Genomic DNA, 128619 nt, shown 5'->3' with positions numbered 1-128619 from the left:
CTAATTGCTTATGCCTCAAAAGTATAGAAAATGGCTATTATTCCCCACAAACTTTGCTTTTGTGACATTTTAAAATGTACTTATTCCCAATGAGAAAATGGGTGAATTTGTGTTTTTTTGTTCAGAAAAAAAAACAACATATGAATCCAAAATCCTTCTTTATCTGTGGTCCGACAAAGACACCGGCTTTGACCTTTGCCTCAGACAGCTTAGGGAAGAAGTCTTGAAGGTACTTGAAGGCTGCCGACTCCTTATCTAGAGCTCTTACAAATTGTTTCATAAGGCCCAATTTGATGTGCAGTGGTGGCATCAGCGCCTTCCTGGGGTCCACCAGTGGCTCCCACTTGACGTTGTTCCTCTCCACAGAGAACTCAGTCCGCTGTGGCCAGTCCCGCCTGTGGTAGTGCGCCTTGGTGTCCCTGCTGTCCCAAAGGCAAAGACAGCAGGGAAACTTGGTAAAACCGCCTTGGAGACCCATCAGGAATGCCACAATTTTGAAGTCTCCTATGACCTCCCAGCTGTACTCATCATACTTCAAGGCATCCAGCAAGGTCTTGATGCTGTTGTAATCCTCTTTGAGGTGCACCGAGTGAGCCAGGGGAAGAGACGGGTACTTGTTACCATTATGGACCAGCACGGCTTTGAATATTACTTTAGTATAAATACATGTTTTCTCAAATCAAATCAAAATCAAATCACTTTTATTGTCACACAGCCATATACACAAGTGCAATGGTGTGTGAAATTCTTGGGTGCAGTTCTGATCAACAAAGCAGTCATGACAGTGATGAGACATATACCAATTTTCAATAAACATAAGATTTACACAACACAATTTAAAGTCTAATATACACATACACTGTACAGTATACAATACACACAATATAGATACACATTATTCAATAAAATTAAAAAAAGTATATATAGTATATATAGAATGTACAGTAGGTTGTATTGTACTGTATTGACATTCAGGCTGTCGGTTGATAGTAAGTTGTTAAGAGAGAATATAATATAATAATAATATAATTTATGACAGTCCGGTGTGAGATATAAGAGTAAGAGTAATAAAGTGCAGTGCTGATGTATTTTGATCGTGGGAGATCAAGAGTTCAAAAGTCTGATTGCTTGGGGGAAGAAGCTATCATGTAGTCGGCTGGTGCGGGTCCTGATGCTGCGATACCGCCTGCCTGATGGTAGCAGTGAGAATAGCCCATGGCTCGGGTGGCTGGAGTCTCTGATGATCCTCCGAGCTTTTTTCACACACCGCCTTGTATATATGTCCTGGAGGGAGGGAAGCTCACCTCCGATGATGTGTCTGGCAGTTTGCACAACCCTTTGCAGTGCTTTGCGGTTGTGGGCTGTGCTATTGCCGTACCAGGCGGAGATGCAGCCAGTCAGGATGCTCTCTACAGTGCAGGTGTAGAACCGTGTGAGGATGTGGCGGTTCATTCCAAACTTCCTCAGCCGTCTCAGGAAGAAGAGGCGCTGATGAACCTTCTTCACAATGACTTCAGTGTGGATGGACCATGTGAGTTCCTCAGTGATGTGGACACCCAGGAACTTGAAGCTGCTGATTTTCTCCATTGGTGCTCCCTTGATGGTGATGGGACTGTGTTCTCTGTCTTTTCTTCTGAAGTCCACCACAAGCTCCTTTGTCTTACTGACGTTGAGGGAGAGGTTGTGCTCCTGACACCAGTGTGTCAGAGTGTGCACCTCCTCTCTGTAGGCTGTTTCATCATTGTCAGTGATCAGACCTACCACCGTCGTGTCATCAGCAAACTTAATGATGGCATTGGAGCTATGTGTTGCCACACAGTCATGTGTGTACAAGGAATACAAGAGTGGGCTGAGAACACAGCCCTGTGGGGCTCCAGTGTTGAGGGTCAGTGATGAGGAGATGTTGCTGCCTATTCTAACCACCTGGTGTCTGCTTGACAGGAAGTCCAGGACCCAGCTGCACAGCGAGCTGTTTAAGCCCAGAGCCCGGAGTTTCTCATCTAGCTTGGAGGGCACTATGGTGTTGAATGCTGAGCTGTAGTCTACAAACAGCATTCTCACATAAGTGTTCTTTTTTTCCAGGTGGGAGAGGGCAGTGTGTATTGTAGATGCAATGGCATCATCAGTGGAGCAGTTGTTGTGGTAAGCAAACTGCAATGGGTCTAGAGAGAGAGGCAGCACAGAGCAGATGTAATCTCTGATTAGTTTCTCAAAGCATTTGCTGATGATGGGGGTCAGAGCAACAGGATGCCAGTCATTTAAGCAAGTGATTTTTGATTGCTTTGGAACAGGCACAATGGTGGATGTTTTAAAGCATGTGGGGACTACAGACAAAGAGGGGGAAAGGTTGAAAATGTCTGTAAAAACACCAGCCAGCTGGTTCGCGCACGCTCTGATGATGCGGTCCGGAATGCCATCTGGGCCCGCAGCTTTGCGGATATTCACCCGTCAGAAGGATCGGGTTACATCCGCTACAGAGACGGAGAGTGAACTAACCTCTGTAGCTTCGGCCGCGAGAGCTCTCTCCGCGAGGGCAGTGTTATTTCCCTCAAAACGAGCATAAAAAGTATTTAGCTCATCCGGGAGAGAGGCAGCGGTGTTCATGGCGGAGTTTTTAAGTCCATGATGATGTTAATTCTCTGCCACATGCTTCTAGAGTTGGTGATGTTAAACTGTCCTTCAATCTTGTTCCTGTACTGGCATTTTGCTGTTCTGTTAGTTTTTAGGAGGGCATAACTGGCTTGTTTATGCTCCTCCGCATTCCCGGAATTAAAAGCAGAGGTCCGCACATTAAGTGCCGCGCGAACATCGCTATTTATCCATGGCTTCTGGTTCAGATACATCCGTGTTGTTCTGGTCGGAACGATGTCCTCCACGCACTTTTTGTTATGAAACACATTACGCTATCAGCGTAATCAGAGGCGGACCGGAACATCTCCCAGTCCGTGTGATCAAAACAGTCTTGTAGCGTAGAGTCTGATTGGTCCAACCAGCACTGGATCGTTCTGAGGGTGGGTGCTTCCTGTTTCAGTTTCTGCCTGTAAGCGGGCAGAAGCAGAATGGAAGAATGGTCCGATTTGCCAAATGGTGGGCGGGGGAGGGATTTGTAGCCATCCCGGAAGGGAGAGTAGCAATGGTCCAAAATCCGGTCCCCTCGTGTGTTGAAACTAATATGTTGGTGGTAGTTTGATGCGACTGGTTTGAAACTAGCTTTGTTAAAGTCCCCGGTCACAATGAACGCGGCCTCAGGGTGCGTGGTTTCCTGCTCACTTATACTCCCATACAGTTCCTTGAGTGCCCGGTCTGTGTCGGCTTGTGGGGGGATGTACACAGCTGTGATAATGACTGCTGTGAATTCCCTCGGTAGCCAGAATGGTCGACACAGAAGCATGAGAAATTCAAGATCAGGAGAGCAGAAAGACTTGATAGAATGTATGTTCCTCTGATCACATCAGGATTTGTTGATCATAAAACATACACCACCGCCTCTGCCTGAGAGGTCTTTCGCTCTGTCCGCTCGGTGCACAGAGAACCCCGCGGGTTCAATGGCTGAGTCTGGAATCTCCGCAGACATCCAAGTTTCTGTTAGGCAGATAATGCAGCAGTCCCTCGTCTCTCGTTGGAAAGAGATCCGCGCTTTCAGCTCGCAGAGCTTGTTATCCAGAGACTGAACATTTGCCAGTAGAATACTGGGTAGCGGGGGTCGATTTGCGCGGTGTCTTACTCTGATGAGAACGCCGGCTCTGTTTCCCCTTTTCCTCCTGCGTTTCCTCGTACGGACTGCCCAGACAAAGGGCTCCGCTTGCGTGTTTGTAAACAGCGGGTTGGCATTGAGGAATTTGAAGTCCGGTTTACGGTGTGAAATTGCTGAACCAATGTCCAAAAGTGTTTGTCTGTCGTAGACAATAAGGCAGACAACATCCAAGACAAAAAAAAATAAGAATTGTGAACAAAACAAACAAAACACTACTATGTTGTGTCAGAGCTCGCAACGCAGCAGCCATACTCTGCGCCATATTGAGTCCTTTTATCATTGGAAATAGGTAAATTTCAAAATATCACTGTCCTGTCACAAAAGCAAAGTTTGTGGAGAATAATAGCCATTTTCTATACTTTTGAGGCATAAGCAATTAGGAAATAACACTTACTACCCAGGAAAAAATAAAATAAAATAAAAATAAAATTGTTACACAGTGCATTCAGTGCTATTGTCCTCACTTTGTCAACTCCATCTGAGTTATTGGCTGAAAGATTTTGTTCTTGTTCGGATAGAAAATATTGACTTGAATTTTACCACAAGGCGTATCCTTGAATGAATGTTTTTTTTTTTTTTTTTTTTTTTTTTTTACTCAAAACAAATGTGTTTTTTACACCTTAAAATGCCAAATTAATGGGCTGTGAAGGGAAGGATTTTGATTTACTATTCATGGGTACAGCTACAGCAGGATGGTTTAATGTTTTATTAATATGAGATTATAAATATATATGTGTATAAAGTGTACATATGCAGAGATGTTCACAGATTGCAGACAGCACAAATGTGTATTTCTCTTTTGTCTAAATTTGAATAAATGGATATTCTACCAAGAAATCTGAGTTATTTTGTACTGTGGTGCATTATTTTCCCAGCAGTTTGCCACAGAAAAAAAAATTAAATGTTACTCAATAGCACAAATAATGTTCTTTTGTTGTTGTTGTAATTTATGAAAATTGCTGGATATTAAATCTGTTCATTTCCAGAATGATTTATTATAAACTGCTGTTCAGAGTCCTATTTTTATTTATTTTTTATCATTCATATTTATCATTCACACTCGTTGGAAAATACAAAATAGCCAACTCATTGCATTATATTATAAAATTGATCAAATTAATGGCCGGAGTAAACAAATTATTTGTGATGCTCGGTCACTCTGGCAGTATCAAGCTTTAATTGTCAACAAACAGAGACACGTATCACACATCACAGCCATTCTCTATTAGTGCGTGCCCCAAATGTGTGCCTCAGACAAACATAAAAGCCGTCATTTATTTTCCTGTCCGTATTACTGTTGAAGGATGTGCAGAGATACAGGGTGAAGGAGAAAAGCATTGGTGCTGAGGAAGGACGAATGGGGATTTTAATGGGAATCACAAGGTGTTTTTTATCAGCTAATGAGTTTGAAAAGGACTCTGCGTACTTTGCTAATGACAATTAATTAAGACCGTCAACCTCTGTGTGCAGCCCTTTGTCTGAGGAGGAACTAATCTAGTCTTCTGTATGCTACAGTCCCAAGGGTGAGTGGGTGTACATACACATGTGTCTTTGTAGAAGGAAACAAAATACTTAACTCAGGAAATGGTAGATTAATTCCACCCCATTTGTTAATGGATTAACCCAGGTTTCTAACACTCAACCGACAGAATAACAATGAGTTCAGGCTCATAAAGGATACTCAGTGAAATCTTGAAAGTTACAAAGTGTGTATACAATTCTATGTAACATTATAAACGTGCACAAATTAAAGCTTATTAACCAGTCAATCTGTATCACTTTAACTGTGAAGATGTTCTTAGAGTCCCATCAAGCAAATAAGTCCTTGTCAGCTATAATGTGTTGCTGTCAAGAGTTCAGCCACTGCTCACTCAAACAGCAGCCTGCTTTGGACAGTTTTAAGGTTTCTCCATTTGAGCAAATGTGGTGGCTTGACATTCACTTAAGCCCTGCACACTCACTGCTGACAGTTTAAGTAGATTTTTTCCAAAAGGAAATCTGGGGGCAATAGACAAATGTCAGAAAGATTGGCTATTGTATCTCACAATGTGCATTTTCCATGAGAAGCTTTTTGAGTTAACACAGTGGGATACTGCATTTACTGGCCCAGAGCAGGTTTACTCAAACCATGAAGGAAAGTTCCAGTGACAAATAGGAAAGAAAGAAAGAAAGAAACAATAAGAATAGAGGCAACCCTTTGATGTTCTTAAAGTAATATTCCAGGTTCAATAAAAATTAAGCTCAATCGACAGCATTTGTGGCATAATGTTGATTACCACAAAAAATAATTTCAATTAATTCCTACTTAAAAAAAAAAAAAAAAAAAAAATCGAGGTTACAATGAGGCACTTACAATGGAAGTGAATAGGGCCAAATTTTGGAGGGTTTAAAGGCAGAAATGTTTATAATTTTATAAAAAACTTACATTAATTCTTCTGTTAAAACTCTTATTATTTTAGCTGTAAAGCTGTTTAAATCATCATTTCTACTATAATTTTAGGGTTTGTTGACATTACATCTTCATGGCAACGAAGTTGTAAAATTGGCTTTAACTTTACACAGAAAAGGTTAATACGTGATTTTATCTTGTTGCTGTACTTTTGAAACAGTGAGTATTGTAATTTGGGATTGGCCCCATTCACTTCTGTTGTATATGCCTCACTGTAACCCAGATTTTTGCCTTTTTAAAGAAAAAGAGTGGCAAGTCAAACGTATTTTTTGTGGTAATCAATATTATGCCACAAATGCTGTCAGTTGAGCCTAACTTGTATTGAACCCAGAATATTCCTTTAATTACCTTTAGGCATAAAACTTTTCTTACATGGAGTTCTTTGTTTTAGTTTTTATGGGGCAAACATTGCCTTTGTAGGATTTAAGAAGATTTTCTAAATCTGCAGCCCATGACTGACAAACACAAAATGGTACTGTGATTTATAGCATACAACAACACTCCTTCACCCCTCCCCCAGATCAGTGTATCTCCCCCAGTACCGCCTGTATCACAGATACAGAAACTTGAATGGATTTCAATCGCAGAGGAAATAACAGAGACGCACCCCATAAGATTGCTCAATGCTGCTTCTCCTCAATAAGCACAGAGGAATCACAAGCTAACATCATTACACTATACATCTCACATCATGAGACTTTTACAAATGTATATATTTGATCTGTGCAGGTGTCTTGAAACTTCTAAAAATGTTGGTGTGGGCATTAATGAAATATAGGAGGAATATGAGAAGGATAAGAGAGAGAACAAAACAGAGAGGCTTACAATAAAGGACACCCTGTGAGTAATCAATAGAACAATATTCTTCTTTAATTATTGATCAGAAGTGGTAGTTTTAAACATACTCGAATGAACTAACTGCACACTATGAGTCAAACTAATGACCACAAATAAATAATTTTTCTCTCGCACTCTCTTACTCCCAAGACTTCAGTAGAAATCAGTTTAATTCACCACAAGGCAGAAGCCAAATGCGTTAGTCATATTCTCCGGAGAGCAACTTGCATTTATTGTTCATCTTCATGCAAGCACTCAATAACACAAGAAGTGGGCAGGGTTCTTGGTGTGATGAATGAGTGGGTCAGATCTTATCCTGGGCCTGTCCTTGCACCAACCCAAGAGGATAATCAACATCTGAGTAGAATGTTAATAGGTCATTGGGGAAAGTAATATATTGGAACCACTTTCTCATTCGTATGTACAACCAGAGAAAATGTACACGCTTCTCTCTTTAAAACATTTATGGGTTGTAGACTGTGACTGACCCTAAATCTATAGTACACAACAGCCTCCTTAAACATTCACTTAAAAGAACAGAACATATATATTCTATAGCTAGTTATCTGTGATATGTTTTATTTCAAATCAGTCCCAATGTTACAAAAGCTCTAAGTTTATACAGATGAAAAACATTTGCCCTTACAAAGACACAATTGCTTTACCGTTTTCTGAATAGAACTCCCACAGTTAAGTCATCATTATTCACATTGTGAATCTGAAGGACAGCTGTGAAAATGAAGAGTAAAGAACATTCTTAGAGATCTCTAAGAACTGAGAGGTACAATAAAATAAATGCATGAATTGGTGAAAAGGTACAAAAGAATATTCAAGCATTGAGATTTCTGTTGGATCCATTATCTCGAAGTGAAAACTACATCAAACCACTCATATGCTGCCTTGTGAAAGACTGTTAAAATTGTCTGTGTGAAAAAGGAGACTTAGAAAAAAGTGAATCCAACATTCACTTTGAAGCAACAACAGAGTTCAGTAGCATCAGTTAACCATATCAAGAACACATGGTTGTGCAAAATACAGAGAAAAACTGCAAGAAAACATGTTTCAGTTTGTTTAATACTTGATTAATAATTGATTAATTGAGAAAAGGTCATTCAGTATGACAATGATTCTAAACATCAAATTGAATACTGTAGCACAAAAAAGACAAATGACCCAGATCAACACAATAGCCCAATCAAATTACTGACAAATATCACGGTTGACTTTTCTTTAGACTTTTCTTTGTTTATCGAAAATCTAAACACTGCCCCTAGTGGTCAAAGCGGTAAGTGTTGTTGAGCATATAGGCAGTTGTGAGCTAAATTTTCCAGGACAAATGTCCAGGGAGGGTACTAAAAGGAAGTTGTAAAGCGAGTTGTTTTCAGCTGTACAGGCTGTAATACAGTGAAGAGGAATGCATATTTTATAAACTGAATCTCCCAACCCAACCCCCAAACCTAAACCTTACCAACAGTGGAGTAAAAATGTAATGTTAGAGGGAAAAACACAATCTACGAATAGCGCTCGTTGCTGATTATGGGAATGCAATTACTTCCTGGTTTCAATGTGGAATCTGAACCCGGGTCTCCCACGCTACTGACACAACGCGCTTCCGGTCACTCCATAAGGGATGGTAAACATACTAGAGTTGATGCAAAAATGTCTCTGATAGGAGATGGCGCTTGTCAGTGATTTGGGATCATTTGTCCGATCCTAGGGAACTGGAACATTCAGAAACAACATGTCGACTTCCTGTGTGATCATGCTGGGAGTTGATACACATCCTTAAAGCTGTCATTTCTTCAAATAGCAGCTTTACAAAATATTAAATTGTGGGTATTGATTATTTAAAAAAAGCATATATTTCCATTTTATTAGAAAAATATTAAACATTAAAATTACAGTAAACAACATTTCAGTGTAACATTTGTAATTCTCTGAGTTTGTGAAATAATTGCTTAAGGGTCTGAATACTTTTGCAAGGCACCATACATGTAGTGTTTTGAAGTGTATGAAGTGAAATGTTGTGTATGAGCAGGCTTGTCAATATGGACTGAAATATACCTTTTTTATGTGGTCATTTCACTGGCTTCCTTTAGCTTTTGGGGTTATGTGGAGTTATCCCATTTCTCTGATACTCTGTCTTCAGATGTCCCCTGACAGCCTTATAAATACTCCTGTCAATATCTATTTCTCAGTGAATATCACATGTACATTAAAGGAACAGGATTTAACTCATGAATCCAAAAATAATATGCAATGTTCAATTGTGCATAATCTTATAACTTACAGGTTATATTCTATTTAAACATATAAAAACAATCATAGTCTGTGAAGATGTTCTGTAGAAAAAAATATTTTAGTGGTTTGGTTCAAGTGGGTTGATTTAAGTCTCTCCCTTTTCTTTCCTTCCATCACATTGACTATCTGAGCCATGTCATGTCTGCAGGAAAGAGACGTACCCATCACAGAGATGAAAACTAATTTTGGAAACTAGGTATGCTTCAGGTCTTCTCCAAGATCAAGTACACAGAGAGGAAGCATTTTCTTCCTGCTTGGCCACCCATCTGTCAGAGCCCACCCCAGGGTTTTTGCCTTAAAAGCCCTTGCATTTGATGGAGCTTGGAGGTCATGATGAGACAATATTTGATATAGAATATAGATTTCTAAAACTCACTGGACCCTGTTAATAATGTGTGGAGGAGGACAAAGAGGAGGAGGTGGAGGTGTAGTGAAGGATGCAAGTGTGGGATGGGGTACAGACAGCCTTATGCAATCATTCCAACCTCCCAGCTCCTCACTGCAGCAATTCTTTCAATCACTCTAGCTAGAATAGCTCACTCGATTGAGGTCTATCTTTAACACTACCTCTCATTCAAGCAGAGTTTCAGTCGGAGACAGAAGTCAGAATTAGACGGAAGCAGAATACACAGATAAGAAGAGGATTGGGAAGAGATAGAAGGAGAGACTGAGAATATTACAATATTATCACAATTATGATATTACAAATTTAACAAATGAATCATAACAAGAAATTATACCTGACATTCTCAGACCTCCTGGATTAATTAAAATGTTCCCAGGCATATAATTTACCATAGTATACACTGTAAAACATGTTGTCGCATAACCTAAAAATGCACATGTGGTAAAAGCTAAATTACTTGGTTTTATATGTTGAGGATGCTACTTTGAAACTGTAACTTTCCAATCTACAAGCTATTCATAACTTCATAACCGCCGCAGAGTGCAGCTTTCACTTGCGTGAATGCCTGCTGACACCGCTCCGTCCACTGGACTGCATCTGGTGCCCCCTTTTTTGGTAAGATCAGTCAGCAGGCTGATGATCGAATAGTTATGCACAAACGAACGATAATAGCCAGCCAGCCCCAGGAACCGTCTCACCTCCTTTTTGGTCTTAGGTCTCAGGCAGGCTGCAATTACTGCGGTCTTATCAATTTGAGGCTGCACCTGTCCATGACCCACGTGGAAGCCCAGATACCGTACTTCCACCTGTCCAATTGCACACTTCTTAGGGTTTGCCTTGAGTCCCGCCCATCTCAGCGACTTAAGGACAGCCCTCAGATGCTGTAGGTGCCACTGCCAGTCATTACTGTAAGTAATGATATCATCCAGATAGGCAGCGGTGTAAGCGGCGTGCGGTCTGAGCATTCTGTCCGTGAGCCGCTGAAATGTAGCCAGGGCCCCGAACAAACTGAAAGGAAGGGTGACAAATTGGTGTAAGAAAAACATGTGGAAAATGCTGTTTTCTCACGGGACATGGGAGTTAAGGGGATCTGCCAATATCCCTTTGTCAAATCCAGTGTTGAATAAAAGCGAGCCGTGCCTAACCAATCGAGCAGTTCATCAATCTGAGGCATTGGGTACGCATCAAATTTAGACACCGCATTGACTTTTCTATAATCCGCACAGATCTGGACTGAGCCGTCACTCTTCGGAGTCAGCACCACTGGGCTGGCCCAGTCACTGTGGGATTCTTCTATTACCCCCACCAATTTTTTTTGTGTTCGGGTAATCTGTAGGAATGACTGCGTACCACTACCCCTGGGTTTCATTTCAATATGGTGCTCTATGAGATTCGTATGACCGGGAAGAGTCAAGAACTTGTCGTAGAATTCTCCTTGCAACCTGTCAACCTCCGTGACTTGTGACGGTGAGAGGTGGTCTCCACAAGTGACCAGGGTGACTCGATCAGTGGCTTTTAAGTTCAAGGTGGTCCACAGACCGAGGGCGCAGATGGCTGTCGCTGACTTCCTTTCCAGAAATGGGGGGGGGGGGAGTGGTAGACAGGCCGAGCTCCTCCCACTCAGGAACCACCATCACCAAAGTCACGGGGACCACCTCTCTCCATGGTTTTAAGAGACTGAGGTGGTAAATCTAATGTGCTCCACCTCTATCCATTCGTTTAACCTCATAATCGATTTCCCAGACTTGCTGCGTGATCTCAAAGGGCCCTTGCCACTTGCCAAGTAATTCAGAGCTTGATGTGGGGAGTAATACAAGGACTTTATCTCCCCATGCAAATTCCCCTAGCCAAGTACCCCTATTATACAGCCGGCTTTGACATTCTTAAGCCTGGAGCAAATTCTCCTGTGTTAATTGCCCCAGTGTGTGGAGTTTTGCTCTCAGGTCAAGAACATATTGAATTTAATTTTTACTGTTTGAAGGCCCCTCCTCCCAATTTTCCCATAGGACATAATGCATGCGGCCAATAATTTAAATGGGGAGAGCCCCGTGGAGCTTTGCGGGACCTCTCGTACTGAAAATAATAGGGGCTCGAGCCAATTGTCCCAATTTTGAGTGTCTTCATGCACGAACATACAAATCATATTCTTTAGTGTCTGATTAAATTGTTCGGCCAAGCCATTAATTTGGGGGTGGTAAACGCTGGTCCGAATCGATTTAATCCCCAACAATTCGTACAGTTCATGTAGTGTACGTGACATAAACGTCATGCCTTGATCAGTGAGGATTTCTTTCGGAATCCCCACTCGGGAGATTTTTCTGAAGAGTGCCTCTGCAACACTGCATGCTGAGATGTTGCGCAGAGGCACTGCTAACAGATATTGCGAAGTCCACCAGAACCAACACAAAGCGATGCCCACATGCCGTCCACTCTAATGGCCCAACGAGGTCTATGGCAATTCTTTCGAAGAGGAACTCGTTCAATGAAAGGGGGCGCAGTGATGCTTTTGGGGTAGCAGTGGGATTCACCAACTGATGGCCCCATCTTCGTAAGCATGAAGTGGGACCCCACCTGGGGTATCAAGCTCCGCAGCACCTGTCGATTGTCTGCCTGAGCTTGCAGGAGGGTCGGGAAGTGCTGCTTCTGCTCCTGGCGCAGCTCAAGCAGTGTCTGATGTTGGTTCTGATGGATGCTGGCGAGGGTCTTGATCAGTTCGGCGAAGGGCAAGGACTCCATGACAGCGTATCTTCCTCTATATTCCTGGGTTTCGGCACCACTGTGACAAGGTCTCTGCCTTTGTCGAGTTCTCTTGTAACGAGGAAGCGGGAGCCGGGTGAACACTCCAACTTAAGTCTTTTTCATTTCTTACATTTTTCAGTGTCTCACACAAACTCAAATAATGCTTTTTAGCAACAAAGTGATCACACACAAACACTGCTGCGTGCAATTCTCTCTCCCCCTCCTGCAGTCTGGATTGCCCTTATTATCCCTCGCCCTCTCACTGCAAACACAAAACAGCTGTTAGAGATGATTTCCCACAGATGTCAATCCTTACCGTTCTGTCTCTCCCAGCCTCACTCTCTGCAAACATTGCTCGGCCACGCCCCCATCACCATATTACATAATAATATTATTTCTATTAGGACTTTATCTCTACATCTGGCTTTCTGCACAATTTAATTGTATCACGTAATTTTTGTCACCCAAATCCAGTGGAATGAAAAGAATAGGAGCTGAACAGATTAATACAAAATTGAGAACTGGGGTTATAATCAAACAATAACCATTAATGATAATGATCACCAATAAGTGACTTGTGCACTATTGATATGGTCTGAAAAAGCATTTTGTTAGCAACTCTCTTCTCTTTCTTCCTCCCCTTTACCTCTCCTCCCTATTCTTCCACCTCTTTTATGTGGTTTCTTCATTTCTCTCTAACTGCTGCCTGTGTTAATGGTTTCAAGCAGGGCTGCCTGAGGTGGGCTTACTGAGAAAATGATAGGAAATCACACACCGGTTAGTGTTATAAGAGGCTCTAACAATTTCTTTAATTGCTTTGCCAAATGCATTTCTGTAGAGACTCCATTTATCCAGCAAAAAAAAGCATTCATCTGCCAATCAGTTGTGTCCCATGCCTTTTTTGGTGGTTTACTCCATTTCAGGTGTGGGTTGGCTGACAGTGCATACAGTTAATCTGGGTTTGGAGCTGGTCTAGTTGATGGATGCTGTTTGACCAAGAAAGTTTTAGTTGTTAAAGGGAAAGTTCACTCAAGAAAAAAAAGTGAAAAAGTCTCCATTTACTCTCCCTTATGTTGTTCCAAACCTGAATGGAACACAAAAGGAGACATTATGTAGAATGTTAGTCTCAGTCACCATTCACTTTCATTATATGGAAAAAGGATGCAATGAAAGTGAACGGTGACTCAGACTACCATTCTACATAATGTCTCCTTTTGTGTTACATGGAAGAAAAAAGTCAAATGGGTTTGTAACAACAAGAGGGAGAGGAGGCAAAATTGTATATTACCTTCTCCTCTCTCCTTGATATTTCTTGTGCTCAGGTGCTCCTCAGGACACCTTTCTCCTGCTATGCATTCAGGGTAAACGGGGGAATTTCTTTTCCTGGCTCTTTCTCCCCTCCCATTAAACATCCTTCACTTTAATGCCTTGGAGATGGCTGGAAAATGACAAGCTGTGTGCTATTCCTTCAGCGTGTTGACACTAAATCAGTGCAGGTCAGCAGTGTGAGGTGAGAAATAATGACTTTCCAGGGAGAGGGAGGCAGATGCTCCTGGTGCACAGGCAGTAGGGTTAAAGTGCAATAGCTTCACAGTTCTTACCATTCCTGTAGTGAGACCAGGGCTCCCCATAACACACACAATACTCCAACAGCAAGCAGACTAGCTGTCTGTCACCATGACAACTGGCACTCACACAGAGGGGTTACACACCCTGCAAAGACCACTTTATACCTGAAAGGACTCAACAGCTACTTATATCTATCAAACATGCACAGCAGTTCTCGGGATGTTCACTAGACACTTTTTGATGGTAAATTACAATAAATTTGCACCACCCTTAAAGGGTCGTGAAAACCCAAAACACATTTTTTAAATGTTAACAAATATGTAGAGGTTGCACATCAGTGAAAACAATTACAGTACTCATTATGTTTATTGTTGAGGATAAAGTGGTTATTTTTTAGATTTTCAAGCCATTTCGTTCTTCCGGTTTAAAAATGAAACCAGTATATGTGTAAAATATGAGTTGTGATTGGTAGTAGAGTATGCTAATAAATATCTGAGCATTTCTCGCATTATTTATGAGAAAGAACACTTTCATCCAATCACTGCGCAGCCTCATGCATGAGCTTGCATTAGAGCAGAGAATTCAAAATTACATGCAGACTTGACAACGGTTTCTGGTCGGCGTGAGTTTAACAGCACTCGCAGAACACAGTGATGTATGAGAGGGGCCCCGTGGTGAGATTGCATTACAGTGTAGAATTCAAAATCACACATGGACGTGACAGCAGTTCCTGGCCCAGATATGAGAGCGGACACAAAACACTGTGGTTAGATTGGAATCACACATCAGAATGGACTGCTGTCAATAACCGGACCGGAGTTAACATGTTTATTGGCCGAAGTTCTGCTCTTCGCGCTCCAAACATAAAACAGCTGTTTGTTTAGAGATGCAGACATTCCTTCACATCTTCTCTGTACATTTGATCATGGACAGGATAACATGTCAGCTTTTTTAAAAACAGAAGACAAAGATTAAAACCAAAAACACAAAGTCATGTCGACTCTCTTTTTGGTTTCCTTTAGATCGTGCAAAAGTTAACGGGATTTAGACCTACAGGGTTTACTGGTGCATTGTTGTCAAAACAACGAATTTGAAATAATGGATAACTTTGCACAGACAATGTGCCTTATTTAACAAAATGTTTTTTCTTTAGAAAAGAGGGTTGAGTCAAAATTATTTTCTGTGGCAATCAGCATTATGCCACAAACACTTTCAATAGAGTTGAACTTATATTAAACCCGAAACATTCCCTATAAGAATAAATATCTATGAATTTATATTAGGTCTCTAAGCAGTCCTGGTTTTGGTGGCAATTAGGCTTGGGATCAATGCCTTTTTCTTGCATCGATAATTGGAAGATTTTCCCGATGATTATCAATATATAACTGGATTTTTTTATTTTTTTATTTTCAGATATAAATAGGGCTACCTGTTGCACAATAGACTGTCTTTTCAAACATATTTCTCAACTTTGGTAAAGCATGAGCGGCTGGGTAAATTAAAGGGGGTCGCACACTGGACATGTCTGACGGACGGCATAGTGCGTTCTAAAATTCGAAACAATTATTTTCTATTAAGGTATGTACGCACAAACCGCAGACCTCGAGGCTGCTCAAAAATCTGCAGACCCAAAACATTATTAAAGGACAACGATGCCATTAGTGGATGATATTCTGTATTGTGTATATGCTTCTTTCATATAACCTGCACAATGTATTTTCAGTTACAAGTCTTTTTGTGGTTTGACAGCTTGAATGAAACCTCTTCAAGGCTACCTACAGAGAAATTGCATAATAATTTCTAATCGTTCAATTTGCGCAGATAAACCAGTTTCATACACTAACATGCAAATTCATCAACATCACTTTCATTCTTGAAGTACAAAAAACTTTGTAACTTTTGTTGTGTATGCTCCCTGTGCCAGGAGCTCTAAAATACCTATTCTATGTTGTGATACCTATGCCTTGCGACCTACTTCAGTAAATGTTATATCACCCCCTTGTGGTCTCCCAATGCTATTACACCAGACATTCAACAGAAGCCCAACTAAGTGAATTGGAAAGCATGCAAATTAGGCTTCTAATTTAAATGTCGACTAATGTTAATATATTGATGCCTCAAATATATATTGATAAAATAACGTACCGATCAAAAATCTATATTTTATGACATGCCTAGTGGCAATGCCTGAGGTGTGAATGACTGGTGCTGAACTAGGTAGGTTTCTTTACACTTTCAACTAAAGTGTAAAGAAAAAATCCCCTTTTTAGTTTTCATACTCAGTCACTCCCAAATATACGTAGGCCTAATTTAAATCTAAAGACTACAGACAAGCAGAAGTCTTATGATTGTCTTTTATCCAGATAATTCCTGATGACAGGTTGGTCACACCACAGCTGCTATCAATCAGCGTCATCCTTTCTTCAATAAGGCTGAAAAATGCTGCCTTTCGAATGCAGTATACAGAGGAAGGCATTAAGGCACAGACTCCAATATTTGCATCACATCTTGTCTTCTAAGATGCCTTCATCTGGTTGGTTTTGAATCGGGATTTTCCAATACTGGAATCGAAATTGGGTCCGATTCCTAAATCTGATACCATTTGACGTACGAATGTCATTACCTAAACAATCAGCGCACAAATTCTAATCACGTTATGTCCTAGTGAGATTATTTAACTGCAAAAGCTGCAATTTAATGAGATAATTATATAGTTTACTTTGCATGTACAGCGTGCTTCAAATGTGAACAGAGCACTAGTGAATGTGTGGAGACAGTGTTGTGCCAAATCTGGCTGCACCGCACATACCTTTTAAAGCTCCTCCTTGGCACATACAGGGAAAACACCATCATGAGCATCGAGTACTGGGTTTGTTGCAGATGACAGCGAACAGAGCTCTAATTCACTGAGGCACATACAGAGTACATACATATTTAATTAAATAGCAGGCTTTTGCAGTTTAATAATCACTTTGAGTCACGTAGCACCAAGCTTTTCCAGAGTGGGAAGTTACCGTCATCAAACAGAAACACTTCAAAATAAAAGCTCCGTCAAAATAAAAGCTCAATTTAAATGAAAAAAAAAAAGTATGACAGAAATCTATCACTAATGTAAAGTTATTTAATATTTGCTTTATTACTACTACTACTAATAATAATAATAATAATAAATCAATGGTAATTGTATTATATTTAAGCAATATCTCACATATGTGATTGTGAAAGTCTCCACATCACTAAGGAAGGAGGACACAGGGAAGCAGGTTTTCCAGACTCAGGTAAGGCTTTTAATCGCCACTTCAATGCTTTACAACTTTCACAGACTCAACAGTTTCAGAGGCACGTAGACAGTCAAACTCATTTAGCTTCACAACATAAATTCATTAGCTTCACAAGCATCATAGGCTTCCTTGTGCCAGACTCTCTCTGCCTCTGCTGGTGGCGTGGCCATTAATATGCCGCTCTCCCCATGCTCACTGGAATTAGAGACAGGTGTTAGACATAATCTAGCACAGGTGTAAGTGCCCTTACCGCTTTCTCTCACTCCGGACGGACGCTCAACCACGCCCCCACTGCCACATATCCCCACCGCCCGACTCAGTCCAGGGAGCCATCCGGCCTGTCTATTTCTGGAAAGGAAGTCAGCGACAGCCATCTGCACCCCTGGTCTGTGGACCACCTTGAATTTAAAGGGCTGGAGAGCCAGATACCACTGGGTGATCCGCGCGTTGGTATCCTTCATGCGGTGGAGCCATTGGAGTGGGGTGTGATCCAAGCAGAGGGTGAAGGCCCATCCCAGCAGGTAGTAATGGAGAGTGAGGACTGCCCACTTGATGGCCAGACATTCTTTCTCCACAGTGCTGTACTTTGTTTCCCTCAAGGAGAGCTTGTGGCTGATGTACAGCACCGGGCGCTCCTCCCCCTCCACCACCTGCGAGATTACGGCCCCCAGCCCTCTGTCTGAAGCGTCAGTCTGCAATACGAAAGGGAGAGAGAAATTAGGGCCATGTAAAAGCGGCCCTGCAAAGTGCGGCTTTAACCTGCGTAAAGGAATGTTGACACTGCTCCGTCCACTGGACCAGGTCTGGAGCTCCCTTTTTAGTAAGATCAGTCAGCAGGCTGGTGATATCCGAATAATTAGGCACAAACCTCCTATAATAGCCAGCCAGCCCCAGGAACTGTCTCACCCCCTTTTTGGTCTTGGGTCTCGGGCAGGTCGCAATTGCCGCAGTCTTGTCAATTTGGGGACGCACCTGGCCATGGCCCAAGTGGAACCCCAGATACCGTACCTCCACCCACCCAACCGCGCACTTCTTAAGGTTTGCTGTGAGCCCCGCCCGTCGCAGCGATTTCAGAACCGCCCTCAGATGCTGCATATGCCGCTGCCAATCATTACTGTAAATGATGATGTCATCTAAATAGGCAGCACCGTACGCCAAATGTGGTCTGAGGATTCAGTCCATGAGGCGTTGAAACGTGGCCGGAGCCCCAAACAAACTGAACGGAAGCGTCACAAATTGATGTAATCCAAACGGTGTGGAGAAGGCTGTTTTCTCATGGTGGAAATTGGTGTTAAGGGGATCTGCCAATAACCCTTTGTCAAATCCAATGTCGAATAAAATCAAGCAGTGCCCAACCGATCAAGCAACTCATCAACGTGGGCATTGGGTATGCGTCAAATTTAGACACCACGTTGACTTTTCTATAATCCACACAGAACCATACAGACCCATCACTCTTAGGAACTAGAACAACCGGGCTGGACCAATCGCTGTGGGATTCTTCTATTACCCCCATATCGACCATGGCATCCAATTCATCCCGAACTATTTTCTTTTTGTGCTCGGGCAATCAGTAGGGACGGCTACGTACCACCACCCCCGGCTCAGTCTCGATGTGGTGCTGGATGAGGTTCATATGACCCGGTAGATGGGAAAACACATCTGCAAATTCCTGTTGCAACTTGGCAACCTCTGCGACTTGATACGGTGAGAGGTGGTCTCCGCAAGCGACCGGGTGATATGATTAGTTCTTGTATTCACCTCCAGCCCGAGCTCCACCCTCTCCAGAACTACCACAGCTAATGTCACAGGGACCGCCTCCCTCCATAATTTCAGAAGGTTGAGGTGATATGTTTGACGTGCGCCCCCTCTATCGGTTCGCTTTACCTCATAATCGAGATCCCCCACTCGTCATGTGACCTCAAAGGTTCCTTGCCACTTGGCGAGTAATTTGGAGCCTGATGTGGGGAGCAATATGAGTACCTTATCTCCCAGTGCAAACTCCCGCAGCCGAGTTCCCCGTTATACATTCGGCTCTGTCGTTCTTGAGCTTGGAGCAAATTCTCCTGTGTTAGTTGCCCTAAGGTGTGGAGTTTTGCTCTAAGATCAAGAACATACTGAATTTCACTTTTACTGGTTGAAGGTCACTCCTCCCAAGCTTCACGTGTGACATCAAGCATGCCACGTGTGCGCCGCCAATACAGTAGCTTGAATGGGGAAAACCCAGTGGAGGCTTGCGGGACCTCACTGGAACTAGAGACAGGTGTTAGACATTATCTAGCTCAGGTGTAAGCGCCCTTACTGCTTTCCCTCACACCGGACGGATGCTCGACCACGCCCCCGCTGCCACAGTGATTCTCCGTTATGCAGCACTTTTGACTAAATATGACTCCAATGCTGTATTTTGGATTGTGCTGTGAGGTTCTGTATAGAAGCACTTAATATGATAAAAAATAATACAATATTATGTTGAAAATTAATTTGTATATTTTCATTTGATTAAAATGTATTCATTCATTTATTTAAACACCATTTTGATGATAAAATTGAAATGATCTTTTGACATGGAGTTCAGGAAAAAATAAAACAAAAAACAGGTATCGGACTCGATATCTGTGAGTATCAGAAAGAAAGTATCGGTACTCATCCTCATCCTCAAAAAAATGGTATCAGGTACCCTAGTTTTGAAGGCATCATAGTGTACATGTAACTGTTGCAGTTTAGCAGTTGGTGGAAAAAATAAAAATGGCGTCCATTTTTTTTTTCAACTTATGACTCCATTTCTACTGAGAAATAAGCATTACAGTCACGTAATACATGCATGGTCATCTCTAAAGCTCATCTAAATTTGTTTTAGACCATTAGACATGACATTATGGTGTTTTGGACACAAACATCACCTACTTCACCCTCAAAAAGACATGTCTGTCTAAGATGGGAGGAATCACCTCTGCACTGCCCTATTGGCTCCACAGAGAACTGGATAGTGATAAATAAAAAGGTCACTTTCTCCATTCAAGTTAATGGTGGGGGGGGGGGGTTGTCCTCCTATTAAATATCACATTGGATTTCTCAGAATGCCACCTTCAGCATATTAATGAACATTTGTGATGTTTCTTAAGGTTAGGCTTGTTTGTTATATTGTCCCTGCTTGTTGCTTCAGTAAAGGATAGGCACCGTTTCATCATATTGTAAAGAGAATCATGCAGAACACTTTTTTTGCACTTTTCAACACGTAATCATTACACAAGCAGGTAATAACCAGAAACTAACAAGAGAGACAATTCAGAGACTTTGTGATATACTGCTTTCATAACTTCAAGAAAATACATTTCAGAGTTCCACAGTAATTTAAAGAAATTGCTTGAGCTTGCGATAACACAAACCCTTTTGGGGCATCAGTTCAGAAGTCAGAGAGTTTATAAACCACTTTTGAAAGATTAAGCCATGACAAGTTAGACTGGAATGCCAAAGTAGGACAACATCCTGCCCTTCAAATCCAACACTGATCGAGAACAAATATCAAAACTTCACAATGATTAATACAAAGACTTTTTAGCAAGTCAGCCCATTCTGTGGTCATCTTTGGAACACTCCCAGGCAGCTGTTTTTCTATGTAAACAAGCAGCATACAAGTGTAGTTCCTATCTACTTGAATGGGGAAAGACAGAAATCTCTAAAACAGTTGGTCAAGGTTACGATCAAAGAACATATTTCAAATCAGCAGTTAAATTTGACAACACTGGTTTCATAAATTGTACCTCAGATTACGCAAAAAAATAAATTTTCCCAGCTTGTATGCTCATGCACATTCTCGAGTTGATTGAAAGGCGATGTCTGTATCTAAAAAAGGTGATTGGCTCTTTTACCTGTAAGGCAGGACTTCCTTTCTACATCCTTTGACTGAAGGGCATTCCAATTTCTCCCATTCATTTTAATAGAAGTGGCCCATCTCTGCTAAATAGTCTCTGTTAATACTAAATATTGTTCAATATCATAACAGGCAAGAGTTAGAAAATATTTGGCATTCACCTCTATTTTGTAATTTTTTAAATATACCATTGACTTATCTGTACCTTTTGCATTTGTCATCACTTATGTTCACCCCAAAAAAATTAAAATCTTTCATCATTTACTCACCCTCTTGTTGTTCCAAACCTTAGTCTCAGTCACCATTCACTTCATCTTTTTTTACATACAGTAAAAGTGAATGGTGACTGAGGCTTATTCTGCCTAACATCTTCGGTCCTTCCTTTAATTTAAGTCTATGGGATTTTTTCGCCATTAGCAAGCATCACTAAAAAGTGTTTTTGCCTAGTGCAACCCTTGTTGCCAAGGAAACCATTGCCTACCAAGGACAGGAAAGTAATAGGTCTAAGGGAGTGGCAGGGGGTGGGGGAGGGTGTTACCAAACCCAAACGGAAAGGAAAAGATGAGAATGAGAGGGATGGAACGAAAAGAAGAAAAAGATGTAACTGCAGCTCAAGTGAATTGAGCTCATGCACCATTTCTCCACCTCCATCCCCAACTCCCAGTGTCATCATTATCACTATCAACAACATTTGTCTCTGCTGGGGCCTCCATCATAAAAATCACATCATCTATCTTTATTACTACTGTGGTAGAGCAGCTCAGGCTTGCCTCATCACCATGGAGGATGGCGTTTCATTCCAGGGACCAGCGATGTGCCCGTATCCAGAGGTGCTGCTGAAGGAGTTCCTGTACCCCATTATTTACTGCTAGCCACCTGCAGAGTTGCATCCTGTCCAAACAGGCATTCCTGACAACTCTGTAAAAATAGCTGGAATAGCACTCATTTGTCTTTCCAGACACAACCCTTTAAATGTAAATAAATAAATACATTACATATGCTGAATTTGTGGCAGTCATCTGTTAAGGATTTCGGCACAGCTCTCAGTACCACACTATTTTGGGGGTGGGTTAAGGCCTATTAACACCAAGAATTATATCTATAATGATAACTATACTATCGTCCACACCAACAGATGATAACTTTCTGCTTATTCTAAGTGCGTGCTGCAGTTTTGTTCACAGTCAAGAAAATGGATGTAGATGACCTGCAACTGCTCTGCGTTTTGCAAAGAAACCAAAAGAAAAAAGGAGGGATGCAACTTCCCAATCCTGTAAAATTAGCCTAAAACGCCTATTCAAGGCATAACCAAAGTAAATTTAAAGCTGTTCTTGAACAATTTGGAGTACATGCATGGTTTAGGTCTCTTTTGAAAGGTGACACTCTGAAGTTGTCACTGTAAGCGCTACTGGTTTTGAGTAATAGAAGTTTGAACACACTGAAATAGAAGTTCCCTATCTGTCACTCACTCGACGTTGGTGTCGATGTAGTGACACTAGGGGTCACTCTTGGGAGCCCGAGACACCTCTGGTCTTTGATAAAAGGCCAATGAAAATTGGCGAGTGGTATTTGCATGTCACTCCCCTGGACATACGGGTATAAAAGGAGCTGGTATGCAACCACTCATTCAGATTTTCTCTTCAGAGCCGAACGGTCATGCTCATTGAGCTGAATATCACTGTTCATTCACCTCTGCTGGATCTGATGGCACATTTCAGCGGCTTCTCCCTCCTCTGCACTGGTGCACTGCAGAGAATGCCCCTGGGTGCTTCGGCAGAAAAACTAGAGAGTATATTTTCTGAAAGAGCATTTTTCCCCTCTAAAAGAGTATATTTTTCTAAAACAGCGCACACACGGAACGTCTTTTTAAAGACGCGTCTTTCTAAAGATGCCTTTCCGATTGTGTGTTATTCCTGGTTGCGGTCGTTATCTCTCAACTTCGGATGGTCATGATCGCTGTCTTTCATGTCTGGGCGCGACCCACACGGAGGCAGCGTTTGTGAATGGTTCATGTTCTCACTGCGAGAACATGACCATGGCAACGTTGTGGTCGCGGCTTGCTTTCGTAAGAAAGTAAGCCACCCCAGCGGCTCCCCACCTCGGTCCTTCTACCTACGGGTATGAGGCCAGTGCGGCTAGCACTGAGGGCGATTTGGGGACCCCAATCGGATCGTCTCCGCCAGGTATCCCCCCGCAGACCTCCCATTCCCCAGCACGCTCGTCTGCCCCAATCGGGCTTCTGGATGAGTTTGCCAGCTCGTCGCACGGCGAGTCTAGCTTTTTGTTCGGAGCTCGCGAAGATGATGAGCTCTCAAGCGTAGCATCGGAGAGCGGGCTTGTCCAGTAGGACGCAGAAGCCTCAGCTGGGCTTCCCCCTTCGGGGACGATTGCCCAGTTACAGGCCAATGCCGAAATGACGGACATGCTTTCCCGGGCGGCCGTGAGCGTCGGGCTAGAGTGGAGCCCTCCGCTGTCCCCTGAACCCTCGCGGCTTGATGATTGGTTTCTGGGCTCGCGGTGCCGCTCAAAACAGCCGTGCCCCACTCCAGTGCCATTCTTCCTGGAAGTGCATGAGGAGCTGACAAAGTCATGGGAGGCACCTTTCACTGCCCAGCCCCGACTCCGCAGTTCCCCCGCTCTAACTACCCTCGATGGCGGGGCGGCCAAGGGCTATACGACAATTCCCCCAGTGGATAAGGTGCTCACGGTGCACTTATGCCCTCAGAGCGCCGCCACCTGGCGTGGATGCCCTAAGCTCCTGTCCAAGCCCTGTAGGCTCACGTCATCCCTGATGGCTAAAGCCTGCAGTGCTGCTGGATAAGCCGCCTCTGCCCTGCACGCCATGGCTCTCCTGCAGGTCCACCAAGCCAAGGCGCTGAAAGAACTGCACAAGGGTAGTTCTGCCCCAGATTTGATGCAGGAACTGCGCTCGGCGACCGACCTCGCCCTCCGGGCGACGAAGGTCACAGTGCGGTCTCTCGGGCGGACGATGGCCACACTAGTGGTCCAGGAGCACCACCTGTGGCTCAAACTGGTCGAGATGGGTGAGGCCGACAAGGCACTGTTCCTTGCTGCCCCCATTTCCCAGGCGGGCCTATTCGGCGACACCGTTGAGGACTTTGCCCAGCAGTTCTCGACGGTGAAGCAGCAGATGGAGGCAATCTGGCACATCCTGTCCCGGTGCAGCTCAAGATCCCGCACCCCGTCTGCTCGTCGCCAAGGGCATCCCCCTGCGGTGACTGCACCGGCTCCGCCGCAGCCCGCCCCTTCGGCCCGGCCCCGGCGTGGAGCCCACCACAGGAAGCCGATGCCACCCGTCTCACAGCCGGCGCCGAAGAACCCACGGAGGTCCTCGAAGCGCCCCTGAGACGGGCAACCCAGGGATGAGGGAACCCACTCACGTGGAGCTGGTAGGAAGACCAATCCATCCCCCGGTGGAAGGCCGGGTGGAAAATCTTTTGTTGTCTTTTTGTTTGATTTCGCCGCATGCCCAAGTGGCTGCGGTTCCCAACAGTTCAACAAAAGAGCGGCTTCCTTCCTCCCTGGGTCACATACCTGGTCTGTACGGTCATCACCACTACTACCGTCCACGGGCTTTTTCTTGCAGGATTGGCGCTCCAGCGGTGCCCTTTCCACCCCTGAGCGCCCAGCTGTGGCACACAGCCGCCCCCGATGTGGCAGCCTCCACGGGTTATAAGGACAGGCCTCTTCCTCCCCAATTCCAGGCTGTTCCGGGGGTGGTCACAAGGAGCCAGGTAAGTGCTTCGATGTCCCTAGACTCAGCACGGCCACAACGTGCTGTGGCACCTCACGCTCTGCCCTGCCACGAGGCCCCACCTGCCGGTACATCTGACGATGTTGTCCCCTTGGTCCCCCTCGCGCAGAATTTGGATGCATGGCTTGCGCTTTCCAATCCGTTGCGGTGGCTTGTCCGGACCGTCCGACTTGGCTACGTGATTCAGTTCGCCAGGCGCCCGCCCAGGTTCAGCTGTATTCACTTCACCTTGGTCAAGGGCGAAAACGCTGCCACCCTGCGCGTGGAGATCGCTACCCTCCTACGGAAGGACGCGATAGAACCTGTCCCTCCAGCCGAGATGAAGAAAGGGTTTTACAGCCCCTACTTCATCGTACCGAAAAAAGACGGTGGGTTGCGGCCAATCTTGGACCTGTGAGTACTGAACCGGGCTTTACACAGACTCCCGTTCAAGATGCTGACGCAAAGACGCATTCTGGCGAGCGTCCGGCATCAAGATTGGTTCGCGGCGGTAGACCTGAAGGATGCTACTTTCACGTCTCGATCCTTCCTCGACACAGACCCTTCCTGCGGTTCGCGTTCGAGGGTCAGGCGTATCAGTACAAAGTCCTCCCTTTCGACCTGTCCCTGTCTCCTCGCGTATTTACGAAGATCGCAGAGGCTGCCCTTGCCCCATTAAGGGAGGTGGGCATTCGCATTCTCAACTATATCGACGACTGGCTAATCCTAGCTCACTCTCGAGACGTGTTATGCACACACAGGGACCTGGTGCTCTCACACCTCAGCCGACTAGGGCTTCTGGTCAACTGGGAAAATAGCAAGCTCCTCCCGGTTCAGAGCATCTCTTTTCTCGGTTTGGAGTTGGACTCAGCACTGGCTCCAGACTCGAGTCCCGAGATGGGCATGGCGCCATGGGACACACCGCGTGGCCATTACTTCGGTCTGTCACCGTCTTTTCAGCCCTTGGACTGACCTCTCATTTCTACGAGCAGGTGTTCCTCTAAAACTGGTCTCCAGGCGCGTCGTGGTCACGACAGATGCCTCCAAAATGGGCTGGGGCGCTGTTTGTAATGGGCACGCAGCCGCCGGCCTCTGGACGGGTCTGCGACTGCATTGGCACATCAACTGCCTCGAGTTACTGCCAATTCTGCTCGCCCTGTGGAGGTTCTGGCTGTTGATCCAGGGCAAGCACGTGTTAGTTCAGACAGACAGCACGGCAGCGGTAGCATATGTCAACCACCAAGGTGGTCTGCGCTCTCGCTGTATTTCACAACTGGCCCGCCATCTCCTCCTCCGGAGTCAGCAGCACTTCAAGTCGCTGCGAGCCACTCACATCCCGGGCAACCTCAACACTACAGCGGACGTGCTGTCACAGCAGGTTTCCCTCAGGGGAGAGTGGAGACTCCACCCTCAGGTGGTCCATCTGATTTGGAGTCGATTCGGACGGGCACAGGTGGACCTGTTCACCTCCCAAGAATCCTCCCACTGCCCGCTCTGGTACGCCCTCACCGAGGCCTTCCTCGGCATAGACGCGCTGGCACACAGCTGGCCCCCTGGCCTACGCAAATATGCCTTTCCCCCAGTGAGCCTGCTTGCACAGACTCTGTGCAAGGTCAGGGAGGACGAGGAGCAGGTCATCCTGGTAGCACTCTACTGGCCCACCCAGACGTGGTTCTCAGACCTCACGCTCCTCATGACAGACCCCCCCCCCCCCGGCGAATTCCCCTGAGGAAGGACCTTCTTTCTCAGGGACGGGGCACCCTCTGGCACCCGCACCCAGACCTCTGGAATCTTCATGTCTGGTCCCTTCTCTGTCAGCGAAACGTGCCTGGAGTAAGTTTTGGTGCATAGGTACCTCTCCTTTGGCCCGGTATAGCTGGCCGGGTGTATCGCTTGCACATAGCGCCTTCCACCTCCTTTTGAGCTGAAGACGTGTGCCGTTAATTCCCAATAGTGTTCACAAAATTTGTTCCCTAGTTGACTTCTTCCGAGCCCTGTGGCAGTCGAGTTTTCGGAGAGACTCACTGCCGGCCCAGTACACACGCTAACTAAGAGCCCTGTTCTGGGGTAGGTGCTCCACATGTGGAGGTTCCCTGTAAGGCTAACCCCCGATCTATATCCTCCGCTAGTTCGTTTCCCTGCTGGCAAACTGCATCTTCCTTGGGCAGAGCCCCTCTGCCCCAGTCTCCACGTTTGTAGTAACTCCTCCCCCATTGGGCAGGATCTACCTTGAAGGCTCTCCACATGGTTGGAAAGACCATGTGATGTATTCTTCCACTTAAATATCTCCCCCTCTCTTGGGGCGAGGTGTGGTCTCTGCAGTGTCTTCCTCTTGGGAGGGACACCCCCCGACTAGACCTGGCGGCCCAGTCGGATAATCCCCCTTCTTTTTTAGGGAGTGGAAAAAAAGATGGGGAAAAGAGGCCACGACTGGGTTAAGCCTGTCTCTATCTTTGGGTAGTCGACTTGTCCCCAAAAAGGGCTGTTCAACACTCATAAGTGAGTTGGGGGATGTTACGTGTCGACCTGGTGTGCTGGCTATGAGGCACACAGCAAGTCTGCCCACCACACACCGCCAGTTCACGTAACACAGTTCAGCCTTGTGGCGTTTTGTATAGGGACCCCTAGTGTCACTACATCGACACCAATGTCGAGTGAGTGACAGATAGGGAACGTCATGGTTACTGGTGTAACCTCCATTCCCTGATGGAGGGAACGAGACATTGTGTCCCTCCTGCCACAACACTGAACTACCCGCTGAAATGGCCATACCTTATATCAGCTCCTCAGCATAAAACCTGAATGAGTGGTTGCATACCAGCTCCTTTTATACCCGTATGTCCGGGGGAGTGGCATGCAAATACCACTCGCCAATTTTCATTGGCCTTTTATCAAAGACCAGAGGTGTCTCGGGCTCCCAAGAGTGACCCCTAGAATCACTACATTGACACCAACGTCTCGTTCCCTCCATCAGGGAACGGAGGTTACATCAGTAACCATGACGTTTTTTCTTTTTTCCGCCTGAATTTTTTATTCATACAGATGCCTGCAGATGACTATAACTGGGAGCTATTAGCTGGAAAATACAATGGGACCACAGCATGAAGACTTACCTAGTCCAAGTAAAAATTTTATGACAATACTACAGAAAATTAATATTTTACACATGTTTTTCTAAGGGTATGTCCAGGCATTTTCCAAAAGTGCCTTTTGAATACTCCAAAGGACCCTTGGTAGCCATGGCCACATACCTAGGATAAAAAGGCTACTACTTTGGAACGCTTTAATGTACAGTCATAATTTTGGGCTCTAATGAAAGGTGACACTTAGAGCTATATCCCATATCCAGATCCACTATTAGTATTGCTGACACAGAGTAACAGAAGCATAAACATATTAGAGTGCTTTTTTCCTTTCTTGAAACTAAACTTTGTGCATATAAAAGAGTCAAAACAAGTGCTATGGTGGAAAAGCAGTTTATATAAGAAATACACACCAAACTATTTACATACTTTTTTCTACACAACATATTTACATACAATTATACCTTTTACAGGTTTTTGGCAACATGCCAGTCATTGTAGCAGTCACGTTTGGGGACAAAGCACAAAGGCACATCACAGGAGGAGCACTTCACTGGGTATCTTTGCATGGCACTGCCTGCACTTCAGTCGACCAGCAGTGCTGAGTCCACTGATATGCACTGACCTGTGATGTGCTCTGCGTGGAGCAAGAGATACGGGTCTGTCTGTGGAGTGAGACCCCAACTCTGCCAGCTCCTCAGCAAGGGTCTCTCTGAATACCTTTTGGTGCATAGGTACCTCTCCTTTACCTTTTGCAATGTCTTTATGGAGGAGGAAGACGTTCACAATTGCCATGTCCATAAAATAATAAAAGAACAACTTGTACCACTTCTGGGTTTGTGGATGACTTTATAGTACCCTATCAGGGCGTCAGAAAGGTCCACTCCACCCATGCACCTGGATGGACAGAAATAAAACAACATTAAGAAAAATATACAAAACATAAATATATCAACCACATATATTATTACATTTCAAAGAGCATAAAACATTGTTTAATATATAGTACATACTGGTTGTACTCCTTTACCGCTGGTGTTACTGGGATGTCCTTCAATGCCCAGTGCTGCACCTTTGACCCTTTTTACAGCTGGCTGCCTCACATCTCAGCAGTTCACACAATGAAACAAAGTCACACACACCTCCCCCACAGGTCAGCAGTAACACTTCAAGACACACACAAACACAACTTATATTCTTAAATTTAACTTATATATATATATATATATATATACACTATATTGCCAAAAATATTCACTCACCCATCCAAATAATTGAATTCAGGTGTTCCAATCACTTCCATGGCCACAGGTGTATAAAATGAAGCACCTAGGCATGCAGACTGCTTCTACAAACATTTGTGAAAGAATGGGCCGCTCTCAGGAGCTCAGTGAATTCCAGCGTGGTACTGTGATAAGATGCCACCTGTGCAACAAGTCCAGTCGTGAAATTTCCTCGCTACTAAATATTCCACAGTCAACTGTCAGTGGTATTATAACAAAGTGGAAGCGATTGGGAATGACAGCAACTCAGCCACGAAGTGGTAGGCCACGTAAAATGACAGAGCGGGGTCAGTGGATGCTGAGGCGCATAGTGCGCAGAGGTCGCCAACTTTCTGCAGAGTCAATCGCTACAGACCTCCAAAGTTCATGTGGCCTTCAGATTAGCTCAAGAACAGTGCGTAGAGAGCTTCATGGAATGGGTTTCCATGGCCGAGCAGCTGCATCCAAGCCATACATCACCAAGTGCAATGCAAAGCATCGGATGCAGTGGTGCAAAGCACGCCGCCACTGGACTCTAGAGCAGTGGAGACGCGTTCTCTGGAGTGACGAATCATGCTTCTCCATCTGGCAATCTGATGGACGAGTCTGGGTTTGGCGGTTGCCAGGAGAACGGTACTTGTCTGACTGCATTGTGCCAACTGTGAAGTTTGGTGGAGGGGGGATTATGGTGTGGGGTTGTTTTTCAGGAGCTGGGTTTGGCCCCTTAGTTCCAAGCCTAGCAAAGATAGCTAACTACCATTAGCAATCTGCCTCTTGCTGCATTCCATTCAACTCGGAAAGTCGGATTTTTCAACTTCCTACTGGGAAAAGTGCAATGAAAAGTCACTTGAAGTTGTAATTACAACTTGGAAAGTTGTGCGGAAATTTTAAACTCCAAATTTTGCTGAGATGCAGGTGCGTGATGTCACACAATCATGTCGCACCCAGGAAGATGTACAAAATAATTGATAAACATTCACTTTTATTAAATAATATTGATAAATTAGTCAAAGTTCATTACATGATATTAAAGCTTGTGAAAGGAACTCTGAATGCTTCAGCATACCAAGAGATTTTGGACAATTCCATGCTCCCAACTTTGTGGGAACAGTTTGGGGATGGCCCCTTCCTGTTCCAACATGACTGCGCACCAGTGCACAAAGCAAGGTCCATAAAGACATGGATGAGCGAGTTTGGTGTGGAAGAACTTGACTGGCCTGCACAGAGTCCTGACCTCAACCCGACAGAGCACCTTTGGGATGAATTAGAGCGAAGACTGCGAGCCAGGCCTTCTCGTCCAACATCAGTGTCTGACCTCACAAATGCGCTTCTGGAAGAATGGTCAAAAATTCCCATAAACACACTCCTAAACCTTGTGGAAAGCCTTCCCAGAAGAGTTGAAGCTGTTATAGCTGCAAAGGGTGGGCCGACGTCATATTAAACCCTATGGATTAAGAATGGGATGTCACTTAAGTTCATATGCGTCTAAAGGCAGATGAGCGAATACTTTTGGCAATATAGTGTATATATATATATAGGTTTTCTTTTCGTGTGTGTAAATATGTATGCATGTATGTATATTTACTGTAAATACTGTATGCTTTGGCAATGTAAAAATTCTTTATACCATTCCAATAGAGCTATATGAATCTGAAACAAACAGTGAATCAAAGGGGTAATAAAACTTCACACACGCACAAACAAATACAAACACCTCCCGCAAACAGTTCAACAGACTCACTAGGGAAACACACGGCAAAAGATAATCTACAAATGTGTATTCATAATTCAAACTAAAGCTTATTTATGTGGAATATACAGTAATATATGTTATATGATATAAGAAAATACTTGTTGAGAGTAATGTCTCCTCCCTCCAGAAACATTGCATCTGCCTCGGAGTCAATATATGATTCATCACTGTTTACTTCTGAAACTTCATCCACAGATCGTCACTTTCATGCGGAGTACATTCTTCCAGCACATCTTGGAGCGAATATTTTGTTTTCCTCGTCCGTTTCGCCATAATTCACCTTCCAGAAGCGTCAACAGTCACAAAACTACACTTTTCACCTTTTGCGCACGGACGCACAAAACACTAAGCAATGGTTATCCAGCTTTATGCACAGACTTCTTAGTTGTAGCTTTGAAACTTCCTACAAAAGCTGCATATCATTGTTTTCAGAATTTCTTTGGCTATACGATGTGCCAGTCATCCACACAATCGGTTGCAATGGGCTCGATCTTTACACCAAGGGAAAGGGGCAGGCACTTCCTTTTGATGCGGACTCTCATTGCTATTGAATGCTATGGAAAGGACATGGAAGCTCCTTTTGGGTCAAATGAGGTGTCAATCGAAAGGTTAGAGTGCAGCAGCCATTTTGATACCAAGATATCAGAAATGTTTACATGTGAACTGAAGTTATGACGGAGAATACGTCAAAGATTAGGCACATCTGCAGGAAATTTTGAAATGATGCAACAAGAGTCCGTGGGTATTTATTGATGTAATAATGTGTTTTGGACTAAATATTTTACTTGATTGGATCGATTGGACCATTGCCAATGTAACAAGACCATTTTTGTCAGGATGTTATGGAACAGTGGACTATTATGAGGCTTCATAGGTGAGTTGCCTCAATTTTGTTATTGTTTGTTTATATGTTGGTGGTCTGACAAAGATGTTGATTGTACCTGCTTTTCTGATTGTATCTTGAAATGCTTTACATCAATAGAATCACAAGAATCTTAGCTTTCCAAAGATATGTGGCATGTGTACCAACTTACACACAGCTGTTGTGTACATCACATAGTTTAGTACTTAACATGCAACGGCCCACCCGCGGGCCGTTGTATTTCCAACAGGTTAAAGGAGATAAGAAAATTTTGTCGACATTAGCGCTAAATACCTGATGTAATTTAATGCTACCAGCTTGAGTTAAATTTACATTATCTCATCTCCGTTAAGACTGAAGAAGAAGAAGATGGCAGGAGAAACATTGCCTGTTCTTGAGCAGGAGTTTCCATTTCATTCATGTGTGTAATAAGTGGCGATCCAGTGCTGGAGTGTGTTATTTTGAAGATGAGTGCACCTTGCGGCTTGAGCCCTTTAAAGTTTGTTGAATTTTGATTGGCTGTCAATGTATTTATCTTTCATCAGCTTGAAAAATATCACTCTGAAAGTGATCCCAACAATATCATTCCTCTCTGTTGTAATCATTATAGTTGTGTGAAGCTATTCTCTGAGAGATAGAACGATTTTTAAAACTTTATGATTATAGTTATCGCTATAGTTATCGTTCATGGTGTGAAAGGGCCTTTACAGGGGGCTAAAATGGCAGGTGACCTGGGTGAGATGAGACAAGAACGAATATACACTATCAAAAGTGGTAACCTGGAATTGTTAAATTACGGAGCTATTTCTACTTGCTCTAACCCTTAAAGTTTGTTTAGTTTGTAACCTAATTTAGTCTAACCTAAATTTTCTTAAATTAATTACATTTCCGACTTGAATAAAACCAATTAATTAAGATGTTATCACATGAAGCACATTTTTTAGGTTACCTGACAAAACTTAGAGACCTTAAGGTTATCTTTTACAGTGTTCTATCTGGAAATGAGAGTAGTCTAGTGGTATGGTTTTCATAAAATATTCAATGAGACCTAGTTTCAAATCCTGACACACACACGCAGTGTAGTCATTTGGCCACAAGTTCTCATCTACATCACATTAAATGTGTTCTCTAATGATACAACTTGGGAAGACCTGTTACCTTGCGTCTTCCTCTCAATTGTCTTGCACCTCGCATATGCATTCCTCTTTCTCTTCCTCGTCCTACCAGTCTACCCACTCTGTCAATCATGTTTGCATAACACATCCATTACAAAGTTGACCCCTTTTACAGTATGTAGATTAGTGCCCGACCGCTATATCGGTCAGCCAATATTATCAGCCGATATTAGCCTTTTACCGATATATCGGTATTGGCGTATATTTTACCGATATGCACCAATATGAAAACTTTTCTCAGAACATATAATGCAGAAAACAATGCTTTAGAATTGGTGTCATAGCGTAGTTTGTCCAGCAGAGTGCGCTCGACTCCATTGTTTACAGAGCTGAACTGACGGTGGCTCTGCAGACAGGGTGGAGTTCAACGGTGTCATCCTGGTAAGTTGTTAACTAGTCTGTTAAATACATACTGGAAACTTAATAAAAAATGACCCCATCATTTTCCCTTTTCAATATAACTAATATAACGTTAACCTTGTCCCTGACAACCACGTCACTTATGTCTGTTTGCTGATAGCTAGCTATAGTTTGTCAGTGCAGTCAGTAATATAGCAGACTGAAAGGTAAACATCAGAGCATCTTTTCGCTGTCAGCTGAGTGGAAGCTAATGAGTAAACATGTATTCACCAAACTGTTTTGTTCAGGATTCACAGTTTGGTACCCCCTTCAACTGAACAATTCCAGTCGTGTCATTTATAAAATGTAATATTTAAAAGTCTGGTTTTCCACTGTTGAAAGTTTCCTCTGAACTTGTATATCAGAATACGGTGTAACACGGCTGCCGCTGTTTATCTTGACTCGGCAGTATTAATATAGTCAGCATTTGACTGATACTAAACAGTAATACTGATGTTTATTTAGCTATTTATTTTATTTTTATTTATTTTTTATTTTAATGGTCAGCATTTGACTGATACTAAACATATAGTACTGATGTTTATTTAGCTATTTATTTTATTTTTATTTATTCTTATTCTTTATTTTAATAGTCAGCATTTGACTGATACTAAACAGTAATACTGATGTTTATTTAGCTATTTATTCTATTTTTATTTATTTATTTTAATGGTCAGCATTTGATTGATACTAAATATACAGTACTGATGTTTATTTAGCTATTTATTTTATTTTTATTTATTCTTTATTTTAATGGTCAGCATTTGACTGATACTAAACAGTACTGATGTTTATTTAGCTATTTATTTTATTTATTTTATTTATTCTTTATTTTAATGGTCAGCATTTGACTGATACTAAACATACAGTACTGATGTTTATTTAGCTATTTATTTTATTTATTTTTATTTATTCTTTATTTTAATGGTCAGCATTTGACTGATACTAAACATACAGTACTGATGTTTATTTAGCTATATATTGTATTTTTATTTATTCTTTATTTTCTCAGTGTTCATTTCTAGAATTTGTTGACAATGTATAATAATAATGTCAAATATTTTTTGATAAAAATATTTGTTTAATAAAGCAGCCTTCTGAGTACCTTTGCATAGTCATATCAGTGCAAAATTGGTGAAAAATCCATATAGAAAATGTCTGTTTTCATTCCAGCTCAAAAATTAAATATATCGGCCACCATATCGGTAATCGGTGAATTTTCCCTCTCTAAAATCATTATCGGTATCGGTCTCAAAAATCCCATATCGATCGGGCTCTAATGTAGATGGTCAACAATGATAAAGCAAAAAAGCTGAGTAGGTCATGAGCTAAAAGAGAAATCTGGTTTTATCAGGTTTACTAATTGTTTTACATTTTATTTTATTAGATATATCTTGAGTATTCGTCCATATGAAAATACGGTAGAAATAAAGCATATTGCTGTGTAATTTAGTTTATTTGAATGTTTTTTGGAAATATAACTGTTTGAAAACAGTATGTAAATGTGTGCAAAATTGGCTCTACATAACACAAACTATTTGAATCTGAGAGAAAAGACTTCATTGAAAGCATTTTGTCCACAGACACTGATGCTGTGTTGATAGTATGAAGAATTTTGAAAATGTATACTAGGTATTGAGAAAAGCATTCAACCAATTGTAAAAAAAAATAATAAAATAATTGTAAATGAGCATGAAGCTTTTGGTTACAGCAACTTTTCCTTTAGTGCGCAGCTGGTTTTTAGTCAACAACAACCCAGAACAAATTAAATAACAGTATGGCAACAGATTTATTAGATGGTTTCCCATCTCTTGACAGAAAATGGCTGAGGTGAGAAAAATTGTATGAGGTGGCACAACACATAATGAAGCCGAATCTCTTAACTTCAACATTGTGTTGACATTAGTTTGCAGGAGTAAGCTATTCCCCTGACAACTGTGCACAATATTGCTGCTCATAATTATTGGTTGAAGTGAAATAAACATGAAAAATAACTTTTAAAACTCACAAAGAAGTTAATAGTCCCACGCAGCCAGCACTTCATGGTCATACAAAGGGTCTCTGCTAAACCTACAAGGCTTAAGACTATCATGTTTTCCAATAAAACAATAATTACAAATTGGTCCCAGAGTAATGTCATTCAGAGGCAGCATCTTGAATTTGCACTGCAAAACATTCCAGCATGAACTGGGAGGTCCTGCAGGAGCCATTTTGTGAACATGCCTCAAATTGATTTGTTCAAACAGGACACAAACTAATTTGTATCCAATTTAGCCCTAGGCAAGTGGATCCATTGTTGCAATCCATGCTATTCATGTGTAACAAGAAGGAAATGGATTGTGGTTCCTTCATTTAGTGTAATGGACAATTCGCAATGGAGTGCATTGGACACCAGAATATAAAACTCTGGATTAGGCATGTCAACGTATCAGTACAATTTGATCCAACAAGTAAAGTGTGAAGTGTGAATCTTTATATGACAATGGGAGAGTCAAGTGGTTTTCAGCCTTGCTCGGGAATCTTGCTTACATCGGCTGTAGTAGCCATTGTCTAAGACAAGGGTTTTCAAACTGGGGTCCGGGGACCCCCAGGGGGCCGCAATGTGGTGCTAGGGGGTCAGCTGTAAATTTAAGAGACAATAAGTGTAAAATGTGTACAAAAAAGTTTACATTGTAAATATACACTCACTGAGCACTTCATAAGAAACACCTGTACACCTACTGATCCATGTGATTATTTAATCAGCCAATCATGTGGCAGCAGTGCAGTGCATAAAATAATGCAGATACAGGTCAGGAGGGTCAGTTAATGTTCACATCAACCATCAGAATGGGGGAAAAAAAATGTGATCTCAGTGATTTCGACCATGGCATGATTGTTGGTGCCAGACGGTTTGAGTATTTCTGTAGCTGCTGATCTCCTGGGATTTTCACACACAACAGTCTCTAGCATTTACTCAGAATAGTGCCAAAAAAAATACATATCCAGTGAGCAGCAGTCCTGTGGATGGAAATGACTTGTTGATGAGAGAGGTCAATGGAGAATGACCAGGGCTGCGTTTCCCAAAAGCATCATAAGTCTAAGCAGATCGTAGAAACAGTTGGGGCCAATGGTTTCTACGATCAGCTGAAGCTTGCGATGATTTTGGGAAACGCAGCCCAGACTGGTTCGAGCCGACAGAAAGGCTACGTTAACTCGGATAACCACTCTGTTCAATTGTAGAGAGTAAAATAGCATTTCAGAATGCACAACATGTCGAACACATACGATAGAATATGTGAATACATTCTTTTGCCATCTTGAGGTAGAAGCCATATATTTTAAACACTGGAAATAGGCCTACTTTATTATAAACTCAAGTCATAAATTGGATATTATCAAAGCAAATCCAAAAGGCACTTCAGTAAAACCCATCAAACTCCTTGGATTTTCCTCTTGGCGAGAAGGAAGGTAGGTATATTTATTTTAAGAATATACAGCCACTTTTGCAGGTCATTGATTTCACCATGTCCTATTTACTGGCAACACAGTAATAAGCAGTTCTATCTAATTACTACAAGAGCAAAAGATCATTTGATCTTTCCAAAAGGTAGATTGTAAAAGGCCACACTATTATAGCAGAGTAATCACACCATTCAAGAAGGTCATTTCTGCTCACACTATGATGCTTTGGAGGACTGCAAGCAGGATCGTGTATTGATCCCAATATTAAAATTGATTTTTTCGAAATATACTAGAGCTCTCTCACCTCAGCCTTGTAACTCTCAAAGTGTTGCTGTGAGATCATTGTTAATAATGTTTGAATGTAATAACGAACAAACCATTATTGGAAACCTTTTTCAAAGCAAACTGACACTGGGACTATAATTAAGACCATAATTTCTGCAGTTGCACATTGGACAGGCATCTTCATAAAGGAAAGAAACACTAAGGAGGAGGGGTGGTGTTTTACTCAACCTTGTATTATCTGTGGGGTAAAAAAATAGCTCCACCAAGACCTCAAATGATTTTGATATTACAATTCATAAAGAATGTTCAAGACAGATCTACACCCTTGCTGTGACATTTTATTTGAACAAATCTACCATGACTGGTACATCATTGAGCATTGTGATGGATGGACCTCTATGTTTCTACACAGAAATCTGCAATACTATAGCTAATCTATTTCAGCCGGCAGAGCTGTGCCAGGTTCTGTTTTATTAAAAGATGGTTTGCACTTACAAACTACTATATAAAACACAACCAAAGAAGAAACCACACTAGGGATTTTCCACTATCCCTCCTGCACATCCTGACTCTTTCCATATGTATCTGTTATCTTATAACATGTCTATACATAAGCCAGGGGACACAACCAGTTCAATTACATGGCACGGTGGCAAAATGGCATGTGATGGATAGGCATTTGGGCCCCAGGGAGAAATGGGTGGACTGTGAGCCTCCACAATCCATTCTTTGAAAAATAAAGCTGGGGTGCAGATAGGCAGCTCCTTCCATGCAATGGAACAAACATCAACAAATTGGAGAATCTATCACTGCTGCAAACCCAGATCCTGCCACATGACTGAAACCAGTTTTGTTACCAGACAAGTTGACTGGTCCATCAATCAGGAGCCCCAAGAAAAATTTATATCTGACATTTAGAGGCTTTTGCACCATTGCTTTGGCTTTGATATAAACTACTGTGAATGACAAATTGTTTTTATCATGTCTGTCACCCTGGAAGCATGGTACAATATTTAGGCTGAAATTAGGATTACCACACCATTGATGTATGAGAAAAGGTCAGAGTTTGTTTTGAATGAACAGTCAATTTTTTGGCCTGAACAGCAAGGAAATATAGAGTTTTGTGTTTAAAGCTGAAGTATGTGACTTTTTCAGTGTTAAAATACTTTCTTCTATCCCAGCTTAAAGGGACAGTTCACCTCTCAATTCTCTCATTTACGCACCCTCATGCCATCCCAGTAGGTCCATACAATGCAAGTGAATGGTGGCCAGAACTTTGAATCTTCAAAAAGCATATAAAGGCAGTGTAAAAGTAATCCATATCACTCCAGTGGTTTAATCAATGTCTTCTGAAGTGATATGTTAGGTGTGGGGGAGAAACATATACATTTTTAGTCCTTTTTCACTATAAATTTCCACCTTTGACCAGCCTTGACCAGTACGTGGCGACATGCACGAAGAATTTGAATCAGCAAAAAACAAAAGAAGAACAATTTGGAAGTAAATGTGAAAGTGGATATTTATAGTAAAACATGACTTAAATATTGATCACCCACACCTATCATATTGCTTCTGAAGATATGGATTTAACCACTTGAGTCTTATGGATGACTTTTATGCTGCCTTTATGTGCTTGGACATTCAGATTTCTGGACACCATTCACTTGAAATGAAAGGACCAGTAGAGCTGAGATATTCCTCTAAAAATCTTCATTTGTGTTCAGCAGAAGAAAGAAAGTCATACACATCAAGGATGGCATGTGGGTGAGTAAATGATGAAAGAATTTTCCTTTTTGGGTGAACTATCCCTTTAAGTAAAGCTAGATTATGGATTCTCCCTCAAGCTCATAAATCGTGCAAAGGCAACCTGCCAAGTGCATCATGCAAGAGACCTATCTTTTCCTACATCTATAGAAAACACTCCTTTTTTGAAAAAAATAAAATAAATCACATAGGCTATGTTTACAGTTAAAGTAAATCAATAGTTCAGAAATAAATTAGTACAGGTAAAGAGTGTTAAACAAACATTGCCACTGTTATTGCTGTTTTAGCAACGACTTAATTTATAACTACACATTAAACAAGTATAAAGGACTACGCCTTAATGGGATAGTTCACCCAAAAATGCAATTCTGTCATTGTTTACTAGATGACATTTAATGGGAACATTTTAGCCTCAGTCACCATTCTGTTTCATAACATTTTTATTTTTTTTCTTCTATACAATTAAAGTGAATGGTGACTGAGGCTAAAATTCTGCCTAATATCTCCTCTTGTGTTCCACTGAAGAAAGTCATTGGGAACAACACAAGGGTAAGTGGTGAAAATATCCCTTCAAGTAAAAAAAATAATAAATAAATAAATAAATAAAGGCAATATCGAAATGATCAACACTTACTACATTAAACAAAACTTAACATATAAATCCAGACGTCATGAATTGAATACAGTCTTATGGATTGGGCGGGGCCTCATAGTATCTGACTGCTGCGCTCTTACAATACGGAAGTGCAACAACTTCTTGTCATCAGATCCAGTCATTCATCGGCAGTAACCGACCATGCGTGTTTCAAACCTAGTCTTTATGGGGGTCGTGGCTTTATTAAGCCAAGCCTCGGCGCTGGATAATGGCTTGGCGGTGACTCCGACGATGGGCTGGTTGCACTGGGAGAGATTCACGTGCAACATCGACTGTGATGTGGATCCTCAAAACTGCATTAGGTGAGCATGTGACTTTATGACAGGAACTTCCTCATAAGCAATCATTCACAATGATTTGAGTGTTTTTTAGTAATTATAATGTATATCTGAAAATATGCGATATTCTATACTCAATTTCCCCCTTTTTAATAATGTTAAATTTAGAGCATTTGCTCTAAAGCTAATATTTCCCTACATGCACCTTCTATGAACAAACTAACCATGATAATACCATGTTTTTGTTTTTATTTAGGCATGTACCATGGTAATACCATTTGTTGGACAAGTACCATTATAGTATAGTATTCTTTGAAGTATGAGGTCCCATATAAATACAAACAGTACTATGTCCATGGTATATTTAAAGGAATATTCCGGGTTCAATACAAGTTAAGCTCAATTGATAGCATTTTTGGCATAGTATTGATTATCACAAAAATGTATTTTGAAATTATAAATCTGTAATAAATCTGTGTTCCATTGAGGCACTTACAATGGAAGTGAATGGGGCCAATCTGTAAATGTTAAAATACTCAGTGTTTCAAAAGTATAGTCACAGAATGTAACCAATATGCATGTTAACATGATTTTAGTTTGATAAAATTGCTTACTAACCTTCTGTGTAAAGTTATTGCCAATTTTACAACTTCATTGACATGACCATGTACTGTCAACAAACCCTGAAAAGACTGTAAAAGACGATTTAAACAAATTTGCAGCTCAAATAATACATGAGTTTTAACAGAAGAATTAATGTAAGTGCTTTTATATAGTTGTAAGCTTCACATTTATGTCTTTAAACCCTCCAAAACTTGGCCCCATTCACTTCCATTGTAAGTGTCTCACGGATTTTTGCTTTTTTTTGCTTTTTTTTATTTTATTTTTTTAAAGGAAAGGAGAGACGAGTAGAAATTAGTTTGTGGAAATCAACATTATGCCACAAATGCTGTCGATTGAGCTTAACTTGTATTGAACCCAGAATATTCCTTTAAGTATAATGGCATTACCACTTTATACCATCACTGTACCATGGTGCCACCACATGGTACTTTTTGTAAGGGGAGAACTAGAAATCTGTAAGACAGTTGAAACATAGAAAAAAATCATCATACATATAAATTAAATGCCGGTGGTAACAAAAACACTAATATTTTCAGAAAATACATGGTGGATTAGATAGTGAACTAAGTAACAAAAAAGTATAAGTTATTCAGTCACAGAATGAGGAGAAAGAAACCCATGAAGCTCAATGCAGTTGTCACACAAGAATCAAACTGCTAAGGCATGTGATGTAAGATTTCTTCATTAGAGACCTATTCAGCCTGCACTCAAGAGGGCAAAGGTCATTTATGGGTCTCATCGAGTACTGTTTAGAACAGATGCTGTTCCTCACACGTGCACATCTGTCCCATAAAGTGGACAGATGTTTGGCCACTATGCCCTCTCCATGATGCCCTTGTGTGTCCTGGCAGAGAGGAGCTGTTCATGGAGATGGCAGATCTGATGGTGAAGGAGGGATGGAAGGAGGCCGGTTATGAATATGTGTGCATTGATGACTGCTGGCCCTCGCACAAGAGGGATGCCCAGGGACGTCTGCAGGCCGACCCCAAGAGATTTCCCAATGGGATAAAAAAACTGGCAGATTATGTAAGTGTCTACTGCCAGCATAAAAGACATTACATTGACTGAGGTGACATTGACTGTATTCGTAAATCGCCATGTTCTCTTATGTCCACTTAAATATCATGTCAAACGTGAATTAGGACCCCCCTCCTCCCCTCCCCCCATAAGGTATTACAATATTTAGACATGATATTTAGGTGTTATCCAACATTGACTGCTCCAGATTTTTCTGTCAGTTATAGATTGCCCCCTACTGGTCTTTTGCTGATATCATAATGACACCATCTTTGAAAGGTGAATGTACATTACAGCTTTAATGTGTTCTCAGGTTCATGCCAAAGGTCTGAAGCTGGGAATATATGCAGATGTTGGCACACATACATGCGAAGGGTACCCTGGAAGTTTAGGTTATTATGAGATTGATGCCAAAACCTTTGCAGAGTGGGGTGTGGATCTGTTGAAATATGACGGATGTTTCATGCCTGACTGGCATCAGCTTGCAGAAGGTAAATAGATACACAAGTCAGAGGAATATGCCTGTTTTGCTTAAAAAATTGCTTTTTTGTATGACCCAAAAGTACTGATGTTTCCTAGGCTATAAAAACATGTCAAGAGCTCTAAACCAGACAGGCAGAAATATTGTATACTCATGTGAATGGCCATTATATGAGTGGCAACACCAACAGGTGAGAGAATTATTTTTATATGTTACATTTTAAAAGTGAATTTGTTATCAAGTAGAGCTAATTTTCTACTAAAAGAGTTTTCTTGATCTTCCTTATGACATTTCAGCCTGACTATGAGGCTATTCGTAAGACCTGCAACCACTGGCGAAACTATGGTGATGTCTATGACAAGTGGACAAGTGTGACAAGCATCCTGGACTGGACAGCTGATCATCAGAAGATCCTGGTCCCAGTGGCAGGACCTGGTGGATGGAATGACCCTGACATGGTATGAAACATCTCGTCTGCTGCCTTTAAAAGAAGCAGTCAACATGAAATCTTGTTTTAACCTATTAACTTTCTTAAAGGAATATTCCAGGTTCAATAGAAGTTAAGCTCAATTGACAGCATTTGTGGCATAATATTGATTAACACAAAAGTTTATTTGGACTTGCCCCTCCTTTTCCTAAATGCCACAAAAAATGCCACAAATGCTGTCGATTGAGCTAAACTTGTAATGAACCCGGAATAGTCCTTTAATGCACGTTTCTGGTTTTATTGTGCATAATTCATTGGTGCACGTTATAGCAAAGAAAAATGTGTTTGTCTTTGTAACTTTTATCAAGATGTAATAACATGCTCTGCATCTGAAACAACTTTTCTTTTCGGATTACGGTACAAATCCTTCTTTTCAACCCCTCACCTCCTTACACCCCACATTTCATGATCTAATCCATTCCCGAAGGATAAAATCAAGTACTGGCATACATATTTTCTGATTGAATATCCTGTTTCACGGCAGATCACTGAAGTAAAATAGCATGCAAACTACATTTCATGTTGACTTTAAATTAGCTCAATTTGTGCCACCTAACACAATATGCATCAGACAACTGTAAATATTTTGCCTTTAATACATCTAGCTGATCATTGGGAACTTTGGCCTGAGCCACGATCAGCAGCAGACTCAAATGGCCATGTGGACTATCATGGCTGCCCCACTTCTGATGTCCAACGACTTACGAAACATCTGTCCGAAAGCCAAGGAACTTCTGCAAAACAAAGAGATCATTGCCATTAACCAGGACCTTCTCGGCAAGCAGGGCTATCGTTCATTCAAGGTAATGTATCTCAGCCTACCTTTTGTTTTATTACAATGCCTGTCAAGAGTTAGATGAATTGATTACTAAGTACAGCGTTCCATCTGCTCACAGGCTGACAAATTTGAGGTGTGGGAACGGCCCTTGTCAGGCGACAGGCTGGCACTAGCAGTGATGAATAGACAGGAGATTGGTGGCCCACGCATATTTACCATTTCTGTGGCGACGGTGCCTAGTTGGCAGCTCTGCAACCCTAAGTGCAATGTGACACAGATCCTGCCTGTGTACCAGGAAATGGGTGTCCAGGATCTCTTATCAAAGGTGATGATTAAAGTCAATCCTACAGGCACGACACTTCTCACTGTCAGACCTATAAAGTTCTGATGACACCCTGTGAAAATACTTCCAAAACTAAAATTTGAGTTTTAAAACAAAAAAGGGGAAACTTATTATTGGACTCATGTTATCACTTTAACTGTGACTTTGAAACATTTTAATTTGTTCTTTCCGCTTTTTCTTTTGAATGTTACAGAAGATTGTTGTATTTGAAATATACGGAATCTATAAAAAGTGAGCACTAAGGAATTAAATTTCATATGTAGTTATGTTATGTATCATTTTTACTGTATTCACAAAGCACTTTAACTCAAATAACTGTCCATCTGCCTTTTTGTAAACCTATAAACCTGCCTTTTATATTTACAACTGTTTGTTTACCTATAATCTACTAGATTTTTTCTTGACTGCCCCACGAGTAGTCATGAGTAGTCAATGTTTTTAGTTCACTGAAGATGTACTGTACTAAAGGATCATCACCCATCCAAGATCTCTTTTACTTTACAATAAAGACCCAAAAGAAAGTTGCATTCCTTTTTAAAGGAATATTCTGTGTTCAATATAAATTAAGCTCAATCAACAGCATTTGTGGCATGATGTTTATTATCACAAAAAATAATTTCAACTCGAAGTTACAGTGAAGCACTTACAATGGAAGTGAATGGGGCCAATTTTTTAGGTTTTAAAGGCGGAAATGTGAAGCTTATAATTTTATAAAAGCACTTACGTGAATTATTCTGTTAAAACTTGTGTATTATTTGACCTGTACAGGTTAAATCATAGTCATTACAGTCATTTTAGCATTCTCAGCATTACGTCATCATGGCAACAGAGTTGCAAAACTGGCAATAATTTTAAACAGAAAATGTTAGTGAGCGAGTTTATCACACTAAAATCATGTTAACCTGCATATTGTTTATGTCTTGTTGATATACTTTTGAAATAGTGAGTATTTTAATGTTCACAGTGGGCCCCATTCACTTCCATTGTAAGTGCCTCACTGTTACCCAGATTTTTTAAAGAAAGTGAGGGGCAAGTCCAAATTAATTTTTGTGGTAATCAACATTATGCCACAAATACTGTCGATTGAGCTTAACTTGTAATAAACCCAGAATATTCCATTAAATTAACAGACATAAAAAACCTCAGGTATTTTACAAAGCATTTGATATCTGTGATGAAGCTCAGGCCTTGTTTGTAAATGGATGTACTTGACCTGAAATTAAATAAAGCATTTGCGGAAGTTTCAGTGGTACTATTGCATTACCATAATCTGTTATGCACATTACACTCAATATAGCATTATGCTTCTGTTGCTTTACTTCATTATTTTCATCTCTTCCATTTCTTTGTCATATTCTTACAAACACTTAAGTTGCAAAATATCACAAAGCCATCAGTAACAATAACCTCCTACAGATGAAACCTATTGTTTCCTATTTTGAAGCACTGGCATCTTTTTGAGGATTGCTGTCTTTTGCACAAGGGTGCTTGGAGAATAATTTTTTATATATTAATCATTCTATGAATTGAAGTTTTGAAGCCACCTTAAAACGATCTCTTATTATTTTTAATATATGGTAATATTATATGGTGCAAAAATGTCTAAATCATCCATTTAGAAATGTTACTGTCTAAAACATGTTCATAATCATGCCTCACGTGTTGTTTAAAATACGGTGTGTGTAATTGTAGCCTACTATGAATCTTAATTATACATTTATTTTCTTATAAACTCAAAGAACACAACTCTCTTAAATGTAAAGTTATTATTTTTATAATTTACAGTTTTGTGTTTGTTTCCTGCGGAGCTCACTCTGAGCATATGCTTATAGCGCCACCGTGTGTTTCGGATGTGGGCATTTATTGATTTACCCAGTGTGAGCTGGGTCATTCCTGTCATTCACACAAACTTGAATAGTCATTGCGCCAAATGACCGAAACCTACCAGAAGTTCTTCTTTTAAAGCCTCTTTTAGTGGCTTGCTGTCTTTTGCACATAAGTGTTTGACATGTAAATCAAGACTTTGAGTAAGTATGAACTGTTTTTGATAACAACACAGAATATATCAACACCATCCAAATCTCTTGTATTATTTTTTAATACATTGTAATATTGTATTGTGTTATATAATAATTGAGAAACCTTTAATTGTCTTATGTACCAAAGGAGTCAAGAAGGCATTGGATTGACCAGATTTAACCCCCTTAAAACAGAAAATTAGAGATGTTTAAAGGGTCAATTACATGCAGCATTTGTGAGTGTCAACATATTGCGTGAAACTTAACAGCAGTCCTGCATGAGCGACAGTATGAAAATGAGCAGGAAGCAAAAGGGGAACTGGGTAACAAGAGTTCTGTGGTAGGGTGGAGTTTTGTCCACTGTTGATCACATTCACAGTCCTGTTTAAAAACCTACATTCTGTCTAAGACTGATTTCATCCTGGTGCAGGATTACAGGTGAAGAAAACTGAGGTAGGAATTCTTAGCTTTCTTTCATGGTTGAAAACAGGGGCTCCTCTATAAAACAGCAAGACTGTGGTTTGCCAGAGATGAAATGCAAGCCTTGATCTAGACTGTATGGACAGAAAAGAAAGTAACATACCAAAAAAATATTTAATAGTTAGGAACATTCTTGTCTTTACTCATCGTTTGAAATGATGGAAAAAGGAGGAGTTGCATGAACAGTAGGTCAACATTTTCCAACTAAATGTAATGGAGAGCAATAGACACTCCAGTGTAGAATCTTTGGAAGGTGTAAGTTACTAATCTGTTTTAGCTTCTCTCACAGCTTGTTTCATTTGTGCAGAAATTGTATTTTTCTCCTTGAGCCCTCTTTACTGTTAAACCAACCTGTTTTATGGTCACTTAAAGCAAATCAACATGCCAGAACTGCATTAAATTCATCCTGCATGCAAATTGGACTGTTATATGGGAGTAACACGTGGCTTGTTCTTGGCAACAGCAAGTTTAATTCACAGAATAGAAGTATATACTGTAAACCGTTGTAGTATAAGCAGTGATACGGCCAGAGAAAAACTGGTTGTGAATTGAACTAATTGCACATGAATATAGTTTACTATTAATGGTCTACTGAATGCCCTTTACTCTTTTTGTTTCTCACCCCACACTGTTACTGCATAATGCAAATACAGATCCACAGTCCATTATAGCACAGTGGTTTAAAGACATTATTACAATTATTAATTTGAATCTTTGGCATGTATCTTGGGAGCAGCTTTAAAATTAACATTACATTTATTCATATTTTAGATGCTTTTATCCAAAGCAACTTGTAAATGTGAAAAAGTGAACAACTGAGAAATGAATAACACCGATGTAAGAGAATGCAGGATGAGTTAAACTAAGGTTAAACTGCTGCACGCTGTATTGTAGCTTAGTGATGTAACTCTTTTAGCCAGTCTGCTCCAGTGTTTTTAGCACTGTTAAGTGCACAAACAAATGTCTGTTCACAATGGGTCTTATTCATGAAACACGTGCAGAACGAATTTAGTATAAATTGTTTATAAATCCATTCTTACATAATGTGTCCCATTGGATTGAATGGAATGATTTATGTAAGAAAGGTTTTACGAATGATTTACACAAATACATTCTGCTTATGTTCCATTAATAAACCCCAGTATACAGTTTACTCCTATATACCTTTTCAGACATTTTTCAAGACTAAATGCATTAGAATCAAGATATAATCAGCTAATATGCCATATCTTATGCTTTGCATTTACACAACACACAATGAAAAGAGTCCATTTCAGTAGATATCTGTCTTGTACGGGAATGCAAATACAAATTCAAACAGACATTCCAATGAACAACATTTACTGTTCAGTTGTGTAACCTATGTAAATTAGAATTTAAAGCAAAGGTTTTTCTTCATCAGTGCACTCAATAGTAATAGCATGTGACATATTGCTTAAAATACTGGAATGCACTGTGGCATTTGAGTTGAAATATTCAGAATATGACGTATTGGTAAGAAACCACAGAGGTATAGATAAATTGTGGTCTAATGTGGCAGTCTGTCTTTTACCTGGTTCCCTCCTTCATAACATCAGCAATACACACATACTTATCACTCAGGAACTTTACAGACACTGGACACTCTGGAAGGTTCCTGTTGCTCAACATTACTTTAAATGAACACAAAGGGTAACGTAAGCGAGTAAATAAACTAGTAATAACAGGGAGTACATTATCTAGTGTGCTTGAAGCATTTACATTGCATTTACATTTAGTCATTTAGCAGACGCTTTATCCAAAGCTATTTACAAGCATATATAATTCCTTCTATTACACACACACATATACCCTCCTGCGATCTGAGCATGACTGCTGTGTGCATTTTCCATTTCCCTTTTTGATTTGTAACTAATAGCACCTAATAAACAAGCATTAAAAAAAATCCTAGAGCAAATAGTTTTCCTAAAAATTGATTGGAAACATATGTGGATAGCAGGACTAAGTTGTGAAATTATAAATAATTCCAAGTCAGATTGGCATTTTCTCCCAAAGACAAACTCCGCTGTGATCGGCGTCATGTTGTTTTGTCACATAATTCTGTGCATCAAAAGTTTAACTCTTTACTGACAGCCCAGAGTCTTCTGAACTGAGATCAGTCGGTGTAAATGAATTTAAATCATGCGTTGCGTATAGTGAAGCCAAAATACAACATCCACGCATGTGTGCGTGGGGACGCATGAGGATACATATAAATAAATTGACATGAATCTTTTCCTGAAGTGAAACATTAAATACAGAACTGTAATGAATAATTTGCCCTAAATTTAAGATACAAAATTCCCTGCCACACTTCTAATTCTTCATTCATACTTTGGTATTAGAGGAGGTTGTGATCTTCTTAAGAAGTAAATCAACAAAATGATATGGCGTACTGTAGGTTTGTGCAACATCTGTCTGGAAAAAACACTGATGTGAAACAAAGACAAGCTTAGCAGTAATTATCTGACTCGTATTGCTTTAGTACTGCATTTAGCAGAAGAAACCAGGAAATACTCTGATGGTATTTAAAATAGGCAGCTGAGTTTCTCTACCACAGAACACAGACAACTCAATTTAATGACTATGAGAGAGAAGCTGACTGCTGTTGCAGCTTATTGTGCAGGTACTGAAAGTAATGAAGAACACAGCTTCCTGAGATGTTGTTTTAGAGGAGACTGAGAGACAGGTTATATACTAATTGCTTCTATGCAGTAAATACTGAGAATATGCCACTTTCCCTTATTTTGGGAAAAGATGGGAAACCTATCCTTACCAAAAAGAAAATTTACCTTAGTCTCTGTTGCTTAATTTAAATATGTGAAGTTACAACTAAGTTAGAGATTGCAGTGCAAACCTAAAAGCTGTTAATTTAACAAGGTCATTAGATGATTAACACATTTTTTTCATCCTCTTGACAAACTTTCTCACCTTCCCATTTTGCTGGAATCAGTGCTTGCCAAGTTACAGTGTGCTTAAATAAAATGTGGGTTTTTTTGTTTTATAGTGTCTATACATTTCACCCTAATTTTATTATTCTTACAGTATCTATACGTAGATTATTTTTCCCAAGAGCTCTTGTCATGGCATTAAGACGCAGGCCTCAGAGAGGAGAGAAGGATGTGAACGTTCAGTTTTGGTCTGTAGATAGTGGAGAGCACAAGGTGAGAAGCTTGTATGCAATGAGAAGATGTGAGAGGCAGGTTCACAGCTGACAGAAGAGGAGGAAGAAGTGAACACTGTAAAAACAAAAAAAAAATCCTGTTAAATTTATGGTAAAAAACTGGCAGCTGTGGTTGCCAGAAATTCACCATAAAAAATACAGTAACCACGTTTTAGGCTTTACAGGATGTAATTTTGATACCTGTATATTTTATGGTGCATTACCGGCATTATATGTTTATTAATTAATAAACTTGATATATTAACCTTCTGAAACTGTAAAAATCTGCTTTTCAATTTATAATGTATTATAGTAATTTCAAAAGGGCACATGATGACATAAAATTCATCAATAGAGGCCTTTCCTGGGTAATGACTAACACACACGTAGAGAGAGTGCTCAGTGTCACTCACACAAACACTAAACACCATCAGGGTAACACGTGAAATTAAAATTATGCAATAAACATTAACTCCAGTGTTAACTACATTATATCAAATATAACACAGAACACCCCAAAGTACATAACTGATATAAAAAATAAGAAGAAATATAATTATTCCCATAAAATATAATGAAATTAACTGGGTCACGCAGGGAATTCTGGGAGTGCCCAATTATTGTTTTTTACCATAATTTTAACAATAATTTACCATAAAAGGTACATGTCCTCTCTTGTTAAACATAATATACATTTTTACTGTTAATTATACAGAAAATCATACTTTTTACATAAAAAAAAATATTTAAAAAAAATTTACCACAAAACTACATGTATTGTCTTTTTAAATATATTTTAAAACATTTACCGTATATTTTAAGGTAACTACCCATTAACCAAGTTTTTTACTGTAGCATTTTTATAGTCTTTTACCATTAAAATTATGAAATTTTTTTACAGTGAAACAGAGCATCTAAAAGAGGAAATATTGGCAACAAAGGATGTCATTGACACTGTCAGGAGGGCACATGCAAACCATTTCTAATCAGACACTGCTGCCTGGATCTGTTTTTTTTGGTAGAGAACTGTTGAATAAGGAAAACTTGGATGTAGCATACAGTAACATGAATCATTATGATGAACTAGTTTTAGTTCTGTCAAATGTGACAGTCACTGACACAACAGTTATAGATATTTGCATTGGGAAGCAGAGAGGTTTGACTGCAGATAAGTGAAATGCATTTCCTTTATATATTTTAATCTTTTTTCTTTTTTTTTTAGCATTCTTTACAAACCAAAACATACACTCATTGAGCACTTTATTAGGAACACCTGCACACCTACTTATTCATGCAATTATCTAATCAGCCAATCGTGTGGCAGCAGTGCAATGCATAAAATCATTCAGATACGGGTCAGGAGCTTCAGTTAATGTTCACATCAACCATCAGAATGGGTAAAAATGTGATCTCAGTGATTTCGACCGTGGCGTGATTGTTGGTGCCAGACGGGCTGGTTTGAGTATTTATGTAACTGCTGATCTCCTTGGATTTTCATGCACAACAGTCTCTAGAGTTTACTCAGAATGGTGCCAAAACCAAAAAACATCCAGTGAGTGCCAGTTCTGCAGACAGAAAATCCTTGTTGACGAGAGAGGTCAACGGAAAATGGCCAGACTCGTTTGAGCTGACAGAAAGGCTACGGTAACTCAGAAAACCACTCTGTTCAATTGTAGTGAGCAGTATAGCATCTCAGAATGCACAATGAGTCGAACCTTGAGGCGGATGGGCTACAACAGCAGAAGACCACATTGAGCACTTTATTAAGACCATAGTGTTCCTAATAAAGTGCTAAGTGAGTGTATATAACAAAACCACAGATTTACTTATTACTCTAAAGAAACCAACATGAAGTCAAAGATTTAGAGAGTTTACATCATAATGCCCGTAAGCTTACTCAAACATGTTCAACATGACAAACACAACATAACAGTTTCTCTTTTTGTTCCCCAGAAGATTACATTTGATTTAAATGATCATGCCAGACAGCATTCTGGAGGAGATTTTTATAAAAAGATCCCAGCAAAAGAAGAAGACCTCGCCTTTAAACTTCAAGGAGAGGTTGTTTGTACTCACACAGGATAAGATATCATACTACGACTATGACTTTGATAAAGGGGTATGTATGGTTTTGAAAATAGAAAATAATGATGCTGTTTGGATCAAGGGGATATTATGATTTTTATTTAGTCATTCAGTATTAAAAAACAGGAGGGGACATACTTGATTCCAATTTGCTAACTACTGTGACAACAAATCTTACCATACAAGAGAATGTTGTGGATTCAATCTTTTTATAGCATAATTCTCCTAATGACTATTTAGAAAAGGAAAGGGCTGAAGGGTTATGTGGACATTGAAAAGGTCAAATGTGTGGAGGTGGTGTTACCTGAAGACAGTGCGCCTCCTGAGCGACTCTTCCCATTTCAGGTGGGTATCTACAAAGAAAAAGCTCTCAGCTCAGTTCTACATTTGCTCGTCCAGCTTCTGTGGAAACTCTAGATGATCTTATCATTAGCATTTCTAAAAATTTTAATGTGCCATTTAGCAGTCCTTTTAAGATTTTTAATGTTTACTGTAATCACATTACTGTCAATTTGACTCATTAATATCATTGTATTAGGCTTCTAGCCCTGAAATTCATATTATTATGCCTTTCTTTTCAATATGAGCGAAATGAGGTCTGTATATCATCTAAACTAACTGTGCATCTCAAAAGGCTCCCTTGTTCAGTAGTCAGGGGACTGATCTGTGAGTCTCCCATTTCTAGGGCTGTCTCAGTCGCAAAATCGTTCCAGTGCATTGAAACGTTTGCACACTAAACATTCCCTGAATGCACCGTAAAAACCAGGGAGCATTATCGCTCACTGTGTTCCCTTACCAGAAACGTCGTCATGTCTTCTGAAGTCTTTCAAGTCATTAGAAGACAAGCACAAGAGTAAAACTATGAAGCCAAAGCCTTACTTTCTCTTTGTTGTGCCGAAATCTGACTCCCCGGCAGATTCTTACCCCACCACATGATTGGTTCCTATCCCTTAAGGCCACACCTACACCTACTCCTAATCATAACCACTCTAGGGAGTTAAAAATCAGCACGACATTTGAGATGTTGTTTGTAATGTCTTTAATCCATAATGACCATGAAAGGAAAACAATGTTGCAATGTTGTTGATTAATACCAGCATGAGCTTGTTATCATGTCGCAGGTGATTAAGTCAGAATTGTCCGAATGTACGGTGGACGAATTTGTGTTCATGATACACTGATTCACGACATAGGGAGCTAGGGAGCTGATTGACACACCCTAAAAACTGGTTAAGAGCATCAGCTGTCAAGTAAATATAGGCTAAAACAGCAAGAGTAAGATCCCATAGACTGGTAAAAAATACACCTTATTATTGGGGTTGATAGATCACAAGCAGAAAAGCAGCTTAGGCTTTCAACCATGATAAGAGACTGACAATGACTGAGCAGAAGTGAAACCTTTTCACTTCAAAGTCCAAAATCAGAGGAACAACAGAATTCAACAGGTGCTGACACTATAACTGCGTCAGACAGAAAGAAAAAAAAACTGTACCTATAGCTTCAGCAACTTGAGCTCAAAAAGTGAGATTTCTATTTCAAACCTCTCAGATTTTCTGACAAAGAAAGAGTGGTAGAAAATGGATGGCTCCGCAAACTACAGAATTTAATTTTTAATCAATTAACAGTCAAATAATTGACTCTTAGTATTAAGAGCTTTATGCCATTATATATCTTTGTATTTATGTTAGTATTGATGAAAGCCTGAACAAATGTTTTGCAAATTAACACAAAAAAACTGAACACCTTTTAGAAACCAAAAGCAATCAACAACTGCCGAGTAAATGAAGCTCCCGAAGAAAGAGGAAATATTTGGCAATAGTAGATTTATGTTGAAATACTGCTAACAGTTGATTCATCTATAAGCCGATATTGTATATAACTAACACATTTTTTTCTGCTCTCCCACAGATAATCTATGACGAAGGTCCCCTGTATGTATTTGCAAAGTCAGATCAAGTTCGAAAGCAGTGGCTACACAAATTAAAGAATGGTCAGTATGTATTGAGGTCATTATTGCAAAGTCCAACAGTCAAATAAGTAAGCCACCTTTATGTGGGCTACATTAAAGGAAAGATAAGGTGAAAAGTATGAATGCATAACATATAATTCAAGTCCTATGCAAAACCCTGTGTTGATTCAATGTAAATAACTTCATATGTACCTGTTTTAAAGTGGTACGGTTCAACAAAGACTTGATGCAGAAGTACCACCCCTGCTTCTGGGAGGATGGCATGTGGAAGTGTTGCCAGCAGGAGGTTAAGCAGGCCATGGGTTGCAGAGTGCTGGAGACCAAAAATGGAGGTGTGGAAAAACAAAGAGCAAAAATATATTAGGGTTTACATTTATTTGGCAGCTACCCTTTCTTTAAGCAATACAATTATTTATTACAAGTATGTGTGTTCTCTGGGAATGGCAACATAATCTGAATCATTCTGCAGAATTACTGTTAAGCGCAGTACCTCATCACATGCATCAAGTTGTGAATCTTGCTTCCTTCTGATAGTGTGTTGCTCAAGCAATTTCTGAGACATGGGTTCTGGTCCTATGGAAACAAGGAAGTAATTGCGTACAGAAACACATGGTTTGGAGGTTGGATTTTCGCTCTAAAAGTATTTTTACTTCACCGATGGTTAGGTTGAGGTTTGTTTAGGGGTAGAGGTCAGCAACCTGACCTGCGTTAATTTTAAGTAGGACTTCGGGTTTGGTTTGGGTTTGTAATTAAGGAAAAAATAAACAGGCCCACCTAACTTGTTTCGTGCTCTCACTCACAGATACGCGCATATGAGTTAGGGGCCGTTCACACCGAACATGTATTTGCATGCTCCTGCTCTGTTTTACCATTGTTTTTCTATGTAAACACATGCTGGATGAATGTCTTTGACTGTTGCATTGCATCTTTTTGTTCAAAGTTAAAGTTCAAAGTTTGTTGAAATTAAAAAGAACTTCATGTTTCAAAAACGCATGTCGAGACACCTGCATTCTGTTTCATTCATTGTGCTGCTTCTAGATTGTTTTTAGTGCAGGTGTCACAAAGATTCAGCATTCTGAATAAGTTCAGGCTCCAAAGAGGTGACTTACATTGTTAAACATTATTCCAGATTGTTCTGTAACAAGCAAAGTTTCAGAGCATAAACGGTAAGGCAGTGTTTTTTCCCCTCTACTCTAGTGTACTGAGGGGCTGCTGTGCCTTGTTAAAACTGTATATGTTTACTGTAACAATATGTTCAGGAATCGTTCAGGCCACACAGTCTTGGGTAAGAGTGGGGTCGGTTTCATGTTAAGGCCTGTGCAGACCTCTAGTTAAGGGATTGGATTAATAAAATACGCATTCCTATTGAATGCATTACATTTACAACAAAAAATACAACTCACTTTTGACACCGCCCTGTGGACGTTTCACCCAGAAACTGGTCAACAACACTTCCAGATTCTACCACTGTGTTTCAAATTTCGGTAAGCAGAGACCGATTTCAGCAGAATTTTTGAATCGTGCAATAGCAGGAGTTAATGCTAATTAAACAGCAATCTTATTTAATCAAAAGTGTCAAAATTTGCACTCTTCCTCAAAGGGTTTCCGAGCAGAGGTTCCAGGAAGCGTGATTCCAGGAAGCCTCTCCCACCAACACCACTCGAGGAGGTCAGTTACCCATCTATACACTCGATGGCAGTACATGTGTAATGTAGCAATAGATTTTCTTGAGAAATGATCGGGATTCCCCTTCTGTTTTAGGAAAAGCCATCCAGACCACTGCCCCCCCAGCCACCCATGCCCACAGACTTCAGTGTGGGCATGACTGTTATAGCTGAATATGAGTACACACCAATGGCTCCCCATGACTTGGAGTTGAGAAAAGATGAGGAGTACACACTTTTAGAAATCAATGATTCCAACTGGTTTAAAGCTAAAGATAAATATGGGTAAGAGACTGCACCGTTACTGGGCGAAATATTAACTAAAGTTAGAATCAAAAGTGTTTACTAGTACAAGCGATTGTGCAGTGTTAGAGACACTAAGATGCTTTAAATGTTGCAAAAGTGAGAATTATTAGATAAACTCTGCTGTGGTTTCTACCACACTGCTCTGTGGTTGCTATCAAATTATTTGCTTATCTGGGGAAACTTTTACAGGCTGTAGGTTAAAAGTAGTCAGGTGAACCTAGCTGTGCAATCAGGGCTGTGCCCAAATTATATGTCCTGTCAGATATGAAAAGCATTACTAAATCATACTGATCTCCATCACTGTTTACAGAAATGAGGGCTACATTCCAAGTAACTATATTGCTCAGGCATTGAATGGATTGGAGAAACACAGGTGAGTACACACTACATTCAAGAACACTGACAACTACAGTTACACTAGTTGAAAAAGTTGACATGAACAGCCATCTTTATTGTAAGCACAGTTCAACCACATTGTCGCAAGTAAAAGATGATTTAGCTCACATACCGAAGTTCAAGTCACATAGAGCATCAAATGAAGAGATTTGTCTCAATGTTTTGTAGCTGGTACTGCAAGAACATCAACCGAAGTCAAGCAGAGAATTTACTCAAAACAGAAGTAAGTATAAAGCCTTGCTGGTAATCAACAATGTGATTGGTTTATTAACAACTATTATCATCTATAATTTTATTATTATCTATTAACTATTTTCAACTCGGACTGTGGCCAGTTCTCCAACTGTATGATTATATAGTTTTAAAAAATTCATGCTTCTAATGAGCAGTTGGTTCAAAAGTATTTGTACACTTCATTCACACTTAAAAATATATGCATTTCATTGCATTAGAACAAAATATTATACTAAGTTCCCTCTGCAAACAAATTAGGGCAGACCTTTTTATTTATATTTTTTCAGAACCAGAAAGTGCCCAAATACCTATTTGTCTTTGCTTTATCACTTAAAACCTTAAAGGACTATTCTGGGTTCAAAGTTAAGCTCAAATGACAGCATTTGTGGCATAATGTTGATTACAACAAAAAATAAATTAAACTTGTCCCTCCTTTCCTTTAAAAAATGCTAAATCAAGGTTTCAGTGAGGCATTTACAGTGAAAGTAAATGGGGCCAATTTTTGGAGGGTTTAAAGACAGAAATGTGAAGCTTATAATTTTATAAAAGCACTTACATTCATTCTTCTGTTAAAACTCATGTATTATTTGAGCTGTAAAGTTGTTTAAATTGTAATTTTTACAGTCATTTTAGGGTTTAGGGTTTGTTGGCATTACATCATCATGGCTTTACACAGAAAACTTTACACAGAAAAGGTTAGTAAGCAATTTTATTACACTAAATTCATGTTAACATGCATATTGTTTATGTCTTGTGGCTATACTTTTAAAACAGTGAGTATTTTAACATTTACGTATTGGTCCCATTCACAACATTATACCACAAATGCTGTCGATTGAGCTTAACTTGTATTGAACCCAGAATATTCCTTTAAACTTATTTTTGTGAAATATTTTGCTTAAAGTGTGTTCATGCTGTCTTTAAAATAAATGCCACTTGGTCTGATATGTTTAATAATACGATGATATTTTATATTTATTAATAATTAATATTCTGATAATTAATATAATTATATTTTATAAGTGTGCCTTTAAAGTGTCTAATGAGTTTTTCGGATCATTGTATATAGGTATACAGTATATACAATTTATGTGTGTATTGTATGAGTATATTATATAGTATAATTCTGTAATGCTGTCTTTAAAAATACTAGAATAAAGATGGTGGTTTCTTGGTGAGAGACTCTGGAAGATTCACTGGAAAATACACTGTCTCTGTCTTCACCAAGGCTGGTGGGTGAGTTTGATTTAGCCTCTTCAGAGCATTTGTTTTGCAGTTTAAAGTCAGCATATCAAAAGCAGAACCACAATGAAAGTGGAAAATTGACCCTACAGAGGAAGAGAGATGTAAACCACTCCGTGCAAAACTAGGATCAGTCATTTCACAAATCAACATCCCCACTGTGTAAATTGTCAAGGGACTTTGCTGTTCCTCAAGGACCATAATGTTTCTCTGTAAGACTGATCGAAGTTTCAACTTTAATCCTAAGTGATTATTTGAACCTGGCAGTAATTTCTTTTCACTCTGTAGGGAGAGTGTTGGCAGCTGCAGACACTACAACATTTGCATCACCACACAAGGCCAGTTCTATCTAGCGGAGAAGCACAACTTTAGCAGTATCCCAGAACTTATTAATTACCACCAGCACAATGCAGCAGGTAAATTGTAACTTAACTGCGAATGTAAATAAAACAATGACAAATTATGTATGTAAAAGTACTTAATGATATCACATGTCTACTTCAGGTCTGGTGAGCAGACTAAAACACATCGTGTCAAATCGGGCTCAGTATGCTCCATCCACTGCTGGTCTGGGTTACGGTGAGTATTATTTTACTATATTATGGTTCTGATAGATAAATGTTTAAAATTGTCACTGAACGGTGTTTATTTAACCCTTAAATGCATGGGCGTTTCACCAAACATTATTACATACAGTATATTTGGGACTTTAGAGACCCGGCATGTATAACTATCACAAATGGATCTATATAATGCCCAGATAGTGTCAAATTTTCCAAATATTTTCAAGACAATTAGAAAATAATAGAATAAAATATATTTTGATTTAATTTGATGTTTTATTTTGTCATATATCAAAGAGATAATGCAACAAATCATTCATTACTTTCACACTGAAATTTCATGAGACGTAACTGGCTGTCAAAAACATACTGAGCTGCACATAACACATAAGATACACAAGTATTTTCTCAGGCACTTTTTTAAATGTCTAAAGAGACACACAATTTATATAATTTCAGTAGTACACTCAAATGACAAAAGTTATACCATACTGTTCATGTGTTACACTTGCTGTAGTTTACTTTCACATTGCTTTTTCGTAAAAAATCACAGACAAATGTAATCATGTCAATAACTGACACATCAACACCACACTGAGTAAGAAATAGCATGTACGTGTACGTGCATATGAAATAATAATAATTAACCATTATCACACAGAAAATCAATGTGATATAGTATTTATTTGTATGAATATAGTACTAATTTCTCTTGTAATAAACATAAATATACACTCACCAGCCATATTATTAGGTACAGCTGTACATCTACTTATTCATGCGATTGTCTAATCAGCCAGTCGTGTGGCAGCAGTGTAATGTATAAACAAAAGCAGATATGGGTCAGGAAATTCAGTTAATGTTCACATCAACCATCAGAATGGGGAAAAATGTGATCTTAGACCATGGCATGATTGTTGGTGCCAGATGGGCTGGTTTGAGTATTTCTGTAACTGCTGATCTCCTGGGATTTTCACGCACAACAGTCTCTAGAGTGTAAAGAGAATGGTGCGAAAAACTAAAAACATCCAGCGAGCGGCAGTTCTGTGGGTGACAACACATTATTGATGAGAGAGGTCAAAGGAGAATGGCCAGACTGGTCCAAGCTGACAGGAAGGTGACAGTAACCCAAATAAACACGTTACAGTAGTGCTATGCAGAAAAGCATTTCTGAACGTACAACAAGTCGAACATTGAGGTGGATGGGCTACAGCAGCAGAAGACCCCTCCGGGTACCACTACTGTCAGCTTAGAACAGGAAACTGAGGCTGCAGTGGGCACAGGCTCACCAAAACTGGACAGTATACGATTGGAAAAACATCACCTGGTATGACAAATCTGGATTTCTGCTGAGGTACACAGATGGTTGGCCCACTGCAGCCTTAGTTTTCAGTTCTTGGATGACAGAAGTGGAACCCAACGTGGTCTTCTGCTGTTGTAGCACATCCGCCTCAAGATTCGACATGTTGTGCATTCTGAGATGCTATTCTACTCACTACAATTTTACAGAGGTTTTATTGTTGCCTTTTTGTCATCTCAAACCAGTCTGGCCATTCTCCGTTGACCTCTCTCATCAGTAAGGCGTTTTCATCCACAGAACTGCCACTCACTGGTTGCTTTTTGGTTTTGGCACCGTTCTGAGTAAACTCTAGAGACTGCTTGAAAATCCCAGGAGATCAGCAGTTACAGAAATACTCAAACCAGCCCATCTGGCACCAAAAATCATGCCACGGTTAATCACTGAGATCACATTTATTCCTCATTCTGATGGTTGATGTGAACATTAACTGAAGCTCCAGACCCATATCTGCATTATTGTATACATTATACAGCTGCCACATGATTGGCTGATTAGATAATCACATGAATAAGTACTAGATATACAGGAGTGATAGTACACTTATATAAGTATAAAAGAATCATAAAATATGTTTTATGGAAGCGGAAAAACCCCCCGACACTATTATATATCTAGGGTCTTTAATGACCCTATAAACTTTTCGTAATCAAGCAGTTATGCAAAAATTATTTTTGCAATTTTGCCTTTCTTTTTTTTTTTCTTTTTTATACACTATTCAGAAGAGAAATGTTGAGGAATACTAAAGACATGTGGGCATAACTCCAAAAAATGGATGTGGTGCAAGGGGTGGAATGAGGTCCCGGGTCACTAAAGATCCAAGGTATAAATTAAAGTGTTTAAGGGTGGGCTAAAATTTGCAACTCCCTCTATTTTTCATTTCAGGCTGCTGGGAGATAGATCCTCGTCAACTAACATTTATCAGAGAACTTGGCAATGGGCAGTTTGGTGTGGTAAAGTATGGGAAGTGGCAAGGCCGTCATAATGTGGCAATTAAAATGGTCAAAGAGGGCTCAATGTCTGAGGATGACTTCATTGAGGAGGCCAAGGTCATGATGTGAGTAGATTACTTAGTAGGCACACTGCATTACTGATTATCAACATTTCTATCCTACTATTGATTTTCTTCTGTATAACACTAGGAAACTCTGTCATGAAAACCTGGTGCAGCTCTATGGTGTTTGCACAAAACAAAGACCCATCTACATAGTCACAGAATATCTGGCAAATGGATGTCTACTGGACTACTTAAGGGACGGCTTGCAGCACCCCTCTAGCATTCTGCTCCTTGAAATGTGTAAAGATGTCAGCGAGGGCATGGCCTACTTAGAGGCCAATCAGTACATTCACAGAGACCTGGTTGGTTTAACAAAAAGTAGTTCATGCTAAATGAAAGAGATTTTATATAGTTCTTTCTAAAATATATTGTGTTGTTGTTTTAACTATTGTTTATATTTGTAGGCTGCTAGGAACTGTTTAGTAGATTCAAATGGAACCATTAAAGTGACTGATTTTGGATTGTCAAGGTGAGAAAATTGTATGCATTGCTAACAATACTACTTGTGCGAAAGTGCTTCTGCTCTATCTTTTTGCATCTGCTTCCCTGATAACAGGTATGTCCTGGATGATGAATACACCAGCTCTGTTGGCTCAAAGTTCCCAGTGCGCTGGTCACCTCCTGAAGTCCTCCTTTTCTGCAAGTTCAGCAGCAAGTCAGATATCTGGGCATTTGGTGCGTCAAATAACTTTGCCTTCTGTCAAAACTGTGGTGTCATTTTCTCTTATAAGATAATTATTTGACTTTTCCAGTCATTATACTTAACTGTTCTTGACAGGTGTTTTGATGTGGGAGGTGTACACTCTTGGCAGAATGCCATATGATCGGTGGAACAATACAGAGATAGTGGAGAAAGTATCTGCAGGTCACCGACTTTATCGCCCACAAATGGCCAATGACAAAGTTTATTCCATAATGACCAGCTGTTGGCATGAGGTACACAGGATTAAATGGTTATCAGATCATATTTGCAAACGTAAAAATGACAAATCATATAGCAATTAAAGAGCCTTCTCTTTCTGTGTAGAAACCAGATGAACGACCCACGTTCCAGGATCTTGTCATGGTCATCAAGGATTTGCTCTTCATCATGTAATAGATAATGACCAAAGACAACTACCGTGGATCATTGGACATTTAGGATACAATCCATGTGTATTGGGACAGCAAGAATCATATAAAAGTTTTCTTGAAAATCCTCAGTTAAATTCCTTCTATTAACGAACCCAATAATGTGAATGTTACTTCTTTAATAATTTGGCTTGAATTTAAAATGTTGCATTCTTTGTTTTGAGCCAAGGAAAATGGTGATTTGAATGAAACTGATCATTTAACATTTCAGAAGCTATGCTTTATTTATAAAATTAACCTCTGCAAGTTTCATATCCAAATCAAAAGCTACTCTTTACTATTATTATGTTTACAATAATGAATAATAACCAGCTACAACAATTATAATAGCAATAAGAAATTCTGGATTGTATGCATTTCATGTACATATTGACTGTGTATTGAATTTAATTGTTGATTTGACTGAGACTTGATATTAAGAAAACAATGAGTAAACTTGAGTAAAACCATTGTAACAAAGAACCACCTAGAAGATATCTTCCAGTCTTAGTGTGTAAATATTTCTTTAATATCACATCCTCTCCTGTGGTTGAATTCTTATGCATATTTAATTAAAGACAAGGCTTTTTATGTTGCTGTGTAATTAATAAAATGAGAGTGGTTTCAAGTACTCCTCTTTCTCCACTGATTTGTATCCCCATTCAAATTATAGGCCTTTGTCACACCATTAGTGATTACCATCATTAGATAGGCTATGAGTAGAGAATTGTTTGAATTTCGATGCAGACTCTTTTACATCCCAGCAAAATTTGGGTGAAACATTCTTTTTACTCAGTTACTTCCCCCAATCACTTGATATTTACCTTTTATGTCTGAGGGGTGAACACATTTTTAAACCAAAATTAGCTGAAGCTGTAAGTACATGAAAGCTAGAAAGTAACTAAGAAGTGTTTCATATTCATAAAAACCACTATTAATTCTCACAATGCACAGAGTAGGTTTACTAGTCTGGATATTGCTAAAAAGTATCTGGCAACCTGGGTTCCAAAAGTGCTCATCCCCATGCCCTATTCCCTTCAAAGACTTTACCATCCACTGTGAGAGCTTTGGAGGACTAAAAGGTGTGGGACTAAAAAAAAAATGGTCATTCGGAAATCACTTTTTTAAGTCATTTTTATTGGAAATTCTGTTAGAAGCGATCTTACAGCTTGACTATTATAATTGTTTTCCCTTCAAAGTGCCTTTCGGAGGGTGATTTATCCCATATGGAACGCAGAGTATTTAGCCCGAGATGGACCAATTGTATTAAAATTAATGGAAGAAGTTGGAACGGCCAATATGGTGGATCTAAAAAAGGAAGTCCCGCCTTACAGGTAAATGAGCCAATCACCTTTTAGATACAGACATCGCCTGTCAGTCAACTCGACACTGCGCATGCGCATTAGCTTGATCAGACAGAAAAATAGCTTTTTTCAGCGTGATCTGAGCTAAAAAAATCCCAATTTATGATACCATTGTAGTCAGATATAACTGCTGATTTAAAATATATACTTATTATGTGATCATAATCTATACCTACAGTTTTGGAGATTTCAATATTTCCCCATTCAAGTTGACAGGAGCTGTACTTTCATGCTGCTTGTATTAATTGAAAATAGCTGCCCAGGAGCGTTCCAAAATGGACACCGCCGAGTGAGACTTGCCTTGAAAGACTTTAGTCACATTCACTTCACAAGGAAGTTTATTCACATAAGACTAAATGCCAATGATGGACAATACGAAATCAATGTTTGGCAATTGAAGTCCAATTCTTACTTAATAGGCAAACATTCAACAGGGTTTTGTGAAGTGTGTGGAGTCAGTGAGTCGGTGGAGCACGTAATTGTTCAGTGTAGGAAATATAGAGTGGAAAGAAAGAGTGTAATAGAAGAGTTAAGCAGAAAGAGAGAACATCTTCCATTAAAGAATTTGTTACATCCACAAATAGGAAGTAATAAAATCTATAGAGATGAAATATCTGGAAAGTTCTGGGCTAATTAATTGAATATAAGGTGAAAGGATTTTTTACATTATTATTATTTTTATTTATGTATTTTATTTTTTATTTTTTTATTAGGGGCTGCATCTGGAAGCTGGAGGAGTTGAACACACAGCGCCAGCTGAAGCTGCAGCCCAAACGGGGTTAGGAAATTAAGTGTGAAAGTACAGTATATGGGGTGGTTTAAGTATTTTATTTGTAAATAGAGTGTCGATGGTCCAAATGGGCGATAGGTGGCGGTAATGCACCAATGGGTTTGCGAACCGCCGTAAAACAGCAAGAAGAAGAAGATGACGACGAAGAAGAAAAAAGTCCAATTCCAAATGATCTATACTGAATTAAGTCTAAAGGCACAAAAAATACAATAAATAAATAACATAATTTAAAGAAACTTTGTCTGGTAGCGTAAATTAGGCTACGTAAACCAATATCTAAAATAATTTCAAAAAGTTGGTTATATTTTTCCCCGTTTGAAAATGCTGTAATCATGTATTTGTGTCGCCACACTTCTTTAGTGCAGATGGATAGATAGTCAATACGATTTAATATCATGTTGATGTTTTTTGTTTTGTTTTAAAGAACCAGCGATGTGACAAGCTTGAGTGAGTCACATGATGTGATACTTTTCTCATCATAGGCGCGTGCAGCGTTAAAAATTCTTCTTTTTTTCTTCTTCTTTTTGCATAAATGATTAAGTAAAAATATAATATTTGTTGCTGATTTGATAGTAAAGGTGATATTTTATCGTATTAAGTGTTTATGATTGTTGATCAACAACCTATTAACTGAGTTATACGCTGTTATGAAAGCCATTCCGTTATGTAATTCATCTGAACAAAAAAAAAAAAATTGTTTAATTCGAGATACGCCATAAACAGTTGTTCTTACTTTCTTTGAAAGAAGTATCTGTGTTGAGTAAATCCTTCAATAATACATTTATTCCCCAGTAACTACATTCCCCAAATTCAACTTCCCCAATAGGAAAATTCAACTGGAACTCTCTTGTTGACAATAAACACTGGAGGAAAACATAGATGTTACCATTTAAGTATTGTATGTCTTATAAAAGTTCACTATAAATTCACTTGAATTGAATGACACGTGCACCTTTTGTGAAGACAAGAGTGAAAGTCTCGATCACTTTTGTGTGTGTGTGTGTGTGTGTGAGAGAGAGAGAGAGAGAGAGAAATGGCATCTGATTTCTGGTATGAATTGAGTCATTACTGTTTCTCTCATTTAAATTTAAGTTATAATTTTATTCGTAAAGACATTATTTATTATTATGAAAACAAAAACAAGTCCATGGAAATCAGTCCTTTTTTCTTTTTCTTTTTTTTTTCATTCTTGCAGCAAAATGTTGCACTCACAACAGAAATTCCTTTAAAAATCGCCTACATTTGCAGAATACTTGTTAGAAGTCGAATACTTAATAAATCTTCTGAGAGCTGTTAAAGGGATAGTCCACTCAAAAATGAAAATTCTCTCATTTACTCACCCGCATGCCATCCCATTAGCATGACTTACTTTCTTCTGCTGAACAGATATATAGAAGAATATTTCATCTCTGTAGGCCCATTCAATGCAAGTGAATCGTGACCAGAACTTTGAAGGTCCAAAAAGCAAATAAGGTCAGCATAAAAGTAATCCGTAGGACTCCAGTGATTAAATCAATGTCTTCAGGAGCAATATGATAGGTGTGGGCGAGAAACAGATCAATATTTAAGTCCTTTTTTTTACTATAAATTCTCCTCCCTGCCCAGTAGATGGTGAAATGACAATGATTTTATGTATTTATTTAATTGGAAAATGTCAGCAAAATGTAACATGTTTTAAGTGGAGCTAATATTGTATAATATTAGTACACTGAAAAAATTATATTTTGAGGCGAAGTATATATAGCAGAAAAGCAATGTACTTTCTATATTGAATAAGTTAAAGTGTGAACTTGAAAATATTAAGAAAATTGTAAATTTGTTCTCAATTCAAACTTGTAAAAATGAATGCTCTAGCTCAGTGTTTCTCAATCCTGTCCTGGGCTCTGGAGTACCACTTACACATTTTGGATGTCTCCCTTATTTTACATATTCAATTCAGATCAAGGAGCATGCTACTAATGAGTTAATCAGTAGAATTAGGTGTGTTGGATAAAGGAGACATCCAAAATGTCTAATGTTAGTGGTACACCAGGAAAGGATTGAGAAGAACTGCTCTAGCTTATAGGTAAATATTATTTATGGTTGTTTGTTATCTTTACAATCCATTATCTTGTATCAGTCCTGAAGTAGAAAACCTTGTCATATTTAGGTGAAAAAAATAAGTAAATACTTTACTTAACTTTTTAAAGCTGGTGTTCCCAGCGCCATCGGGATTTAATAATTAATGAGCTTGCATGGTTTCACAGTTTGCACATTTATTTACACTGTTTTTATTTTTGATTTTGTTTGGTAACATCTTGTTTTGTGCAGTCTGAAGTTAATTTTCTACTCAAAATTACCCGTTTATAATTTAAAAAAAAACTACCTCTTGATTGTTACCTTCGTGTTTTGTGCACCAAGTGTTGAGGTCTGCATGTGCAGCTCTGGATCTTGTTTCAATCGCCATTAAAGCAAGTTGATGTTGTCTAAAACAGTGGTTCTCAACCTTTTTGACTCCACGGCCCCCCACTGTCCAAGACAATATTTGAAGGCCCCCTCGCCCGAAACTAGATGTGTCTCATTAAAATAATTAATCATGGATCGTTTTTGATTCTAGAAGTTTCATAAAGAATCTGTTTATAATTTGGAGGCATACATCATATAGTATTTTTTAGCATTTTAATTAAGTAGGATTATTTTAATATTTCTTATTTTAAATTAATTTTAAGTCATCTTGAGGCCCCCTAGTGGGTCCCGGCCCCTGGTTGAGAACCACTGGTCTAAAAGATTACATAGCATGCATTAAGCTTTGGTTACTGTATTAACTGAAATGTTCAAGTTAAATGTACTCTTAACACTTTAATCAATATTATGTCTAAGTAAATTTGACTTAATTTTTTAACATTAAAATTTACTAAGAAAAACTGTGCGCAATTTTTTTTTTTTTCTTCAGTGTATAGTATTACTGAAATATTAACAGACCTACCTTATTTTTTTTTTACATTTCAATGTGTGTGGTTTCTTGGATCTTAATAAAAAAGATCTCCACTTTAATGTAATTTTGGACACAGCCTTTGTCTTACCATGCATTTTATTTTTAGTGGGGATAGGCGAGACTGCAAATTTTGCAGCATATGCATTCGCACCTGCCAGACTGGTAACACCTTTGGGAGCATTGACTGTTTTGGTCAGGTAAATTTACTGAATTTACATGTTTTCTTTTGTTGTTTTTTTAATTATATAATCACTGTGGTATCCATTGGCCTTTCATGTTTTGCCCAAGATAATATGCTTAGACTAAATGCACTACCTTGTCTTTCCACCATAGTGCTGTGCTTTCATCATATTTCCTGAGTGAGCGGCTGAATGTCCATGGGAAAATTGGCTGCTTGCTGTGCATCTTCGGTTCCACGGTAATGGTGATTCACGCTCCACAAGAGGAAGAGGTTGCTCCCTTGAGTGCAATGGCAAAGAAACTCAAAGACCCAGGTATTTTTCTACCATTTCAACCGTTTTCTACCTCATTTACAAGAGAGCAATCACAGTATGACACCTTATATTTCCATTTTTGCTGTCTCTCTTAAGCACATCCCAGGATTCATTGTTTTTTCTGTCTGCATTGTTGTGAGCAGTCTGGTCCTGATTTTCCTTGTTGCACCTTGTTATGGTCGGAAGAATGTGCTGGTGTACATCCTCATCTGCTCTGTGATATGTTCACTATCTGCGTCCTGTGTGAGAGACCTTGGCATTGGCATCAAAGAGTTGTTCACTGGAACAACAGTTCTGAAAGATCCACTGTTCTGGGACCTGCTCATGTCTTATCATCTGTGTCAGTATTCAGATAAGCTACCTCAATAAGGCTCTTCAACACCTCTTTAGTTACACCTATTTATTATGTCTTCTTCACAATATCCATCTTGTTTAAAGAGTGGCTTCGCATGTCCAATGATGAGGCTGCTGGGACTGTTAGTGTCTTTCTTACCATCATCACTAGCATCTTTCTTCTCCATGCTTTCAAGGACATCACTTTTAGCTTGGATTCCCTCCCTCTTTATCTGTACCTTGGACCTCAAGGCAGCACGTGGAGCCAACCTTACATTGCTCTGCTAACCGTTGAGAGAATTACTGGGGATGAAATCAATCTGACTAAGGAAAAAAGTACAAAGGACTTTTTTCCTGAGAGTTCAGACAGGAAGAGCAATGGCACATTTATTACCTAGCATAATACCACCTGCGTGTGGTAAAATCAAACTGCTTAATGAAAACTACTAAATACCTATTTGCTATATGCAACTGTACAAGCATACTTAGAAAACCAGTTAATGTGGGATTACTTTAATTTGCATTTCTGCTTTGTTGTGTTTTAGCATACAAGGTACTTCTCTGACATTTTCAAGAATAATATTGCCATTATCATCTTACCAGTTTGTTACTGTTTCACACTGTTGATATTTTAAGGGTAAGGAGGATTTTTGCAGTCACTTAATAGTTTTTAAATATAAAAACTATGCAGTAGCAACACAGTGTTTAATAGTCTGCTGTACATCAACATCTTATTAAATGTATTACATTATTTATTCTAGGACCAAACAGCTTTGCAACCAACCTTGTTTTTGGCTATACAGTTGTGCTCAAAAGTTTGCATACCCTTGGAGAATTGGTAATATATGTACCGTTTCTAAAGAAAACACGAGTGAGCAGACAAAACACATTTCTTTTATTTCTTATGGGATTCATATTCAACTGTAGGTTATAACAGAATGGCACAATCATAAAACAAAACATCGCAACAAACAAAAAAATGAAATGACCCCTGTTCAAAAGTCTGCATACCCTTAGTTCTTAATACTGTTTATTGCCCCCTTTAGCATCAATGACAGCATGCAGTCTTTTGTAATAGTTGTCTATGAGGCCCCAAATTCTTGCAGGTGGTATAGCTGCCCATTCGTCTTGGCAAAATGCCTCCAGGTCATGCAAAGTCTTTGGTCGTCTTGCATGAACCGCACGTTTGAGATCTCCCCAGAGTGGCTCGATGATATTAAGGTCAGGAGACTGTGATGGCCGCTGCAGAACCTTCACCTTTTTCTGCTGTAACCACTGGAGGGTCAACTTGGCCTTGTGCTTAGGGTCACTGTCATGCTGGAAAGTCCAAGAGCGTCCCATGTGCAGCTTTCATGCAGAAGAATGCAAATTGTCTGCCAGTATTTTCTGATAACATGCTGCATTCATCTTGCCATCAATTTTCACAAGATTCCCTGTGCCTTTAGAGCTCACACACCCCCAAAACATAAGTGAGCCACCACCATGCTTCACAGTGGGGATGGTATTCTTTTCACTATAGGCCTTGCTGACCCCTCTCCAAACATAGCACTTATGGTTTTGACCATAAAGCACTATTTTGGTCTCATCACTCCAAATTACAGTATGCTAGAAGCTGTGAGGCGTGTCAAGGTGTTGTCAGGCATATTGTAACCGGGCTTTTTTGTGGCATTGGTGCAGTAAAGGCTTCTTTCTGGCAACTCGACCATGCAGCTCATTTTTGTTCAAGTATCGTCGTATTGTGCTCCTTGAAACAACCACACCGTCTTTTTCCAGAGCAGACTGAGGTTACCAGTGGGTTTTCTTTGTATTCCGAACAATTCTTCTGGCAGTTGTGGCTGCAATCTTTCTTGGTCTACCTGACCTTGGCTTGGTATCAAGAGATCCCCAAATTTTCCACTTCTTAATAAGTGATTGAACAGTACTGACTGGCATTTTCAAGGCTTTGGATATCTTTTTATATCCTTTTCCATCTTTATAAAGTTCCGTTACCTTGTTACGCAGGTCTTTTGACAGTTCTTTTCTGCTCCCCATGGCTCAGTATCTAGCCTGCTCAGTGCATCCACGTGAGAGCTAACAAACTCATTGACTATTTATACACAGACACTAATTGCAATTTAAAAAGCCACAGGTGTTTGAAATTAACCTTTAATTGCCATTTAAACCTGTGTGTGTCACCTTGTGTGTCTGTAACAAGGCCAAACATTCAAGGGTATGTAAACTTTTGATCAGGGCCATTTTGGTGATTTCTGTTATCATTATGATTTAAAAAGGAGCCAAACAACTATGTGATAATAAATGGCTTCATATGATCACTATCCTTAAATAAAAGGAGCAAAATTTGCAAACAATTTTTGCATGATATTTTCAAAATCATTGCCAAAATTTCACAATTTCTGCCACGGTATGCAAACTTTTGAGCACAACTGTATGTAGGTTTACATTAATCCATAATAAGGAGAATCAAATGAACATGTAATGCCAAAATATGTGCATTATGAAGCAAGATTTGGTTTAAAACACAAAACTATATGGGCTTGACAACTTTTAGAAATTGCATTACACAGGTGATAGAGTAAGGCCTTTTAGAACATATTTGTATATATTTTAAATAATTTTCTTTAGCAACAACTTAAATTCTGAGATTTTGCATTGTTCTATTACATATCTGAAGTGCATGTTTAAAAAAAGGTATTTTAATAAATAGCCAGCTGAAACTTTTAACCTCTTCTTTGACAAATCTTATTCAAAGCTTTCCAACTACTCTTCTACTTTCTAACTCTTATGACATTTTTAGGCATCATATTAATAACTGCAGGCTATTTCACCTTTTATTAGAAGTCCACATTTCAACAGACGTTATATGCCACAGATCTTCAAGCATTCCCAGTAAGACAATGCTTTGCTGATATGGTATGCAATGAGTACTGGTATTTTGAAAAGGAAGTGAATGGAGTGCCTCCTCCCCAATTCCAGGTAATTAGATCCATACAAAGGGACCAATGAGAGATGTTCCACTCAAAGCATGTTCCAGTATGCATGCTAGTCTTATAAATGGCAAATGTCTACACCAATGGTACTGATTAGAGACTTGCTGTGGACTGTATGTGCATCCTTTAAATATAGAGAGTATGGCCTTCAAAACAAAAAAGGAGCAAAATGAGGCACTTTGAAAACTAAAATTGATTTTGTTCACCTTGTTGATAGCAGTTCCCTCAAAGTTCGTATGTTGGCATGCCAAAGCCTGAATAAGTGGCTGACTGGTGCAGTCTCTTCATCCAGACAGTGACTATAGGACTCTAGTAGTCTGTCATGGTCTCTGAGAAAGACGCCCTACTCTTCTGGGTTTGCTCTAGTCTGTTGAGGATGAACTGGCTTGTGTCGATGAATCGTTCCACGCAGTTTACAAAACAAACCTCTGTCCTAGAGTCAAGCTTTGGACCAGGTTTATCCATGCACTTCTCCTGAAAAGACACATTAACAGATAATGAATGATAACAAAAACTGATATCCTTGCTGTATGTAGCTAAGGAAACATGCATAATAATTATGTTGGCTTGACAAAGCCAACATACTGTAATTTTTTCAAAATACCTAAACCAAGACCAAAATGATCAATTGTAGGCTAACCCCTCCTCGAGCTTTCAAGCAAGCAACATCCACCAAACTTGGCACAGACCTTCAGACTGTTAAGACTTGTGTTTCTTTATCTTTTCTAACTGATCAGAATTATGGTTTTCACTGAGCGGAATGTTCATATAGGCCAAGACTATTCAAATACCAACTGTCAAAATGTTTTTATTTAAACTACATTACAAACTCTATCTTGTCTATCTAAGCTTATGGCAGTGAAGAAAAGAACTGGTGTCTATGGGTGCTTTGCTCAAATAAAGCTGAAAATGCCCAAAGTGTTGTTGTGGGGTTGAAACAGTGTGTTTCTGAAAGATTATTGGAGATTTTGGGCTTCTCTGAATTTCCATAAGGATTGGTGAATTAGGATAAACAAATTAGGATAAAAAAAACTGCTGATTTTAATTTCTAAAGCGCAATTGCTGTGACCGATATGAGGTAAAATATGATCTAACGTTTATCTTATATGAACAAAACCCATGGAAGTTCTAATGGGAAGAACGGGACCCCATCTCTTATCACAGCACACACAGTGCATCCGGAAAGTATTCACAGCGCTTCACTTTTTTCACATTTTGTTATGTTACAGCCTTATTCCAAAATGGATTAAATTCATTATTTTCCTCAAAATCCTACAAACAATACCCCATAATGACAACGTGAAAGAAGTTTGTTTGAAATCTTTGCAAATTTATTAAAAATAAAAAACGAAAAGAAAATCACATGTACAGAAGTATTCACAGCCTTTGCTCAATACTTTGTTGAAGCACCTTTGTCGCCAATTACAGCCTCAAGTCTTTTTGAGTATGATGCTACAAGCTTGGCACACCTATTTTTAGGCAGTTTCTCCCATTCTTCTTTGCAGGACCTCTCAAGCTCCATCAGGTTGGATGGGGTGCGTTTTCAGATCTCTCCAGAGATGTTCAATCGGGTTCAAGTCTGGGCTCTGGCTGGGCCACTCAAGGACATTCACAGAGTTGTCCTGCAGCCACTCCTTTGTTATCTTGGCTGTGTGCTTAGGGTCGTTGTCCTGTTGGAAGATGAACCTTCGCCCCAGTCTGAGGTCCAGAGTGCTCTGGAGCAGGTTTTCATCAAGGATGTCTCTGTACATTGCTGCATTCATCTTTCCCTCGATCCTGACTAGTCTCCCAGTTCCTGCCGCTGAAAAACATCCCCACAGCATGATGCTGCCACCACCATGCTTCACTGTAGGGATGGTATTGGCCAAGTGATGAGCGGTGCCTGGTTTCCTCCAGACATGAAGCTTGCCGTTCAGGACAAAGAGTTCAATCTTTGTTTCTCATGGTCTGAGAGTCCTTCAGGTGCCCTTTGGCAAACTCTAGGCGGGCTGTCATGTGTCTTTTACTGAGGAGTGGCTTCCGTCTGGCCACTCTACCATACAGGCCTGATTGGTGGAGTGCTGCAGAGATGGTTGTTCTTCTGGAAGGTTCTCCTCTCTCCACAGAGAAACGCTTGAGCTCTATCAGAGTGACCATCGGGTTCTTGGTCACCTCCCTGACTAAGGCCCTTCTCCCCCGATCGCTCAGTTTGGCTGGGCGGCCAGCTCTAGGAAGAGTCCTGGTGGTTCCAAACTTCTTCCATTTACGGATGATGGAGGCCACTGTGCTCATTGGGACCTTCAATGCTGCAGAAATTTTTCTGTACCCTTCCCCAGATCTGAGCCTCAATACAATCCTGTCTCAGAGGTCTACAGACAATTCCTTGGACTTCATGGCTTGGTTTGTGCTCTGACATGCACTGTTAACTGTGGGACCTTATATAGACAGGTGTGTGCCTTTCCAAATCATGTCCAATCAACTGAATTTACCACAGGTGGACTCCAATCAAGTATTTTTAGGAAAATAATGAATTTAATCCATTTTGGAATAAGGCTGTAACATAACAAAATGTGGAAAAAGTGAAGTGCTGTGAATACTTTCCGGATGCACTGTAAGCTACTGTTTGTGAAAGAAATTCATATTGCTAAAATTATGTCTTTGCATTTATTTTTAATGTAGTAAGGTTTATTTACCTATATCTTACCATATAAGATCTATTTTCAAAAAACATTGGCATTTGCTAACATCTGATCCAGAGCTAAATGCTTTATTTCAGCACCCTCCTCTTATCGTGTTCAAATGGGCTAAAAACTTAAAAGATCATTTAGTCCATGCCCAATTCCACAGTAAGGTTTCCGCACCATCTCAGAGACTGTTTAGTCCGATCCCAAATGGGAACTATCGATGTGGTAATTGTGCACAGTGCAATAATACTTTTAAATCATCCTTTTTTTTTTGTCATCCGTGAACTGGTAAAAGGTATTCAATAAACTCAGTTATCACCTGTTCCTCTACCCATGTTGTGTATTTGATTCGTTGCCCTTGTGGTCTTGGATACGTGGGAAAAACATCACGTCAGTTAAAACAACGAATTAGTGAACATAAGAGTTCGATCAGGAGAAAAGATCTAAATTATCCTGTCGCAGCTCATTTTGTGGAATTTAATCATGATGTCTCCTCTATGTTTTTGTGGCATCGAGTGTGTTAAGATGCCACCAAGAGGAGGCAACATTGAACTGATTTTACAGAGACGGGAGATTTATCGGATCTACATACTTCAAACCTTATCACCAATGGGACTTAATGATGAAGCCTTGTTTAATGTGATGCTGTAGATATACTGTATATATAGATAAAGTTTTTTCCATGTATATGTATGTGTCTACATGTGTGTGTGTGTATGTATATGTACAGTACTGTTCAAAAGTTTTAGGCACTTGTGAAAAATGTTGCATAGCGAGGATGTCTTCAAAAATAATGCCATAAATAGCTTTCATTTATCAATTAACGTCATACAAAGTCCAGTAAACATAAAAAAGCTAAATCAATATTTGATGTGACCACCTTTGCCATTAAAACCCCAATTCTCCTAGGGACACTTGGACACAGTTTTTCTTGGTTGTTGGCAGATAGGATGTTCCAAGCTTCTTGGAGAATTCACCACAGTTCTTATATCTATTTAGGCTGTCTCAATTGCTTCTGTCTCTTCATGTAATCCCAGACTGACTCTAATGTTCAGTGGGGGGCTCTGTGGGGGCCATGCCATCTCTTGCAGAGCGCCCTGTTCTTCTATTCTAATCTTTTTTATTTGAGAGTCTAAAATGTATTTTTCCTATTGACACACTAGAGCTGAAGATATAAATAACCATCTTAAGACAAATGTTTTTGTGAAACACTTTAAGTGCCTAAAACTTTTGCACAGTACTGTATATACATGTATATGTATATATGTGTATGTATGTATAAGTATATACATGTATACATGTATACATACATGAATATAAATGAAAGAAAAGGATCTGTATGTAATGTTGTGGGTTACCTTACAGGTGTAATTTATTATATGTATATGGGCTTCTGTATATGTGATGTATGTTTTTCTCTTTTCTGTATTTATAGGTGTTTTCTAGATGTTCTCTATTTTATTGATTGTCATTGGTTGTGATGTCATGGTCATCAGATGTGTTGACTGGTCATGACATATTTTATATTTGGTGCAGTTGCACTCTGTTTGTAAATTCCTGATGAAGGTCAGGTGACCGAAACATTGCTGAATAAATTGTGATACTCATTACAAGCCAGGATAGTGCATGGGATTTCACTGACTTTGTGTCCTACGCACCTATCAATTACTTCTCAGGTGTGCGAGGTTAGTTGTTCATTAATGTAGTAAGTAACCATTGTTAAAACAAAAATTTTGAAATTAAGTTTTGAGGTCAAGCATTATTATTTACTGCATGTGGGTTAACAATTTAAGCAGTAAAGATGCACATTGTATGTCTGATGGTGGTTTTCATTTTCATATGCCACATTTTTCAGGCTTTAGAAGAGTGTTTAACTTGTGAGGATATGTATTCTTTAACCTGTTCCATGTTCAACATGATATTACAGGCCTACTGAATCAAGTTAACAGTTTTTTCCGATAATTCAGAAAGTATATAATATAATGCTTAAAAGATTATTAAAATTGCAGCGCTGCCCATATCCACTATTAAAATCTGCTGCTCAAAATTTTTCCTATGCTAAAAATGACCAAAATGCCCCAATAAATAAAAAATGTGGGGGAAATAATAGGCTTGTAATGGACTGTAACATCTGATATGTTGATTTAATTTTAAAGAGTTTTAAGGCAATCTTGAGAATCTGTATTAAAGGGATAATTCACCCCAAAATGAAAATTCTCTCATCATTTACTCACTCTCATGCCATCCCAGATGTGTATGATTTTCTGTCTTCTGCTGAACACAAACAAAGATTTTTAGAAGAATATCTCAGCTCTGTACCAGATCTTTGAAGGTCCAAAAAGCAAATAAAGTCAGTGTGCAGCACCCGGCCCCTAATCAGGCTAATCAAGCCCTCAAGAGGGATAAAAGCGACTGGAGGCGGCAGTTCGAGAGAGAGTTACGGGCAGCTGCCCTGCATGTGTTTAAGTTTGTGTCTTTTTGTTTTATTAAAAAATTATTTATATTGTCAAGCCGGTTCCCGCCTCCTCCTTTCCACTGAACTTTGTTACACTGGTGCCGAAATCCAGGAAGGAGGGATCCGACGTAGTAGAGTCCTCGCCACTACCATCCACCCCAATGGAGCAGCTGCTGCCATCCGCTGGGGGACAGAGGAACCCGGCCGCCTGAGAGCGGAGGAACGGCCGCCGACCGCGAGAGGAGGAGGGGCTCCTAGCCAACTGCCTGGAGCGGTCAGGGCCGCTGCCAGAGGCGGAGGAGACCCCTACCGGCTGCTAAAACGCAGCGGGGTCAAGAGAGGACCGCCAACTGCGAGGGGCTCCTGGCCGACCGCCTGGAGCGGGAGAACCACTGCCAGGGGTGGGGGAGACCCCTACCGTCCACCGAAAACGCTCCGGGGCGTTCCGTCTGCCAGGGGCCGGAGGACTGCCTCCGATCTGCCCAGGGAGGTGTGGCTGTCGTCCACTAGAGGGTGGAAAAGTGGCCGAGGACCAGGCTACGGCGTATCGGCAAGTACGTTTTTTTTTCTCTCTCTCTCCCGCTGTCGCTCCGTGTTGGCCTTTCTCTCTCATTTTTTTGTTGTTGTTGTTTTTCCCCTCCCCTTGACACCCTCCCAGGTCCGAAGAGGCGGGGATGACCTGCCGACAGCATAAAAGTAATCCATAGGACTCCAGTGATTAAATCCATATCTTCAGAAGCGATATTATAAGTGTGGGTGAGAAACGGATCAATTCACATTCATATTCTTCATGTATATTGCCACCTACTGGGCAGGGAGGAGAATTTATAGTAAAAAAGACTTAAATGTTTATCTATTTCTCACCCACACCTATCATAATGCTTCTGAAGATATGGATTTAACCACAGGAGTCTTATGGATTACTGTTATGCTGCTTTTATATCCTTTCTGGACCTTCAAAGTTCTAGCCACCATTCACTGGTATTGTACAGACTTACAGAGCTGAAATATTCTTTTTGTGTTCAGCAGAAGAAAGTCATACACATCTGGGATGGCATGAATGTGATTAAATGATGAGAGAATTACAATTTTTGGGTGAACTATCCTTTATTAAATTTAAGTATGGATAGAAAAAAAATGCCCTCATAAATGTAAAATATGGCCCTTAAAATCAAATCCAGGGAGGAAATATTGTCCCTTAATGTAAACGTTGATTATGAAATGGCCTACATAATAAAACACCTGCCAGATCTACTGGCTCATTCTATAATTGGGGGTACATTTCATGTCAACAAAAAAGTACAAAAACAAAGTGCTTTCTCAATAAAACAATATATTTTTTCAAAGTAACATGAGTTGCAAAGCTTAAGCACTGAACACCTTTTTGATATTATAAGGGAAATGATGTTTTCCCTAGTGGGTTTGTCAACTATGTTACAGACAAACTGCTTGCCATTACAGACACTGATTAAATGCTACTCTTAAAGTAGCACAAAATGAAGGGTTCTTTTGTCTATTCTACCATATGTGCAGTAATTCTTTTAAAATAATTTTAAGAATTGTATGTTTTTGCAGATATTCATGTGATATTTTCAGCACCATCACTAGTGACAGTAAAAATGTTTTATCATAAATCTGCCTTAAATATTATTTTGGTAGTTTTAAGAGATGCTTTGTAAAACTCTAACCTTTGTGAATGTAAAATATACCTTGAAGAATATCAGAAGCAGCATTCTTGTAATTTGAAATGTAAAAAAATCAGTAACATACTTGACAGTGAAAGTAACAGTTGAAAAAAGCAATATCCTGCTTTTTTCTCAAAATACAATGACGCAATTTACATAAGAAGAGTTTTAACTTGCAAAGGAACAATATATAGTTAATTTTGTAAAATCAACGAAATGTCCCTTAATTCCTAATTATCATGATTCACACATATGCACACACACACGCGCGTGCGCGCACAAGGGCACAACACCCTCAGTGTCCTCTGACATATACAGGCTTAAATTATGACAAAAAAACTGATCTATAGAAAATAATTTATTATCATCAGTGAACACAGTAGGGTCACGTCAACTATGTTACCCAATAGCTGGCCCTAAGCTAGCTTAGTTGACAGGTAGCATTAGTTGACAAGTCCCCCATTTTGACTCATAATTTCAACAGTAGGCCTTCCCTGGCCAACCACATGTCATTTTCTTAATCAGGTTAACCTCAAATTTTAATATATATTTTAGCTAAAATCATAAAAATATTGCAAACCATAAATTTACCCAACATATATATATACAAATATACTCTTTGACAATATGCTATTGTAGTTAAAATATGAAAAAAAAAAAAAAAAAAAAATGTGTTCAAAATGTCCCCCACAGAGGAAAATTACGTCACATGATGCTGGTCACATGGTTTTGGGATGCATAATTTTTTAGTTGCAGGGGGGTGTTTGTTTAGTAACATAGTTGACAGAACTTTTGAGGACCTGAGTAAAATAAGATAAAAAATGTCTTTGTTGACTTTAAAAAAAAACATTATTCATTATTTTGAACTTAAGACCCACTCACTTTAAAAACGGGCCATGCAAAAACTGTCAAATTAGAAACATTATGGCAATTTCAAGCAAAATAAAACATGGGGTGCGCGAAATATTTGTGTGATATTATAATATGCTTTCCCTTATTGGATAAAATGGGATATTTCTGAAGAAAATGGAAATACATACATACATACATACACAAACACACACATATGTGTGTGTGTATATATATATATATATATATATATATATATATAAACAATGGACATTGAATGTGCCTACTGCATCCTGTAGTAACTAATTCTGAACAGATTAGAAGTTTGTGCTTCCATTACCAATAGACAGGACATACTTTACATACAATGCCTTGTTAGACTTGTCTTTTATCTGTGTGAAGTGGATGCCTTCTGCTGGCTAGTAGGACAGCAACACACTTACCCAGCACACTTCTGTCATTTGATGAACCAGCTGTTGAAACCTCTGCTTTTGAGACTCAACCTCGATGAACTGCTGCAGTTGAGGATCTGCCGTGACTGCTTGATTATCCATTGAGGAAGAAGAATAGAAAACGCTACCCCAAATTCCTAAATGGCGGTATCTGACCAGTGTCTACAGTGTGACAGCGCTGTATTGACCTTCACGTGTCTCAATAGCCAGGAAACAATCGAGCGAAGCGCCAATGAGAAAGCTAGAAATCTAGAGGAAACGGATCTGACGAACACGGAAGTCGCAGAAGACAACAGGAAAAGCGTATTGAGGAGCAGTGAGGTGGGTGAACAGAAAAGGCTTTCTTGCCTCGCATTTCGACCTTTATGAGATCAGACAATTATATATGCCTCAGTGTAGCACTTTCATGTATGTTTTGGGGAAGACGCAATGACGATTATAAACGCAGACAGTGAGACAGGTGAATGTCAAGCATGGTCTTACTCAACCAGTTACTATAGCACACAACCTAATGAAACATTCTGTTTTATCTGTACTCTCTGCCTCATAAGTAATGTAGACATTTCGGTTTAACGGTTTCAACTTGTTAACCGCGTAAGTAGTTGTATGCATTCGTATGTTATCAGCTACTGTGCTGCCTTGCCAGTACGACGTACACGTTTCACTTGTGTGGTGTTTATCAGCGTCCTACTGATTATGTTCCTGGCTCGCTAAAGGTCTGTTCATGTTGTGCATATGGGTTGTTGACAAATGACGTCGTAAATGATTTAAAATGTTGCACAAAAAGTTTACTATTATTATTATTATTATTTTCTTTTTTTTTTACAAATATCATTTGAGTAATGCTTTCTTAGGGTTATTCCATTTGACCTGAACAAAAATGTGCCTTTTCATAGAAATGTCAATATCTGATTATTTTTTTATTTTTTTTTATTTATTTTTTTGGAAAACTTCACACACAGTCAAGAGGGTCTACACTAAAATAAAAGTCTACACTTCCTAAGCAACCAATTGGCCCGGTTGCTAGGGTGGGGGCGCGTGGTGAGTTGTGCGTGGATGCTGCGGAGAATAGCTTGAAGCCTCCACACACGTTACTCTCCGCGGTAACGCGTTTAACAAGCCACGTGATATAATGCGCGGATTGATATTCTCAGACACGGAGGCAACTGAGATTCGTCCTCTGCCACCTGGATTGAGGCAAGTCACTACGCCACCACGAGGACTTAGAGCGCATTGGGAATTGGGCATTTGAAATTGGGGAGAAAAGGGGAGAGAAAAAAAAATCAGAATGAGCTTTAATGCCAAGTATGCTTACACGCACAAGGAAATTGTCTTGGTGACAGAAGCTTCCAGTGCAGACAATACAACAAGACAGAGATAATAATAAAAAAGTATAATAAAAAGAGAATAGGAAATATAAGTGTATATAGAATTTGATTTCGTAGCTGAACTAAACCAGACAGTTATTGAAGTGCAGAGGACAGACTCAATGACTGCGAAGTAGAACTGTATCAGCAGCGCCTGTGGCAGGTTGAACTTTAAAGTCTAAATGCCTGCTGGTTGGAAGCACTACAGTGTGTAGTTTAGTAAATATGCTATGGTTAGCACAACATTTGCTCAACAAAGCAAGCAATCAGTTTCATGTACAACATTTACCGGTCCTCATCGTAAGCTTTAGCTCTACTCTTCATCAAAATGGTAACCTCAAAATCTCCAACATAACAAAAACTCTTCTCAATCTCATCATAACAAAACATTAAACACTAACAAGTATCCCCTTTATATTCATCTTGCATAAAACACTTTAAATAACACTTAATTTTAACATTTATTCTCCCTATAGAGTCCCATGCAAAGCATGCTAGCAAATGGAAATCCCCTGCCCAGTTTTATCAATGATACATTAATACCACAAAAAATATTTTTGTAGTCCAAACTCAAAGGGATTAAGTAAACCTCCATTTTACAAATGTAAATGGCTAGAACACAATAAAATCAAGTTGTCACAAAAAGCTTTAGTTGCTTTTTAATTAAGTACATTGAACAAGGAGCAAAAATATATATTTTTTTAAATAGGTTTGTAAAGAGGTCCTCTGTTTTTCTCTTTTTCTTTTCTTTCCTTTTTTTTTTGTCATAGATACAAAATAACTGGTTTCACCACCTGACTTAAGTGATTTTGTGGACAAAAGGTTTTGAAATATTAATTCTATTTTAAAACAAAATTGTGTCACTGCTTATTTTTTTTAAAGAAATGTTATTGAAATATTATTCCGATATGTCCAACACTTCTTTTTCAAGAATTACATTTTTTAATTAGAAACATCTGAAAACACTTAAATTCCTTTACTGCGCATGTGAAAAAAACATAAGTGTGACCTTGATGCATTGATATGGTCTGAAACACAATTGTCCTCCTGTTCCACCACCGGACAGTAATTCCAGTGTGGACAGATGGCCAAAACATAATGAAATTAATGTGTTTTAAATGGAAATGTATTAGTGTGGCCCATTGGCCCATATATGTGTCTGTTAAAATAGTATGATATAATTATTATGGTAACAATGTTTATTCATGCTTAATTCAATCATTCAAGTTAGAGTTAATTTCTCATATCTACAAAAATAGGGAAATAGGCAGCAATAATTGTTCACATTGAAATGTTATTTACAAAATTAATGTTGTTGTAATGTTATTTTTAAGTCACCAAAGTGAAGCCTGAATCTTACGCATCTATGTCCTCCTCCTAGATCAGCTTTCTTGGCAAAATGGGTCGTCACTTTGGAGATTTGGCCAAAATAAGGCATGTTATTACCTACAGTATTTCCCCCTTTGAGCAGAAGGCGTTCCCAAATTACTTTTCCAAGGGAATCCCTAATGTGTGGAGACGATTCAAAGGATCTGTGTTCAAGGTGGCACCACGTAAGTCCTATTTGACCGAAATGAAGGAATTTGCGGGCATTTAAAAACAAAAAACAGATATATATTATCTTCTAGATTTAGGAGGACATTTTGTATGACTTAATTTCTGTCTGTAATTTGTATCTCTACCTCCAGCCATGATCCTGATGTACCTGACCTACACATGGGGCAATCATGTTCATGAACAAAGCAAAAGGAAGAACCTTGCAGACTTTGACAAGTGAAATCGCTCAGTTGAAGATATGTCCTTGTGTAATTCCTTGTTTCTGTACAATTCATTAATAAAGAAAATATTTATGGCAAAATGATTACTGGCTTGTTGCCATTGTTAATGACTTGGTGGTTGTAAACCTTGTTTAATAAATGATTAACACTAACTGATTTGATGCATTACTGCAGTCTATCCTCATTGGAAGCTATGTATCTCAGTGTAGTGACCTTTTCTGAAACGTTTAAATGGAATTCACAATTCTATAGAATAATAATAATAATGTTTTGTTTAAGTTAAGATTGTTCATTAAGACATTGTGTGTTAATTTGCACTATGCAATTCATCTCTCTTTTTTTTTCTTCTTTGCCTGGCAGCCTTTAAACAGAGATGAGTCATGTTCTTACATTTATGCTTTTGGCAGGCACTTATATCCAAAGCGACTTACAGTTCATTTCATGTATACATCTATGCTCCTAGGCTGTGGAATTTACTTCCTATTGACATTCGTGAGTCAAAGTCTCTTGGTATTTTCAAATCTTGCCTAAAATCACTTTTTCAAGTTGGCTTTCAGTTGATGTTTATGTAGTGTTTGATTCACTTTTATTGTATGTGTGTGTATTTTGTTGTTTTTGGGTTGTTCTTACTTATGTAAAGCGCTTTGAGAATCCACTTTTAAAGGCGCTATACAAAATAAAATTAATTATTATTATTATTATACATTTAATCAGTTTGCATGTTCCCAGGGAACCGAACCTACGATCTTGCCGTTGTGAGCGCCATGCTCTACCAGCTGAGTCAGATTCTGGGACATGTAGTCCAATCTTATTTATTTTTTTATTATTATTGCTATCTAACAATAAGAACAATCACTTCATTTAGCAGACACTTTTATCAAAAGCTATATACAGGGCACTCATAGGGGCAATTCCTTTGGAGAAACAAGGGCTTAAGTACATTTCTCAAAGGCACAGTGGCGGTGGTTCAAGGCCACTCCAGGGGCTAATCCAGAAAACACTTTGAGTTAGTTAAAACAGTGGTTCTCAAACCGGTCCTGGAGGACCCCCAGCACTGCACATTGTCTCCCTTTTGACATACCCAATTTAAGTCTTGAAGCCTCCATTAAAGAGCTGATGAGTTGAAACAGGTGTGTTTGATTGAGGAGACATCCAAAATGTGTAGTGTTGAGGGGCCTCAGGACAGGTTTGAGAACCACCGAGTTAAACCATTTTAGTCCAGTGGCGCAGCGTGCTCAGTTTAGCCAAGGTTTTTTTTTTTTAGCAAGTCAGTTCACTCGGCGGCCATCTTTGGAACGCTCTCGGGAAGCTATTTTTTTTTTTTTTTTTTTATGTAAACAAGCGGCATACAAGTGCAGCTCCCATCTACTTGAATGGGAAAAGACCGAAATCTCCAAAACGGTTGGTCAATATTACAAGCAAAGAACATGTTTCAAATCAGCATTGAAATCTGACAACGCTGGTATCATAACGAATGCGTCTTTACCTTAGATTGCGCTTAAAAACGCAATTTTCCGGCTTGTATTCTAATGCGCCTGCGCGTTCTCGAGTTGATTGACAGAGGATGTCTGTATCTAAAAGGTGATTGGCCTTTTTACCTGTAAGGCGGGACTTCCTTTCTACATCCGTTGACCGTTGGGCCAGTCTCTGCTAAATAATCTCTGTCAACGCTCACTCATTATATAAACACTACAACGTGCATGCAAAGATGGGCAGTATAGCTACTACACCTAAAGCGCCAACAAAGTTCAATCTCAACACTTCTTAGTAACGACACTTTATTTTTGTATAAAAAGTAAAAAATGTACCACAAGTGGGTTTCCGTTACAAGTCAGTATATAACGGCTGCACTTGCTCGGTGAGTTCGTTATCACTGTACATTCATTTTCCAAATTTGTTTTGCTCCATTCTTGCCAAGGTGTTGTAATTAAATGTTATAAAATACATTTCGTATTATCAAGTAGACCAACGTATTTTCTATGTCACCATGGCTCAGCACATATTTCAAAGTGAGTTAAAAGTAAGTTCATCACGCGGGATTGGAAAAAGGACTGACAGTTTGACGGTAATAATAAGCGTAAATAACTATGACTATTGTCCAAACTTGCTTCTGGGATTTACACACTATTGTGTCGATTCACAATGACTAAGCACTGGCTTTCACGTCCCTCCCAGTAGTTCAACTACGGCGTTGGTCAGGGTGTTGGCTTCCTGGTTATGGAGATATTAAACCTGCGAGCGTCTTTTCTTACTCTTGGCCGATCGCTGTCATCTTCTCGTAGACTCTTCAGCCGGAGCATGGCATCTGAATCCGTCACCCGCTATGATTTCCTGGTATTAGGCGGAGGATCCGGAGGGCTTGCCGGTGCGCGGCGGGCGGCTGAACTCGGTGCCACTGCTGCCGTGATCGAAAGTCACAGATTCGGAGGTACCTGCGTGAGTAACGACCATCCTGCTACTGCAAAACCACATTTACTATAGGGCTATGAAGTTATAAGATGGAGAGTTATTTACAGAAGTTAGTCAGATGGATAGAGGTGCTTTGGGAAGCCTCCAGATTGAGCGCTTTTTTTGTGCGTAATGTTGTGGTTTGTTGCTGTTTAAAAGCATCGGGCACGTGTCCAGCACCAATGCATTTTTTTTTTTCTCTCTGTTGGTGATAAACCCTTTCCCTCCTTCTGCTGCAGGTTAATGTTGGTTGTGTTCCTAAAAAGGTAAAATTTCCTGTAGTTTTATCATTACACCTCAAAAATGTATTTATAACAGTAAATAAAGAATAATATATAAAATATCTATGAATGTGTGTCTTTTTGCATTGTTCCAGGTCATGTGGAATGCATCCTCCCATGCTGAGTATCTCCATGACCATGAAGATTACGGCTTTGAAGGTGCAAAAGCACATTTCAGCTGGCAGTAAGTAAGAAGACGTTTTCTTGTCAAAACATTTAGGTTGTTTTGTTTGGTCATTGTGGAGTGGTTTGGTAGAATGTTGTTCCTTTGAGAAGATGTGGTAATCCTTTTCATAGAAGGGATTCGTGACAGTTGCGGATTGTCAAATTCCTGCTGGCTTGGATTCATTTCAGGTTGCAGTATGTTTTGCTTCCCCATTGTGGTCAGTAATACCAGTAAAGCTTAATGTGTGGTTGATTTTGTCACACACAAAATCCTGAGGTGGAGCAGTTTGATAGTGAAGAGGAGGAGGTAGGCTTTATAGAGTTCAGCTCAATCAGGATTTTCACTGACTTGGATATGAAATATGATAAATGACTGGAATAAGGTTACTCATTGGTGGTTATGTTTATTTTCAGATTAATTAAACGGAAAAGGGATGCTTACGTTAGTCGTCTCAATCACATTTATCGGAACAACCTTGACAAGGTAGGCTGTTTAAATATTCAACACACAAAATACAATTATTTGTGTAGGGTTGCCACCCATCCAGGATTTCCCGGGGTCATCCCAGTTTTTGGCCATCTGTCCTGGAAAAACGCAATTGCGGGACGCAAAATGTCCTTGAATATTTTCACTCATATGAACCCTTTTTTATAAGCAAACTATGCAAAGGAGGAGAATCTAACGCATTCCTGTATGAATCATAAGAAAGTCTGATTAATTTGAGTTAACTCTGGTTTGTTTAGATGATTGAGATTTCTCACTTTTGTGAGAACAATCCTTTAAACTTTTGTCTACTTACTGTAATGCTTTAATGTTCTGGAAAACAAAAAATAAAAGCCTATTTTAAGATTTATGCATTTTAATTTTATAACAAATTTCCATCAAATTGAATTTTGTGATCTTTAACAAAATTAAATTAGTAAAACTTAAAGTATCTAAATTTTTTCTTAATTTTGTTTAAGATTACGTAATTAAATTTGTTGGAAATTTGTTGTGAAATTGAAATGCATAAATCTTGAAAATATTTGAGTAAATGTTTACGTGCATTTATTTGATTTCCTTTGGTTTAAATGTACGAATGTAAACTTTATACAAAACTTTATACTTGCATATCTATACATACATTTTTTTTTATTAATGTTCAGTGTAAACCATAAACTCATGAGTACTGCTTAGGGCCAGAATAAGTAAATAATATGTTAAACCTGTACACACACACACAAATGACACTAAATGTTAATTTTTTAATTTTTTGACATTTCAATTTCATAAGAAAATTACACAATCTTTTACCAAAAATATTTAATATTTTAAGTTTATTTAATTTTGTTAAAAATTACAAAATTAATTTTGATGGGATTTTTGTATGAAATTGAAATTGAATCTTAAAAATAGGCTAAAATATTTTTTTGAGTGTACTGACATTATTGTTTGATTTATATGCAATAATTTCCATATCAAACAAGTGTCACAGTCGGGGAGTGGAGGAGGATGAAGGACCCAAAAGCAGAGAGAGCGAGAGAGTTCAACTTTATTAATAATTAATTCAAGCAATCAAGTCTAGGCGCGCCAGCGCCAACTGAATAAGGCAGGGATGCAAAGCCGCTCCGGGCTAGAGGAGAGTGTGTTCATGTGGAAGTCAGGAGCACTCTGATGAGAGTCCATTGAAGAGAGTGAGGTACAAACGAAGCCCAGACAAATTCCCCCAAGACACGGGCAGAAACCGAGGAATCCTCCTCCACAGTCTTTGGCATCAAGTGAGGGGCGAATGCAAGCAGACAGGCACCTCAATCGACCGGCAGCTAACTGAAACGCGAGTTCGTCCAACGAGGTCCGTAGAAGGCTGGTGAGGTGCAAGCGAGACACAGATGAATCTCCCGAGATGCGGGCAGATACCAAGGAATCCTCCTCCACAGTCCTGGGCACAGAGAATGCAAGCAGACAGGTACCACACCTCAATAGACAGGCAACCAACAGGTACTCGAGCTCACACCAACTATACAAGAGAGAGAAGGTAGACTTCATCATCAACAGTAACCGGGAACAATAAATTGGCAAAGAAGGAGAGGAAACACAAGGAATAAGAAGGGAGTGCTTTTAGGAGAAAACAGGCGGTAACGGGCATGAAACTCAGCACCGTGATCAGCGTCTCCATGACACCGATCGGCGTTCCCATGGAAATACTGATCACGCGTGCCAGCTCCACCTATGAGACACGAGGGAGAGAAAAACAAACAACAGTTAGAGCCGGCACACATGCAGGAACTGTGACAACAAGGAGTAGCCTAAACAATCATAAATAACTTTTTATTTCTTGTATGATGGCCACCAATACGTTTTTCGGTCATTGATCAGGTGTCTAGGAATTTTATAGGGCCAAGGTGGCAACCCTAAATTTGTGGAAGATAAAATATTAACATGGTCTTAAACCTTTGCAATCAGTATTAATGTGATGACTGAGGAGGAACTGTTTGTCATTGCACACAGGCCAAAATTGAGTCCATTCATGGCTATGCAAGGTTCACTGATGATCCTGAACCCACTCTTGAAGTCAATGGACAGAAGTACACGGCACCCCATATTTTAATCGCCACTGGCGGCCACCCGTCCACTGTCAGTGACGATGATGTGCCAGGTGGGCTTATGTCTAATGTTTATTATGAACCTTCTGCTGTATCTCTCCTATACTGTCACTGCATCCTTGTGGAGCTATTTGTACCCACTATTAAAGGGGAAGTGTGTAATCTCTGCACAACTAGCTTCACCAAATGGAAATAAGGATTGTTTTCAAACAGGGTTCCCAAACGCTCCTCCACCTTCCATTGGTCGGCCAAACAGATAGTTCTGCCCCAAACTCACTGCATTTGTTGCTCTAATGTTGCTATTTTATGCTGGTCATTGCACCACTGTATTTTGATAGCGGCCACAGTGTTTACATATTTCTGCGAATTAGCCAACAAATAGCTTACTTAAAAATGTCTCTGCATATTAGGAGAACGTTTTTTAACATTGCAAGAAAATTACACACAACACCTTTAATGTGATTTCTGTAATTTAATGTCGTATTGGTTAAGACAGCATTTGCTTAGAACATACTATAAATGTAATTGTGCTATTGCAGGAGCCAGTTTAGGCATTACCAGTGATGGATTCTTTGAACTTGAGTCTTGCCCTAAGTAAGTTAATATCTTTGCTTAAATTATTGTTTTTTTCTTGGCTTATCATAAAGTAACCTATCACTGTATCCATACCTAGACGTAGTGTCATAGTTGGGGCAGGGTATATTGCCGTGGAGATGGCTGGTATCCTTTCCACTCTGGGGTCCAAAACGTCTATCATCATTCGGCAAGGCGGGGTAAGAGCCCTTTTTATTGTCACTTTATTAAATGCTACAGTCGGATATATCCCACAATGACTTGTTCTTTCTTTTATTAGGTATTAAGGAACTTCGATGCCTTGATAAGCTCAAATTGCACTAAAGAATTGCAAAATCATGGTATTGACTTACGGAAGAATACTCAGGTAAGTAATATTAAGTAAGGTAATGTGTAAATGGCCTCTTCTTTTCAATGTGGTGCAATGGTTTGTTTGGTGGATTTTCCATTTTCCGATGTTTTTTCATGAATTTGAAGTTTGTGAATTGATATTGTTTCTAGGTGAAGTCAGTAAAGAAGACTGATAAAGGCCTCGTGGTTATGCTGGTGACAAAAGACCCTGACGACAAGGATTCACAGGAAAAGTTTGATACCATTCATGAGGTGGACTGTCTGCTCTGGGCCATTGGCAGGGAGCCCAACACAGCTGGACTCAACCTCAGTCAAATAGTAAAAATGGATTTAACATTTATTTTAATAAAGTATGGAGACTATGCATTTTGTGTGTAATACTCTGATTAGCATTTGCTACTCACATAATCCAAAATCTGCATTATTATTATTATTATTATTATAAGTTGGTAAAACTGGTGTGATAAAACTTTTTATGCAATTTTATGCATAAATGCTTGTCTGTGCAAGTTACGTGCATTATTACTTCTGTCATGACTATGTAAAACGGGTAAACCCTGTAACTTTCACATGATAGTATACTAGAAAGGGGCTGTTTACATCAGGGACTAAAAACGGTTCAAGGGAAAAAAAAACTAAAACAAACTAAATTGTTTGCAGAACATAACCGAAAATGTGAACAAAGTCCTTTTCAATTGTTCTGGAGTGAAAATGTTTACATGCTAGTAACCAGTTAATAACCACTTAATTTTGTTCTGATCATTTTTTTTATGAAACCAAAGACAAAAGTGTTTATCATGGTACGTTTTTGGAATTACACCTCTTTCTGATGCCCAGAAAAATAGGGCTTCACTCTTTTTAATAGACCTTGATAAGTATGTGCATTGATCAAGAAGGAAACCTCTACATCACACATCTTTGCCTAATTGCACTTTGTGGATGTAGCCTTCTATGACATGCTGAAAACCTTTTAGATGACTATATATAATTACTATGTATACATGCAGGGTTAATCCAGATACAATGAGAAATATTGAGGTAAAAAGTACATTTCTTATTTGTTTCCAAGTCTTCACTAAATTATTGTTCTGTATAATGCATTTATGCATATTTGATGCTACAGGATTTGACAGAGAAGCAGACCTGTAATTAAAACAAATAATTAAAATATAATTAGTAATAAATAATTAAATAATTAAAATAAAATAATTCCTGTAAAATTACATTTAGTCCAAACGGCCCACTCAGTGTGTGTGCGCAGGAGAGAGATTTAGGTTATTAATTGATTTTTAGATGACCAGATGTATATTTTAAATATTTTTGGGATATATTTAATATTAAGAATAAATTTATTGAAAAGACGTTATTTTCTATACTGTATACTTCTGTATGATTTCTATGCTGATAATTCCCCCACAATGGAAAAAAATTCTTATATATTCGCTTGTTTTGGGTGAGGCAAGTCCCTTATATAAGTCCCTTATTTTTTTTTTTTGTTTGTTTTTTTTTTTTTTAGACCAGGTCGCTTGTTTCTCTTGAGATCTGGCAACACTGCAACTGGTATATCACCCAACCTTAGCACAGAGAACTGTCACTTTTGAAAAGAACAGTTCTTTTATTTATGTCTTAAAGGTCACCAATTGGAAAGGAGACTGCAGAACGCTGGAACTGGAACGAAAACATAGCGTTTCTGCTTTGAACGCACCTAAATTAAAAACATTTAGTTTTTAGTCCCTGGTTTACATAGAGAAAAATCCAAATTCACCACTAAAAGGATGATTTGGAAAACTTTATAGCTCAAATGAGACTGTGTTCCTGTTACAGGAGAATTAATTATTAAGTGATTTAACAAATATACAACAAAACATTTCTGCTTTTAAACCTTCCGCAATGCATTGCCCCATAGACTTCATTGTGAGTGCATTAATGTACATGCACATATTTTTGAATATTTTACAAACAGAGGGACAAGTAAAGTTTATTGTCTATGTTATCTTAAAAGAGCTTAACTCTTTTTGAACCCAGAACACTCTTTTAAACTACAGTAGCTATGCCAGGTAATATTGTAAGCCTTGTCTTCTCACTTTATCACTTAGCTATGAAGTACAAATAACAGAGGCTGTATTGTTATTCAGGGTGTGAAGCTGGATGAAAGGGGACATATTGTGGTGGACGAGTTCCAGAACACCACTCGACCGGGCATCTACGCAGTTGGGGATGTTTGTGGGAGAGCTCTCCTTACACCTGGTATGGTTTCAATTAGTGTTGTCTCTGTACCAAAATTTCTCCAGTCGGTACCGATACCAATTTTGATACCAAAGAAAAAATTTGCTAATATGATAATGTGCTATTGAACACACTCCTTTAGCCTATTTAAAGTAAAATTTCAATGTAAATAATACATCAAAAGATATGCATGTTTCTTTTTATAATACTTATTTGTTTTTAAGCAGGGCCCTACTGAAATCTGTTTTATTTATTTTTATTATTATTATTTTTCCAGAATTCCATGTTTTAAAGTGTAATTACATTTCATTTTCAAAATGGTGTCTAATCAAAAAATGTTCCTCAAACTTTTAAAAACTTTGAACATGTAAAAAATAGAACAATTACTTCTCAACATACATTGCATTTTTTAACAAACTTTTATTCAGTACAAAAGCACTCTTGCTTGTGATAAATTGCTTAATTTTTATTATTATTACAATAATAATAATAATGTATTATTATTGTTATTTGTATTATTATTTCTACAGTGAGGATTACATTTTACTATACAATTATAAAATATTTCTGTTGCAATTTCTTCAATTTCAGGCGTTTAGCTTTTATTATGAATCGTGCTTTTACTTTGATGGAAGTTTAACCTCTCCTGATAAACTGTTTGCTAAATCGCCCATTGTGATCGATAAAGCACAAATGCTGTGATTTAATTATTTAAATTATAAAAAAATAACGCTTCAGAGTGGATTAGTGCTCTGCTCCGTCATCTCTCATACAATGCAAATGATTCTCATAGTCTGTGGAGTTTCCAGTGTATGAGTGGTCTGCTTCACACATTCATTTAAAGTTCATACAGCTCATACAGATTAAGATTGCAGCATTTCACAGTTTAATAATCACACTAGGACATATCATGATTTTAATTATATTAGTTGTGCATTTCAGTGTAAAAGTAGTTACAGAGCACCCGCTCAAATAAGCGTGTGAGCATTTGAAAGTCGTGTGTCAGTAAGACAGTGTGCAGGTACCGAAATAAGTCAGTGCTTGGTACTGTAGAAACACTGGTATAGTTACATCTTTTTTTATTTTAGGATCGACTTGGTACCGAAGTACCGGTACTTTTGACAACATTAGTTTCAATGGTCAAATCCTAAAAGAAAAATTGTTTCTACATACTTTAAGATCTCTTTTTATGGTCCTCTTTTGGGTACATAACATTAAAATTAATAATCAAACATCAAGTATTTAATTTTTATACCAGTGTTATCCAGTCTATTTTCATGTAAACAAAGCCATTCACTTTATTTTTTAAAAACAACAGACCCTTCACAGGAGGAAGTTGATTCTGCCCCGTTTCATAGCCGCACTTTGATACTTCAGTGACCTCCACTGGTCAGAGTAGATTTGACATGTTGACCAATCATATATACAAGTTTTATTGTTTTTTTTTTTTAAATTTGTGTTGTATAACATCTGTTAAAAGCAAAGTCAGCTTTTATTGATGAGCTCTATTGCCTCCTGTTTTGTTTGTGTGGACAGTTGCTATTGCTGCTGGCAGAAAGCTTGCTCACCGATTGTTTGAAGGCAGTGCAGACTCCAAAATCGATTATAATAACATCCCTACGGTTGTGTTCAGCCATCCACCAATTGGCACAGTGGGACTAACTGAAGGTGAGCATGTGTACAGATAACGTCATGGCCTCCTTAGGGTTCAGATTAGAGCCTGATTATTTTCATTGTCCAGTCAACAAATTCTCTATGTAGTATGTCCTGAGGTGTGTATGGTAAATAGATTGACTGACTGACTGGGTTGCCATCTTAACAATTACAAGGTATGAAAAAATATAATGTTTTATAGATGAAGCAATCAAGAGCTGGGGAAAGGACAATGTGAAGGTTTATACCACCTCTTTCACTCCAATGTATTATGCCATGACCACTCGAAAGAGTCAGTGCATCATGAAGCTGGTGTGTGCAGACAAAGATGAGAAGGTGAGTAACCTTATTTCTGTTAAAGGAATAGTTCACCCAAAAATCATCATGTACTCACCCATATTCTGTCTCAAACTCTTATGACTTTCTTCTTTCTGTGAAACACAAACTAAGATATTTTGATGGAGAGAAATGATGCGTGTTTGACCGTACAGTGCAGGTCAATGGGGTCCAAAACATTTAACTGTATGGAATTGCATTGTATGGATATATAACAAATCTCCATCAAATGATCTTAGTTTGTGTTCCGCAGAAGAAAGAAAGTCACATGAGTTTGAGATGGCATAAGAGTAAACAATAAAATAATTATCATTTTGGGTGAACTCTTCCTTTTAATGGGTTTAAGATTTTGCCATAACTTTACTATTCTTAATTAAAATTGAGCAAGTTCATTGAATTAGAATGTTTCTTTTCCATTGTATGCTGATGGTATGACTTTCTATCTTCCATGGAACACAAAAGGAGATGTTAGGGACTCACAAACTCAGTCAACATTCACTTTGTTTCTAGGGAAAAAGATGCAAATGAAAGGTTACTGAGGCTAACATTCTACCTAACATCATCTTTTGCGTTCCTTCACATTGTAAATGATTTTAAGTGAATTTCCATTTTTTGGGGTGTACTACTACTATCCCTTGTTATAACTTGTTATAAAATTAATTAGAGTAAATTAGCTAAACACTATTTTGCTTTTGATTATAATGCAGAACCCTTTTTTGATAAGTCACAGCCAGTGCCTTTTTTTCTTTTTTAGGTGGTTGGTCTCCATATGCAGGGTTTTGGCTGTGATGAGATGCTTCAGGGTTTTGCTGTGGCCATTAACATGGGGGCTACTAAAGCAGACTTTGACAAAACTATTGCCATCCACCCCACGTCATCAGAGGAGCTGGTTACATTGCGCTAATCACAATCTGTATCCCAACATGCCATTGTTCCAATGTAAACAAAAAAATAAAACTTCTCTGACTATTTTCCCAGCATCTACATATAGCAGTATATTACAATGACAGTGAGCATATACGGGGTTTGTTATGTCTCTGGAGTCGTGTGCTATTGCCAGTGATTGATAAAGATAAATTATTACAAACAATAATCAACTGACTACAAGTGCTGGAGGTACTATTGTTTGATTGAAAGAGTGTCAGATGAAGGCTTGATGATTTATAAAAGCTCGAACTAAAATCTGTTTATATTAAAAATTTCAAACATTGTTGCTTACATTTCTAAAAAGGTAAATTCAGTTGTGGAAAAACAAATGAGAGTTGCATTCAATAGTAGTGGGTAGTAGATAGCTCAGGATACATGTACTGTGGGGTTCAAAAGTCCACTTGTGAAAATGCTTCTATTTTACTTTTTCTATATATTAAATGTAAAATAGACAGCAATTTTTCTAAATTAAATGTTTTATTTTTTTTTACTACAAATTATAAAATAATTTTACTACAAATTATAAATTTGAGTGAAAAGTTTAATTGAACAATTTATTTGTATGTCTGTTTACTATGTCCCCCATTTAATGGCAGCATGCTTGCAAAATGACACTCCACAAGCTTGCACAAAAACTGACAATTCATGTTATCCAACCATGATTTGATAATGTTCCAAATAGCAGCTTGTGGAAATCTGAAGAGTTAACATGGTGAAAGTCACAAATTTGTGACATAGAATTAGTGCAGAATAGTATATATTTCTATTTTATGTCATTACATTTGTTTAACATTTCTCAAAAACCTTTATTTCAGGGTTGAAATTAGATTTTGGACCCCAGATTTTCAGTGAACAATGTGAACCCCACCGTATGTCAAATAAAATTGTATATGCACAGTTCAGCACTTGTGCATAATCCCTGAATGCTGTCAAAAAAATCAGTCTTTGTGCGATTAATAGTTTAACTTTATCAAATATACTTTTAATAAACTGGTCACTTTTTGTAAATATTTATGTTTACATCTTGAGATCTTTAATCAATTCTTTAAAGGCTTTAAATTTTTGCATTCATAGAAGAGAAACTAAAAGTTCCCTGTATTAATGTATTGTAAGGTACTTTCTATAAAGCTTGAGAAAAGTGTAAGTCACACCATGAGAGTTAGATCTTGTTGCTCTACAAAGATGTATTTGCAAAAGTGCCATTGGATGTAATAATTTAGAAAATACAGCATGCAATACAGTCATCATTTGTGACCGAGTATGTATGGCCATTAGAGATTATTGGCAGCAGCAGGAAATCACAGAACTGTGCGCGCTTGCTCAATCAATAGTTTGACCTCTCACTTGTCAAAATCGTGCTCTATCAATGGATAATAGCATGCTTTTAACTCAGGTGTTCAGAAAGTTATGACAAAAAACATTCTGCATTCAAAGTCCACAAAATGTTATGTTTTAATATTGTATGGTGTGATGAAATGTGGCCGTGTTGTATACTGTGAGACAGAAGGAAGTTATTCGAAGAAAAATGCTTTGATGCTTCATTTTTACCCAAGATTGAGTCTACAAACACATTTCAAAAGTATTATGGGAGTCACCAATTCAGTCTAAATTGCAGAAGAGTGGGGAAGTCAGTCAAACAAAGCAAACCGTTTAAGAAAGTCGTTTTAATGGTTAAAGGTTTACAACATGGTCACTGTTTGATCAAATAAAATACTAAAAACAGTTTATACAATATGAACTGTGTAATAGCGTTAAAACAAAACACATTGTTACATAAAATTATACAGGTCAAAGAGGACATAAAAATAAAAACTATGAGCTGCTTAAATTTCGTTATAACCCCTGAGTTTCATCTCACTAAACGATGGTCTTACATTCAGTAAACCAAGAACAGATCGGCCTGACCTGGGTAAACGTGACCACTTTAAACCTAAACAAAATTAAAAACAAAACACAAAAGTGAAACAAGACTCCGGTATCTACTGGTGCTGCTAATGGCACCGGAAAGCGACATCATGGCAATGCGGGGGGGGGGGGGGGGGGGTAGAGGTTCCCCAATAATACAGCTCACAGTTACTCAATATAAACCAAACTAACAATTCCCAGATCAAACAACTCATTTTTGAAAGTCCAGTCGTAAGTGTTTAAAAAAAAAAAGACAGTCACATTGGTGCTTCTAATATGCGCCATAACCTCCCCTTCCATATCCTCCTCCTCCTCCACCACTACCACCACGTGTGTATGGCGCAGCGCTCCTGCCGCCATATGCCCCTTTCATGGCACCGTAAGTTGACGGCTGCTGTCCATAACCCTCACCGAAGTCACTGTAGCCATTCCCGCCGCCGTACCCGCCGCTCGTCTGATCGGTGTAGCCTCCTCCGTAACCCCCGTAGCCCCCTTGGCTTTCATTGTTGCTGCTGTTACCGTAACCACCATTCTGATAATCGCCATAGTAACCACCTCTTCCGCCGCCGTAGCCGCCTTGAGGTCGGCCCATTCCCCGGCCGCCGCGACCACCGGCCCCTTGCATCTCCTGCTTGGTGAGGGCCTTCTTCACCTCCACCTTGTGTCCACTGACAGTGTGGAACTTCATCACGACGGCTTTATCGGCCGAGTCGTTGTCCTCGAAGTAAACAAAGCCGAAACCACGTTTCTTCCCGGTGTCTTTGTCGGTGATCACCTGAGCCTTCTCGATGGCGCCGAACTGGCAGAAATATTCGCTGAGGTGTTCGTCCTCGATGTCGTCTTTCAAACCCCCAATAAATATTTTCTTGACTTTGGCCAGGGCTTCTGGTCTACCGGCGTCCTCTCGGGCCACCGCTCTCTTCAGATCCACGGTGTTGCCGTCTACGACATGTGGCCTTCCAGACATGGCGGCGTCCGCTTCCTCAGTGCTCGAGTACGTTACAAAGCCGAAGCAACGGGAGCGCTGCAGTGGCTGATTCATTACCACCACGCAGTCTGTTAGCTGTCCATACTGTTCAAAGTGTCTCCGCAAGCCTTCGTCGGTTGTTTGGACATTTAGGCCGCCAACGAACAGTTTACAAAGCTGGTTAGTCATTTTCTTACAATGGACGTACTGACCGGAATCACACAAAATGGAATAAGTCACTGCGTTTGAAACGCGAGGGCGTGTCTTCTTATGTGCGTCAGCAAACACGTAGTTGACTCTGATTGGTTACACAGCAAAGCAATTAGCATATAAACGACAACAGTCAAAACAAATTTGTGAACACCACCGTCTTAGGACATTTGACATTTAAATGTTGAGTTTTGTGAGTTTTAACTTAAATAGGTTTACAAGAGCATGACAGCAGGCGCATTAGAAAAAAAAAAAGTCAACTGTTACACATTTACGCCTGCACAGTGGTATACTTGCATAGGTATAAGCCTATTTATTTAAAATTTAATTTCATACGTAAAAGCATACTCTACACTAACAAGATAAGAAATACATTTTTGAAGTGCTTATAAAATTTTACCTTTTTAATTATATTGTTCCTAGTTTAGCTTAGTTAAATGCTCGTGGCATTTCCTTCTGTGTACAGGGGAAAAACGAAACAAAGTGTCTCCCGAGACCACAGTGCATAACATTTAACATGTCTTACAACACTATCACCGGTAGACACATGCATTAGTGCAACACTGAATTCAACAGTGAATAACGAAACAACGTGCCTGATATACAAGCACACATACTGAAAGCAACAATAAACAATAATGAATACAGAAAAATTCAGATGTGTGCTGGAACCCATACTGAGTTGTGTGAAGCAGTAATTACTCTAGGTAGTTAAAATAGTGCAAGTTATGTCTAGTCTGCACATACTGCAGTGAGGTAGGCTTAATATGTGCAAGATAGGCAGTAGTTACTCTTAGTGCAAAAGGACAGACAAGGATATATAAATATGTGCAAATGAATAAGAGGCACAATAAATTGATTAATTTTATTTATTTATTAATCCTTGCTTTTCAACTGAGATCAGTTAAGTTAGAGTTCACCCAAAAAGGAAATATCATCATTTACTCACCCTCATGCCAATGCAGATGTGTATGACTTTCTTTCTTCAGCAGAAAACAAAGATTTTTATTATATCTTTATTATATATTATTATAAAGTACATTCAATGCACGTGAATGGTGACCAAAACTTTGAAGCTCCAAAAAGCACATAAAGACAGCATATAGGTATTCCTTTGACTCCAGTGGCTCAATCCATGTTTTCTGAAGTGACCAAAATATGACTCCTTTTTCACTGTACACCTTGCCATTATAGTCTCTAGGCACAGGTGCTTAACAAATGCGCAGAGGTGTAATTGTGCTTGAAATCATGATTACTGAGGAAACAACTTATGTCAAGATGTATAGTGAAAAAAAGTTATATTCTTCCTCCATGCTCACACAAAACCAATTGGATCCCTTCAAAAGACACGGCTTAAACCACTGGAGTTTTATGAATTGCCTTTGTGATTTTTGGAGCTTCAAAAATGTGGTCCCTATTCACTTGCATTGTATGGACCAACAGAGCAGAGATCTTCTAAAAATCTTTGAATTCATCAGAAGTCATACACATCTGGGATGGCATGAGGGTGAGTAAATGATGAGAGAATTTTAATTTTGGGGTGAACTGTCCCTTTATGGGCAGTTGTTTCCATTGCATCATGATGGCATTGGCCTTGGCACAGTCCTTGTTGAATTTCCACATGTTGGGGGTTTTGTATTGGGCCATCTCTGATGATGGGTACTGCAATATTTTTTACTTTCTGAAGACTAAAATTACCATAGTAAGTTCTTCCTCACAACTCAGTATAAAAGCCCTCACAAACATACGTATGGCCAAACAAGTCTTTGCTTCTACAAGTGTCAAGCTTAAAGGCATTATTGTCTACATGCAAAGCTAAAATGCATGCACCTGTAAGAGCTTATTGCTTGATTGTAAAAAGACCTATGAATAGTTCATGCTTCCCTAATTTGCATGTGAAATTTTTTTTAAATTCCTTTATTTGGAGCACCTGCTTGTATACAAATCCACCTAGATCCCCTCCAGTCCCTTAAGATTTCTTTTTTCAGCCAATCCTTAAAATTAAAAGCCCATTTCAAATTGCATTATAATAACGAAGACAATCATTTCAACAACTTTATTCCAATAAAATTGCTTTTGTGTTCACCAAATTCAAAACATTGTAAGTTACATACTTTAAGTGTCTTCATGTATACAGATATTAAACTTTGATGGGGACATTTTTTTTTTAAATAGCAATCTTTTTAATGAAGAATCACATGTAATCACTGCTCTCTCAGTCCTTCATACCTGAAAAGGATTTTAAAACATAATAGCTATTCACTGGATCTTGCAGATAACCAAACTCCATGGCCACAGATGATGTGGGTAGAGTCAGGCATCCAAGGCTGCCTGGTGAGGGAGACAGGAAAAGACAAAACATTAGTCATCAAGTATTGTAAAATAGGGATTTATTAAAATTTAAGAGAATAAAATAAATCCTTTAGGGCATATTTCAGAGGCCCTAATAAGCCGCCGTATTACACAGACCCAAATTTCATCACACCAGTTGAGGTAAAGTCAGTAGATCCACTTGACTGTATAGAATACCAATCTGGATAGACAGCAATTAAAATAACTTAAGGAATAAATATAATCTACGAAATACAATTGCAATACTTGACCAACACGTAGTGAAGACAGGTTGATTACATACCTAGATCGCAGGATGATATCCTAATGAGATATTTCAGTCCTATCACAATCGAACCCAGGTACTCAACAGGTTCCCTGTACAAACAAACTGCTACAGCTATATGGAAGTACTGGAATAACACCTAAATATAGGAATCAAGAGTAAATATAAAACCCTTAAAACATGAAGCACTAGACCACTGGAGTGTTCTTGGGGCCACAAACCTTAAATCCTGAATGTGAAACACTGAATTAGTCCTTAAGCCAAAACGCCTTAGAGAGAGTAGGATACTTAAGTTGTGAAACTTTTATTTAAAAAGTAACATACAATTGCATATGAATGTTTAACAATATTGGTTTGATTTGAAGACATAATATACAATACACAGGAAATAATGAAGCTCATACAGCGGAGGACACTGTGCATCTGCGTTAGTTTACAAAACGAAATGCCACGATTGAAACATGGCCTAATAATGATCATCTATTTTGGAAAAGGCTGGTGTGGGTTTTGCAGAGATCGAACACGTGAGGCCAAAACGAACTCAAACTGCATGCGTTAATCCCCAAAAGCTTTAGTGTAAAAAACAAACAAACAAACCCAAAAAAAAAAATAAAAATAAAACACTTATACGGAGAATGCATATTGACAAATCGCCAGCGTTGAACATAATGGAATTTAAAAACGAATTGGTTGTGAACAGGTTAACAAGACTTGCACGAATTTTTTTTTTTTTTTTTTTTTTTTTTAAAGGAAAAGAAAACATACACGGCCAACTTGCCGCGTGACCTAAACGTGTAACATAAAAAAGAGGGATATATCCTACAACTAAAGATGATCGAGCAAGTCAGGTTTCTGGGAAGAAGTCTTCTTCCTACCTGTTTAAGAATTGAGGTCTTTAAGGTATGCTTTCACAGTGTCCGCCATCTCTGCATGGTCGGGGGGAATGAGCCATACTGCCCAATGTGATCATTTCGAAAGACTCTAGGGGACAGCTTTCCGAGTCTTTTCCGAACCAGGTGAAAATCAGTAGCCTCCGTAGCCACCTCTGCCGTACGCAGCCCCGCCACCTCGGGCGTAAGGGGCTCCTCCGCCCCTGCCTCCGTACGCGCTGCCACCCTTCATGGGCCCGTAGCCAGACGACTGTTGGCCGTATCCGCTGCCAAAGTCACTGTAACCGTTCCCACCGCCATAACCTCCCATCTGATCACCGTAGCCTCCTCCATATCCGCCCCCGTAAGCACCTCCGTAGCCTCCGCTTCCATAGCCGCCACCGTAGCCGCCATCATTGCCTCCGCCGTAGCCACCCCCATAGCCGCCATAACCTCCTCTCCCGCCACCGAAGCCATTTTGATTCCTTCCCATGCCTCTTCCTCCTCCTCTCCCTCTGCCGCCCCGGGCTCCACCGGCGGCCTGCATCTCTTGCTTCGTGAGCGCTTTCTTGACCTCCACTTTGTGCCCGTTGATATTATGAAACTTGAGCACAACGGCTTTGTCTGCCGAGTCGTTATCCTCGAAGTGAACAAAGCCGAATCCCCGCTTCTTGCCGGTGTCTTTGTCTGTGATGACTTCAGATTTCTCGATCATGCCAAACTGTGAGAAATACTCGGTGAGGTGATTCTCCTCGATGTCCTCCTTTAAGCCCCCAACAAAGATCTTCTTGACTTTGGCGAGAGCTTCGGGCTTCCCGGCATCTTCCCGAGCCACGGCTCTCTTCAGCTCCACGTTTTTGCCTTCTACAACATGTGGCCTGGCGGCCATTGCTGCATCCGCCTCCTCCGCGGTGGAGTAGGTTACAAATCCGAAACAACGGGACCGCTGTAGTTGATCATTTTGGACCACAACGCAGTCGGTTAGTGTCCCGTACTGTTCAAAATGAGCACGGAGTCCATCGTTAGTGGTTTGGACGTTCAAACCGCCAACAAACAGTTTACAAAGCTGCTCCATTCCTGAAATACCGTGTCGTTTGCCCGCCTGTACGAATGAACTGCGGAGAAAGGGCTTTTTTTAAACGGCTGTCGTCATGACGCAGTGTTCTGTGCTGCAGTAAGACACGCCCCTTCGCACAGAAAAAGGCGGGCTTTCTCAAAAGGAGTCACCCATTTTAACCAATTTATTTAACGTTTTTAATTTAAAAGATGAAATTAAAGATAAACACGCAAAAATGTTGTCACAATAATGTAATAAAAAGCTTATTTCTGGATTCAGAACTGTACTCAGTTAGCATAGCCTCAGTATTATGAGTTTAGACACAATAAAACTTTGGAAACACATCATCTCACTTGCAGGACTTTAGAGCTGTTCAGCTTGTCTAAAAACACAGAAGATAATTCAACACGGGTTCCCTCTTTAATTTCCTATGGGTTTTTATAATGAGGGTTTTGAATTTATGAGTAAAATAAGGTCTGTGTTAAATGACGATACGTGGACATTTATGTTTGTTGTACAACATAAATTACACACAGTCATAGCTCAAACGTGAATTTTGAAGTGGTATTGAATTACATACTTTTTTAAAAAACACACAGCGGCTTCAAAATTCACAATTGAGGTATGCAATTTATGTTGTCGAAGCAAACATCCACGTATCGTCAAGTAATGTTTACCACAGACCTTATGTTTTTTATAAATTCAAAAATCCTATTAGGAAAATCCTAAGGGTACCCATGGCGAATTAGACTTCCGGGTTCGACTACAAATTGATTTAACGCCTGACTAGCTCTATACAGTCCTTGGTAGATTACTTCTGAATTGTTATCCGTTACTGATTACAAATTAGGCCTACATGACTAAAATTGCAATCAGTAACGTTATCTCTTGGGTTATAATTTTAGGTAATCTAATCTGATTCATTTGGATTACTTTTAGATTACGTCTGACCTAACTCTTGTTTATCTGATGTCACATGCATTTTACATAATGTTGCTTAAACTTACTTAATGAATGAATCAAAATATAAGGGATATGCTTTTTTTGTGGTTCACTCTCAATTTGTCGGTCACTAAGTGGAAAAAATAATTTTAACTGATATGCTTGTTTTGTCAAAGATGGCTGAAAAGATGGTGTGAATTATTCTTTTTTAGAAGAGAAAATTGTCTTCCAGGTTTGAATTTTTTCTTTTCTTTTTTTATTCAGACTTCTAGAATCAATAATGTCTGATTATTCAGCAATTCAGCAAAAGTCACTGTATATCAGCAGTGTTTAGTAACTTGCATAATTATTGGTTAGGAGAAGGCATGGTCCAGTCTCTTTAGTGGCGCATTAGTCCGCAAAATCAGAAGCATGGATCACAAATGTATTTAAATGGTGCAAAAATATGAAGGGAGTTGCATGGAAGAGCTCTAGGCCTTCCATCAGTGACAGACTGAAATATGTTTGAGTTTAACAGGCATTTCTTATTGGATAGTTTCTAGAATTATGGGCCGGTATCCTGGGGTGCATTAAACATATGTGGTCTATTCCAGCAATTTCAGCATTACAAACACTATCCATGTGTGCTAACAGATCAGACCAGTCATATTTGTGAATCAACGTCACACAAATGATCTTTAAATGTATCACAAAAGCACAAGTGCATTCATTAAAGTTTTTGAAGCAGGGTATAAAAGCAATTTGTGAAACTAAAGCTAACTTTACCACACTAATGCAATCGGTTCAGCATTTATGTGTTGATTTCATTGTGAATATGAAATGACATATATTTGTTCATATTAATGTGTTTGACAAAACCATAGTGACACATGGTTATATGACACACGGGGTGATAATTCTAATAATAATTAAATGTGTTCGTCATGAGTTGGTTAGATATGCAATGTAAAGTTGAAAAAACATATAAGCACACCTCCAAATGTTTCTTTAGGTTTGAAATAGACTTGTTTTCAGTGGACAGGATATTACATTTAGGAAGGCAGAGTTTACATTGCACAGTAATGTTTTGCCCTGTGTCTCTTTAAAAGTGAAATGATTTTTGTAAATCCAGTGGTCAAATGCTGAGTGAGACCTCTTCATCTTCAGTGTAATTATAGTCACTTGATAGTGGCTAGTATCAGGTCTGTGTGTGCATATATGTACAGTATGCAAAATGCAAAAGAAGAACGAGAATTTATTTTTTTTAACTACAAAGATTCGATAAAGCCAAGATAAGATTTGAATTTGAATTCGATTCTTGAAATTATTTCTTAACGTTAGTATTAGATCTCTACATATATTAGTTAAGAAAGAATTTACACACATTCAAACTTAAAGTATGACAGGAAATCTATATACTGTTTACCCTTTTCACAGATTGTGATGACTGTCATTAATTTAACACAAATAAACCTTGTTTTTCATTTTTTATTATTTACTGTACATTTTGCACACTTTGTGTAATATTACCCTGGCATAATATATATATATATATATATATATATATATATATATATATATATATATATATATATATATATATATATTAAACTAATCAACACTGCTGCATTGGGGTTTCAAATAAAGCTGCTGATGGAGTGACAATAAATTTGGAAAATCATGGAAACATAATAGTTAATTTTTAATAGCTGATTTTTTTCTTATGATGTTGTAGCCAAGGGAACTCATCAATAACATTTGCTATGGTCTCCCATGCACCTCAAGAGAAGTTTACCCATATAGTTTACTTCCACATTGCAAACCCAGAAATGTGAAAAAGGTCATTTTTGTTTTGTTTGGGAAAGTACTTCGTGCTCTCACACTGTCTCATAAACACTCAAATATCCTCTCATGTATAGGTGTATATACTGTATGTAATACTGTATATGTAGAATAATATACACATGAAGAAAGTAATACAATTATTTGAGAATAAATTTTAACCATGTGAGGTCAGTGGTTAATTGTCTTGAGATCACTGGAAAGATTCCATGTATGACAATTGAATATGTTTCATTGAGAAGATAAATGGGTGATGGGTTACCTATCACTCAGCATAAAAGGTGAGCAATAGGAACTTATAGTCAAAATCTGCATAACAGATGAAGGGTCTGGAGCCAGCACCTCACAGATATTTGGGGACACTTAATGCTGATGGGTGTAGATAAAAATCTTTGTATGAGAGTGTTCTGACCTTTAAACATGCAAAACAGAACCATCGTCTAAGTGTGAGATGGAACTGATACAAAGTTTCAAGCTGTTACAGCTGCATATGTTAAGCTGAAAGACCTTAGATGTTGGTTGTGGCTAGGTTTAGACTAAAGGGGTTTTGTTTCTGGTTAAGATAAAATAACAGAAAACATAATAAGACTTTATTCAAAACCACCTATTTTCAGCGGCAAAAAGCACAAAACTGTTGAAATACTCTTAGAAAAATAGAGTCCAAAGAGAGATGCTGAACAAAATAGGCAACCAATAATGTATAAAAATTACAGTTCTAAAATATTACAGTCTGTCTTTAATCAGCATGTGCAGTCAGCCAGAAAAGCATACCGTATTTTATTCATAATTTGCTCTGATAAAAAAAGAGCACTAGCAATTTCATAAAAACAATTTGCGTTTACATTTTTTTTTTGTCCTGATATATTAAATTACCTCTTCTAGAATTAACGTTTTCAATTTCTGAGTAAAAAAAAGCAAAACAAAAAAACAATTTTAATATTCATGTCATGTGGTGTTACCATCCAGTGAGCTTGTTTACATGGACACCAAAAAGTTGTTTAAAAATCATGGAATAAACCATTTTCTTAAATGCATGTAATTATAGTCAGTGTAAAAAATCAAATTCTTATTAAAAGCTCAAATTCTTGAAAAGAATTGGTGGCATGAGTAGTGCAAAATAATATTTTATTCATGTTTCTTTATAAATAAAATAAGCAGTGAAACAACTGTGTTTTAAAACATGATTATATTAAAATATGATTGAAAAACATTTGTCCACCAAATCAAAGTCGTGTGGTGTAATCAACATGTAGGTTGCCATATAAAAAAATTCATGATATTCATAAAAACAAAACAAAATACAGGCCAAATTATTTTACCTTGAAAGTTTTAAGACTTTTTAAAAATTAATTATTAAGTTGTGTTCACTCATGTATTCAAGGTGAAAGTACTTTAATACCTTTTACTTGATGTTTACGCCACAATATTTTTAAAGTCACAATATATAAATATATATACAGGGTTGGGGAGTAACAAAATACATGTAACGGGAAAACGTATTTAAAATTCAAAATATAAGTAACTGTATTCCACTACAGTTACAGTTTAAATCATTGGTAATTAGAATACAGTTACATTCAAAAAGTATTTTGATTACTGAAGAGATTACTTTGCATTTTATTGTCATTTGTTTCATTTAATATTTAGTCCTTTCAGATGGAAAACATTTAAACATATAAATGATGTGATCCAAAGTGCATTTGAACAGCAGTGAAACACTTTCTTATGATGTGTTACATTCATACGAGCAGACAGAGAAGTTTGAAGTAAGTTTGGAGCAGAAGAAATAGAAATAAACCTTGTGTAAATTGTCAGCTTTACGCTAAGCTAAAATGCTATTTCTAGCCATTTTACATGCTCATGTTACCAGACAGGATCATATTTTTTATCAAGAAAATTCACGTTGGATCATAATTTCTTTTTTTCTAGTAAGACCTTTGATATTAGGGCAAAAATCTTATTCTTGATAATTTCTGTATTGTTCTCCTCTAAAAATATCTAAAAACCCTTAAAGCAAGATCAGTTTAATTTATCTTGTTTTAGAAACAACACTGCATAAGATATTTAGGTTTTTCAGAGAATGTATTTTTAACATGTGTATTTTGTCTTACTGTACTGGCAAAGTTTTTATAGTCAAAACAAGTGAAAAAATCTACCAGTGCTGAAGAAGTAATCCAAAGTATTTAGAATACGTTACTGACCTTGAGTAATCTAATGGAATACATTACAAATTACATTTTACAATATGTATTCTGTAATCTGTAGCGGAATACACTTCAAAAGTAACCCTCCCAACCCTGTGTATATAGAAAATGCTATAAATGTTTTTAGAAAATGTATAAAACCAAAGTGGACACAAATATTCCATTTCTACAAAGTTGATGTGTGTTTTAATCTAGATTTTTTAAAGACTTACAATTTTTATCACCTTATTTGTTAATGACCCAGATACTAGCAGTGGTCAGACAATTAATTGTTCAGCATTATTAGGACTGCTTGAAACTGCCTTGTGATTGATGCTGTGGTACTTTTCTCATGGGGCCCGTTTACACCTGGTGTACAACCGTCTATGGTAATTGGAACACAAGTGGTCAGCCCAGTTCACTGTCTGCCATCTGTATGTTGTTTGCCATCTCAGTTTAAAGAAGAACTCCACAGCCTCCACAGGAACCCCATCAGTGTTGATTGTTTCACACTTCCTGAAGTCAACAACAATTACTCTTGTTAAAAGTGTATTTGGTGTAGCATGGATATCCAGATTTATATACTAGAATTCACTTGCTTTATGATATTTTATAATCAGTGTTAACTAGATCAATACCAGCCATGTCACCAGCAAATCTGACAATGTGGCTGTTTTTAAGCTTGGTCTCACAGTCCTGGGTAACGAGACTTTTGAAGAATTTGTAGTTAACACAGTTATGTTGAGAGGCTACAGGGTTGAAATTGGGAGATATGAAAGTTTGTTCCCAGTTTGCAACATAAGAGATGAGGACTGGAAACAACTATCATCTCCCCTGGAGATGTCAACACTTACTGTGGTCTTTCAAGGTTCCTGTCAATAAGTTTAGGATATATATATATATGTATATATATATATATATATATATATATATATATATATATATATATATATATATATGTATATGTACGTATATGTACGTATATGTACGTATATGTACATATATGTATATGTATATATGTATATATGTATGTATATATATATATATATATATATATATATATATATATATATATATATATATATATATATATATATAGTACCTTTTGCTTGATGGTTACACCACTTGACATTTTTTGAGTAGCATAAAATTATTATTATTTTTTTTTCATATTTTTTTATTTTATTTTTTAGAAAATGCTTTAAATGTAAGAATTCTAGATTTATAAAAGATTTGTATTACCTCGGACAATTTAAATGGTCAATGACCCCCTATAACAATGTACTGAGATAGGTTAGCCTTTTTACTAAGGATAGACTTGCTTTATGCATATTCTGAAAGTACAGCTTGTGATGTTGATGTTCAGAGTTTATGTGGATCTATGGTGTGGTTTGCCACTAAGCGGCACTAGAAAGCAATGTTCTGTGATGGATTGCTAGAATCTCGCGTTTTCTCGCGATATGTCATTGACGACTGCTGCAGAATTCAAACTAGCAGTGTGAAGTTGTCTGGCAGAAAGGCAGTTGGGGCGGTTTATCCTTCAGAGAAAAAATATATTATCGACTATTTTGTAAATACGAAGCTCTAAAGGTAAACATTCAGACATGATTTTGATGTGACTACCGAAACAGACGCTTATCATAAATATTACAAGATGTTTTTGATGGAAGTTTAAATTGTTAGCCAGACGTAGTTAACTAATGGAAGTTAACGAATTTTGTCTTGACATTTCAGCTTTGTAAAATTAGAAGGCTGTCTGTTTATACATCATGTATCAGTATTAAGAATTAGTATTATTTTACTCAAATACATTTTTCAAAATTAAAAAGACAGTAATCTTAGCATGCTTCTACATTGCTGACCACATACACACTTTAAAAACAATGAGCACCTCAGATTTCATAACATCTTTCTTTCTTTCTCTCTCTCTCTCTCTCTTTCATTTCAGATGTCAGATCTTGAGGATGAGTTTAAAGCGTTGCGAAGGAAGGTGCAGGAGGGTGAAGAGGCTCTTCAGAGGGCTGGACAGTATGGACTTCAGCTCTTGGATGACAAAATGGATCTACACAACAAACTGGAGGAGCAGCGAATTGAGATGTCCAATGTCATTGAGGTATTGGCCAATCCAGGTTGGCAGCATTTGACCACCAGATCACCACAACATGATGCTTGACCAATAAATAGTGACTTAAATATGTTGCAGTGTCATCTTGTCAGTGTACTTTAATTGCAGGCCCTGGAGCAAGAGAAATACACTCTGCATAGGGAAGTTGAGTTAAAGGGCCGCATATTGGAAAGTCTTCGTTCAGAATTTGATGTCGTCAAAAACCACCAGAAACATCAGCTGGAGCAGCAGCAAACTCTGTTGGAGAGGAGTCATGCTCTTGAGATCAGTGACCTAAAGAATAAGGTCAGCTCATATGTTTTTGTTGGTAATGCCTCAGCATTCGGCTTATGAGAATCTTTGCTTCTTAAGGTAGTTTATTGTCCTGAACGAAAAGAGTCTTGTCTGCAATGCTGATGATTTGCCTTTTTAGGTGGAGAAAATGAAGGCAGATTTAGAGGAAGCTCAACTGGCTGGGAAGCAGATGAAACACAAGCTGGACCAGCAATCTGAAGCACTGAGCAGCAAAACCGAGGAGCTGCGTGTCTTTACAGAGCGTGCACATGAAACCATGTCCTCAGAGATCCTGGAGCTGCAAGTGCAGAAGATGGACATGGAATCAGCTATGGTAAAGTCCTTTTTCCAACTACTCTGGTATGTCTTTTCATGGAGGAATATAAAATATTTATTAAAAAAAAAAAAGTAGGGCTGGGCGATAAGGCAAAAAATTTAAATCAAAATTATTATTATTATTATTATTTTTTTCAAACTTAAAGCTACGCTATGTAAGATTGTTTTTGTTAGAAATGAACAAAATGTCATTAATGAGCAAGTACACCAACAATCCATCTTCCAAACCATGTTTTTGCCTTACCTCGATTTACTATGGTAAACCTATAATAATGATTTATATTTTAGAGCTGTCAGGACTGATTTGGCAGGAAATTGCATACTCTTGTCATTGCATACTTTTGTCCGTGCGTGTTTACATCATGTCCGTAAAGAAAATAAGGTCCAGATCACTATTTTAAGAATGTGAAATGTCAGAATAATAGTAGAGAGAATGATTTATTTCAGCTTTTATTTCTTTTATCACATTTCCAGTGGGTCAGAAGTTTGCATACACTTTGTTAGTATTTGGTAGCATTGCCTTTAAATTGTTTAACTTGGATCAAACATTTTGGGTAGCCTCCCACAAGCTTCTCGCAATAAGTTGCTGGAATTTTGTCCCATTCCACCAGACAGAACTGGTGTAACTGAGTCAGGTTTTTAGGCCTCCTTGCTCACACACGCTTTTTCAGTTCTGCCCACAAATTTTCTATCTGATTGAGGTCAGGGCTTTGTGATGGCCACTCCAATACCTTGACTTTGTTGTCCTTAAGCCATTTTGCCACAAATTTGGAGGTATGCTTGGGGTCATTGTCCATTTGGAAGACCTATTTGCGACCGAGCTTTAAATTCCTGGCTGATGTCTTGAGATGTTGCTTCAATATGTCCACATAATTTTCCTTCCTCATGATGCCATCTATTTTGTGGAGTGAACCAGTCCCTCCTGCAGCAAAGCACCCCCACAACATGATGCTTCCACCCCCATGCTTCACAGTTGGGATGGTGTTCTTTGGCTTGCAAGCCTCACCCTTTTTCCTCCAAACACAACAATGGTCATTATGGCCAAACAGTTCAATTTTTGTTTAATGAGACCAGAGGAAATTTCTTTAAAAAGTAAGATCTTTGTCCCCACGTGCACTTGCAAACTGTAGTCTGGCTTTTTATGGCGGTTTTGGAGCAGTGGCTTCTTCCTTGCTGAGCAGCCTTTCAGGTTATGTCGATATAGGACTCGTTTTACTGTGGATATAGATACTTGTCTATCTGTTTCCTCCAGCATCTTCACAAGGTCCTTTGCTGTTGTTCTGGGATTGATTTGCACTTTTCGCACCAAACTACGTTCATCTCTAGGAGACAGAATGTGTCTCCTTCCTGAGTGGTATGATGGCCACGTGGTTCCATGGTGTTATACTTGCATACTATTGTTTTTACAGATGAACGTGGTACCTTCAGGTGTTTGGAAATTGCTCCCAAGGATGAACCAGACTTGTTGAGGTCCACAATTATTTTTCTGAGGTCTTGGCTGATTTCTTTTGATTTTCCCATGATGTCAAGCAAAGAGGCACTGAGTTTGAAGGTAGGCCTTAAAATACATCCACAGGTACACCTCCAGTTGACTCCAGTTAGCTGGAATTTTCCAAGCTGCTTAAAGGCACAGTTTTTAATTAATTATATTTATTTATCACACATTATACATTTGCACATATATAGTGAAATTCTTTTTTTCACATATCCCAGCAGAGGGATATGTCAGAGTGCAGGGTCAGCCATGATACGGCGCCCATGGAGCGGATAGGGTCAAGGGCCCAACAGTGGCCCTGCTGGGGCTTGAACCCCCGACCTTCTGATCAGTAACCCGGAGCCTTAACCGCTGAGCCACCACTGCATGTAAACTTCTGACCCACTGGAATTGTGAAACAGTCTGTCTGTAAACAATTGTTGGAAAAATTACTTGTCATGCACAAAGTAGATGTCCTAAACGACTTGCCAAAACTATAGTTTGCTAATATGAAATCTGTGGAGTGGTTACAAAATGAATATTCTTAAAAAATAAGAAAAGTGAATGTAAACTTCTGACTTCAACTGTATATATAAATATAAATATAACGTTTGCTAATATTTTTATGTGAAACCTCGATTTAAAAAACAAAAATCAAAACATAAATTCGAATTAATAAGTAATGCCTGTTGAATAATGTGCTCCATTCATTTTCACATAAACACATCCGAAAGTGAAAGCTCATGCAAAGAAATTTCACCTTAATGTGTGACATCATATCCTGTCTGTCCCTTAGTTCTTAATACTGTGTATTGCCCCCTTTAGCATCAATGACAGTGTGCAGTCTTTTGTAATAGTTGTCTATGAGGCCCCAAATTCTTGCAGGTGGTATAGCTGCCCATTCGTCTTGGAAAAATGCCTCCAGGTCATGCAAAGTCTTTGGTCGTCTTGCATGAACCGCACATTTGAGATCTCCCCCAAGTGGCTCGACGATATTAAGGTCAGGAGACTGTGATGGCCACTCCAGAACCTTCACCTTTTTCTGCTGTAACCACTGAACTTGGCCTTGTGCTTAGGGTCATTGTCGTGCTGGAAAGTCCAAGAGCATCCCATGCGCAGCTTTCGTGCAGAAGAATGCAAATTGTCTGCTAGTATTTTCTGATAACATGCTGCATTCATCTTGCCATCAATTTTCACAAGATTCCCCGTGCCTTTAGAGCTCACATACCTCCAAAACATCAGTGAGCCACCACCATGCTTCACAGTGGGGATGGTATTCTTTTCACTATAGGCCTTGTTGACCCCTCTCCAAACATAGCGCTTATGGTTGTGACCATAAACTCTATTTTGGTCTCGTCACTCCAAATTACAGTGTGCCAGAAGCTGTGAGGTGTGTCAAGGTGTTGTCGGGCATATTGTAAATGGCTTTTTTGTGGCTTCTTTCTGGCAACTCGACCATGCAGCTCATTTTTGTTCAAGTATCGTCATATTGTGCTCCTTGAAACAACCACACCGTCTTTTTCCAGAGCAGCCTGTATTTCTCCTGAGGTTACCTGTGGGTTTTTCTTTGTATCCCAAACAATTCTTCTGGCAGTTGTGGCTGAAATCTTTCTTTGTCTACCTGACCTTGGCTTGGTATCAAGAGATCCCCGAATTTTCCACTTCTTAATAAGTGATTGAACAGTACTGACTGGCATTTTCAAGGCTATGGATATCTTTTTATATCCTTTTCCATCTTTATAAATTTCCATTACCTTATTACGCAGGTCTTTTGACAGTTCTTTTCTGCTCCCCATAGCTCAGTATCTAGCCTGCTCAATGCAGCCACGTGAGAGCTAACAAACTCATTGACTATTTATACACAGACATTAATTACAATTTAAAAAGCCACAGTTGTGGGAAATTAACCTTTAATTGCCATTTAAACCTGTGTGTGTCACCTTGTGAGTCTGTAACAAGGCCAAACATTCAAGGGTATGTAAACTTTTTGATCAGGGCAATTTGGGTGATTTCTGTTATCATTATGATTTAAAAAGGAGCCAAACAACTATGTGATAATAAATGGCTTCATATGATCACTATCCTTAAATAAATGATCAGTCACATTTTCAAAATCAATGCCAAAATTTCACAATTTTTGCCAGGGTATGCAAACTTTTGAGCTCAACTGTACTGTCTTGATAATAATACAGTGATACCTTGTAGTTGTTCCATTGTAAATAGAAGGCTGCGAAAGTGTGCCACTGTGGTAGTTGGCAAAATTTAAAGGTACTGAAGTGTGGGAACTTGCCTTTCAGGAGACGTTAGAGCAGGAACTTCAGGAGGCACGATACAAAGAAGAACAGCTGAATTTGGCCAACACGACCCTCCAGAGGCAACTGGAGAGACTCACAGAGGAGAAGGAAGAGAGAGAGAAAGAGGCAGTGTCCTGCTATAATGCTTTAGAGGTATGTCAGTAAGCATTGTCAAGTAAATGTGTTTATTAAATATTAATTTTTGGGTTGAGTTACAGTGAATAATGCTGGAAATGCTCTAGACTAAGATTTCTGATACTGATAAGTAGGTCCCCATGGAACCACTTTTCACATTTTCTGTGCTGATTGTGGGGAAATTCTACAAAATGGATTAAAAGTCAAATGTGTTAAACGGAGTTGAAACTGGCAAGGGCCAGTAGGCCGATTTGAATGACGGACATTCAAATTCTGCCGAAATCTGTGGAGCTTTCTGTGGAATTGTGAATATGCTGTTTCCAATCCGGCTTGCTGATTAAAACTGATTCGTCATTACTTCCTGCATTTCTGTGTAAATTCTTGATTAAAAGCTTTTTGTATTGTGTTGTATTATTGTAACTACTTGCACAAAATGCATAAAGTTGAATCTGATTCTGAGGATTTAACTGGAATTGAAGGCAAACACTTTTGTTCTCCCCAATGTAGAAAGCTCGTGAAGCCAACCAAGATCTTCAAATCCAACTGGAACAAGTGTTGCAACAGGCACAGGATCCCAACAGCAAAGGCAATTCCTTGTTTTCTGAGGTATAGGACTGAGCACTTACTTTAGGAAATACTTCTTTTAAAACCTGAAACATTATGATTTTTATGCCGTATGTGTTTGTGGGCAGTAATTCTCCAAATGCTTTGACATCACGTGAAGGTCATAAAGGAGTGAAGGTTCCTGCTGGTATGGGAAGCATTGAATGACTGGCTATAGGATCAAATGCAATGTCTGCCCAAAACTTTTTATTATTCCTCATGGCATTATTCCATCCTCCCTCCTGTTTAAAATAAGGCTTGAGTAATTAAAGAAACTGTACCTTATTTTCAAAACAATACAATATCATTTTAGAAAGGAAGATAAACCAAATGTTGTAAGCTTTACAGCAAATATGGAGAAGCTTAGCTACACTAAATATTCCAGAGTCAATAATAGGGTTTCATACATCATTACAGGATAGTTAAAAAGCATTGTAAAGTATTTTAAGGCATAGGTTGGTGTGCCATGACACAAAATATTTGGATTTGCACAGGTAGAGGACAAAAGAGCAGAGATGGAGAGGCAACTGAACAGCATGAAAAGACAGTACGAGTCTCTACAGAAGCAGCATGTTCTCACCAAACAACACATGCACCGTATGAAGGTAAAACACATTGAGGCTATTTGCTAAGGCTGCAAAGGGTTTACATATTTCATTTTATTATTTCCACATTAGCAAAGGGAATTACATCTGTTTTCCTTCTGTCTGCTGTTTTAGATGCAGATAGCCACCCTTATGCAGCTGCAGGGCAACAGGGCCGACCCAGCCCAGCTTGAACGTTTGCAGTTCATGTTATCTGAAAAGAACAATGAAATAGAGACCTTGATGATGAAAGTAAGAGAGCTGGAGAAAGCAAAGGTAAGTCGATCATGTTACATATTAATTCCCACATATAAATGAAACATAGTAATTACAGTTTGGAAAATATTGCTACTAACTCTTTTACCAACAGGTGACTGTAACAGACCAGCATCAACCTGTCCAGTCTAAAGAAAATGAGCTTGTGGATGAGACTTACTACACTGATCTATTAAAAATGCAACTTTCAAATTCAAAGTGAGTGTTCTCTTAGAACATATTTGCACTGTTGGCAGACAGCACTTCAGTACTGTTTAATACAGTTGTAAAATGTATTTATATAGAAAGGATGCAGAGAAACTGAAGGATGAGTTATCCATGGCGAGAATGAAGGGTCTTTCTGAAAGTCAGAGAGTGTTGGAGTTGGAGAGGAAACTCTATGGTGCAGAGCAAACGCTGAAACAAAGACACAGTGACAACATGAAGCTCCAAGTCAAGCTTGAAGAACTACAGATGAAATACACACCTAATGGTAATTACATTCTTGAAAAGTTACATTGTAGAATGACTGAGGTTTAAAGGAGTAGTTCTCCCCAAAGTGAAAGTTCTGTCTTTGTTTAAGCACCCCCATGTTAAAGAAACAGATCTGTCTATACAATGACAGTTCATATTGACCACATCTATCAAGCCGCAGAAACGATGTTAATTACACCAAACGTCATTGGTCACATGACATATTCCAAGTCTTCTGAAGCCATACAATAGCTTTGTGTGAGGAACAGACTGAATTTTAAATCTTTATTAATTTACAAATCAAGTCATTTATGCAAATTAATTATACAGCTCTCTAATCAAATGTGGTTATGGCGCAGGCTTGACGTCTTGACTTTTGTTGACCAGACACATGTGAACCAATGATGTTTGATGTTATTATTAGACTCTTTCCAACTGCAGGGACTAAAGCCCATTTTAGGTACTTTGTGTGCCTGTTACTTTGTGGTTAACTTGCATCAAAACGTCTTTAAGTCAATGAGGGAGTATTTCAATACAGTAATTTATGTCAAATCAAATCACTTTTATTGTCACACAGCCATATACACAAGTGCAATAGTGTGTGAAATTCTTGGGTGCCGTTCCGAGCAACATACCAGTCATGACAGTGATGAGACATATACCAATCTACAATAAACATAAAATTTACACAACACAATTTAAAATCTAATATACATATAATTACACACAACACAATATACAAATAATAACATACAATACACACAATATAGAATACACATTATACAATAAAAAAGTATATAGTATATATAAAATGTACAGTAGGTTGTATTGTACTGTATTGACATTCAGGCTGTCGGTTGATAGTCAGTTGCCAGTGTGTTGTTAAGAGAATATAATTTATGACAGTCCAGTGTGAGATAATAAGATTAATAAAGTGCAGTGCTGATGTTTATTGATTGTGAGAGATCAAGAGTTCAAAAGTCTGATTGCTCGGGGGAAGAAGCTGTCATGAAGTCGGCTGGTGCGGGTCCTGATGCTGCGATACCACCTGCCTGATGGTAGCAGTGAGAGCAGCCCATGGCTCGGGTGGCTGGAGTCTCTGATGATCCTCCGAGCTTTTTTCACACACCGCCTGGTGTATATGTCCTGGAGGGAGGGAAGCTCACCTCCAATGATATGTCTGGCAGTTCGCACCACCCTTTGCATGGCTTTGCGGTTGTGGGCGGTGCTATTGCCATACCAGGCGGAGATGCAGCCTGTCAGGATGCTCTCTACAGTGCTGGTGTAGAACCGTGTGATGATGTGGCAGTTCATTCCAAACTTCCTCAGCCATCTCAGGAAGAGAAGGTGCTGATGAGCCTTCTTCACAACGGCCTCAGTGTGGATGGACCATGTGAGTTCCTCAGTGATGTGGACACCCAGGAACTTGAAGCTGCTGACTCTCTCCACTGGTGCTCCATTGATGGTGATGGGGCTGTGTTCTCTGTCTTTTCTCCTGAAGTCCACCACAAGCTCCTTTGTCTTGCTGACACTGAGGGAGAGGTTGTGCTCCTGACACCAGCGTGTCAGAGTGTGCACCTCCTCTCTGTAGGCTGTTTCATCATTGTCAGTGATCAGACCTACCACCGTCGTATCATCAGCAAACTTAATGATGGCATTGGAGCGATATGTTGCCACACAGTCATGTGTGTACAGGGAATACAGGAGTGGGCTAAGAACACAGCCCTGCAGGGCTCCAGTGTTGAGGGTCAGTGATGAGGAGATGTTACTGCCCATTCTAACCACCTGGTGTCTGCTTGACAGGAAGTCCAGGATCCAGCTGCACAGCGAGCTGTTTAAGCCCAGAGCCCGGAGTTTCTCATCAAACTTGGAGGGCGCTATGGTGTTGAATGCTGAGCTGTAGTCTACAAACAGCATTCTCACATAAGTGTTCCTTTTTTCCAGGTGGGAGAGAGCAGTGTGTATTGTAGATGCAATGGCAACATCAGTGGAGCAGTTGTTGCGGTAAGCAAACTGCAATGGGTCCAGTGGTGGAGGCAGCACAGAGCAGATGTAATCTCTGATTAGTCTCTCAAAGCATTTGCTGATGATGGGGGTCAGAGCAACAGTATGCCAGTCATTTAAGCAAGTGATTTTGCTTTGATTTGGTACAGACACAATGGTGGACGTTTTAAAGCATGTGTAGACTACAGACAAAGAGAGGGAAAAGTTGAAAATGTCCAAAAAACACCAGCCAGTTGGTTCGCACACGCTCTGATAACGCGGCCTGGAATGCCGTCTGGACCTGCAGCTTTGCGGATATTCACCCGTCGGAAGGATCGGGTTACATCCGCTAAAGAGACGGAGAGTGAAATAACCTCTGTAGGTTTGGCCGCGAGAGCTCTCTCTGCAAGGGCGGTGTTATTTCCCTCAAACCGTGCATAAAAAGTATTTAGCTCATCCGGGAGAGAGGCAGCAGTGTTCATGGCGGAGTTTTAATTCCCTTTAAAGTCCATGATGATATTAATTCCCTGCCACATGCTTCTAGAGTTGGTGGTGTTAAACTGTCCTTCAATCTTGTTCCTTTACTGGCGTTTTGCTGCTCTGATAGTTTTTCGGAGGGCATAACTGGCTTGTTTATGCTCCTCCGTGTTCCTGGAATTAAAAGCAGAGGTCCGCGCGAACATTGCTATTAATCCAAGGTTTCTGGTTCGGGTAGATCCATATCGTTTTGGACGGAACAACATCCTCTACGCACTTTCTGATGAAACACGTTACGCTATCAGCGTAAACCTCGATGTCGTCATCAGAGGTGGACCGGAACATCTTCCAGTCCATGTGATCAAAACAGTCTTGTAGCATAGAGTCTGATTGGTCCGACCAACACTGGATCATTCTGAGGGTTGGTGCTTCCTGTTTCAGTTTGTGCCTGTAAGCGGGCAGAAGCAGAATGGAAGAGTGGTCCGATTTGCCAAATGGTGGGTGGGGGAGGGATTTGTAGCCATCCCAGAAGGGAGAGTAGCAGTGGTCCAAAACCTGGTCCTCTTGTGTATTAAAACTGATGTGTTGGTGGTATTTCGGTGCAGTTGACTTAAAATTGGCTTTGTTAAAGTCCCCGGTCACAATGAACGAGGCCTCAGGGTGCACGGTTTCCTGCTTGCTTATAATCCCGTACAGTTCCTTGAGTGCCCGGTCTGTGTCGGCTTGTGGCAGGATGTACACAGCAGTGATAATGACCGCTGTGAATTCCCTCGGTAGCCAGAATGGTCAACACGGAAGCATGAGAAATTCCAGATCAGGTGAGCAGAATGTACTGATAGAATGTACTGTCCTCTGATCACACCAGGATTTGTTGACCGTAAAACATACACCACCACCTCTGCTTTTACCTGAGAGGTCTTTCGCTCTGTCCGCTCGGTGCACGGAGAACCCTGTGGGTTTGATGGCTGAGTCTGGAATCTCCGCAGACATCCAAGTTTCTGTAAGGCAGATAATGCAGCAGTCCCTCATCTCTCGTTGGAAAGAGATCCGCGCTCTCAGCTCGCAGAGCTTGTTGTCCAGAGACTGAACATTTGCCAGTAGAATACTGGGTAGCGGGATTCAATTTGCGCGATGTCTTACTCTGATGAGAACACCAGCTTTGTTTCCCCTTTTCCTTCTGCGTTTTCGTGGCCAGGTAGCCCAGACAAAGGGCTCCGCTGGCGTGTTTGTAAACAGCGGGTCGGCATTGAGGAATTTGAAGTCCGGTTTATGGTGTGTAATTGCAGAACCAATGTCCAAAAGTGTTTGTCTGTCGTAGACAGTAAGGCAAACAATATCCAAGACAAAAAAACATAAGAATTGTAAACAAAACAAACAAAAACCTACAATGTTGTTTCGGAGCTCGCAACACAGCAGCCATACTAGGCACCATCTTGAGTCCTCAGTCGAGTCATAAGTAAGGGATTATCCATGGCTAGGTGTGCGTTAAATGATTTTAAATACACAACGTGGAGGCGAAGAACTTTGGCCTCTGCAAAGTGCATTTAAAATCGTTTAACACACACCTAGCCATGGATTATCCCACTTATACCATGGTTACTTGCTAGCATTGATTAGTTAAAACTGTCATTAATTAATGCAGTGCAAATTTTGACTGGAAGAATAAAAAATAATGGTTAACTTTATCTACAGGTTGTTAGATCTACAGTTCCACCCGTTCTAAATCAGACACAGGATAAAGTAGTGCAACAATATAGTTTTTTGGAGACCAAACACTTTAAAAAAAAAAAACTGTGAATTTAAATACTCAATCCAGAAATAATAATACCCACATAATGTAGAAGGGTTGGCACTCCTGAGAACATAGAATATTGAGTAATATTCTATTCCTACTCGTTGTCATTTTCACATTCATGAGGAAAAAGTGGCGTTGCTGACATGACAGTTGTAAAAGTTGCACTTACTATTCATGATGAGGAGAAAATCATCCAAAACGCTCTAATCCTGCAGAATTTGACCTCTGAGACATCTATATGATATTCATTAAGGCTGCACGATTGATTGAATTAAGAATAAAATGGTGATGTGGCATTGCTCAATTTCAAAACAGCAGAAGGCTGCGTGTTATGAAACAATCTCCATTCAGAACTTCAGTCAGCGATGTGTGATCGTGGGGCACCCTCTAGTGGTTATAGGTGCACATGTTGAATAGGGTATAGATTTGTGTCTCCGTTCACATAAAGTCAGAAAAAATCCAAATTAACATGTATTTATACTAAAGTAATAATCAAAGCCATGCTGATCCATAATGGTAACAAGTACCCGTCTCTTCCCCTGGCTCACTCGGTGCACCTCAAAGAGGATTACAACAGCATCAAGACCTTGCTGGACGCCTCGAAGTATGATGAGTACAGCTGGGAGGTCATAGGAGACTTCAAAATGGTGGCATGCCTGATGGGTCTCCAAGGCAGTTTTACCAAGTTTCCCTGCTATCTTTGCCTTTGGAACAGCAGGGACACCAAGGCGCACTACCACAGGCGGGACTGGCCACAGTGGACCGAGTTCTCTGTGGGGAGGAACAACATCAAGTGGGAGCCACTGAAGGTGCTAATGCCACCACCGCACATAAAATTGGGCCTTATGAAACAATTTGTCAGAGCTCTAGATAAGGAGTCGGCAGCCTTCAAGTACCTTCAAGACTTCTTCCCTAAGCTGTCTGAGGCAAAGGTCAAAGCTGGTGTCTTCGTCGGACCACATATAAAGAAGGATTTTGGATTCATATGTTGTTTTTTTCTGACTGTATGTGAACGAAAAGACACAAATTCGCCTGTTTTCTCACTGGAAATAGGTAAATTTCAAAATATCACTGTCCTGTTCACAAAAGCAAAGTTTGTGGGGAATAATAGCCATTTTCTATACTATTGAGGCATAAGCAATTAGGAAATAACACTTACTACCCAAGAAAATAAATTGTGTTACATAGTGAAATCATCTTGCCTTGTCTTGCCGGACAGAGAAAGACACATTTGATGGTCCCGGTTACCTTCTCCACCACTGTGCAAAACAGTTGAATGTCAAACCATACTTTCCTAATAAACACTTTGGGTGAGTAATACGGGGCTGATGAACACTGTTGTCTTTTTCGTGTTTCCTGTAGCTTCACTGTTAATTTAAAGACGACACTGCATGATTTGATGATGTTGTTTTGTGAAGTGATGGTTAATCTCAGCTCTGACACTATATTTGCGTCTGGGGTTCGTTTGAGCAAAGGCATAAAACTCTCGCAATGTGTCATTACGGGGGACAGCAGAGAAATTAATCACTATATAGAACTAATATAGAACTATATTTAGAATTAATATAGAACGGTGATTAAAACTGACTGGAACTACCGGTGTATTCAACGGTTTGAACTGCATGCATTCCAGCCAATCAGCATCGAATATTAGAACAGACTAGGGATGTGCGCTATGACTAATTTGACTGTCGTTTAAACAGAAGTTTTGTAACCGACTAATCGACTAGTCTAAAAAGAAACCAACCTTCAGAAAACAGTAAAAAAAAAAAAAAGTGTGTTTATGCAACCCATTTAAAATACTTAATCTATTCCAAATCCGATGCTAAATTCTACTGAAAAGGGGCATTTATCTGCGACATGCTCGCCTTGAATTATGATCATTGTACATTAAATATAGAACATGACATGCATTCACTGAATCAACATTAGCGAACATTTAACAGGCATATTTATTGAAAACAATTGAACGAATAGTGCTGGATTAATGGAACAACCATTAAAAGCCTCTTCTAAACGGAAATCACCAAGTAAAAGTTACTTAACATATTAAAACAGTCAGGACATTGTTGAAAATAATTAACAGGTAAGCCAAATCTATGAGAGAGTAAAAAATGTGCTGAAAAGTTGCACGTATTTCAAGACGTGCAGTCGTGCATTAATCATCTATCTAATATGACAGCTGTTCGGTAAAGAACGTCAAACAATAACAGTTATGATGTAAAAAAAATAAAAAATAGTAGCTATAGGATAGAAAAAAATAGGCCTGTGATGTAGCTACAATAAACCTAATGTATTCTAAACATGACGTGCACACAGAATAAAAGATAGTTTAACATGTTAAGCAGTCGGCACCTCATTGAAAATAGCCTTCTTAATCAGCAGATTAAAAAAATGGCATACCTAGTCTAAAACAGTTATTTTCTAGGCTACTTACTCAAAAGCATAAATTTTTTGATGAGTAAAATTAACACGTCGACATGGTCCGGTGAATGACGGGACTTGATTCACCTGAGGCGTCTATCCTGCACTTGAAAAAGCCCGCTCAGTGAAAAAAACATCCAAGCATGCACAGATGTAAAGAAGACTCAAATGTGAAAACATCCTTAGGGACTTTCAATCGTTTGGAAAGCTGATTCCCGCACCACCGAAGTGATTTCATTACTACTTTGCAGAGTTTGATTGTCTAGCGAGAGGACATCCTGCGCGCATCGCGAGTGAGAGAGGGAAGAAGCATGCGCAGACTGAGGTGAAATTAAACTCTGTATCTGCTCCAGATATCCTCTTTTTTTAAATAATATTTGTATTATTAATTCTATTTTAAATATTTAACATTGATATGACAGTAATTTAAGTACAGCCTCTGTAAAAATATAAAGCCAAATGTAAATGTGTAAAAATTATGATCAGTTTAATGGGGGGAAATATTAACCGACTAGTAATTCCAGTGTCGACTAGCAGCATCAGAACCGTTTAGTTGACTAGTCGACTAGTCTCGCACATCCCTAGAACAGACCATGGTATAAAAGCCATATTGTAAAAGATTGTGTTGATAAATAGGTTTACAGTGCATTTTCAACATGTTGTTCCTCTTAAGAGTTATCATCTAGAAAGTTACTAAGGGAAAAGTGCTAGGACTGTTGGTGAGAAAGGGCCTAATGATGTCCTTTTTGGAGCTTGTTAGATGTGGTCACTGTGAACTGTCATGGAGTTTCTTAAATCCTCATTGGGTGCTGCTCAAAAAATAACAGCATATGGGTTTGGAACAATATGAGAGTAAGTAAATAATGACAGAATTTTCCTTTTGGGTGAACTATTCCTTTAATGTGTAAATTAGTTCACTGCTGTAGTAATTTATCCTTAGGCTGGTTTAAAATGCTCTGGCCTTACATGTAACATTGTGTATTCAGAGGTGAATAAATCACAAGTACAGAAGCGTCGCCGTGAGAAGTTTCCAGTAGTCACTACAGAGGAAAAGTCAGCACCTAGCAAAGAGGAATCTGTGACAATGGATACTGAGCCAGCCAAGACCTCGAGTGGAAATAAAGAGGAAAAAACTCTCAGTCATTCTGTTGAGAAGTCCACCGTGGTCCCATTACAGTCTGCACAAACCACAGAGCCCAACCCAGTTTTGCCTCGTGAAAACAAGTCTGTCCGAATCTGTGAGGATCCCCCAGTCTGCATCCCTGATGCACCCAGGTCAGTGCCAACCTCTGCATGCCAACCCTTCTCCCTTCTGCTGCGCTGCGTGAACTTTACCATCTTTGTCATCTCCCTCTTCCTGGGTTTCATGAGGACACTCATTCCTCGATAATCGTTTCCTGCTCTATCGCTGCCTCTCAGGAATCCTGTAGCTCAGTGAAACTTCTTTTGACATTTAGTCTCATGTCATCCTGGCTTAATGGTACACTGTAAGAAATTTCAAGTTCAAGAGTATACTATATTATATTTAAGAAGTGATAAATTAATGGGAAATGTAAAAAAAAATTTTTAAGAGATGGAGTGACGTTTAAGTCTGCATTTCAACTGTTGGATAATTTTAACAGTGACATTGAAATTCTAACTCCTGTGGCGATAGTAATAATGTTAATTATCACTTTTAGCACAAGATCTGTATTTTGAACCACCACAAACTGAATGGTTTGCCTGTAGGTCTCCTGTTAATGACTGCAGTAGCAAGATTGACGATCAAACACACAGCAATGAAGAGGAGAACTGGAGAGCTGAGAAAAAGAGGAAAAAGTACCAACCTACCCACGTTAACTCAGAAAAAACCATGGCAAGCGAGTGTGCACAACAGTAGTACTAATGTCAAGTGTACTTGTTTCATAGTTTGTTAAAGAATGTTGTCAAGTTTATTCTGTATGTAATTAAGATATTTTTAAATAATAATTTGAACCGTAACATGCACATGCTTTACAGCACAACTTTAAAACATTTAGCAATACCTCTGTTATGAATTATTTAAGTCAGTTGAACATTGAATAAAAATAAATCTGAAATAATACATTTTGGTGATTAATGCATTGATATTATAAACTTGCTTACCATACTATTGTACTGCACTTGCAGTATAGTTCTACTTATGCTGAATAACTGTAACATTTGGGCAATAAGAGAGAGCTCACACTTTGAGACACATTATATGATTTGATAATATGCAAACCAATGTAGTATCTGGATAACAAGGAAAAATTCTGACAGTAAAGTCCTATAGATTCCGCTTCAGCAGTAGTTTGCGAATCACTTATGCTATATTTCTGCAGGTCAATTTATCAAATCAAATCACTTTATCGTCACACAACCATATACACAAGTGCAAATCTTGGGTGCAGTTCCGAGCAACATAGCAGTCATGACAGTGATGAGACATATACCAATTTACAATAACATCAGATTTACACAACACAATTTACATATCTAATATACACAATTACACACAACACAATATACAAATAATAACATACACTGTACAGTATACAATACACAATATAGAATATGCTTTATACAATCAAAATAGTATATATAAAATATACAGTAGGTTGTATTGTACTGTATTGACATTCAGGCTGTCAGTTGATAGTCAGTTGCCAGTGTGTTGTTAAGAGAGAATATAATTTATGACAGTCCAGTGTGAGATAATAAGATTAATAAAGTGCAGTGCTGATATATATTGATCATGGGAGATCAAGAGTTCAAAAGTCTGATTGCTTGGGGGAAGAAGCTGTCATGAAGTCAGCTGGTGCGGGTCCTGATGCTGCGATACCGCCTGCCTGATGGTAGCAGTGAGAGCAGCACGTGGCTTGTGTGGCTGGAGTCTCTGGTGATCCTCCAAGCTTTTTTCACACACCGCCTGGTATATATGTCCTGGAGGGAGGGAAGCACACCTCCGATGATGTGTCTGGCAGTTCGCACCACCATTTGCAGTGCTTTGTCCATTAATTACATCAATTATTTATTTATTGCCCTTTCTACAGAAAGATTGTACAAAGTTAACCTTTATTTAAAACTAACCTTTTAACCTTTGTACATCGACACATGACACTAAAAAGATGTGTATTTTGGTTTGTATTTTGAAAAAAACAAACAAACAAAAAAAAGTCTGTAGAATAACAGTATGTTGGCTTTGTTGGTTTTTTTGTTGAATTTATAGGCTAGCAAAAAAAATATATATATATATATAAAAATATAAAACAAACATTTATAGTACAACTAAATTGTTTACAACAATTTTTTATATATATATTTTATTAGAAGTTGTATGTAATTACAAATTACACAAACATGAACAATTATCACTGCATTACAGAAGAATGAACAGTTTGCACTGCATTATAGAGAGGAAAAAAACTCATGCTGGGAAAACAAGTTCATAAAGCTTTTAGAAATTTGTTATTTTATGAATTTAAGAGATTTATAGTATGGGAAATTTCAGCTAGAAAGGCTTCAAATCTGGGTAAGGTATCGAGAAATTTGTTCTTATGAATAAAGTATTTGCAATGCAATACAAAATTTAATGACATGTTCAACTACATGGCTACTGCTACTTGTTTATAACAATTTTTATTTTATTTTTTTCTTATTTAAGAATATTTGTAAAATTTTACAAAAAAAAGGTGCATCAGTGGAAGCTTGCAAATTTGTAAATATAATAATTTACATCACTTTTACGCAGGGAGTAAAAAACAATATATATATATATATATATATATATATATATATATATATATATATATATATATATATATATATATAAAACACATTTCTCGATACCTTACACAGATCTGAAGCCTTTCTAGCTGAAATTTCCCATACTATAAAATCTCTTAAACTCATAATATATATATATATATCATTCAGGGGGTAGGAAAGATCTCATCATAACATGAAGGAAAATAAAAAACGTTTAATCACTAATGTATCTCATAACTATTTTTAAGCACTTCTAACAAGAATTCTGCAAATCTAGGACGTTTTTTAAGGAGTTTATGTTTGTTTATATAGAATGTTGCAACCAGAATAAAAAAAGTGTTTTCCAGATATCTGTTTTCGTTTTCAAATTAACATATAATATCTTTGATACAAAAATCCTAATTTAAATTTAGCTTGGAAAAACAAAGGAGACTGACAAGACAACGATGTACTAAAAACGGAAAAGTATTTCCTTTGCGTTTTTGAAAATTTTCGCGATCCCCGTTCACACGGATCCGCGAAAACGACTAAAAATGCTGTATTATGCATGCCAGGCCAGTAGTTGGCGATGTCACTTTGTAAAGAAACACTACGCGCCTGCGCACATAAGCCCTCTTCGGCATTCACTGAAGTACAGGGGTTTCTTTTTTCTTTTTTTCTTTTTTTTTATTCATGCAACGTCTTACATGAGATTGTGTCAGCAAGTACAGAACAACAAGAACAGTACAAAAAAAAAAAAAAAAAAAAAAAAGGGAAGACATATCATAAATATAATTATAATAATAAAATTTAAAAAAACAAAAGCCAGAGGAAAAACAAAAAACATCTAGGTTAAACATTGAAAGCATTTTTTGACTTTTCAAAGATTTTTTGTTTTTTTATGCCCATCAAAGACAAAACATGGGAGTTATAGTCTACCAGAAAAATTGACAATAACGGATTCTTACCCAAAAATTTGCATTTGTGTATAAAAAATTTACCAAGTATAATAAAAAGATTAACAATATACTGGATATGAGAATTTGAGTTGTTATAAAGAAAAATAATATTAAAAGTGTTTATACATATTTCGACAGTTGTTTTTTCTGAGAGATAGGTACATAGCTCGTTCAAAAAAGATTTAACACAAAGACATTCACTAAAAAAATGAACAATCGTCTCTTCTATGTCACAGAAAGTAAATTTTTTCTCAATATTTTGAATATACTTATGGAGTGTGCCATTACAAGGGTAGCATCTATGTAATATTTTAAACGTGACCTCTTTTAACTTGTTTCTTAATAGATATTTGTGGGGAAGAGACCAGACCAAATTACTATTAACACTGTATAGCATCATCCATTGAAAAGAAAATGCTGGAATAGATTTTCTGTTGATATGATTGCAAACAAAGTGGTTATTGAATTTGTCATCAGTAATAAGAATTTATTCAGAAAAATAGGCTTATAGGTTCGCTCTCCTTTCAAAAGAATTTTTATTCCGCTAGGAACAGCGTTGACTACAATATTATACTCTTTTAATGACGCCCCAAAATCAAATTTTCTGGAGAATTCTGAAAAGGAATAAAACTGACCATTGTCATCTATCAACTGATTAACAATATAGATATTATTTAAATACCATCTCTCAAAAAACAATGACTTATTTCTGTAAATAATATTTTGATTATTCCAAATAAATCAACGGTGAGGTGAAAAATTATGTTTGTAAATCAGTAACCATGACAGTAAGGCATGTTGGTGAAATTTTGCTAATTTAATGGGTAGTTTACCAATTGAGAAGGGGCACTGTAATAAAAATTCAATACCTCCAATTTTATTAAAAACAAAATTAGGAAATATGTTCCATATAGAATTTGTCTTTTTAATGAATCTTTTTAACCAGTTTACTTTTAAAACATGGTTGAATAGGGTAAAGTCAACAACACCAAGACCTCCATCATTAATATTATTTCTTAGAACCTCCTTTTTGATTTTGTGTGGTTTATTTTTCCATATGAAATTATATAATAATTTATCTAATAAAGAACATGATGACTTAGGACAATCCATTACAGAAAAGAGGTAAGAAACTCTTGCTAGACCCTCTGCCTTTGATAATAAAACTCGACCAGCGAGAGACAAATCTCTTGCCAGCCAAGAATTAAACTTCTTTTTAATCACATCTTTAATGGGAATTAAATTAATTTCTGTAAGAACCGAATTTGAATTTAAAGATACTTTTACACCCAAATAATGAATTACATCTTTAAGCTGAATTCCACAAATTGTTGTTTTATTTATATTTTTAAAGATTATATTTCACATTTTGAAATGTTGAGAGAAAGGCCAGAAATCTGAGAAAAATCTTTAATAATCTCCAATGTTTTAGGAACTTCCGATGGATTTTTTAAGAAAATTGTGGTGTCATCTGCAAATTGAGAAATTGTATTTCTTTATCTTGAATTCTAATACACTTAATCACATTATTCTGATTGATTATTACATTTAAAATCTGAGTAACCAGCAGGAAAAGAAAGGGGGAAATGGGGCAGCCCTGTTTTATACCTCTGTGAATAAGAAAGTTAGGAGTTGTTCCAGATATAAGTTTAACACAACTGTTTCCTCTTACATACAGAGTTTTCACTGCATTGATAAAATAACTATTAAAATCAAAGAAGCGTAATACACTAAAGATGAAATTATGACTAACAGTATTGAAGGTTTTTTGGAAGTCTAAGAACATAATAAGAGCAGGATCCGAAACCAAATAACGATAATCAATCAAATCAAGAACTAACCTTACATTGTTGGATATGTGACGACCCTTCATAAACCCTGACTGGCACTCATCAATCAAATCATCAAGGCCATATTTAAGTCGTTTTGCCAAGACAGATGCCAAAATTTTATAGTCGATATTTAATAATGTGATTGGGCGCCAGTTATCGATCAAAAGAGTATCTTTTTGGGATTTTTTTTACTAGAATAATAACACCTTCTCTCATTGATGGTGGAAGGCATCCATTGACAAATGATTCTTCATATACTGCCAATAAAAATTTAGATAAAGGGTCACAAAAAGTTTTATATAACTCTGAAGTCAATCCATCACTCCCATGAGATTTATTGTTTTTTAATTTATTAACACCCTCTTTAATTTCTTCCAATGAAATTTATTCTGAACATATAAGATTGAAATCACTGCTAACAGTTCTTTTTGAAGTAATAGAATTTAGAATAGGCAAAGGGTCAATAACATTAGAGTCACTTTCATATAATTTACCAAAAAAATCTGCTATATGAGATGAGATAAGATTAGCATTCTCATATACAACACCATAAATTTTCATTTTCCTAATCGCATTTAACTCCCCCCTTCTTTTTTCGAGATTAAAGAAATATTTACTGTTTTTTTCTCCCATCTCTAACCACTGCTTTCTTGACCTAATAAAGGCCCCCTTGGCTTTTTCTTCATATATTATGATAAGTTTATTTTGGAGTTTATTTGTACAGGGGTTTCAATACAGCGAAGCACACGGGGCGTGTCTGAGGGTGTGGCCATGACAATAATAATAAAAATAAATAAATAAATAAATAAATATAAATTCAGGTCAGCGCACATGCGCATAATAGTGCCTTCTTTCCGCGGGCTTTTCATATCAGTGAGCGACAGCAAACTGGTGGAACAGCCATGGAGAATCAAGGACAAACAGGGATATCGGTCATTTTTGTTGTTGTTTTATTATAATACAGAGGCAGACGATTTTTTAAAAGATGCGGTAGCATTTCAACGTAAGGAACGAGTAACGATAAATCATCTGTTTTACCGTTTGTGATATATGTGAATATGAACGCATTAGCTAAACGTATTATGTCAGTTTATAAAGTACCTGTCTGTGTTTACAGGGGCTTTGAGCGATAGGCCTGTCCCCATTGTGTGATATGTGCACATGAACGCATCTAAATCAACAGTCTATGAACTAAATGGAGTGAATAAAGAATAAAAAAGAAAAATGTTGA

The 128619-nt window shown here is 38.7% G+C and overlaps 10 protein-coding genes across 18 annotated transcripts in view; 7 read left to right on the top strand and 3 right to left on the bottom strand.

Moving 5' to 3' along the window:
* The first annotated feature begins 39720 nt into the window (after positions 1 to 39720).
* Positions 39721 to 44903, top strand: gla (galactosidase, alpha). The gene is made up of 7 exons (XM_051649741.1): positions 39721 to 39945; positions 41397 to 41571; positions 41876 to 42053; positions 42142 to 42233; positions 42340 to 42501; positions 43136 to 43333; positions 43427 to 44903. The coding sequence occupies exons 1-7, from the start codon at positions 39785 to 39787 to the stop codon at positions 43694 to 43696; spliced, it is 1236 nt and encodes a 411-aa protein (XP_051505701.1). The 5' UTR covers positions 39721 to 39784; the 3' UTR covers positions 43697 to 44903.
* A 652-nt stretch (positions 44904 to 45555) lies between these two features.
* On the top strand, positions 45556 to 61944 carry btk (Bruton agammaglobulinemia tyrosine kinase). Of its 4 annotated transcripts, none has more exons than XM_051649731.1 (19): positions 45556 to 45678; positions 45818 to 46122; positions 51287 to 51449; positions 51656 to 51760; positions 53324 to 53405; positions 53588 to 53716; positions 54985 to 55052; positions 55146 to 55333; positions 55665 to 55727; positions 55919 to 55973; positions 57138 to 57220; positions 57515 to 57642; positions 57731 to 57805; positions 60032 to 60203; positions 60289 to 60505; positions 60608 to 60672; positions 60760 to 60878; positions 60982 to 61139; positions 61231 to 61944. In XM_051649731.1, the coding sequence occupies exons 3-19, from the start codon at positions 51303 to 51305 to the stop codon at positions 61297 to 61299; spliced, it is 1923 nt and encodes a 640-aa protein (XP_051505691.1). In that variant the 5' UTR covers positions 45556 to 45678; positions 45818 to 46122; positions 51287 to 51302; the 3' UTR covers positions 61300 to 61944. The 4 variants fall into 4 exon arrangements, with proteins under 4 accessions (XP_051505691.1, XP_051505689.1, XP_051505692.1 ...); XM_051649729.1 differs by having other exon boundaries at positions 45557 to 45678; positions 51284 to 51449; XM_051649732.1 differs by lacking the exon at positions 45818 to 46122 and having other exon boundaries at positions 45661 to 45678; positions 51284 to 51449.
* Positions 61945 to 66675: 4731 nt separating this feature from the next.
* On the top strand, positions 66676 to 67688 carry zgc:101583 (uncharacterized protein LOC494104 homolog). Its single transcript, XM_051649753.1, is given in 3 exon segments — positions 66676 to 67258; positions 67260 to 67307; positions 67309 to 67688. Coding segments are annotated over 3 exon segments (672 nt in total). The 5' UTR covers positions 66676 to 66992; the 3' UTR covers positions 67667 to 67688.
* A 77-nt stretch (positions 67689 to 67765) lies between these two features.
* On the bottom strand, positions 67766 to 78493 carry LOC127412990 (mitochondrial import inner membrane translocase subunit Tim8 A-like). The gene is made up of 2 exons (XM_051649759.1): positions 78351 to 78493; positions 67766 to 70729 (listed from the first exon to the last, which is right to left on the bottom strand). The coding sequence occupies exons 1-2, from the start codon at positions 78459 to 78461 to the stop codon at positions 70565 to 70567; spliced, it is 276 nt and encodes a 91-aa protein (XP_051505719.1). The 5' UTR covers positions 78462 to 78493; the 3' UTR covers positions 67766 to 70564.
* A 7-nt stretch (positions 78494 to 78500) lies between these two features.
* On the top strand, positions 78501 to 82205 carry LOC127412988 (cytochrome b-c1 complex subunit 8-like). 3 transcript variants are annotated; one of them, XM_051649756.1, is made up of 3 exons: positions 78501 to 78680; positions 81108 to 81279; positions 81415 to 82205. In XM_051649756.1, exons 1-3 carry the CDS (start codon positions 78501 to 78503, stop codon positions 81501 to 81503), a joined length of 441 nt encoding a protein of 146 aa, XP_051505716.1. In that variant the 3' UTR covers positions 81504 to 82205. The 3 variants fall into 3 exon arrangements, with proteins under 3 accessions (XP_051505716.1, XP_051505718.1, XP_051505717.1); XM_051649758.1 differs by having other exon boundaries at positions 78628 to 78680; positions 81113 to 81279; XM_051649757.1 differs by having other exon boundaries at positions 78673 to 78819.
* Positions 82206 to 83136: 931 nt separating this feature from the next.
* Positions 83137 to 95206, top strand: gsr (glutathione reductase). 2 transcript variants are annotated; one of them, XM_051649736.1, is made up of 14 exons: positions 83137 to 83362; positions 83787 to 83940; positions 84192 to 84218; positions 84329 to 84417; positions 84813 to 84882; positions 86887 to 87034; positions 87521 to 87575; positions 87655 to 87754; positions 87835 to 87921; positions 88056 to 88223; positions 90041 to 90152; positions 91668 to 91799; positions 91987 to 92120; positions 92875 to 95206. In XM_051649736.1, exons 1-14 carry the CDS (start codon positions 83307 to 83309, stop codon positions 93022 to 93024), a joined length of 1482 nt encoding a protein of 493 aa, XP_051505696.1. In that variant the 5' UTR covers positions 83137 to 83306; the 3' UTR covers positions 93025 to 95206. The 2 variants fall into 2 exon arrangements, with proteins under 2 accessions (XP_051505696.1, XP_051505695.1); XM_051649735.1 differs by lacking the exon at positions 83137 to 83362 and adding an exon at positions 83397 to 83569 and having other exon boundaries at positions 83683 to 83940.
* Positions 94697 to 96183, bottom strand: LOC127412984 (heterogeneous nuclear ribonucleoprotein A0-like). The gene has a single exon (XM_051649749.1). The coding sequence runs from the start codon at positions 96106 to 96108 to the stop codon at positions 95224 to 95226; it is 885 nt and encodes a 294-aa protein (XP_051505709.1). The 5' UTR covers positions 96109 to 96183; the 3' UTR covers positions 94697 to 95223.
* Positions 96184 to 98170: 1987 nt separating this feature from the next.
* Positions 98171 to 100765, bottom strand: hnrnpa0b (heterogeneous nuclear ribonucleoprotein A0b). 2 transcript variants are annotated; one of them, XM_051649748.1, is made up of 3 exons: positions 99622 to 100765; positions 98765 to 98838; positions 98171 to 98460 (listed from the first exon to the last, which is right to left on the bottom strand). In XM_051649748.1, the coding sequence occupies exon 1, from the start codon at positions 100688 to 100690 to the stop codon at positions 99770 to 99772; it is 921 nt and encodes a 306-aa protein (XP_051505708.1). In that variant the 5' UTR covers positions 100691 to 100765; the 3' UTR covers positions 98171 to 98460; positions 98765 to 98838; positions 99622 to 99769. The 2 variants fall into 2 exon arrangements, with proteins under 2 accessions (XP_051505708.1, XP_051505707.1); XM_051649747.1 differs by lacking the exon at positions 98765 to 98838.
* Positions 100766 to 107094: 6329 nt separating this feature from the next.
* spdl1 (spindle apparatus coiled-coil protein 1) lies at positions 107095 to 122906 on the top strand. Its single transcript, XM_051649734.1, has 12 exons — positions 107095 to 107208; positions 107567 to 107731; positions 107852 to 108028; positions 108156 to 108350; positions 112124 to 112273; positions 112763 to 112861; positions 113353 to 113463; positions 113578 to 113718; positions 113813 to 113916; positions 114003 to 114190; positions 121837 to 122125; positions 122579 to 122906. The coding sequence occupies exons 2-12, from the start codon at positions 107567 to 107569 to the stop codon at positions 122727 to 122729; spliced, it is 1770 nt and encodes a 589-aa protein (XP_051505694.1). The 5' UTR covers positions 107095 to 107208; the 3' UTR covers positions 122730 to 122906.
* A 5344-nt stretch (positions 122907 to 128250) lies between these two features.
* The window catches only part of LOC127412987 (sentrin-specific protease 2-like), an 8883-nt gene continuing 8514 nt past the window's right edge, over positions 128251 to 128619 (top strand). For both annotated transcript variants that reach the window (XM_051649754.1, XM_051649755.1), the window contains exon 1: positions 128251 to 128391. The gene's annotated coding sequence lies outside the window, so the exon portion shown is untranslated. The remainder of the gene's footprint in view (positions 128392 to 128619) is intronic.

Source organism: Myxocyprinus asiaticus, chromosome 22 (genome assembly GCF_019703515.2).
Source record: "Myxocyprinus asiaticus isolate MX2 ecotype Aquarium Trade chromosome 22, UBuf_Myxa_2, whole genome shotgun sequence".
NCBI lineage: Eukaryota > Metazoa > Chordata > Actinopteri > Cypriniformes > Catostomidae > Myxocyprinus > Myxocyprinus asiaticus.
The sequence above is the reverse complement of the archived record's forward strand: the minus strand, read 5'-3'. Positions and strand labels throughout refer to the sequence as shown.

Coding starts and splice junctions, on each gene's coding strand:
- LOC127412984 (XM_051649749.1), bottom strand. CDS start 96,108: ATGACTAACCAGCTTTGTAAACTGTTCGTTGGCGGCCTAAATGTCCAA.
- gsr (XM_051649735.1), top strand. CDS start 83,492: ATGGCTCAGCACATATTTCAAAGTGAGTTAAAAGTAAGTTCATCACGC. Junction 84,219..84,328: donor TTGGTTGTGTTCCTAAAAAG/GTAAAATTTCCT, acceptor GCATTGTTCCAG/GTCATGTGGAATGCATCCTC. Junction 87,576..87,654: donor GAACTTGAGTCTTGCCCTAA/GTAAGTTAATAT, acceptor ATCCATACCTAG/ACGTAGTGTCATAGTTGGGG.
- spdl1 (XM_051649734.1), top strand. CDS start 107,567: ATGTCAGATCTTGAGGATGAGTTTAAAGCGTTGCGAAGGAAGGTGCAG. Junction 108,029..108,155: donor TCAGTGACCTAAAGAATAAG/GTCAGCTCATAT, acceptor TTGCCTTTTTAG/GTGGAGAAAATGAAGGCAGA. Junction 112,274..112,762: donor CCTGCTATAATGCTTTAGAG/GTATGTCAGTAA, acceptor TCCCCAATGTAG/AAAGCTCGTGAAGCCAACCA.
- LOC127412988 (XM_051649756.1), top strand. CDS start 78,501: ATGGCGGTATCTGACCAGTGTCTACAGTGTGACAGCGCTGTATTGACC. Junction 78,681..81,107: donor GCGTATTGAGGAGCAGTGAG/GTGGGTGAACAG, acceptor TCCTCCTCCTAG/ATCAGCTTTCTTGGCAAAAT. Junction 81,280..81,414: donor TGTGTTCAAGGTGGCACCAC/GTAAGTCCTATT, acceptor CTCTACCTCCAG/CCATGATCCTGATGTACCTG.
- btk (XM_051649731.1), top strand. CDS start 51,303: ATGATCATGCCAGACAGCATTCTGGAGGAGATTTTTATAAAAAGATCC. Junction 51,450..51,655: donor ACTATGACTTTGATAAAGGG/GTATGTATGGTT, acceptor ATGACTATTTAG/AAAAGGAAAGGGCTGAAGGG. Junction 53,717..54,984: donor GCTGGAGACCAAAAATGGAG/GTGTGGAAAAAC, acceptor TCTTCCTCAAAG/GGTTTCCGAGCAGAGGTTCC.
- LOC127412990 (XM_051649759.1), bottom strand. CDS start 78,461: ATGGATAATCAAGCAGTCACGGCAGATCCTCAACTGCAGCAGTTCATC. Junction 70,730..78,350: donor AAATGACAGAAGTGTGCTGG/GTAAGTGTGTTG, acceptor GTGTCTTTTCAG/GAGAAGTGCATGGATAAACC.
- hnrnpa0b (XM_051649748.1), bottom strand. CDS start 100,690: ATGGAGCAGCTTTGTAAACTGTTTGTTGGCGGTTTGAACGTCCAAACC.
- gla (XM_051649741.1), top strand. CDS start 39,785: ATGCGTGTTTCAAACCTAGTCTTTATGGGGGTCGTGGCTTTATTAAGC. Junction 41,572..41,875: donor TAAAAAAACTGGCAGATTAT/GTAAGTGTCTAC, acceptor ATGTGTTCTCAG/GTTCATGCCAAAGGTCTGAA. Junction 42,234..42,339: donor ATGAGTGGCAACACCAACAG/GTGAGAGAATTA, acceptor ATGACATTTCAG/CCTGACTATGAGGCTATTCG.